The following is a 144179-nucleotide window of genomic DNA, read 5'->3' on the forward strand; positions in this document are numbered from 1 at the left end:
AGACCCTTCTCTTTTAAAAGATAAAAATGCAGAACTTCTAAGCAATTTAAAATGTAAAAAATTAAGTGATTTCCAAAATTATAAAACTACGTTTCTAACCAGATTAATGTTAAGAGAAGATTCGAACCAAGATTTTTGGAAAGAAAAATTCTTAGCAGGACTCCCTTATTTCTTAGGAGAGAAAGTCAGAAATAATATAAAACAGCATTTTGGTAACCCGATACCATATAAAAGATTAACATATGGACAATTAGTAAGCATAATTCAGAAGGAAGGATTGCAGATATGTCAAGATCTAAGACTACAGAAGACTTTAAAATATGAAATGCATAAAACTAAACAAGAATTAGGATCTTTTTGTAAACAATTTGATTATGGTATAATGCAAGATAAAAGTTGCAATGGGCAATGCTCTAGAATTAAGCCAAGGAAATATTATAAAAAAGATAGGTATTATAAAAAGAGATATGTAGCAAAACCTAATAGGGAAGAATATTATAAAAGAAAAAATGTTAAAACTCATAAGAAATATGAAAGAAAGAAGCCAGAAGAAAGAAACCAAAATAAAAGGTCTTTTAAAGATTTAACATGTTATAATTGTGGTAAAAAAGGACATACATCTAAGTTTTGTAGATTTAATAAAAGATTAAATGAGTTAGGATTAGATGAAGAAATAACAAATAAAATCCAAGAAATATGTTTAAGCTCAGAAACCTCAGAGACAGATATAACTGAAAGTGAAAATCAAATAGATGAGTTAGTCACTAGCTCATCCGAACAGTTAATAAATGTTTTAACTAAAGAACAAGATTCATTATTAAATTTAATAAATGGAATTGAAGACAATAAAACCAAAGAAAAAATTCTTAAAAGACTAATAAAAAGCTTTGATGAATCAGAAGAAATAAAAAATACTATGCCAAAAATAGAAAAACAAACATATGACTTAACCAAAATATTGAGTAAAAATAAAGAACCTAAAGAGAAAATAACCGTAGGGGAATTACAAAGGGAAATTAAAATAATAAAAGCTGAAGTAAAGGAGCTAAAACAACAACTTCAGACATATTCGAGAAGGATAAAAGCTTTAGAAAGTCAACTAATCTCTGAACCATCTTCCTCTTCAGAAGAAGAAGAAGAAGAAGAAGCTAATAAAATGGATCAATCAGAAAATAAAGAAGTAGATAATAATTTTATACTATTATTACAAGAAATAACTTCCAGAAAATATTTAGTAAAATTAACAATAAAATTTTCAGAAGAGTTTAAATTAAACACTATAGCATTATTTGATACAGGAGCAGATTTAAATTGTATAAAGTCAAGTTTGGTACCTAAAAAATTTTGGCAAGAAACAAAAGAAAAATTAAAAACTGCAAATAAAACCAGTCTGAATATATTAGGAAAAGCAGAGGCATTAGTAATAGATCAAGACTTAGAAATAAAAACTATATTTTTATTATCGCAACAAATAAGTCATATGGTGATATTAGGAACCCCTTTTATAAACCTAATAACACCTTATACAGTAAAAGAAGATTGCATAGAATTTAAAACAAGAAATAAAAAGGTAAAAATAGATTTTACAGAAAAACCTAAAAGAAAAAATTTAAATCTGATAAAAGCACATTCCATTAGGACAATGGAAATAAATTCAATGATAAAATCTAAAGAAGAAGATTTAAAGGATTTGAAAAATAATGTACAAGTGGTTAGGATTAAAAAGCAATTAGAAAGTGAAATTGTAAAAAAGAAAATAGAAAATCTAAAAAATGAAATGGAAGAAGAATTATGTGCAGATCATCCTAATACCTTTTGGAATAGGAAACAACATATAGTAGATCTGCCATATGAGGAAGGATTCGAAGAAAAATCAATATCAACTAAAGCCAGACCAATTCAAATGTCACCAGAATTATTAGAACATTGTAAAAAAGAAATTAAGGAATTAAAAGATAAAAGGTTAATAAGTAAATCAAGAAGTCCTTGGTCATGCGCAGCTTTCTATGTAAACAAGAGTGCAGAAATAGAAAGAGGTACACCAAGATTAGTTATAAATTATAAACCTTTAAACACAGCATTAAAATGGATTAGGTATCCTATACCTAATAAGAAAGACCTCTTAAACAGACTATATAATGCAAATATTTTTAGTAAATTTGACATGAAATCAGGATATTGGCAAATTCAAATCCATCCGAAAGATAGGTATAAGACGGCATTTACCGTTCCTTTTGGACAGTATGAGTGGAACGTAATGCCTTTTGGATTAAAAAATGCACCCTCAGAATTCCAGAGAATAATGAATGATATTTTTAACCCATATTCAAAATTTTGCATTGTCTACATAGATGATGTGCTCATATTTAGTAAGAATATTGAAGAACACTTTAAACATTTAAAAACATTCTGTGGAATAATAAAAAGAAATGGATTAGCCTTGAGTAAAACCAAAATGAACTTGTTTCAAACTAAAGTAAGATTTTTAGGCCATTATATAGAACAAGGTAAAATCCAACCTATTGAAAGAACAATGGTATTTGGAGATAAATTTCCAGATGAAATAATAAATAAAACTCAATTACAGAGGTTTTTAGGATGTTTAAATTATGTTATAGATTTTTACCCAAACTTAAACAGAATGATAAAACCCCTTCATGACAGACTAAAGAAAAATGCAAAACCCTGGACTCAAGAACATACAAACATTATAAGACACATAAAATCCCTAATAAAAGAAATTCCATGTTTGTATCTTCCTAACCCTGAAGCCTTTAAAATTGTGGAAACAGACGCTTCGGACATAGGATATGGAGGAATTCTAAAACAAAGGATAGATGGTAAAGAAACAATAATCCAGTTTACTTCGGGACACTGGAACTCTACCCAAATGAATTACTCTACCATTAAAAAAGAAATATTAAGTATTGTGATTTGCATAAATAAATTTCAATCTGATCTCTTAAATCAAAAATTTTTGGTCAGAATTGATTGTAAAGCTGCGAAAGATGTTTTAAAAAAGGATGTTAAAAATCTGGCATCAAAACAAATTTTTGCCAGATGGCAAGCTTTATTAAGTATTTTTGATTTCGATATTGAATTTATAAAAGGTAGTAAAAATAATATTCCGGATTTTCTAACCCGGGAATTTTTACAGCAAAATGGGTCGAAAGAAGAGCAAAAATAAAGATAAGGAGAGAAGCCCAAGCCCAACTCCAAGTTCAAGCCCAACTCCTAAAGCCTTGTCTGAACATTCAGATGAGATTTGTAAAACCATGGTTAAAACCACAGAAGCCTCTCTAAAACCTCAATCATCCGATGAAACCCATAAAGACATTAAAAAATGGGTCGAAGAACTCAGCCAGTCTCCAGAAGTGATTAGAGCCCTTCAGAGTATGGCTTCAAGTATGGCCTCCTCTTCAGGAGAAACAGGTATGACTCTTAAAACCAAAGCGATCGTGCCCGCTCATGGTACGACTAGTCTGTCTCAAACAGTAGACAGTAAAGACTTATCAAATCCGTTGAAGGCTGTGGGTTTGCCAAAAATCCAACCATCTCATGGATTTTATAAATGGTATTTAAAACCAGCTTCTGAATTTGAAATCGAAGTTGAATATGGATTTAATAATATAAACCCATGGGAAGTGATTAGAAAATATTATCCTGAGAACTGGTGGTTTACTCCAAAGAATATTTTAAAACCTCAGGATTATTATCAAAGTATTTTAGAAGAAACTGGAGCTGTTAAAATCAAGCATAATTTTGATAAAACCTATAAGGACGTAGTAGCCTATTCTTCCATTCAAATAAAAAGCATTATGCATCCTAAAGATTGGCCTGCACCAAATTTGTACACTGAAATAGCGTTTAAAAAATTAAAAAAGTATTGTTCCTCATATAACTATTTTGATTATATTGATGCATGGACCAATGTTTTCAGCATTCAAAACCCTACAACAACCCATTCGTGGTTGATTTATTTTGATATACAAGCTATAAAAACTGTCACCAAATTTCCAAATTGGTTTTTTGTATGGTGGCAATCCAGGGGCATTACTGAAGATATTTTATCACAGGAATTGCTCCATATATATCAATACTTTAAAACCAATTATAAACCTCCTCAGCAAGAAAAATATATACCACCGTTGATGTATTTTTGTTTAAACTTTTTTCTACCTTGGGTATATCAATGGTATTTTGAATTTCAGTATGTTACAGACCTAAAAGTCTCTGTTATTGTAAAACGACACAAGGTAAAATGGTGGGGTTCTTTCAGAAACCCAACCACGGAGGAGTCCGTAAAACAATGGGTTATTAAAAAGGCCCAAATTCCTGGAACTTCATATGCTGGTAAACTGACAATGCAAGAAGAGCCCATATTTGGAGCCCAAAAGGCTCAGTGTCAAGCAATGTTAGCTGCAGCTAAAACTCCCGAAGAATACAAGTTGATTTGTCAGAAAATGTTCAATCAGCTTAGCACGGGATCATCAGTAAAACTGGAAGACGAACAATCTTCCAAAGAAGAACCATCAGTAAAATCCTCTGGAAAGTCAAAGATAAAAAAGAAATCTGGCAGAAGAAAAACTAAAAAGCAGTCAAGTTCAGAGACGGAGTCGACAGCGTCATCAGAAACGTCATCCTCCAGTAAAACCTCTGTATCTTCACACTATGACAGTAATGAAGATGATTGCTATGGAGTTCTACCGCCAGTAAAAATCAAGAGCAAGACAGGAAAAGGAAAGAAGAAGACAAAAGTAAAAAAGGAGAAGAAAGAAAAAATAAAAAGAAAAAGCAAGAAAAAGAAGGACACCTCATCGTCCTCTTCAGAATCAGAATAAAATCAAATTTCGGTGGAAAAGAGTAAAAGACAAAGGAGTGGCAGACAGACTATTCATCAACAGTAAAAAGTGGCAAACAAGGTACTATTATATATATATATATATATATATATATAAACATTTCTAAAGTTCAAACTTGAAATTCTACAATTCTATAAAAGACTTCAATCTATAATTTTTTTTTTCCAACTTTTATAGAAAATTATTGAGTATTTCCAAGTCTTTCATCCTCTCCTTAAAATTTAGTATCATTCCACTAGTCAGTAAAAGAATAGATATAGTATGCAACCAAACAGTGATCAATTTTTATACTTTTAAAACTAAAAATTTAAATCTTTGTATTTTTGATCCGTTTAAAAAATCAATCATTTTTTTTCATTAGTTACCATTATAAGAGTTAAAATATTTTTTTATTCTCTTTTTAAATTCATGTCAACTAGAATTACAATTCTTATTAAACACTTTATTCCTTATTATCATTTCATAATATATTTCAGTCCAATGAGCAAATTCAATAAATATTAAACACGTTAGTTCATCTAATTATTACATAATACACTTCAATTTCTGATAATATCAATATCATAATATTAACTACCATTTAGATTATCAAATTTAACTAATTCTAGATATTTTTTTCCTTCAATTATTATTCATTAAAACACTTTAGTCTTCTATAACTTTAATAGAACAATATCTACAGGTGTATAGAATTATCTCAAATAATAAAGTATTTAAATCTAATTAACATTTAGACCACCGAATATGAAGATGATTTAAAATATGAAATTTAAATAAATTAAAAAAAAGTATTTTCACAAATGTAAAAAACATGAAATCAATTAATATCAAACACTAGAGTACTTTAACTTCACTTGGACATGATATTTAACGATTCAATTTAATTAGAGCAAATAATCTTAAATAATTAACTTTCTCGAATAAAACTAAATTAATTAACTAAAAGTTATTACATATCCCCAATAATATTATATTTCTCTAATTAATTTTTCACATATGTGATTTTTCAAGGCTCCACAAATCAAATTTTTATTATCAATTCAATTAATATTAAGAACAAATAATAAGGAAGTTAAGTGTGAAGTTCATACCAAATGAAAACTTGTTTGGAAAAGGGTTCTCTGCACGCTTCACACGTAAACAAGTACAAATCACATTCTTTGATATTTAATTTCCTATTTAAATTTAAAACGTTCCATTTTGAGTATTAGTTTTAGGATAAAATTATTTATCCTCCATAAATATATTAAAAAACATTAATCTCAAAAATTAAATAATAGCCTAAGTAAATAAAATCAACTTAAATAAATTAAATACAAATTACATCCAACCTATCCTTAGTTCTCTAGCAAAGAAATTTAGCTACTTATATAAAATAATCTAAGAACAAATTCCATTGAAAAATTCTTTAAAGTCATCCTAAAATAATTTTAAAAAATAAAATAAAAGAATAAGGAAAGAGAATAAAAACTCAATAGAGATTTCGTCTTGCAGATCTTCAAATATTCAAATCTTTCTCCTTTAACTCTCGCGATTTCTGTAATGTAGAAATATAAAAAAAGTAGCAAAAAGATGGTCCAACTCTAAAAGCTAATATATTTATACTCATCGAGACTCTTCGTTCGTTGCCTTAGGACATTTCTAGAAAATTGTATTTATTTATGAAAGTAAGACATAACACAAAAACATGTGACAAATATGGATTACACGTAGCTGCCCATATATTTTTTTTTTCTTGTTTCTTTGCGGCACTTTTTTCTCTTTAAAATTTAATTATTGGAAAAGGGAAAAGGATCAAAACACAGGGCGAACTCAATTACAGGCCTATACTATATTTTTCTTTATTTCTTGCAAAAATATTATGAAATCGTCTAAGTCTCGTCTAAATCTCCTCTAAGCGTAACTAGTTTGTGCCTTGACTAATTTTAACATATAGAAATAATAAAAACAAACAAAAACATTAAATCAAAAACATTAATTAAAAATATTAAATTGAAAATTTTACAATTAAATATAAAACATCTAGTAAACAAAAGAAAATTAAATAGATATGATTATAAAAATATATAAATTAAATTATCATTGCATCAAACTTTATATTTTAAAAATAAATTTGCCTTTTCATATCTTTGTCCACCCATCCCTTTTTTACCTAACATTTTAAATGGATGGAAGAATTAATTTTTGAACGGATTAAAATATCAAAATTTAAATATTTAGTTTAAAAACTACAAAGGCTAATCAGTTAATTATATTAAAACTTAAAGTTAAAGTGTAATTTACATTTTTTAAAATTTGCAATATGCTTTTTAGTTTTAGTAAAATTACAATTTAATTTCTATTTTTTAATTAAAAGCAATTTAATTCCAAAAAGTTTGTTTTTTAAACAAAATAATTATTATGTTTTTTTTTTAAATGAGAATTGAGCGATTAAAACCTGAAAATCTCTTAGATTTACTCAGATATACTTACCACCAGACTAGATCTGTAAATACATTAATGGAGGTAAACATTAGCCTATCCCCTATGACGTGTAGGTAAGCATTACCCTATCCCATGTATTGTATAAGTGTTTCAATATTGTAATAATGTGATCATTAAATTTGTATCACCTCTTCACTTTATGATTCACTGATGTAGATGAAATTGATAGGACTATAATACCAGGCTAAACTCCGGCGTCAGAATTCCAGCCATCCGACGGAATCCCTGTTGAAATTTGAAATCTCGAAGCTGGAATCTCCTTAGAAGGGTAAAATAAGGTTTTCATAAAATGAATTTGAAAATTTTTTTTAGGGTTTTGTGTTAAAAAGAAAGAAAAGAGTTTTGAAGGAAATCCCTAGGCTTGGCCGCCGAACTTTCAAGGTTCGGCCGCCGAAGGTGGTTTATCTAGCCACCTATAAGAGGTCTTCAAGCCCGAAAATGAGAGAGCTAGAGTCCTAGCCCTCCTTTGTTTGCTCCTGTTATTTTTCCTTCAAATTTCTTAGAAAATTCATGAGTTTTCCCTCGTTTTTGAAGATTTGAGTTCAAATCTAAAGTTTTAAACCTTGGAGACCTCCGGAGACCTTTTACCTCATCTCCAAGTTGGGGTTGCTGTCACCCTTGTTGTAATACCCGGCTCGAGTCCGGCATCGGCATTCCTGTAGTCCGGTGGAATCTCGGGTGTCGGAACCCTCGAGAAGGGTAATGCATATGTTTTCCAACTTGAGTTTTGAAAGAAAAGCAACAAGGGAGAAATGCAAAGGTTCGGCCGCCGAAGGTCACTTTCGGCCGCCGAACATTGCATGGTTGCGGCTTCACGTTCGGCTGCCGAAGGTGGTCTGGCCAGCCACCTATAAAAAGGGCCAAGGGTCGGTGGAAGGAGGTTATTTCTCCTCCACTTGCAGCCAGAGGTGAGTTCCAGCCTCTCCTACGTTGACTTTCATGTTTTCCATGATTTTCATCAAATTTTTCAAGAGTTTTAAGAGTTTTGGTGATTTATGAAGGTTTTGAGCAAAAGAACCAAGTTTTGAAGCTTGGAGCTTTGGAAGAGCTTTTCTTCATATCTCCACGTTAGGATCCTTCAGCCTCAAGTTCTTTAAGAGGTAAGTGAAGATCCTGAGCTTCTTTGATGATTTTGAAAGGTTTTATGAAGTTTGTATGGGTAGTATGCATGTTTAGGTTTAGGTGAGGTTTTTGGTGCTTTGTGGTGTTCCAGCATGTTTAAGTGTTATGTGCTATGTTTGTTTGGGGTTTTAGGATAGTTTTAGACCCCTTTGTGCATATATATGGGTATATGCTAGTTGGGAGTAGTTGAGATGCATGTTTGTAGGTTTTGGGCAGAGTTTGCATGAAACAGAGCAGGGTTCTGTCCTTCGGGCAAAACCAGGTTCGGCCGCCGAAGGAAGGTTCGGCCGCCGAACCCCTTGTGGAGGCAGTTCGGCTGCCAAAGGTTGCCCCCGAAAGCTAGGCTTTCGGTTTAGAAAGAGACTTTCGGTCGCCGAAAGAGGGAGTTCGGCCGCCGAAAGTGTGTGAGTTTCGTCTCTGGACGAGACCTTCGGCCGCCGAAGGTGCCGCCGAACATGCATGAGTTTCGTCTCTGGAGTGGGGTTTCGGCCGCCGAACCTACCGCCGAAAGTGCCCTGTCCAGCTTTCTTTTGCATGTTTTATGTGATGGTTTGAGGATTGTCTAGAGGGGTTTTGGGGAGTTTCTTAGTGAGTTTAGTCCCTCATTTGAGTCCCCCTGTGTAGGTACGGACCAGAGGAATCAGGGACATCAGCAGTGAGTCCAGAGTCAGAACCTGCAGAGTCAGTTCAGAGAGAACTACAGGTGAGTGGAATTAACTTAATGTTTTAATATGAGAACTGAATATTTTATCATGCTTCATGCATCATGAATATGCTATAGGGTGAGTGCATTAGTGTACACAACAATGATGCATTGCATTTATCCTTGTACTTGGCATTGCTCCTTGTACATTGCTTATGTGAGACGGCACGGACTTCGTGAGGATTCATTAGCCCTCAGAGGAAAGACCTGGAACAGCCCTACGGGGACCAGGCACATATATAAAGACCTGGAACAGCCCTACGGGGACCAGGCACATGGTACTTAGGTACCCCAGATGAGATAGAGGGAGTTTTGATCCGTCCGGCCGAGGTTATGTGATTATGTGTTGCATTCCATGAGAGCATGTTTTATCACCTGTATTTGCCTATTCTACTCACTGGGCTATTGTAGCTCATCCCTCTCCCCTAACTTCAGTTGTGCAGGTTCAGAGGTCAGAGAGAACTCAGCAGGGTACAGGAAGAGTTCAGAGTCTTGTAATAGCTAGTGTGGACATGTAAATGTAAAGAGATCGTGTATATGTACAGTGTATAGAATGATGCTTGACGTATAAGACTTGTAATCCCTTTGTGGAGTCACATGATCAGTTTATATATGTTTCTTTCTTGTTGTATGTTTATGAGCAAAACCAGGCTTAACATTATGAGTTTGATCCGCCTAGAGCCATGAGGAGCTCTAGTAGGGATTAGTAGAGCACAGAGAGAGTGCATGCACAGGTTAAGCCTTGGAATGAAGAACAGTTTTATGTTTTTACAGCAAATGTATGATCATGTATGGGATTTCACAGGTATACAGACAGGATAGCAGGCTTACTACGGGTCCCGGCGACCTTAAGTCGATCTGGATCCTAGTGCCGGTGGCAGTTCGGTTTCCGGGCTGTTACAGATTGGTATCAGAGCCCTAGGTTCATATGGTCGGACCTATAGAGAGAGAGTTGGGCTCATAGAGAGGTTTAGCAGGTCAAGCATCATAGGCACACATGTCCACTAGGATAGGATGTCAGTCCTGTCGTTATATGCCGATGTGCAATGCCATGAGTTCTGCATGTGCATGTGTTTGATGTGTTGCTGATGTGTTTTGTGCTGTTGTTTTCCAGAGAGTGACGATGCGAGGAACTCGTCGATCCGCGAGATTGACCGGAGTCCCACCCGTAAGTTAGGGTACAGCTGCTCGTCCACCTGCCTTGCCAAGGGCAAGATCTCACAGGTCAAGCAGGGAAGGAACGTCACGAGACCCTAGAAGGTCTTCTGACGAGAGCAGGAGAGGAGTAAGCAGAGGGGGAAGGTCAGTAGAAGAAAGAGGTGTGATGGAAGAGGATCAGAGTAGAGATGTAAGCATGGGTGTAGGAAGGTCAGAAGAAGGTATGGGGGAGTCCCAGGGAGGCATGCAGGCCTCGGGGTTTGGCTATCCACCCTTTCCACAAGGCCCAGAGTATCCGATGGGAGGCACGTCGGATTACTCCAGCTTTGCCCCATATCCACCCTACATGCCCTATATGCCCTATCCTTCCTTTTATCCACCATATCACATGTATCCACCCCCACCTGTTCATCCAAGTCCAGTACAGCCTGTAGTGAGGGAACCAGTTCCTCCATCACCACCTCCTGAACCAGTAGCCCCTGTTGTGGAAGCACAGCAACCCAATTCTTCAGGGGGAAGTAAGGTGAAGATGACCGAGTACTTAAAGTTGGATGCTCCGAAATTCAATACAGGAGATGATCCCTTTGAGTATCTCAGTGCAGTCAGAATGATAACAAGTGAGTTGGGAGCTGATGACGGTAGAGCCATTGAGATGGCAGGGTTCACGTTAAAGTGCAAGAAAGCTAGAGAATGGTTTAAGAACTATGTGGACCCGAGACTTGAGAGTATGACGTGGGAAGAGTTCGCCAACGAATTTGCTGGATGGGCTTTTCCTGACAGTTCCAGGGAACTAAAGGTTGTGGAGTTTGAGCAGTTGCGACAGACGGAGGAGATGAGTGTTGATGCATATACAGATAAGTTCCTGGAATTGTTGCCATATGTCGGTCAGGCATATGATACAGATCAGAAGAAGGCAAAGAGATATGCCACAAGGCTTCATCCCAGGTATTTCTCTTTGATTCTTCATGCGGAGAAGGAAAGTTTCCACTCTATTGTGGATGCTGCTAGAAAGATGGAGGCCAGTGCCATAAGTCAAGGTGTAGTCAAGGCACAGTCTTCTGGTGTTAAACCAGGTTCCTCCTCACAGAGTACAGCAAGTGCAAGTAAGAAGAGATGGGAGAAATTTAGAGGAAAGAGAGGCAAGTTCTGGAACAGGCTTAAGTCGGGTCTGGGAATGAGTAGTGGCTCCAGTTCTGGCGCAGATTTTCTAGTGTGCAAGAGGTGTGGCAAACAGCATAGAGGAGCTTGTCAGTTGGGATCCACAGCCTGCTATAGATGTGGGCAGGAGGGACATTATGCACGGGAATGTCCTCAGGCGACTTTAGTTGCACCATCCCAGCAGATGAGTACGGGCAGTGTAGTACAGCCAGTAGCTTCAGCCATACCACCAAGTAGTGGCAGAGGAAGAGGAAGAGGGGCAGCCTCTTCATCAGGGATGGGTTCCCGAGGTGCAGGTCCGTCAGCCCCAGCACGGATTTTCACCCTGACTCAGCAGGAGGCAGACACGTCGAACACGGTGGTGTCAGGTAATCTCATCATTGGGTGTTCAGAGGTGTATGCTTTAATGGACCCCGGTGCTTCTCACTCTTTCATTTCTTCTAGAGCTGCAGAGAGGTTGGGTCTGATGGTGTCTGAGTTAGAGTGTCCTCTATGGGTCAGTGGACCCAAATGTGATCCATCTTTGGCAGAGTTAGTCTGTCGGTTCAGTCCAGTGCGCATAGAGGGTAGATACCTTCCAGCTGACCTGGTGGTTCTAGAGTTGACAGATTTTGATGTCATTCTAGGGATGGACTGGTTATCTACGTATGATGCTACCCTGAACTGTAGAGACAAAGTAGTCAGTGTCAGAGACCAGGATGGGTCAGAGTGTGTCTTCAGAGGAGACAGGAGAGAGACACCTAGGGGTTTGATATCAGCCCTCCAGGCTCGTAGGATGTTAAGGAAGGGGTGTCAGGGGTTCCTAGCTTATGTGAGAGAGCTAGACAGTCAGGTTAGGGAACCATCCTCAGTACCAGTTGTTAGAGACTTCCCAGATTTGTTTCCTGAAGAGCTTCCAGGACTGCCACCGGATAGGGAAATAGAGTTCGAGATTGAGTTGATGCCCAATGCCAGACCGATCTCTATTCCTCCCTACAGGATGGCACCAGCAGAGTTGCGAGAGTTGAAAGAACAGTTACAGGATTTGGTAGCTAAGGGTTTCATCCGCCCGAGTACCTCACCCTGGGGTGCTCCAGTATTATTTGTCAGAAAGAAGGATGGACCTCTGAGACTTTGTGTCGACTATAGACAGTTGAACAAAGTCACTATCAAAAACAAGTATCCTTTACCCAGGATCGATGATCTATTCGACCAGCTGGCAGGAGCATGTTGTTTTTCTAAAATAGATCTGAGATCCGGATACCACCAGTTGAAGATCAGGGAAGGAGATGTATCCAAGACTGCTTTCAGAACTAGATATGGGCATTATGAGTTCCTTGTGATGCCGTTCGGGTTGACTAACGCCCCTGCAGCATTCATGGATCTCATGAACAGGGTTTTCCGGGAGTACTTGGATCGTTTTGTGATCGTCTTTATTGATGATATCTTGGTGTACTCCAGAAATGCAGAGGACCATGCCCAGCATCTGCGGATAGTGCTGCAAACCTTGAGAGAGCATGGCTTGTATGCCAAGTTCTCCAAGTGCGAGTTCTGGCTAAGGAGCATTTCCTTTTTGGGACATGTTGTATCCGAGGAAGGTATAGCAGTAGATCCCAAAAAGGTAGAGGCAGTAGCCAACTGGCCTACACCCACTACAGTGACAGAGATCAAGAGTTTTCTGGGTTTGGCAGGCTACTATCGGAGGTTTGTTCAGGACTTCTCGAAGATAGCTGCTCCTATGACCAGACTGACCAAAAAGAATCAGAAGTTTGTGTGGTCAGAGGAATGTGAGGAGAGTTTTACAGAGTTGAAGAGACGGTTAACTTCAGCACCGGTGTTAGCTCTGCCGATCAGTGATGAAGATTTCACAGTGTTCTGTGATGCATCCCGAGTGGGATTAGGTTGTGTGTTGATGCAGAATGATAAAGTGATAGCTTATGCTTCTAGACAGCTGAAGAAGCACGAGCTAAATTACCCGACACACGATCTTGAGATGGCAGCTGTTATCTTTGCACTTAAGTTGTGGAGGCATTACCTCTATGGGGTAAAATGTGAGATCTATACGGATCATAAGAGCCTGCAGCACATCTTAAGTCAGAAAGATTTAAACTTGAGGCAGAGACGGTGGGTAGAATTGCTCAGTGATTACGATTGTAAGATCCAGTATCATCCGGGCAAGGCTAATGTTGTAGCTGATGCCTTAAGCCGAAAGTCACTTGGCAGTTTATCCCACATTGTAGTAGAGAGAAGACCGGTGGTGAAGGATTTCTACAAGCTTGTGGAAGAAGGGTTACAGTTGCAGTTATCTGGTACGGGTGCTTTGCTCGCACAGATGAGAGTGACACCAGTGTTTCTAGAGCAAGTGGCTCTAAAACAGCACGAAGACCCCGAATTAGTGAAGATTGCCAGGACTGTTCAGTCGGGAAACAGTGCAGAGTTCAGATTTGATAGTGAGGGGATTCTTCGACATGGTAAGAGGTTATGTGTACCAGATGATAGCAGTTTGAAAGCAGATATTATGAGGGAAGCTCATAATACGCGGTATAGCATTCACCCAGGAGCCACCAAGATGTATCAAGATCTGAGACGGGTGTATTGGTGGCCAGCAATGAAGAGAGAAGTGGCACAGTTCGTGTCAGCCTGCGAGACATGTCAAAGGGTGAAGCTAGAGCACCAGAAGTCGGCTGGAATGCTTAACCCACTGCCGATTCCAGAATGGAAATGGGAGAACATAGCGATGGATTTTGTAGTGGGGTTACCGGCGACGTCTAACAGACTAGACTCCATATGGGTGATTGTAGATAGACTCACTAAATCTGCTCACTTCATTCCAGTTAGGAGTACCTACTCTGTGGACAAGTTGGCGCAGGTGTATGTAGACGAGATCGTAAGATTGCATGGAGTTCCAGTGTCGATCGTATCAGATCGAGGACCTCAGTTCACCTCCAGGTTTTGGCGGAGTCTGCAAAATGAAATGGGCACAAGGTTGGATTTCAGCACTGCTTTCCATCCACAGACAGACGGTCAGTGATAGAGCATAATTTAGTCCATTTTATATTAATATTATTGATAAATATTTACAAGATTTCTGTTTAATTTATTGCTTTTAATATTATTTTGCAGAAAATTGTATAAAAGGACAATTTGGAAAAAAACCCCCCTAAAACTGCCTTATTTGGAGAAAAAGAGAGCAAGCCTGTCAAGCCGGATTCAAGACAAATATGGAAAATATATTTTGAAGCTTAATATTCAAGCACTTGGGCCCAGGCACTCGGACAGCCCGGATTCCAGCACAGAACCAGCAGCCCACGCATTGGACAGCCCATTCCCACGCCAAGCTCATCCTCTCACGTGGGCCCGCCACAGCAACACTCAGCACATGGGCCACGCACAAGGAAAGCGCACATGGGCAGCGCACTTCCTCAACTCCAGCTCACGGACGGCCCAACACGGCCAACACGTTGACTTGCAACTATGGCCCGCACGATCAGCTCGCTCCAATTCCAGCACAAATGGTCCGCCTTCACCGCACGTCACTGCACATGGGCCCTACCAATACCTTCCAGCCACTCACGCGCATGAGCCCAGCTCACATGGACCCGTCAATGCAATTCACCGTGGATCCGCGCTCCACATTTCCGCACAACCTCACATGTGGCCAGCACTTCAGGCTCACGGACGCAGCCCACGCTCGCGCACACTCGATCCACTCCCAGGCCAGCAATCTTCCTAAACAGCAGGTTCCTCTGCACCTATTTAAAGGCTCTTCAGTGGACGAACAAGGGAGACAATTTCAATTCGGCAATTTCCGCCGAGCTTCGGCGAGGCAGAAGGGCAGAATTCAATTTCGGTTCTTTTCTTTTTCTTTTATTTTTTATGTTTTTAATTTAGCTAATGAATAGCTAATTTCTTTATTCTAGTTGAGGATTGGTTGAAACTAAGGTTGTTTAATGGGTTGTGAGATCTGAACATAAATTATTGTCTTTGGTTTTGCTCAATATTTATGCAATTGATGCTTTAATTCCATGATTACTTTGTTGTTTTGATCAAATTGGCCACTTGATTTTAATTGCAAGGTTAATTGACTGTTAGTTGGGATTATTTTTAGTCCGTAATTGCTAGAAATATTCTGACCTTAGGACACTTGGTGTAAAAACCAAGCAATTGCATGATCTAGCGTTATCTCCATACGTTTGGGTAGCTAGGATTGGGTCTCTCTATTTCTTTATGCAATTGACAATTGTTTGATGCCTAGGGCCCAAGGACGTTCCTTGGCAATTTGTTAATTAGTAATTAATTAGAGGACGTTCCCTAATTAATTTAATCATAAGGAGAGACATGGTGGTGAGAAGCGTCTTCCACCCCCATAACTAATCTATTGAACCAATCAAGATAATCTAAGTTTCAATGATCAATCCAAACAACCAAAGTGGATCCATATCTTCAACTAGGCTTTTCTCATATTGATTTACTCTTTTATTTTAATTATTTGCTTTCTATTATTACTCTCATTATTAGTTATTACAATCAATCTCAAACCCCCCCATTTTACTTTTATTGCAATTTATTTTTATTATGTTCCCAGTTTATCTCATTTGATCCCACTTTCAGTCTTTTATCTCATCTTTAATTTATTATTGTTTCAGTTCATTTTATTGGTCTTGTTGAGAAAAATAAATAAGTAATCAATTCTCTGTGGATTCGATCCTTTCACCACTATCTGCAGTTGTAAAATTGTTGATAACCAGGAAGGTTATTTTTGACCGGCTTCGACAACCGCGAGTCAAAAATTGGCGCCGCTGCCGGGGAGTTGATTTAACTTATTTGTTTTTCTTTCAGGTCCAAAAAAAAAAAAAAAAAAAAAAAAAAAAAAAAAAAAAAAAAAAGAGCACTATGCGCAGAACCATCTTCTGAAACATCTCAATTGCACATCTGAATCATGGATGAGGTAAGTACATATAATCCCACTTCGCAAATTTCTAACCTAGCCTCTATTGTGGAAAGATATCTACAGGCTCGTCGAGCTTCTGAATGTCCTACGCTCTATGAGGATGACCAACCCGTTCATGCATATGGAGGATTCTATGAATAGCCAAGACATGATCCCTACCATGACACATACAATCCATATTGGGGAGACCATCCGAACTATGGCTATGCTGAGGCTAATGACTACCAGAACTATCAAGGATATCAAGTCCAACCAGCACCTCCAATGGACACTAATACTGCTAATGAGGTAATGAAGACCTTGCAAATGATGCAACAGCAATTGGGAAAAATGGCCACCTCATTGAATGCAATCATGTTAAGAAGAGAGCAAGAACTTCAAGATGTGGAGGATGATGAGGAAAGTTGGCAAGTACAAGAACAAGTTGCTGAAGAAACACAACCAGAATACTGTTTGTCCCAACAAACAGATCAAACAGAACTTGTTGATAAGTCAAATATCATTGATTGTTTGAGCAAAGATAATTTTGATATAAAAGATGATATTCTAACCAATGATCCTTGCAGGAAAGCGACTCAGAAAGAGCCAGAATTGAAAGAAACTAACTATTACATCCAACAGGTGGACTGCAAACATGCACAAAACAAAGGAGAGCCAATCACACCTCTTCAGATCAATCTTGCGCAGTTAGAAGGAACTCCTACTGAACCACCTCAGCTTGGACCGCAAGACAGTCTTGCAACTATTCTAGTTGCACCTCCTCAGCTTCCATCGCATGAAAATCCTTTCATTCTCCCATTGCAAATCAATCTTGCGCAAGAAGGAGTACCTGAAATACTCTCAGGCGCGTCCTTTCAGCTTCCAACACAAATCAGTCTTCCACCTCAGTTAGGTCCTATGCAGAAGGAGGAAACTGAAACTCCTTTCATCCTTCCAATGCAAACAGTCCATGCCCAGGAGGAACAAATGGTAGTCCAAGAGCCAAAACCAAAAGAGCATGCAGATCAATGCCTTCCCAAACCTCCCGATAAGGTAGAATTTATTTTGCTTGAACTTGATGCCAAATTGAAGCCACCCATGGAGAAATATCAATTGAAGTTGGAAGTGCTCAAAAATACAAACATGAGGGCTAGAGGCACACCTCATCTGAAAGAGGAGAAGCTAATCATGTTACTTCATGAGTACATGGAAAAAGTAGGATGGGCTATGACAAAATCAAAAGGAGTACTACACTTTTTGCTCAATGCAGTTGGGACTCTTTTTCCTTCTCCAATTACTTGAGTCTTGATCAAGTGGATCGCCATGCACACCACACCCAGGGGAGTACTCAGTTTCCTTTGTTCTTTTATGTTTATTATACATTGAGGACAATGCATGATTTAGGTGTGGGGGTGCATATCTCTGAATTTTTACTTTTAAGTTTATTTTTGCTTTAATCTTTAGTTTGCTTGCATTAGGAAAAATTTTTCATTTTTGTTATTTTTATGCTTTCAATAAAACACACACAACCACAACCATTTTCTTATTTTTGTTTTGCTCTACTCAAACTGATGAACTATGTTGGATGAGCTTTTCTTTCCATGACCCCATTGATGTGATGACTCTTTAAACTTATGTTGAATCAATTGTAGTGAGTTATATTCATGTTTGAGAATTGCCTTTTGAATTGAATCTTGGAGCTTTCCATGGTGAAAAATATATTGATGACCCTCAATTGAGAGAATAAATTAAAAATTGTGTGAATGAACTTAATGTGACTTGATTTAGCAATTGGTGTTGATTTGCCCAAATCATTGAGAGAAAGAAAATTCAGCAAAGGCAAAGACCTCAAAAGCACAAATCTAAGATTATTCCAATGGTCGAAAGACTATGAACAGAGCTAGTGGCCACTTGGATAGGTAACCAACTGAAATATCAAAAAGTGTTACATCAAAAATAGGTTGGTGACCTTTCCAAGATCTAAAGTGCAAAAGCCTGAATAAAGTACTTCAAGATAAAGGCAAGTCACTCTGAAAGCTAGAAAAAGTCTTATCTGAATAAATAATGTGCATGTATGGTCTCTCTTGAGGAAAACAAATCCTAGCCATGGTGAGTAAAGGGAAACAAGGAAAGAAGGTGAGTAATCTTCATGCATATATTCTTCACTGCAATGATTCAAAATAGGGGTCTTGAGTAAGAGGTTAAGTGGAAACAAGGGTCTAGAGTGAGAAAGCTTATTTGACTATGTTTATTTGCTTGAGGACAAGCAAAAGGTTAAGTGTGGGGGTATTTGATAGAGCATAATTTAGTCCATTTTATATTAATATTATTGATAAATATTTACAAGATTTCTGTTTAATTTATTGCTTTTAATATTATTTTGCAGAAAATTGTATAAAAGGACAATTTGGAAAAAAACCCCCCTAAAACTGCCTTATTTGGAGAAAAAGAGAGCAAGCCTGTCAAGCCGGATTCAAGACAAATATGGAAAATATATTTTGAAGCTTAATATTCAAGCACTTGGGCCCAGGCACTCGGACAGCCCGGATTCCAGCACAGAACCAGCAGCCCACGCATTGGACAGCCCATTCCCACGCCAAGCTCATCCTCTCACGTGGGCCCGCCACAGCAACACTCAGCACATGGGCCACGCACAAGGAAAGCGCACATGGGCAGCGCACTTCCTCAACTCCAGCTCACGGACGGCCCAACACGGCCAACACGTTGACTTGCAACTATGGCCCGCACGATCAGCTCGCTCCAATTCCAGCACAAATGGTCCGCCTTCACCGCACGTCACTGCACATGGGCCCTACCAATACCTTCCAGCCACTCACGCGCATGAGCCCAGCTCACATGGACCCGTCAATGCAATTCACCGTGGATCCGCGCTCCACATTTCCGCACAACCTCACATGTGGCCAGCACTTCAGGCTCACGGACGCAGCCCACGCTCGCGCACACTCGATCCACTCCCAGGCCAGCAATCTTCCTAAACAGCAGGTTCCTCTGCACCTATTTAAAGGCTCTTCAGTGGACGAACAAGGGAGACAATTTCAATTCGGCAATTTCCGCCGAGCTTCGGCGAGGCAGAAGGGCAGAATTCAATTTCGGTTCTTTTCTTTTTCTTTTATTTTTTATGTTTTTAATTTAGCTAATGAATAGCTAATTTCTTTATTCTAGTTGAGGATTGGTTGAAACTAAGGTTGTTTAATGGGTTGTGAGATCTGAACATAAATTATTGTCTTTGGTTTTGCTCAATATTTATGCAATTGATGCTTTAATTCCATGATTACTTTGTTGTTTTGATCAAATTGGCCACTTGATTTTAATTGCAAGGTTAATTGACTGTTAGTTGGGATTATTTTTAGTCCGTAATTGCTAGAAATATTCTGACCTTAGGACACTTGGTGTAAAAACCAAGCAATTGCATGATCTAGCGTTATCTCCATACGTTTGGGTAGCTAGGATTGGGTCTCTCTATTTCTTTATGCAATTGACAATTGTTTGATGCCTAGGGCCCAAGGACGTTCCTTGGCAATTTGTTAATTAGTAATTAATTAGAGGACGTTCCCTAATTAATTTAATCATAAGGAGAGACATGGTGGTGAGAAGCGTCTTCCACCCCCATAACTAATCTATTGAACCAATCAAGATAATCTAAGTTTCAATGATCAATCCAAACAACCAAAGTGGATCCATATCTTCAACTAGGCTTTTCTCATATTGATTTACTCTTTTATTTTAATTATTTGCTTTCTATTATTACTCTCATTATTAGTTATTACAATCAATCTCAAACCCCCCCATTTTACTTTTATTGCAATTTATTTTTATTATGTTCCCAGTTTATCTCATTTGATCCCACTTTCAGTCTTTTATCTCATCTTTAATTTATTATTGTTTCAGTTCATTTTATTGGTCTTGTTGAGAAAAATAAATAAGTAATCAATTCTCTGTGGATTCGATCCTTTCACCACTATCTGCAGTTGTAAAATTGTTGATAACCAGGAAGGTTATTTTTGACCGGCTTCGACAACCGCGAGTCAGTCAGTCAGAGAGGACCATCCAGACCATTGAAGATATGCTGAGAATGTGTGTGTTAGACTTTGGCGGTTCTTGGAGGCAGCATCTACCTCTGGTGGAGTTTGCCTACAACAACAGCCATCATGCTAGCATAGGGATGGCCCCTTATGAAGCTTTATATGGGAGGAAGTGCCGAACACCTGTTTGCTGGGAAGAGGTAGGAGAGAAAACTCTTGCAGGGCCAGAGTTAGTTGAGATAACCAGCAAGTTAGTACCTATCATCAGAGAGAGAATCAAAACAGCTGTAAGCAGACAGAAAAGCTATGCAGACATCCGTAGGAAGCAGATAGAGTTCCAGGAGGGGGATATGGTATTGCTTAAGGTGTCTCCAATGAAGGGAGTGGTTCGGTTTGGAAAGAAGGGTAAACTGGCCCCACGGTACATTGGTCCCTTTGAGATCTTGCAGAAGATCGGACCTGTGTCGTATAAGCTAGATTTACCGGCTTCTATGGAACGAATTCACCCGGTATTCCATGTTTCTATGTTGAGAAGGTTTGTGTCAGATCCAGAGAAGGTTCTTAGTGAACCGGAGGTGGAAATCTTAAGTGATCTCACCTATGTAGAGCAGCCAGTGCGGATCCTTGACACCCAGATCAGAAAGCTGAGAAACAAGGAGATACCAATGGTGAAAGTGCTGTGGAACCACCACAACCTAGAAGAGTGCACTTGGGAGACTCGGGAGTCCATGCTCCAGCAATACCCATATCTGTTTTAAGGTTAGTTTTTCCCCTTTTCTATGTGTTTATGTTGTGTTAGGGACATTCGGGGACGAATGTTCTTAAGGGGGGGAGAATGTAATACCCGGCTCGAGTCCGGTATCGGCATTCCTGTAGTCCGGTGGAATCTCGGGTGTCGGAACCCTCGAGAAGGGTAATGCATATGTTTTCCAACTTGAGTTTTGAAAGAAAAGCAACAAGGGAGAAATGCAAAGGTTCGGCCGCCGAAGGTCACTTTCGGCCGCCGAACATTGCATGGTTGCGGCTTCACGTTCGGCTGCCGAAGGTGGTCTGGCCAGCCACCTATAAAAAGGGCCAAGGGTCGGTGGAAGGAGGTTATTTCTCCTCCACTTGCAGCCAGAGGTGAGTTCCAGCCTCTCCTACGTTGACTTTCATGTTTTCCATGATTTTCATCAAATCTTTCAAGAGTTTTAAGAGTTTTGGTGATTTATGAAGGTTTTAAGCAAAAGAACCAAGTTTTGAAGCTTGGAGCTTTGGAAGAGCTTTTCTTCATATCTCCACGTTAGGATCCTTCAGCCTCAAGTTCTTTAAGAGGTAAGTGAAGATCCTGAGCTTCTTTGATGATTTTGAAAGGTTTTATGAAGTTTGTATGGGTAGTATGCATGTTTAGGTTTAGGTGAGGTTTTTGGTGCTTTGTGGTGTTCCAGCATGTTTAAGTGTTATGTGCTATGTTTGTTTGGGGTTTTAGGATAGTTTTAGACCCCTTTGTGCATATATATGGGTATATGCTAGTTGGGAGTAGTTGAGATGCATGTTTGTAGGTTTTGGGCAGAGTTTGCATGAAACAGAGCAGGGTTCTGTCCTTCGGGCAAAACCAGGTTCGGCCGCCGAAGGAAGGTTCGGCCGCCGAACCCCTTGTGGAGGCAGTTCGGCTGCCAAAGGTTGCCCCCGAAAGCTAGGCTTTCGGTTTAGAAAGAGACTTTCGGTCGCCGAAAGAGGGAGTTCGGCCGCCGAAAGTGTGTGAGTTTCGTCTCTGGACGAGACCTTCGGCCGCCGAAGGTGCCGCCGAACATGAATGAGTTTCGTCTCTGGAGTGGGGTTTCGGCCGCCGAACCTGCCGCCGAAAGTGCCCTGTCCAGCTTTCTTTTGCATGTTTTATGTGATGGTTTGAGGATTGTCTAGAGGGGTTTTGGGGAGTTTCTTAGTGAGTTTAGTCCCTCATTTGAGTCCCCCTGTGTAGGTACGGACCAGAGGAATCAGGGACATCAGCAGTGAGTCCAGAGTCAGAACCTGCAGAGTCAGTTCAGAGAGAACTACAGGTGAGTGGAATTAACTTAATGTTTTAATATGAGAACTGAATATTTTATCATGCTTCATGCATCATGAATATGCTATAGGGTGAGTGCATTAGTGTACACAACGATGATGCATTGCATTTATCCTTGTACTTGGCATTGCTCCTTGTACATTGCTTATGTGAGACGGCACGGACTTCGTGAGGATTCATTAGCCCTCAGAGGAAAGACCTGGAACAGCCCTACGGGGACCAGGCACATATATAAAGACCTGGAACAGCCCTACGGGGACCAGGCACATGGTACTTAGGTACCCCAGATGAGATAGAGGGAGTTTTGATCCGTCCGGCCGAGGTTATGTGATTATGTGTTGCATTCCATGAGAGCATGTTTTATCACCTGTATTTGCCTATTCTACTCACTGGGCTATTGTAGCTCATCCCTCTCCCCTAACTTCAGTTGTGCAGGTTCAGAGGTCAGAGAGAACTCAGCAGGGTACAGGAAGAGTTCAGAGTCTTGTAATAGCTAGTGTGGACATGTAAATGTAAAGAGATCGTGTATATGTACAGTGTATAGAATGATGCTTGACGTATAAGACTTGTAATCCCTTTGTGGAGTCACATGATCAGTTTATATATGTTTCTTTCTTGTTGTATGTTTATGAGCAAAACCAGGCTTAACATTATGAGTTTGATCCGCCTAGAGCCATGAGGAGCTCTAGTAGGGATTAGTAGAGCACAGAGAGAGTGCATGCACAGGTTAAGCCTTGGAATGAAGAACAGTTTTATGTTTTTACAGCAAATGTATGATCATGTATGGGATTTCACAGGTATACAGACAGGATAGCAGGCTTACTACGGGTCCCGGCGACCTTAAGTCGATCTGGATCCTAGTGCCGGTGGCAGTTCGGTTTCCGGGCTGTTACAGATTGGTATCAGAGCCCTAGGTTCATATGGTCGGACCTATAGAGAGAGAGTTGGGCTCATAGAGAGGTTTAGCAGGTCAAGCATCATAGGCACACATGTCCACTAGGATAGGATGTCAGTCCTGTCGTTATATGCCGATGTGCAATGCCATGAGTTCTGCATGTGCATGTGTTTGATGTGTTGCTGATGTGTTTTGTGCTGTTGTTTTCCAGAGAGTGACGATGCGAGGAACTCGTCGATCCGCGAGATTGACCGGAGTCCCACCCGTAAGTTAGGGTACAGCTGCTCGTCCACCTGCCTTGCCAAGGGCAAGATCTCACAGGTCAAGCAGGGAAGGAACGTCACGAGACCCTAGAAGGTCTTCTGACGAGAGCAGGAGAGGAGTAAGCAGAGGGGGAAGGTCAGTAGAAGAAAGAGGTGTGATGGAAGAGGATCAGAGTAGAGATGTAAGCATGGGTGTAGGAAGGTCAGAAGAAGGTATGGGGGAGTCCCAGGGAGGCATGCAGGCCTCGGGGTTTGGCTATCCACCCTTTCCACAAGGCCCAGAGTATCCGATGGGAGGCACGTCGGATTACTCCAGCTTTGCCCCATATCCACCCTACATGCCCTATATGCCCTATCCTTCCTTTTATCCACCATATCACATGTATCCACCCCCACCTGTTCATCCAAGTCCAGTACAGCCTGTAGTGAGGGAACCAGTTCCTCCATCACCACCTCCTGAACCAGTAGCCCCTGTTGTGGAAGCACAGCAACCCAATTCTTCAGGGGGAAGTAAGGTGAAGATGACCGAGTACTTAAAGTTGGATGCTCCGAAATTCAATACAGGAGATGATCCCTTTGAGTATCTCAGTGCAGTCAGAATGATAACAAGTGAGTTGGGAGCTGATGACGGTAGAGCCATTGAGATGGCAGGGTTCACGTTAAAGTGCAAGAAAGCTAGAGAATGGTTTAAGAACTATGTGGACCCGAGACTTGAGAGTATGACGTGGGAAGAGTTCGCCAACGAATTTGCTGGATGGGCTTTTCCTGACAGTTCCAGGGAACTAAAGGTTGTGGAGTTTGAGCAGTTGCGACAGACGGAGGAGATGAGTGTTGATGCATATACAGATAAGTTCCTGGAATTGTTGCCATATGTCGGTCAGGCATATGATACAGATCAGAAGAAGGCAAAGAGATATGCCACAAGGCTTCATCCCAGGTATTTCTCTTTGATTCTTCATGCGGAGAAGGAAAGTTTCCACTCTATTGTGGATGCTGCTAGAAAGATGGAGGCCAGTGCCATAAGTCAAGGTGTAGTCAAGGCACAGTCTTCTGGTGTTAAACCAGGTTCCTCCTCACAGAGTACAGCAAGTGCAAGTAAGAAGAGATGGGAGAAATTTAGAGGAAAGAGAGGCAAGTTCTGGAACAGGCTTAAGTCGGGTCTGGGAATGAGTAGTGGCTCCAGTTCTGGCGCAGATTTTCTAGTGTGCAAGAGGTGTGGCAAACAGCATAGAGGAGCTTGTCAGTTGGGATCCACAGCCTGCTATAGATGTGGGCAGGAGGGACATTATGCACGGGAATGTCCTCAGGCGACTTTAGTTGCACCATCCCAGCAGATGAGTACGGGCAGTGTAGTACAGCCAGTAGCTTCAGCCATACCACCAAGTAGTGGCAGAGGAAGAGGAAGAGGGGCAGCCTCTTCATCAGGGATGGGTTCCCGAGGTGCAGGTCCGTCAGCCCCAGCACGGATTTTCACCCTGACTCAGCAGGAGGCAGACACGTCGAACACGGTGGTGTCAGGTAATCTCATCATTGGGTGTTCAGAGGTGTATGCTTTAATGGACCCCGGTGCTTCTCACTCTTTCATTTCTTCTAGAGCTGCAGAGAGGTTGGGTCTGATGGTGTCTGAGTTAGAGTGTCCTCTATGGGTCAGTGGACCCAAATGTGATCCATCTTTGGCAGAGTTAGTCTGTCGGTTCAGTCCAGTGCGCATAGAGGGTAGATACCTTCCAGCTGACCTGGTGGTTCTAGAGTTGACAGATTTTGATGTCATTCTAGGGATGGACTGGTTATCTACGTATGATGCTACCCTGAACTGTAGAGACAAAGTAGTCAGTGTCAGAGACCAGGATGGGTCAGAGTGTGTCTTCAGAGGAGACAGGAGAGAGACACCTAGGGGTTTGATATCAGCCCTCCAGGCTCGTAGGATGTTAAGGAAGGGGTGTCAGGGGTTCCTAGCTTATGTGAGAGAGCTAGACAGTCAGGTTAGGGAACCATCCTCAGTACCAGTTGTTAGAGACTTCCCAGATTTGTTTCCTGAAGAGCTTCCAGGACTGCCACCGGATAGGGAAATAGAGTTCGAGATTGAGTTGATGCCCAATGCCAGACCGATCTCTATTCCTCCCTACAGGATGGCACCAGCAGAGTTGCGAGAGTTGAAAGAACAGTTACAGGATTTGGTAGCTAAGGGTTTCATCCGCCCGAGTACCTCACCCTGGGGTGCTCCAGTATTATTTGTCAGAAAGAAGGATGGACCTCTGAGACTTTGTGTCGACTATAGACAGTTGAACAAAGTCACTATCAAAAACAAGTATCCTTTACCCAGGATCGATGATCTATTCGACCAGCTGGCAGGAGCATGTTGTTTTTCTAAAATAGATCTGAGATCCGGATACCACCAGTTGAAGATCAGGGAAGGAGATGTATCCAAGACTGCTTTCAGAACTAGATATGGGCATTATGAGTTCCTTGTGATGCCGTTCGGGTTGACTAACGCCCCTGCAGCATTCATGGATCTCATGAACAGGGTTTTCCGGGAGTACTTGGATCGTTTTGTGATCGTCTTTATTGATGATATCTTGGTGTACTCCAGAAATGCAGAGGACCATGCCCAGCATCTGCGGATAGTGCTGCAAACCTTGAGAGAGCATGGCTTGTATGCCAAGTTCTCCAAGTGCGAGTTCTGGCTAAGGAGCATTTCCTTTTTGGGACATGTTGTATCCGAGGAAGGTATAGCAGTAGATCCCAAAAAGGTAGAGGCAGTAGCCAACTGGCCTACACCCACTACAGTGACAGAGATCAAGAGTTTTCTGGGTTTGGCAGGCTACTATCGGAGGTTTGTTCAGGACTTCTCGAAGATAGCTGCTCCTATGACCAGACTGACCAAAAAGAATCAGAAGTTTGTGTGGTCAGAGGAATGTGAGGAGAGTTTTACAGAGTTGAAGAGACGGTTAACTTCAGCACCGGTGTTAGCTCTGCCGATCAGTGATGAAGATTTCACAGTGTTCTGTGATGCATCCCGAGTGGGATTAGGTTGTGTGTTGATGCAGAATGATAAAGTGATAGCTTATGCTTCTAGACAGCTGAAGAAGCACGAGCTAAATTACCCGACACACGATCTTGAGATGGCAGCTGTTATCTTTGCACTTAAGTTGTGGAGGCATTACCTCTATGGGGTAAAATGTGAGATCTATACGGATCATAAGAGCCTGCAGCACATCTTAAGTCAGAAAGATTTAAACTTGAGGCAGAGACGGTGGGTAGAATTGCTCAGTGATTACGATTGTAAGATCCAGTATCATCCGGGCAAGGCTAATGTTGTAGCTGATGCCTTAAGCCGAAAGTCACTTGGCAGTTTATCCCACATTGTAGTAGAGAGAAGACCGGTGGTGAAGGATTTCTACAAGCTTGTGGAAGAAGGGTTACAGTTGCAGTTATCTGGTACGGGTGCTTTGCTCGCACAGATGAGAGTGACACCAGTGTTTCTAGAGCAAGTGGCTCTAAAACAGCACGAAGACCCCGAATTAGTGAAGATTGCCAGGACTGTTCAGTCGGGAAACAGTGCAGAGTTCAGATTTGATAGTGAGGGGATTCTTCGACATGGTAAGAGGTTATGTGTACCAGATGATAGCAGTTTGAAAGCAGATATTATGAGGGAAGCTCATAATACGCGGTATAGCATTCACCCAGGAGCCACCAAGATGTATCAAGATCTGAGACGGGTGTATTGGTGGCCAGCAATGAAGAGAGAAGTGGCACAGTTCGTGTCAGCCTGCGAGACATGTCAAAGGGTGAAGCTAGAGCACCAGAAGTCGGCTGGAATGCTTAACCCACTGCCGATTCCAGAATGGAAATGGGAGAACATAGCGATGGATTTTGTAGTGGGGTTACCGGCGACGTCTAACAGACTAGACTCCATATGGGTGATTGTAGATAGACTCACTAAATCTGCTCACTTCATTCCAGTTAGGAGTACCTACTCTGTGGACAAGTTGGCGCAGGTGTATGTAGACGAGATCGTAAGATTGCATGGAGTTCCAGTGTCGATCGTATCAGATCGAGGACCTCAGTTCACCTCCAGGTTTTGGCGGAGTCTGCAAAATGAAATGGGCACAAGGTTGGATTTCAGCACTGCTTTCCATCCACAGACAGACGGTCAGTCAGAGAGGACCATCCAGACCATTGAAGATATGCTGAGAATGTGTGTGTTAGACTTTGGCGGTTCTTGGAGGCAGCATCTACCTCTGGTGGAGTTTGCCTACAACAACAGCCATCATGCTAGCATAGGGATGGCCCCTTATGAAGCTTTATATGGGAGGAAGTGCCGAACACCTGTTTGCTGGGAAGAGGTAGGAGAGAAAACTCTTGCAGGGCCAGAGTTAGTTGAGATAACCAGCAAGTTAGTACCTATCATCAGAGAGAGAATCAAAACAGCTGTAAGCAGACAGAAAAGCTATGCAGACATCCGTAGGAAGCAGATAGAGTTCCAGGAGGGGGATATGGTATTGCTTAAGGTGTCTCCAATGAAGGGAGTGGTTCGGTTTGGAAAGAAGGGTAAACTGGCCCCACGGTACATTGGTCCCTTTGAGATCTTGCAGAAGATCGGACCTGTGTCGTATAAGCTAGATTTACCGGCTTCTATGGAACGAATTCACCCGGTATTCCATGTTTCTATGTTGAGAAGGTTTGTGTCAGATCCAGAGAAGGTTCTTAGTGAACCGGAGGTGGAAATCTTAAGTGATCTCACCTATGTAGAGCAGCCAGTGCGGATCCTTGACACCCAGATCAGAAAGCTGAGAAACAAGGAGATACCAATGGTGAAAGTGCTGTGGAACCACCACAACCTAGAAGAGTGCACTTGGGAGACTCGGGAGTCCATGCTCCAGCAATACCCATATCTGTTTTAAGGTTAGTTTTTCCCCTTTTCTATGTGTTTATGTTGTGTTAGGGACATTCGGGGACGAATGTTCTTAAGGGGGGGAGAATGTAATACCCGGCTCGAGTCCGGTATCGGCATTCCTGTAGTCCGGTGGAATCTCGGGTGTCGGAACCCTCGAGAAGGGTAATGCATATGTTTTCCAACTTGAGTTTTGAAAGAAAAGCAACAAGGGAGAAATGCAAAGGTTCGGCCGCCGAAGGTCACTTTCGGCCGCCGAACATTGCATGGTTGCGGCTTCACGTTCGGCTGCCGAAGGTGGTCTGGCCAGCCACCTATAAAAAGGGCCAAGGGTCGGTGGAAGGAGGTTATTTCTCCTCCACTTGCAGCCAGAGGTGAGTTCCAGCCTCTCCTACGTTGACTTTCATGTTTTCCATGATTTTCATCAAATCTTTCAAGAGTTTTAAGAGTTTTGGTGATTTATGAAGGTTTTAAGCAAAAGAACCAAGTTTTGAAGCTTGGAGCTTTGGAAGAGCTTTTCTTCATATCTCCACGTTAGGATCCTTCAGCCTCAAGTTCTTTAAGAGGTAAGTGAAGATCCTGAGCTTCTTTGATGATTTTGAAAGGTTTTATGAAGTTTGTATGGGTAGTATGCATGTTTAGGTTTAGGTGAGGTTTTTGGTGCTTTGTGGTGTTCCAGCATGTTTAAGTGTTATGTGCTATGTTTGTTTGGGGTTTTAGGATAGTTTTAGACCCCTTTGTGCATATATATGGGTATATGCTAGTTGGGAGTAGTTGAGATGCATGTTTGTAGGTTTTGGGCAGAGTTTGCATGAAACAGAGCAGGGTTCTGTCCTTCGGGCAAAACCAGGTTCGGCCGCCGAAGGAAGGTTCGGCCGCCGAACCCCTTGTGGAGGCAGTTCGGCTGCCAAAGGTTGCCCCCGAAAGCTAGGCTTTCGGTTTAGAAAGAGACTTTCGGTCGCCGAAAGAGGGAGTTCGGCCGCCGAAAGTGTGTGAGTTTCGTCTCTGGACGAGACCTTCGGCCGCCGAAGGTGCCGCCGAACATGAATGAGTTTCGTCTCTGGAGTGGGGTTTCGGCCGCCGAACCTGCCGCCGAAAGTGCCCTGTCCAGCTTTCTTTTGCATGTTTTATGTGATGATTTGAGGATTGTCTAGAGGGGTTTTGGGGAGTTTCTTAGTGAGTTTAGTCCCTCATTTGAGTCCCCCTGTGTAGGTACGGACCAGAGGAATCAGGGACATCAGCAGTGAGTCCAGAGTCAGAACCTGCAGAGTCAGTTCAGAGAGAACTACAGGTGAGTGGAATTAACTTAATGTTTTAATATGAGAACTGAATATTTTATCATGCTTCATGCATCATGAATATGCTATAGGGTGAGTGCATTAGTGTACACAACGATGATGCATTGCATTTATCCTTGTACTTGGCATTGCTCCTTGTACATTGCTTATGTGAGACGGCACGGACTTCGTGAGGATTCATTAGCCCTCAGAGGAAAGACCTGGAACAGCCCTACGGGGACCAGGCACATATATAAAGACCTGGAACAGCCCTACGGGGACCAGACACATGGTACTTAGGTACCCCAGATGAGATAGAGGGAGTTTTGATCCGTCCGGCCGAGGTTATGTGATTATGTGTTGCATTCCATGAGAGCATGTTTTATCACCTGTATTTGCCTATTCTACTCACTGGGCTATTGTAGCTCATCCCTCTCCCCTAACTTCAGTTGTGCAGGTTCAGAGGTCAGAGAGAACTCAGCAGGGTACAGGAAGAGTTCAGAGTCTTGTAATAGCTAGTGTGGACATGTAAATGTAAAGAGATCGTGTATATGTACAGTGTATAGAATGATGCTTGACGTATAAGACTTGTAATCCCTTTGTGGAGTCACATGATCAGTTTATATATGTTTCTTTCTTGTTGTATGTTTATGAGCAAAACCAGGCTTAACATTATGAGTTTGATCCGCCTAGAGCCATGAGGAGCTCTAGTAGGGATTAGTAGAGCACAGAGAGAGTGCATGCACAGGTTAAGCCTTGGAATGAAGAACAGTTTTATGTTTTTACAGCAAATGTATGATCATTTATGGGATTTCACAGGTATACAGACAGGATAGCAGGCTTACTACGGGTCCCGGCGACCTTAAGTCGATCTGGATCCTAGTGCCGGTGGCAGTTCGGTTTCCGGGCTGTTACACTTGTAACTCCAAGAGGTAAGTCTAAATCCTTACTTTTATATGTTTATTTTGGAAGGTTTTCAACAAGTTTTTTTGAGGGTTCAATGGGTTGTGTGATGTTTTCTTTTGTGTTGTTGTTATTGCGTGTTGGGGATTAGGCTAGATCTAGATGTCCCCTATGCATGTTGAGGGTGTGCTCTTGTGTAATACCCGGCTAGATTCAGACATCGGAATTCCTACCGTTCGGTGGCATTTGAGGATGTCAGAGGTCTTTGGACGGGTAAGAGAAAGGTTTCTAAAATATTTGCAAGTGTTTTACAGGTTTAGCGTAGAAAACGAGTTGAGTTTTGTGGAGAATTGGCCAAAGGAGTTTCTGTCATGTTCGGCCCCCGAAGGTTAAGTTCGGCCGCCGAAAGTGCCCAATGTTCGGCCCCCGAAGGTTATGTTCGGCCCCCGAAAGCTGCATGGTTTTGCATGCAGTTTCGGCAGCCGAAGCTGAGGTGGTCGGTTAGTTGTGCACACTCCTCAGTCCGTGGTTTGGCCAGGTGTTCACCTCCAGATCATGACCAGAGGTGAGGCCACGTCTCCCTTGACTCATCTGCAAGCTTTTATCAGCTTATGCAGAAGGTTGAGTGTGTTTCACCAAGTTTTGAAGGTGTTGAGAGAAAAGAAGAGTTGTGAGGGTTTGAAGCTTTGGAGGAGGAGTTGCTGAGTTTGGTTGTTCCTCTTCTGATTTCAGGAGGTAAGGGAAGTCTGTAAGTTTGTTTTAATGAGTTTTAACAGCTTTTTAAAGAGGTTATGGGAGTTTATGCAAGAGTTGCATGCTTAGGTTAGTTTTGATGAGTTAATGGTGAAAGTGTGATTATATGTTATGCTTGCTGTTTTTGTTGGCGTTTATGTTGTTTTAAGCTCCTTTATGTTTGTTAAAGTGTTTATGCATGTTTTGAGAAGGGTTAAATGCATGTCTTGAGGGCTGAGCAGGTGATGAAGGGACTGGCAGGCGTCCTTGTGCACGAAACTGAGTTCTGGATGAACTCAGGTTCGGCCGCCGAAAGTCCAAGTTAGGCCGCCGAACATGCCTGACTTTCGTCTCTGGAGGAGACATTCGGTCGCCGAAGGTGCTGCCGAAGGTGCCCTGTCCAGCTTTCCTTTGCTTGTTTTGCATGCATGTTTTGAGTTGTTTTAGAGGGGTTTTAGGGAATTGTTTATCAGTTGTATAGAGTATGTTTGGTACCTCATTTAAGTCCTCCATTGTAGGATTTGACCCGAGGAACCGAAGAGGTTAGCAGTAGTAGCTGCTTCAGAGTTAGAGTTGGCCCAGAGCTAGCCACTGCTTGGCTACAGGTGAGTGGAACTAAACTGAAGATTTTACATTGAGAAATGACACACTTCTAGCATATTTCATGCATCATAAAATGCCATGTTATGTATTAGGTTGTGTTGCATTAGAATCCACGAATATGCTGCATTGCATAAGATGATATTTGTGTGGATGAATGTTGAATGATCCATAGCCCTTGATATCAGTTGAGAGCATATGAGATATGGCATGAGATAGCCATACCAGGTCGCTCCTGGTACTATGAGTTAGACAGCCGGGCTGTCAGATCAGAGAAAAGAGAAGTCCAGGTGATGGCCTAATCGCCCCTGGCACAGTGGGACATGTTATGCTATGAGTCAGTTAAGAGAAGTCCAGGTGTGGCCTAATCGCCCCTGGCACAGTCGGACATACTATTATGTATGTAGAGGGCTATTGGTGACAAGTTCATCCTTGCGATGATATGTTTGTGATATGATGCATTCCATGAGAGCATATAATGAATGAATTATTTTATTGTTCCTCCTCACTGGGCTGTAGTAGCTCATCCCACTCCCTTAACCCCAGTTTTGCAGGTTCTGAGATTAGCTGTGAGAAGTCAAAGTCAGCAAGAGTAAAGAGGAAGGATATGCATGAATGTATGTTTGTAATAGAATAGTGGACATGATGTAATTTAAAGATGAATTGTAATGTATTGATATGTACTGTCATATACTGGATAGACTAGTGCTTTCCCTAGTGTTATTGCTATAGTGTGATGTATGATCTATCCCTTTGTACATGAATCCTGTTTTACGTTTCTTGATGAGAAATGTGTGAGTAGGCTTAATGTATGGCTTTGATGAGATACCAGTGGATTGTGTTACAGATAAAAAGGGTTTCAATCCCTTGAACCACAGCAGATGGTAGTCCCTGGTATCGGCCCTGAGGGTCATTTCAGATTGATATATCTGAGTAGCAGTAGTTAAGCCTACAGAGTTGTACAGGATTGTTGAGTTGTTATTGTCTCATGTATGGGATTTATCAGGTACACGGAGAGTATAGTCGGCTTGCTACGGGTCCCGGCGGCCTTAAGCCGATCTGGATCCTAGTGCCAGTGATGGTTCGGGCCGTTACAGAGGAGTATCGGTTTCCGGGTCGTTACATCTTGTTTCTGAGTTCTTGCTTGTGTGAATCAAAGCTTTTGGTGGCTGTGTGAATAGGGGAGAATCAGGTTCTGCCTAAACTGGAGAACCCAGGTTCGGCCGCCAAACCTGCAGGCAGAGGCAGCCTTTTGGCTGCCTAAACTGCCCCCGAAAGTATTGACTTTCGGATCTGTGAAGGGGTTCAGGCCGCCGAACCTGGCCCCAAAAGTCCTTGACTTTCGAATCTATGAGGGACCTTCGGCCGCCGAACCTGCCGCCGAAAGTCCCCTGCCCAGCTTTCTTTTGCTTGTTTTATATACATGTTTTGTTATGTTTTAGGGGGGTTCTTGGGGAGTTATTTTATAGTCTTGTAAAAGTTATGTTTGGTCCTGTAACGACCCCAAAATGGACCGTCACCGGCACTAGGATTCAGGTCGGCTTAAGGCCGCCAGAACCCGTAGCAAGCCTGCTATACTCTCTGTGTCCCTGTAAATCTCATACATGATCATACATTTTCTGTGAAAATAAAAACTCTTTTCTGAACCAAGGCTTAACCTGTGCATGCACTATCTCTGTACTCTGTACTCTGTACTCTGTACCCCTGACTAGAGCTTGCTCTAGATGGGTTAACTCATACCTGTTAAGCCTGGTTTTTCACATACAGTAAAACAGATATACATATACAGATCATGTTATGAACAACATTACTAAGTCAAGCACATCTCTAACTGTATACACAATTATTACATCTCTTTAATATTACATGTCCACTCTACACTATTACATTTCTCTTTACTCTTTCTGTACTCTGCTGACTTGCCCTGTACACTGTACACTGAACCTGCAAAACTGGGGTTAAGGGAGTGGGATGAGCTCTATAGCCCAGTGAGTAGAACAGTAAAACAATCCAGTAAAATATGATCCCGTGGAATGCGTCATAACATAGACAAATCACATCAAGAGTAAACCTGTCACCACATAGTCCCAGTAACTCTGTGCCAGGGCGTAGAATCGAGCACCTAGTCTTCCTGTCATATATGTATATGTGTATATAACACCTCTGTACTTACCATTGCCAGGGCGTAGTCAAAGGCTCCTGGTCTTTACTATACCTGCCAGGGCGTAGTCAAAGGCTCCTGGTCTTTACTATACATGCTAGGGCGTAGTTGTAACGACCCCAAAATGGACCATCACCGGCGCTAGGATTCAGATCGGCTTAAGGCCGCCAGAACCCGTAGCAAGCCTACTATACTCTCTGTGTACCTGTAAATCTCATACATGATCATACATTTTCTGTGAAAATAAAAACTCTTTTCTGAACCAAGGCTTACCCTGTGCATACACTATCTCTGTACTCTGTACCCCTGACTAGAGCTTGCTCTAGATGGGTTATCTCATACCTGTTAAGCCTGGTTTTTCGCATACAGGAAAACATATACATATACAGATCATGTACAAAACATACATCACTAAGTCAAGCACATTTCTAACTTTATACGTCACTAGTACATTTCTTTACTATTACATATCCACTCTAAGCTATTACAACGCTCTTTACTCTTTCTGTACTCGGCTCGACTGTCCCTCGACACTGTACACTGAACCTGCAAAACTGGGGTTAAAGGAGTGGGATGAGCTCTATAGCCCAGTGAGTAGAACAGTAAAACAATTCATTAAAACATGATCTTATGGAATGCGTCATAACACAAACATTTCACATCAAGAGTAAACCTGTCACCACATAGTCCCAGTAACTCTGTGCCAGGGCGTAGTCAAAGGCTCCTGGACTTCCTGTCATATATGTATATGTGTATATAACAGCATTGTACTTACCAGTGCCAGGGCGTAGTCAAAGGCTCCTGGACTTTACTATATACCTGCCAGGGCGTAGTCAAAGGCTCCTGGTGTAACAGCCCGCTTACCGGACCATCACCGGCACTAGGATCCAGATCGGCTTAAGGCCGCCGGGACCCGTAGTAAGCCTACTGTCAACTCTGTGTACCTGATAAATCCCATACATGATCACACTTAAACTTAAAACTGTTACTTACTCTTCTCTCTCTTTTTTTTTTTGTTTTCTTTCTTTCTTTGCTTGACTATCCTTTCTTTTCTTGAAACTTTTCTCATCAACTAAGCCTGGACTATGCATGCTCTGTCTGTATGCACTCGAAGAGTGATACCTGCTATGGTACCATACAGTAACTACAGAGATAGAAAGACTACCATGCACCAAGCCTAGCGCATCATAACAACATTATCTCAAACATACAATGATCATGTGCAAAGGGATAAACATACACTAGGGCCAAGCACAATTCTATAACTCAATACATAACTGGTTATTACATCCTTTCTATACATTACATAAACACTGTACTGTACATCATTATCATGTCCACTATTCTATACTAGTACATATGCGTTTACCCTTGCTTTCTCTTTCTCTTTCTCTTCTCTGAGGCCCTGAAAAATGGGGTTAGGGAGAGGGATGAGCTGCTAAAGCCCAGTGAGCGGAATCTATAAAAAATCACATTTAAAACATGCTATCATATGATGCATCACTGCACAAACATTTCACATCTCGGATTGGACATGATCCCAAAACTCCCTCTGTCAGTGCCCGGCTCCCAAAGGAGCTCACACAGGTCTTTCACTAACTACTCATGGTGCCCGACCCTATAAGGGCTCTCACAGGACTCATCCAAGGTAAATGCCCGGCCCCAAAGGAGCTCACACAGGACATACAATAATGACAGACTTATGGGCTATTGAGATCGCCTCGGTCCAATCCACATATACAAGTAATAATGCAATGCATCAACTTGATGAATACTAATGCAAAGCATCCTACATAAACATGGCATTCATGATGCATGAATCATGCTAAAACAGTTCTTAACTTTTAAAATAAAGTTCTGTTCCACTCACCTCTGTCAACTGCTGGGCAGTCTCTGTAACTCTAACTCTGTGGGCCTCCTTGGTCTCTCGGGTCCGTACCTACACAGGTGGACTCAAATGAGGACCAAACTGACTTAAACAGAATTCTTAATATCTCCCCAAAACCCCTCTAAAACATCATAGGCATGCATGGAACAATGGGCAAAAGAAGGCTGGACAGAGCACCTTCGGCGGCACTTTCGGCGGCCGAAACCCCTCTCCAGAGACGAAACTCATGCATGTTCGGCGGCACCTTCGGCGGCCGAAAGCCTCGTCCAGAGACGAAACTCATGCACTTTCGGCGGCCGAACGCCCTCTTTCGGCGGCCGAAAGTCCCTTTCTCACCCAAAAGCCTAGCTTTCGGGGGCAAGGTTTGGCAGCCGAAACTGCCCCCACAAGGGGTTCGGCGGCCGAACCTTGCTTCGGCGGCCGAACCTGGATTCTCCAGAAAGGCAGAATCCGAGCACAACTCATGCTCTCAGCCTCCAAAATCCTATCAAACACCCATAACATGCATACCAACACTTCTCAACTAACACACAACATATCTCATGCATATAGGGGCCTAAAAACTAGCTCAAACCCCAAAAACAACAACAAAACTCATACGAACTCATATGATTAACATATGCTCAAACTCATGCTTATACCCCAAAACATGCCATAAACCTCTCCAAAACTTCTAAAACTTGCTTTAAACATAAGGGGAGGTGAGGATCCATGCTTACCTCTTGAAGAACTAGAGGATTGATGATCCAAGCTTGGAGATGGGGGAAAACTCACTCAAAATCTCCAAGTACTCAACTTTGCTTCCTTTTGCTCAAAACTCTAAAACATAGCTCAAATCAAGTTAAAACATGCAAGATTTGAGAAAAACATGAGAAATCACACCAAGGAGAGCTTGAACCTACCTTTGACCCAAAAACAGAGTGTTTCACACTCAAGTCTCGGGAAAAAGGGCTTTTGTAGTGGCCAACCGACTCTTCCTTCGGCGGCCTAACGTGCATGCGAAACCATGCAACTTTCGGCGGCCGAACTTCACCTTCGGCGGCCGAACCTGGCTTTTGTCCCCTTGGCCTTTTCATTTCAAAACTCAATGTTCTTAACTCAAAACATGCAAACATGATAAAAACACTTAAAAACATCTTAAAAACCTTTCTTATACCCTTAGGGCAAGCTCCGACATCCTCGAATCCCGACTTCCAACGGAAAATCCGCCGGAACGTAGGAATTCCGATACCGGGGTCTAGCCGGGTATTACATTCTCCCCCCCTTAAGAACATTCGTCCCCGAATGTTCCTCTCTAACGCAAAACAGAAGAAAAACATAACATAAAGCACATAAAGAACAAAAGAAGCTAACACTAACCTCAAAAGAGATGGGGGTACTGTTGGAGCATAGACTCCCGTGTCTCCCAGGTGCACTCTTCTATGTTATGGTGGTTCCAGAGGACTTTCACCATCGGGATCTCCTTGTTCCTTAGCTTTCTGATCTGGGTGTCAATGATCCGCACTGGTTGTTCTACATACGTGAGATCACCTAGGATCTCCACATCTGGTTCGCTGAGAACCTTATTCGGATCTGACACAAACTTCCTTAGCATCGAAACATGGAAGACTGGATGGATTCTTTCCATAGACATAGGCAAATCAAGCTTATACGACACATTTCCGACCTTCTGCAAAATCTCAAAAGGTCCAATGTACCGCGGAGCCAACTTACCTTTCCTCCCAAAACGAACCACCCCTTTCATTGGAGACACCTTCAACAAGACCAGATCCCCCTCCTCAAACTCTATGTGCTTTCTGCGAACGTCTGCATAGCTCTTCTGCCGACTAACAGCAGTCTTGAGCCTCTCTCTGATAATGGGCACCACCCTGTTCGTGATCTCTACTAACTCAGGCCCTGCTAGGGACCTTTCTCCAACCTCTTCCCAACAAACTGGTGACCTGCACTTCCTCCCATACAGAGCTTCATATGGGGCCATCCCTATGCTAGCATGATGACTATTGTTGTAGGCAAACTCCACTAAGGGTAGATGCTGCCTCCAAGATCCGCCAAAATCTAGCACACACATTCGAAGCATATCTTCTATGGTCTGGATGGTCCTCTCTGACTGTCCGTCAGTCTGTGGATGGAAAGCAGTGCTGAAGTCTAATCTTGTGCCCATAGCCTCTTGCAGACTTCGCCAAAACCTGGAGGTAAACTGGGGTCCTCTGTCAGACACTATAGAAATAGGAGCCCCATGCAACCTCACAACTTCCTCAAGATACACCTGCGCTAGCTTGTCCACAGAGTAGCCACTCCTGACAGGAATGAAGTGAGCAGATTTAGTCAGTCTATCCACAATCACCCATATGGAGTCTAGTCTGTTGGACGTCGCCGGTAACCCTACTACAAAATCCATCGCTATGTTCTCCCATTTCCATTCTGGAATCGGCAGTGGGTTAAGCATTCCAGCCGGCTTCTGGTGCTCTAGCTTCACCCTTTGACATATCTCGCAGGCTGACACAAACTGTGCCACTTCTCTCTTCATTGCTGGCCACCAATAAACTTTCTTCAGATCTTGATACATCTTGGTGGCTCCAGGGTGAATGCTATATCTCGCATTATGAGCTTCTCTCATAATGTCTCCTTTCAAACTGATGTCGTCTGGTACACATAATCTATGCCCGTAGCGGAGAATCCCTTGGTCGTCGAATCTGAACTCTTCGCTCTTGCCTGACTGAACAGTCCTGGCAATCTTGACCAACACTGGATCCTCATGTTGTTTCTGAGCCACCTGCTCCAGAAACACGGGTGTAACTCTCATCTGTGCAATTAAAGCACCTGTACCAGTTACCTCTAACTGTAGCCCTTCCTCAACTAACCTGTAGAAGTCCTTCACCACCGGCCTCCTCTCTGCTGTAATGTGAGATAAACTACCTAGTGATTTCCGGCTTAAGGCATCGGCTACAACATTTGCCTTTCCCGGATGATACTGGATTCTGCAATCATAATCACTAAGCAATTCTACCCACCGTCTCTGCCTCAAATTTAACTCTCTCTGACTCAGGATGTGCTGTAGGCTCTTATGATCTGTAAAGATCTCACATTTCACCCCATAGAGGTAATGCCTCCACATCTTGAGTGCAAAGATAACAGCTGCCATCTCAAGATCGTGTGTTGGATAGTTCAGCTCGTGCTTCTTCAGCTGTCTAGAAGCATAAGCTATTACTCGGTCATTCTGCATTAACACACAACCTAATCCCACTCGGGACGCATCACAGAATACTGTGAAGTCCTCATCACTCGTAGGCAGAGCTAAAACCGGTGCTGAAGTTAATCTTCTCTTTAACTCTTCGAAACTCTCTTCACATTGGTCAGACCATGTGAATCTCTGGTTCTTTCTGGTTAATCTGGTCATAGGAGCCGCTATCTTGGAGAAGTCCTGAACGAACCTCCTGTAGTAGCCTGCCAAACCCAAGAAACTTTTAACCTCTGTCACTGTGGTGGGTCTAGGCCAGTTGGCTACAGCTTCTATCTTCTTGGGGTCCACTGCTATACCTTGATCTGACACTACATGCCCCAAGAATGAAATGCTCCTTAGCCAGAACTCACACTTGGAGAACTTGGCATATAAACCATGCTCTCTCAAGGTCTGCAGGACTATCCTCAGATGATGGGCATGCTCCTCTGCATTCCTGGAATACACCAAGATATCATCTATGAAGACAATAACAAAGTGATCCAGGTACTCTCTGAAAACTCGGTTCATGAGATCCATGAATGCTGCAGGGGCGTTAGTTAACCCGAACGGCATCACTAAGAACTCATAATGCCCATATCTGGTCCTGAAAGCTGTCTTAGGTACATCCTCTTCCCTGATTCTCAGCTGATGATAGCCCGATCTCAGATCTATCTTAGAAAAACAACCTGCTCCTGCTAGCTGGTCGAATAGATCATCGATCCTGGGTAGAGGATACTTATTCTTGGTAGTGACTTTGTTCAACTGCCTGTAGTCGATACAAAGTCTAAGGGATCCATCCTTCTTCTTGACAAACAACACTGGAGCACCCCAGGGTGAGGTACTTGGACGGATGAAACCCTTATCTACCAACTCCTGTAGCTGCTCTTTCAACTCTTTCAGCTCTGCTGGTGCCATCCTGTAGGGAGGAATAGAGATCGGTCTGGTACCAGGCACTAACTCTATCTCGAACTCTATTTCCCTCACAGGTGGTAGTCCTGGAAGCTCATCTGGAAACACATCTGGGAACTCTCTGACCACGGGCACTGAACTGGGGTCCCTAACCTGACTGTCTAGCTCTCTCACATGAGCTAGATACCCCTGACATCCCCTCCTGAGCAACCTACGAGCCTGTAGGGCTGATATCAGACCTCTAGGCGTGCCCCTCCTGTCTCCTCTGAAGACAAACTCAGATCCATCCTCATCCCTGAACTTAACTACCTTGTCTCTACAGTCCAAGGTAGCACCATATGCAGATAGCCAATCCATCCCTAGAATGACGTCAAAATCTGTCAACTCTAGAACCACAAGGTCAGCTGGAAGGCATCTACCATCTATAAACACTGGACTATGTCGACAGACTGTCTCTGCCAACGATGGATCACACTTAGGGCCACTGACCCATAGGGGACACTCTAACCCAGACGTCATCAAACCCACTCTCTCTATGGCTCTGGGAGCAACAAAGGAATGCGAAGCACCAGGGTCTAACAAAGCATACACCTCAGAACACCCAATGAGAAGGTTACCTGACACCACGGTGTTAGAAGTGTTTGCCTCCTGCTGTGTCATCGTGAAAATCCGCGCCGGAGCTGACGGACCTCCACCTCTGGGACCTGCAGATGAAGAGGCTGACCCTCTCCCTCTGCCTCTGCCCTGCGTCATAACTGAAACTGGTGGCTGTGGCATGCTAGCTGGAGCTGTCTGCTGGGATGGTGCCGTGAAAGCTGCCTGAGGGCACTCACGAGCCATGTGTCCCTCCTGGCCGCACCTGTAACATCCTGTAATCCCAAAGCGACAAACTCCTCTGTGCGCTTTACCGCACCTACTACACACTGGAACCTCTGAACCTGAACTCATGCCACTGCCCAATCCCAGACCTGCTTTAATCTTGTTCCAGAACTTATTCTTCCTCGACTTCTGCGTGGAAACACTCCACTTCTTACCACTGGAAGTTGCTGCACCCTGTGAAGAGGGATCTGACTTACCCCTACCTGGGGTCTTAGAACCTGAAGACTGTGCCGGCTGCTGTTTCACTGTACCCTGTATAATGGCACTAGCCTCCATCCTCCGTGCTAAATCCACCACGGTGTGGAAACTCTCCCTCTCGGCTGCATGGATCAAAGAGGAATACCTGGAATGCAATTTCATAGCATACCTCCTAGCCTTTTTCTGTTCCGTATCATAGGCCTGTCCTGCATACCGCAGCAACTCCAGAAACCTGTCAGTAAACTCATCAATACTCATATCCTCAGTCTGCTTGAGCTGCTCAAACTCTATCATCTTTAGCTCTTTCGAACTATCTGGGAATGCCCATCCGGCAAACTCATTAGCAAACTCCTCCCAAGACATGTTATCCAACCTAGGGTCCACATAGACGCCAAACCATTCCTTCGCCTTCTTACATTTTAAAGTGAACCCTGCCATCTGAATGGCTCTGGTATCATCTGCCCCTAGCTCATCTGCTATCATCTTGACTGCTTTAATGTACTCAAACGGATCATCTCCGGATTGATACTTAGGAGCATCTAACTTTAGGTAATCAGTCATCTTTACCTTGCTCCTCACAGATGGGCCAGGTTGAGGTGTTTGGATAACTGGGGCTTCTGGTTGTACCACTGGTGGTGGTGGGGGAGGTGCAGAACTTTCTGGTGTAGAGTATGCTGGACTGGGGTAAAAAGGTGAGGGTGGATACATGGGATATGGTGGATATGGGGGGTAATACGGTGGATAAGGCATATATGTGGGATATGGGTGAAAACTAGGATGATCCGATGTACCTCCCATCGAATATCCTGGGCCCTGTGGGTAGGGCTGATAGTGGGGTGGATAACCATACCCCGAGGCCTGACCGCCTCCCTGTGATGATCCCACATCCTCCTCTGTAGTGCCAACACCTAACCCTCCATCCCTTCTTGGATCCACATCCATCTCTTCCCTTGTATCACTAGATCTTCTTCTCTGTTCTGTCTCCCTCCTGCTTTCATCAAAAGACCTTCTGGGGTCCCTTGATGATCTTTCTCTGCCTGCCCTTTGGGACATAGCTCTTGGCAAAGCAGGGGGACGCCCTTCCATACCCTCATTCTCGGGCGGAGCTCCAGTCAATCTAGCTGATCGACGGGTTCCTCTCATCTTAGCTGCTGAAAACATAACATAAACTTTAGCATCATATGATCCATGTAACAACATGAACCCTCAACTCATAGCATAGCATATCATAGCATTTAAATGCACATGCATAACATCATGGCATTACACATCAAGACAGGACTCAACATCCTATCCTAGTGGACATGATCTTCCTATTGTGCTTGCCCTCTAACACAACCTCTTTCCGATGTGAGATATCTCTAATCCCTGAGCATCTTAGCTCAGCACACCGTACTCTAGAGGCCCTATGCTCTGATACCAATCTGTAACAGCCCGCTTACCGGACCATCACCGGCACTAGGATCCAGATCGGCTTAAGGCCGCCGGGACCCGTAGTAAGCCTACTGTCAACTCTGTGTACCTGATAAATCCCATACATGATCACACTTAAACTTAAAACTGTTACTTACTCTTCTCTCTTTTTTTTTTTTTGTTTTCTTTCTTTCTTTGCTTGACTATCCTTTCTTTTCTTGAAATTTTTCTCATCAACTAAGCCTGGACTATGCATGCTCTGTCTGTATGCACTCGAAGAGTGATACCTGCTATGGTACCATACAGTAACTACAGAGATAGAAAGACTACCATGCACCAAGCCTAGCGCATCATAACAACATTATCTCAAACATACAATGATCATGTGCAAAGGGATAAACATACACTAGGGCCAAGCACAATTCTATAACTCACTACATAACTGGTTATTACATCCTTTCTATACAACACTGTACTGTACATCATTATCATGTCCACTATTCTATACTAGTACATATGCGTTTACCCTTGCTTTCTCTTTCTCTTTCTCTTCTCTGAGGCCCTGAAAAATGGGGTTAGGGAGAGGGATGAGCTGCTAAAGCCCAGTGAGCGGAATCTATAAAAAATCACATTTAAAACATGCTATCATATGATGCATCACTGCACAAACATTTCACATCTCGGATTGGACATGATCCCAAAACTCCCTCTGTCAGTGCCCGGCTCCCAAAGGAGCTCACACAGGTCTTTCACTAACTACTCATGGTGCCCGACCCTATAAGGGCTCTCACAGGACTCATCCAAGGTAAATGCCCGGCCCCAAAGGAGCTCACACAGGACATACAATAATGACAGACTTATGGGCTATTGAGATCGCCTCGGTCCAATCCACATATACAAGTAATAATGCAATGCATCAACTTGATGAATACTAATGCAAAGCATCCTACATAAACATGGCATTCATGATGCATGAATCATGCTAAAACAGTTCTTAACTTTTAAAATAAAGTTCTGTTCCACTCACCTCTGTCAACTGCTGGGCAGTCTCTGTAACTCTAACTCTGTGGGCCTCCTTGGTCTCTCGGGTCCGTACCTACACAGGTGGACTCAAATGAGGACCAAACTTACTTAAACATAACTCTTAATATCTCCCCAAAACCCCTCTAAAACATCATAGGCATGCATGGAAAAATGGGCAAAAGAAGGCTGGACTGGGCACTTTCGGCGGCTGGTTCGGCGGCCGAAACCTCCCTCCAGAGACGAAACTCATGCATGTTCGGCGGCACCTTCGGCGGCCGAAAGTCTCGTCCAGAGACGAAACTCATGCACTTTCGGCGGCCGAACTCCCTCTTTCGGCGGCCGAAAGTCTCTTTCTCACCCAAAAGCCTAGCTTTCGGGGGCAAGGTTTGGCAGCCGAAACTGCCTCCACAAGGGGTTCGGCGGCCGAACCTTGCTTCGGCGGCCGAACCTGGATTCTCCAGAAAGGCAGAATCCGAGCACAACTCATGCTCTCAGCCTCCAAAATCCTATCAAACACCCATAACATGCATACCAACACTTCTCAACTAACACACAACATATCTCATGCATATAGGGGCCTAAAAACTAGCTCAAACCCCAAAAACAACAACAAAACTCATAGAAACGCATATGATCAACATATGCTCAAACTCATGTTTATACCCCAAAACATGCCATAAACCTCTCCAAAACTTCTAAAACTTGCTTTAAACATAAGGGGAGGTGAGGATCCATGCTTACCTCTTGAAGAACTAGAGGATTGATGATCCAAGCTTGGAGATAGGGAAAAACTCACTCAAAATCTCCAAGTGCTCAACTTTGCTTCCTTTTGCTCAAAACTCTAAAACAAAACTCAAATCAAGTTAAAACATGCAAGATTTGAGGAAAACATGAGAAATCACACCAAGGAGAGCTTGAACCTACCTTTGACCCAAAAACAAAGTGTTTCACACTCAAGTCTCGGGAAAAAGGGCTTTTGTGGTGGCCAACCGACTCTTCCTTCGGCGGCCTAACGTGCATGCGAAACCATGCAACTTTCGGCGGCCGAACTTCACCTTCGGCGGCCGAACCTGGCTTTTGTCCCCTTGGCCTTTTCATTTCAAAACTCAATTTTCTTAACTCAAAACATGCAAACATGATAAAAACACTTCAAAACATCTTAAAAACCGTTCTTATACCCTTAGGGCAAGCTCCGACATCCTCGAATCCCGACTTCCAACGGAAAATCCGCCGGAACGTAGGAATTCCGATACCGGGGTCTAGCCGGGTATTACATTATCATAACCAATGCTCTCATAATGTCCCAGACTGATCATATCACGATGACTGCCACCAAAACTCCCTGTACTGTAGTGTTATGCTGTACCGGCCAGTCAATTATCATCGTTGCCTGGCATAGCCTGAAACCTGGTCTTACTATCATTGTATCCAGGCCCTGGAGGTCTTAACTTCACTGTATGCCTGGCCCGCCAGGTCTGGACTTGTCATAGGGCTTGGATCATTAGGTCATTCACCATCATCAATCATCATAAGTATGCAATGCAACATTATTCGTGAACTAGTGCAATCAACCTATATTCATCATGATGCATGAACATGCTAAAGCATTTGAGTTCAAAAAAAGTATAAGTTTAGTTCCACTCACCTCTGGCTGACTCTGGCAACCTCTGGAGCAGTACTCACTGCTGCTCTCTCTGGTTCCTCTGGTCTGTATAAGCACATAAAGACTCAAATGAGGGACCAACTTAGCTTAAGAATAACTCTTTTTAAACTACCCAAGAAACCCCTTACTCTCACTCTAAACTCATGCAAAACATGCAAAAGAAAAGCTGGACAGGACATTTTCGGCGGCAGGTTCGGCGGCCGAAAGTCCTCTCCAGAGACGAAACTCAAGCACCTTCGGCGGCACCTTCGGCGGCCGAATCCCCTAAACAGAGCCGAACATGCAAAAACACTCAGGGGCAAGCTGTGGCAGCCAAGCCACCATGCAGGAGGTTCGGCGGCCGAATGAACCTTCGGCTGCCGAACCTGAGTTCATCCAGAACTCAGCTTCAACGGCAAACCATCTTCTCCTTCCCTTCAACACTCAAACTCCTCTCCAACTGCACACCACACTTCCTCCACTTGCATACACTCATGTATATGCTCAAAGGGGTCAAAAACTACCTAAAAACCCCAAACACACAACACAAAACAACACAGAAACAAGCTTTATGCACAAAATCATCAAAACCTCACAAATAACCCCTATTCATGCAACTCTCTCCCATAAACCCCATAAAACCTTCAGAAAACATAAAAACAAGCTCAGGATCTTCACTTACCTCTTGAAATCAAGAAGATGAACGATCCTAACGTGGAGTTTTGGAGCAACTTGCCTTCAAACTCTCCAAACTTCAAAACTTGAGTTTTAGCTTAAACCTTCAAATAATCATGAAAACTAATCAAATCTTTGCATGATTAATGAAAACATGAAGAAATACTCACAAAGGACAGAGTCTCACCTCAGCAAGTGAAAGAAAACGGTGCTCTTACCGCTTTCAACCGACTGAGGGCCATTTATAGGTGGCTGGCCAGACCACCTTCGGCGGCCACACGGTGAACCGAAAAGCCATGCATGTTCGGCGGCCGAACCTCACTTCGCGGCCGACCTCAACTTCGCGGCGAACCTGACTTTTCTGCCTTTGGTTCAATTTCAACTCAAAAACTCATTTCCTTTATGCTTAAAACTTGATCAACATATCAACACATGTGAGAAAACCATCAATCTAACCCTTCTAGAGGATCTGCCGACATCCCGGACTCCACCGGAAAGTAGAATTCCGATGCCGAAATCTAGCCGGGTATTACATTCTCCCCCCTTAAGAACATTCATCCTCGAATGTTCCGAAAACAAACAATAAATACATAAAAAGGAGGAAACTAACCTCAAAATAAATATGGATTCTGCTGAAGCATCGACTCTCGCGTCTCCCATGTACACTCTTCTAGATTATGGTGGTTCCACAGAACTTTCACCATCGGAATCTCCTTGTTCCTTAGCTGTCTGATCTGTGTGTCCAGAATCCGTACTGGCTGCTCTATATAAGTGAGATCTGTAAGAATCTCCACCTCAGGCTCACTCAAAACCTGATTCGGATCTGACACAAACTGTCGGAGCATAGAAACATGAAATACCGGGTGAATTCTCTCCATAGAAGCAGGTAAATCCAGCTTATACGACACATTTCCTATCCTCTACAAAATCTCAAAGGGTCCAATGTACCGTGGAGCTAATTTACCTTTCATCCCAAAACGAACCACTCCTTTCATTGGAGACACTTTCAGTAAGACCATACTACCTTCCTGGAATTCTAACTGTTTCCTGCGAACGTCTGCATAACTTTTCTGTCTACTCTGAGCTGTCCTGATTCTATCTCTGATCAAGGGCACCACTCGACTAGTAATCTCTACTAACTCTGGCCCTGCAAGAGCTTTCTCTCCTATCTCTTCCCAGCAAACAGGGGATCTGCACTTCCTCCCATACAAAGCTTCATAAGGAGCCATCCCTATGCTAGCATGATGGCTGTTATTGTAGGCAAACTCCACCAAAGGTAGATGCTGCCTCCAAGAACCGCCAAAGTCTAACACACACAGTCGAAGCATATCCTCTATGGTCTGGATGGTCCTCTCTGACTGTCCATCAGTATGTGGGTGGAAAGCAGTGCTAAACTCTAATCTCGTGTCCATCGCACTCTGCAGACTTCGCCAAAATCGGGAGGTAAACTGAGGTCCTCTGTCTGAAACTATAGACACTGGAACTCCATGTAATCTCACTATCTCATCCAGATAAACCTGTGCCAACTTATCCACATAATAGTTACTCCGCACTGGAAGAAAATGAGCAAATTTCGTGAGTCTGTTCACAATCACCCATATAGAGTCTATCCTGTTGGACGCTGTTGGTAAACCCACTACAAAATCCATGGCTATGTTCTCCCATTTCCACTCTGGAATCGGTAATGGGTTAAGCATTCCGGCTGGTTTCTGATGCTCTAGTTTCACCCTCTGGCAAACCTCACATGCTGTCACAAACTGCGCCACATCTTTCTTCATGGCTGGCCACCAATAAACTCTTTTCAAATCTTGATACATCTTGGTGGCTCCTGGGTGAACACTATATCTCGCATTATGAGCTTCCCTCATAATGTCTTCCTTCACAATGCTCTTATCTGGTACACAAAGTCGACTCCCATAACGAAGGATCCCTTTGCTGTCAAATCATAACTCTGCACTGTTGCCTGACTGAACAGTCCTGGCAATTGTCATCAACTCAGGGTCCTCATGTTGTCTCTGAGCTATCTGCTCCAGAAACACAGGTGTCACTCTCATCTGTGCGATCAATGCACCTGTACCAGACAACTCTAGCTGTAATCCCTCTTCTAAGAGCTTGTAAAGCTCCATCACGACTGGTCTCCGTTCTGCTGCTATATGGGATAAACTTCCTAGTGACTTCCGGCTTAGGGCGTCTGCCACAACATTCGCCTTACCCGGATGGTACTGGATCTTACAATCATAATCACTGAGCAATTCTACCCATCTTCTTTGCCTCAAATTCAGCTCTCTCTGACTCAAGATGTACTGTAAACTCTTGTGATCAGTGAAGATCTCGCATTTAACCCCGTAGAGGTAATGCCGCCACATCTTAAGTGCAAAGATAACTGCTGCCATCTCTAGGTCATGGGTAGGGTAATTCAACTCGTGCTTCTTCAACTGTCTAGAAGCATAAGCTATCACCCTATCACTCTGCATCAATACGCAGCCCAATCCCACTCGAGATGCATCACAGAACACTGTGAAATGCTCATTACTCACAGGCAGAGCTAACACTGGTGTTGTGGTCAATCTCCTCTTGAGCTCCTCAAAGCTCTCTTCACACTGGTCTGACCAGACAAACTTCTGATTCTTCTGAGTCAGTTTGGTCATAGGAGCCGCTATCTTGGAGAAGTTTTGAACGAACCTCCTGTAGTAACCTGCCAGTCCCAGAAAGCTTTTAATCTCAGTCACTGTCGTGGGTCTGGGCCAGTTAGCTACAGCCTCTATCTTTTTGGGGTCTACCTCAATACCCTCTGCTGATACCACATGTCCCAAGAAGGAAATGCTCCTCAACCAAAACTCACACTTCGAGAACTTGGCATACAATCCATGCTCTCTCAGTGTCTGCAGAACTATCCTCAGATGCTGGGCATGCTCCTCTGCATCTCTGGAATACACTAAAATATCATCGATGAAAACAATGACAAAGTGATCCAGAAACTCACTGAAAACTCTGTTCATGAGATCCATGAATGCTGCAGGGGCGTTAGTCAACCTGAACGGCATCACTAAGAGCTCATAATGCCCATATCTGGTCCTGACAACTGTCTTAGGCACATCTGCCTCTCTGACTCTCAACTGATGATACTCGGATCTCAGATCTATTTTCGAGAAACAACCTGCTCCAGCTAGCTGGTCAAATAGATCATCAATCCTAGGGAGAGGATACCTATTCTTGGTACTGACCTTGTTCAACTGTCTGTAGTCAATACAAAGTCTGAGGGATCCATCCTTCTTTCTAACAAAAAGCACTGGAGCACCCCAAGGTGAGGTACTAGGGCGAATGAAACCCTTATCTACTAAGTCCTACAACTGTTCTTTCAATTCTTTTAACTCTGCTGGCGTCATCCTGTAGGGAGGAATAGAGATAGGTCTGGTACCTGGCAACAATTCAATTTCAAACCCTATCTCCCTATCAGGTGGTAGTCCTGGTAAATCATCTGGGAACACATCGAGAAACTCTCGGACTACTGGTACTGTGGCTAGTTCCCTCACCTGACTGTCTAGCTCTCTCACATGAGCTAGAAACCCCTGACAACCCCTCCTAAGCAAACGACGAGCCTGAAGGGCTGAAATCATACCTCTGGGTGTACCTCTCCTGTCTCCTCTGAAGACACACTCTGACCCATCCTGGTCTCTGAGACTCACTAGCTTCTCTCTACAGTCCAACGTAGCACTATATGTAGATAACCAATCCATCCCTAGAATGACATCAAAATCCGTCAAATCTAGAACCACAAGGTCAGCTGGAAGGTATCTACCCTCTATTAACACTGGACTGAAATGACAGACTGACACTGCCACTGATGGGTCACATTTAGGTCCACTGACCCAGAGAGGATACTCTAACTCAGAACTGATCAAACCCAATCTCTCTATGGCTCTCGAAGCAATAAAGGAATGAGAAGCACCGGGGTCCATCAAAGCATACACCTCTGAACACCCAATGATGAGATTACCTGACACCACTGTGTTCGACGTGTTAGCCTCCTCCTGTGTCACAATGAAAATCCGTGTTGGGGCTACCGGATTTCCACCTTGGGAACCTGCTGCTGAAGTAGAGGCTGCCCCTCTCCCTCTACCTCTGCCACTACTCTGAGGCATGGCTGGAGCTGCTGGCTGTACCACACTGCCTGAACTCATCTGCTGGGATGGTGCAAAAGTCACCTGAGGACAATCCCGAGCAATATGCCCTTCCTGTCCAGATCTAAAATAAGCTGTAGATCCCAACCGACAAACTCCTCCATGTGGTTTTCCGCATCTTCTGCAGACTGGAGCTGTGCCAGAGCTTGAGCCACTACCTATTCCCAGACCTGACTTGACTTTACTCCAGAACTTACTCTTTGTTCCTTTTGCTCTATCCCATCTCTTGCTGCCTGACGTGCCTGCACTGGGGGCCTTAGAACCCGAAGCCTGTGCTTTTGACTGTTTCTGAATATTGGCACTAGCTTCCATTTTCCTGGCTGCATCCACTATCGTGTGGAAACTCTCCTTTTCTGCTGGAAGAATCAAGGAAGAATACCTGGGATGCAATCTCATAGTATATCTCCTTGCCTTCTTTTGATCAGTATCATAGGCTTGACCCACATACTGAAGCAAATCCAGGAACTTATCTGTGAATTCATCAACACTCATCTCATCTGTCTGTCTCAACTGTTCGAACTCAATGACTTTCATCTCCCGAGAACTGTCAGGAAAAGCCCACTCTGCAAACTCATTGGCGAACTCTCCCCATGACATGCTGTCCATTCTGGGTTCCACATAGTTCTTAAACCATTCTCTGGCTTTCTTGCATTTTAATGTGAAACCTGCCATCTCAATGGCCTGACCATCATCAGCTCCCAATTCACTGGTTATCATCCTAACTGATCTGAGGTATTCAAATGGATCATCTCCCGTGTTGTATTTAGGAGCATCCAATTTCAAGTACTCCGTCATTTGTACTTTACCTCCAGATGAGCTAGGTTGATGTCTGTCAACAACAGGGGCTACTGGTTCTGGTGGTGGTACTGGGTCATTTGGCTCTAGGTGTGCTGCACTTAGATGGGTAGGGGAGGGTGGATACATAGGATATGGTGGATAGTAAGGAGGATAAGGCATATATGGCATGTAAGGCGGATATAGGACAAAACTAGAGTACTCCGACATACCTCCCATCGGATACTCTGGATAGCCAAAACCTGAGGTCTGAGCGCCTCCCTGCGACTCTCCCATACCTTCCTCAAATCTGCCTATACCCATGCTATCATCTCTAGACTGGTCAATCTCCATAGCTTCCCTCCTTTCCTCTGATCTTTCTCCTCTAGCTGTACCTCTTCTGCTCTCGTCTACAGACCTTCTAGGGTCTATTGACGTACCTTCCCTGCTAGATCTCTGAGACCTTGCCCTTGGCAATGCAAGAGGACGAGCAGTTGTTCTCTCACTATCTGGTGGGACTCCAGTCAATCGAGCTGATCGACGAGTTCCTCTCATCTTACGCTCTGGAAAACAACACAAAAGATAGCACTTTAGCACATAAACATCACATATCAAAACGGCACATGCATAACTCATGGCATTTAAACAGATAGGACTCAGTACCCTATCCTAGTGGACATGATTTCCTATTGTGCTTGACCACTTCTAACCTCTATGAGCCCGACACTATCTCTATAGGTCCGATCATGTGAACCTAAGGCTCTGATACCAATCTGTAACGACCCCAAAATGGACCGTCACCGGCACTAGGATTCAGGTCGGCTTAAGGCCGCCAGAACCCGTAGCAAGCCTGCTATACTCTTTGTGTCCCTGTAAATCTCATATATGATCATACATTTTCTGTGAAAATAAAAACTCTTTTCTGAACCAAGGCTTAACCTGTGCATGCACTATCTCTGTACTCTGTACTCTGTACTCTGTACTCTGTACTCTGTACTCTGTACCCCTGACTAGAGCTTGCTCTAGATGGGTTAACTCATATCTGTTAAGCCTGGTTTTTCACATACAGTAAAATAGATATACATATACAGATCATGTTATGAACAACATTACTAAGTCAAGCACATCTCTAACTGTATACACAATTATTACATCTCTTTAATATTACATGTCCACTCTACACTATTACATTTCTCTTTACTCTTTCTGTACTCTGCTGACTTGCCCTGTACACTGTACACTGAACCTGCAAAACTGGGGTTAAGGGAGTGGGATGAGCTCTATAGCCCAGTGAGTAGAACAGTAAAACAATCCAGTAAAATATGATCCCGTGGAATGCGTCATAACACAGACAAATCACATCAAGAGTAAACCTGTCACCACATAGTCCCAGTAACTCTGTGCCAGGGCGTAGAATCGAGCACCTGGTCTTCCTGTCATATGTGTATATGTGTATATAACACCTCTGTACTTACCATTGCCAGGGCGTAGTCAAAGGCTCCTGGTCTTTACTATACCTGCCAGGGCATAGTCAAAGGCTCCTGGTCTTTACTATACATGCCAAGGCGTAGTCAAAGGCTCTTGGACTTCTTGTTTGAGTCTATTGGATCATTCAGCATTTACCCACATCAACAATATCTATGCAATGCAACATATTCGTGGATAGTAATGCAAGCAACCTAATGTATAATTATGATGCATGAGATATGCTAAAACATTCCATTGTGCAAGTAAAAGAGTTAAGTTTAGTTCCACTCACCTCTGGCTATCTGGACTGACTAACTCTGCAGGCTCTGGAAACTCTGGAGCAGTACTCACTGCTGTTCTCTCTGGTTCCTCTGGTCTGTATAGGTACAGATAAACTCAAATGAGGGACCAAACTAGCTTATGAACAACTCTATTTAACTCCCCACAAATCCCCTTAAACTTACTCTAAAACTCATGCAAAGCATGCAAAAGAAAAGCTGGACAGAACACTTTCGGCGGCAGGTTCGGCGGCCGAAAGTCCTCTCCAGAGACGAAACTCAAGCACCTTTGGCGGCCGAATCTCTACTTTCGGCAGCCGAACCCTTTCGGGGGCAAGGTTCGGGGGCCAAAAGGCACTCCAGAGACGAAAGTCTCTAACCTTCGGCAGCACCTTCGGCGGCCGAACTTCCCTCCAGAGCCGAAAGTCCAAAAGCTCGGGGGCAAGCTTGGGCAGCCAAAGCCACCTCCTCACACCTCTTCAGGGGTTCGGCGGCCGAATGTGCCTTCGGCGGCCGAACCTGAGTTCCTCAGCAGGGCAGAAACTTGCCCTACCTCTCGCCAAATGCACCAAACTCCTCTTCAACTGCACACCACACATCCTCCACTTGCATACACTCTTGTATATGCTCAAAGGGGTCAAAAACTACCTAAAAACCCCAAACACACAACACAAACAACACAGAAACAAGCTTTATGCACAAAATCTTCAAAACCTCACAAATAACCCTATTCATTCAACTCTCTCCATAAACCCCATAAAACCTTCAGAAAACATAAAAACAAGCTCAGGATCTTCACTTACCTCTTGAAATCAAGAAGATGAACGATCCTAACGTGGAGTTTTGGAGCAACTTGCCTTCAAACTCTCCACACTTCAAAACTTGAGTTTTTAGCTTAAAACCTTCAAATAATCATGAAAAGTAATCAAATCTTTGCATGATTGAATGAAAACAAGAAGAAATACTCACAAAGGACAGAGTCTCATCTCAGCAAGTGAAAGAAACGGTGCTCTTACCGCTTCAACCGACTGAGGGCCATTTATAGGTGGCTAGGCAGACCACCTTCGGCGGCCACACGTGAAACTGAAAGCCATGCATGTTCGGCGGCCGAACCTCAACTTCGGCGGTCGAACCTGGCTTTTCTGCCTTGGTTCATTTCACTCAAAAGCTCATTTCCTTATGCATAAAACTTGATCAACATATCAACACATGTGAGAAAAACATAAATCTAACCCTTCTAGAGACTTCCGACATCCCGGACTCTACCGGAAAGTAGAATTCCGATGCCGGACTCTAGCCGGGTATTACAGGTCCCTCATTGAGTCCATCTATATAGGATCGGACTTAGGAGACCACAGAGACCCGCAATGAGATAACTGCACCAGTTTTAGGCGAGTGTAAGCCAGAGGTGAGTAGAACTGAACTGATCTATCTTTTTAAAGAAATCAAACGTTTTAAGCATGCTCATGCATCACGAATGCCATGTATATATATTAGATCGTTTGCATTAGAATTTATGAATATGATGTATTGCATAATTTACTATTGATGTGGATGGATGTTGGATGACCCACTAGCCCTCGAGTATGATATGTTATGACAGATATGGAAAGACCAGGGATGCCCATTCTACGCCCCTGGCACTATATAAAGGAAAGACCAGGGCTGCCCATTCTACACCCCTGGAATTATGGATATGTTATGATATGTTTAAGAGGAAGTCCCAAGGAGCTCCCGTCGAGGGCCGGGCACTATTGGAATCTGTAGAGGGTTACTGGTGACAAGTCCATCTTGATGTGAATCGTTTGTGTTGTGATGCATTTCATACGAGCATATGTTTATTAAATCGTTTTTATGTTCTGCTCACTAGGCTCTTGTAGCTTATCCCTTTCCCCTGACCCCAAGTTTGCAGGATCAGAGATAGCTTGGGGAAGTCAGCATAGTTGCTGGTATAGTTTAATGTAATAGTATAGGTGTAGACATGTGCTATTTTATGGTTTATAACTGTGCTTTGCCCTAATTTTTGTCCTTGTAATCCCTGTTTACATGATCTCTATGTAAAAGCTTTAATTATGAGTTATGTATGAACCAAGTTGAGGCATGTTATATTAACCATTCTGGAGCATTTGATGAGAGCTCTAATATGGGTTTATGTTTTTAGTTTTGATACATGCACAGGTCGAGCCTTGGTTCATAAAATGTTTATGTTTTTGTTATATCGTGTGATCATGTATGAGATTTTATCAGGTGTAGCAGGATGTATAGTAGGCTTGCTACGGGCTCCAGCGAGCTTAAGTCGATCTGAACCTTAGTGCCGGTAGCAGTCTGGTTATTAGATCATTACAGAGTTGTGTCAAAGCCCTAGGTTCATATGGTCGGACCTAGAGTGTTGGGCTCATAGATGTTATAGAAGAGCAAGCACAATAGGAAAAATCATGTCCACTAGGATAGGATGTAGAGTCTTGTCTTGATGAATGTATGATTATGTGTAATGCCATGATTGTATGCATATGTATTAATGATATGTTGTGTATGTTGAGGGTTCATATGTATCCATGTGAACCATATAATGGTAATGTCCATATGTTATTTGTTGTTATCAGAAGATACGATGTGAGGCTCACATTGATCTACACGGTTGACTGGAGTTCCACCTGAAAATGGGGATATGAATGCCCTTCCTCCTACTGCTCCGTAAAGAGCACGGTCGAGTAGGACTAGTAGAGACAAAATGTCAAGGGACCCTAGAAGGTCCTTTGATGTAAACAGAAGAAAAACAGATCCAGGAAGGATGTTGGTAGACGTTAGGGAAACAGTAGGGGATGATCATAGAAGAGATGGAAGTCTGGGTATGAGTTTTGAAGGAGAGGGTATGGGAGAATCTGTAGGAGGCACTCAGGCCTCAGGATTTGCCTATCCACCTCAATACCAACCTTACCCACAGGGACCCGAGTATTCAATAGGAGGCACATCGGATTACTCTAGCTATCACCCGTACCACTCACATATGCCCTGTCCTCCATACTACCCACCATATCCACCTTATCCCATGTTTTCACCTCCACCCTTTTATTACCAGAATCCAGCAAACCCTAATCCAGGGAGTACTGCACCACATCTTCCCCCAGCAGAGCCAATAATTCCTGAAGCTTAAGCACCCAAACCTAACCCATCAGCAGGGAGCAAAGTCAAAATGACAGATTACCTGAAGTTGGATGCTAAAGCAAAGAGTGTGATGACCCATTTGAATACATCAAAGCAGTGAAGATGATAGCCCATGAGTTAGGGGCCAGTGACTGCAGAGCCATTTAGATGGAGGGGTTCACTGTAAAGTGCAAGAAGGCAAAGGAATGGTTCAAGAATTATGTGGACCCAAAACTGGAAGGCTTATCTTGGGAACAATTTGCAAATGAGTTTGCAGGATGGGCCTGTAATACCCGGCTAGATTTCATCATCGGAATCCCTACCTTCCGGCGGAATCTCCGTTGGAATCTGAAATTTTGAGGATGTCAGAGTCTTCTAGAGGAGTAAAATGTATTTTCTAAAATATTTTTCACATGATTTTATGGTTTTAAAAGGAAAAGAAATTGAGTTTTGAAAGGAATAGGCCAAGGAGGCATTTGCCAGGTTCGGCCACCGAAACTCAAGTTCGGCCGCCGAACATGGGGCTGTTTTGGGAGTGCTTTAGGCTTCCGAAAGTGTTGAGGGCAGAAGCCAGGTTCGGCCGCCGAACATGCATGAATTTAGGAGGCACGTTAGGCTACCGAAGGTGGTTCAGTAGGCCACCTATAAAAGGCCCTCAGACCAAAAATGGGTGAGTTTTCTCTCCATTCTCGAGCTCAGGTGTGTTCATGTCCTCCTTTAGTCATTTTCATGCTTTTTCTTCAATCCTTCACGTTTTTATAAGTTACTTGGTGGTTTTGAAGAGTTTTAAAGCTTGGATCAAGGTTTTGAGAGCTTGGAGGCTTTAAGAGCTTGGGTTCTCCATATCTCAAGCTTTGGGTCGCACCAACCCTTGATCTTCAAGAGGTAAGTGTAGATCCTTGCTTTCCTTGTGTTTTAATGAAGTTTTATGGAGTTTTAATGCTTGTGTTTGGGTAGATATGCATGTTTAGGTTTATGTGGGTTTTATGCCCAATGTTTGCTTATATGATGTTATGTTGAGGAGTTTAAGCTAGTTTATGTCCCTTTATGCTTGTGGGAGTGTGTATGCATGTTTGGGAGAGAGTATGAGAGGTTTTGGTTTGTTTTGAAGGGTTGGGAGGCTTGTATGCACGAGGGCTGAGTTTTGGATGAACTCAGGTTCGGCCGCCGAACCTGCCTATAGATGCATGGTTTGGCCGCCTAATCTTGCCCCCGAAAGTTGTGTTTCCGATCTGGAGTAGACTTTCGGCCGCCGAAAGTAATGTTCGGCTGCCGAAAGTGCCTGACTTTCGGATCTGGAGTGAGGGTTCGGCCGCCGAAAGTGCCCCCGAACCTGCATGGCTTTCGGCTCTAGAAGGGACCTTCGACCGCCGAAAGTGCCCTGTCCAGCCCTTTCATGATTGTTTTCTATGCATGTTTTGAGGATGTTTGAGGGGGTTTTTGGGGAGTTGTTTATGAGTTGTTTAGAGTGTGTTTGGCACCTCATTCGAGTCCACCTGTGTAGGATCGGACCCAAGGGACCGAGGAGGCCATCAGTGTTAGCTGTGCAGAGTCAGTCCAGCGTCTGCCAGAGGTGAGTAGAACTAAACCTAATCTCTTATTTTAAGAAATCAAATGCCTAAAGCATGTTCATGCATCATGATTATATGTAGTAGGTTGATTGCATTAGAAATCACGAATATGTCGCATTGCATTAATTGTTGTTGATGTGGATGGACCAAGGCGACTTCAATAGCCCATAGATCTGTCATTATTGAAAGTCCTGTGTGAGCTCCTTCGGGGCCGGGCACCATGTAGAAAGTCCTGTGTGAGCTCCCTCGGGGGCCGGGCACCATGTTATGTAATGAAAGTCCTGTGTGAGCTCCTTCGGGGGCCGGGCATCGACAGAGGGAGTTTTGAGGTCATGTCCAATCCGTGATGTGAAATGTTTGTGCTGTGACGCATTTCATGAAAGCATGTGATTAATGAACTGTTTTCATTGTTTCTACTCACTGGGCTTTTTAGCTCACCCCTCTCCCCTAACCCCATGTTTACAGGTCTGAGGAAAATTGGGAAGTCTCAAGAGTTAAGGTTTTGCTTTTGTAATAGATTAGTGTTTTAGTGTGGACATGTAATATAAATTGATATAATGTATTGTAAGATAATGTAATGAGATGTAATATAAAGTAGAGTTATGTTTATGGATTAGAACTGTGCTTGGCCCTAAGTGTCATACCCGGCTAGAGTCCGGTATCGGAATTCCTGTCGTCTGGTGGAATCCAGGATGTCGGAATTCTCTAGAAGGGTAAGACTTATGGTTTTCTAAAGTAATGTAGTATGTTTTAATGTTTTTAAGCTAATGAAAAGAGTTTTTGCAAGAAAAGAATCAAGGCAGAAAAGCCAGGTTCGGCCGCCGAAGGTGACATTCGGCCGCCGAACATGCATGGCTTTCGGTTTCACGTTTGGCCGCCGAAGGTGGTCTGGCCAGCCACCTATAAAAGGCCCTCAATCAGTTGAAAGGATAGGTATTGCCGTTTTTCTTTCACTTTCTGAGGTGAGACCCTGTCCTTTTTGAGTTTTCTTCATGTTTTAATTAAATCTTGCAAAGATTTGATTGATTTTTATGTTATTTTGAAGGTTTTGAGTTAGAAACTTGAATTTTGAAGTTTGGAGCGTTTGAAGGAGAGTTGCTCCAAAACTCCACGTTAGGATCGTTCACATAAAATGTATGATCACGTATGAGATTTACAGGTACACAGAGAGTATAGCAGGTTTGCTACGGGTTCTGGCGGCCTTAAGCCGACTTGAATCCTAGCGCCGGTGACGGTCCATTTTGGGGTCGTTACACTAAGACTTGGTTAGTCCCTGTTTAAATACATGATGTATGTGATGCTTTAGTGTTGAGTTGTGGTTGAACCAAACTTGTGGCATGTGTTGTTTACCACGCTAGAGTATTTATTGAGGACCCTAGTGGTGGTTTTATGTTTATGATTCTAATGCATGCACAGGTTAGGTTTTAGTTCATTGGATGTGATCCCAGCTTGATGTATATTATGTTGACCCAACTAGGGTTTTGTTGAGGACTCTAGTAAGGGGGTCCTTATGTTTCCAGCTATGTCGCATACAGGTCAAGCTCGGTATATGCATCAGATGTTTAAGTTTTTATGTGAATGTTTGATCATGTATGGGATTTGACCAGGTGATAGGATGTATGTTAGGCTTGCTACGGGTCCCGGCGGCCTTAAGCCGATCTGGATCCTAGCGCCGATAGCGGTTTGGGACGTTACAGAGGGGTATCGAATTTCGAGCTTTTACAGGGCCTTTCCAGGGAATTGAAGGTAATAGAGTTTGAGCAGCTGCGACAGACTGAAGAAATGAGTGTGGATGAGTACACAGATAAATTTTTTGAGTTGCTTCAGTTTGTAGGTCAAGCTTATGACACCGACCAGAAGAAGGCTAGGAGGTATACCATGAGACTCCACTCTAGGTATTTCTCCCTGATCTTAGCAGCAGAGAGAGAGAGATCTTCCACACTATAGTGGATGCAGCCAGAAAAATGGAGGCTAGTGCCATCATACAGGGGACAGTAAAGCAATAGGTGGCACAGTCCTCAGATTCCAAAACCTCGAGTACAGGAAAATTTGATCTCTCTTCTCTGAGTGGGGCTGCCACGGGAAGTAAAAAGTGGAGTAGATCCACTAAGAAGACAAAAAAGAACAAGTTCTGGAACAGGTTGAAGTCTAGTCTAGAAATGGGTAGTGGTTCAAGCTCTGGTTTAGACAGCTCTGGATGTGTGAGGTGCAGTAAGCTGCACAAAGGGCTTTATCGGTTTGGGACTACAGCTTGTTACAGATGTGGACAAGAGGTGCACATGGCATGTGAGTATCCTAATGCTTCTAGGATGACACGATCGCAATAGATGGCTTCTGGCAGCGTGGCTCAGCCAGTAGCTTTAGCCACATCTCACTGCAGAGGGTGAGGTAGAGGGAGAGGGAAAACTGCTTCTTCAGCAGGTTCCCAAGCGGAAGGTCCTTTAGCTCCAGCACGGATCTTCACCATGACACAGCAGGAGGCCAACACATCAAACACAGTGGTGTCAGGTAAACTCACTATTGGGTGTTCTGATGTGTATGCTCTTATAGACCTTGGTGCCTCTCATTCTTTTATTTCTCTGAGAGCCGTAGACAGTTTGGGTTTGATAGCTTCCAGGCTAGAGTGTCCTCTTTGGGTCAGTGGCCCAAGTGTGATCCATCTGTGGCAGAGACAGTCTGTCGGTTCAACCCAGTTATAGTTGAGGATAGGTGCCTTCTAGCCAACCTTGTGGTTCTAGATTTGACTGATTTTGACGTCATTTTAGGGATGGATTGGCTCTCTACTCATGGTGCTACCTTGGACTGCAGGGACAAGGTAGTTAAGTTCAGAGAACAAGATGGATTGGAGGTCGTCTTTCAAGGAGACATGACAGGTATGCATAGAGATTTGATATCTGCCCTGCAGGCTCATAGGTTGCTTAAGAGGGGTTGTCAGGGGTTTCTTGCTCATGTCAGAGAGTTTAATAGTCAGGTTAGGGAACCAGCTTTAGTGCCAGTGGTCAGGGAGTTTATTGAAATTTTTCTAGACGAGCTACCAGGTTTACCACCTGCTAGGGAAATAGAGTTTGAAATTGAAGTGATGCCAGGAACCAGACCCATCTCTATTCCTCCCTATAGGATGGAACCTGCCGAGTTGAAGGAGTTAAAAGATCAGTTGCAAGAATTGGTAGATAAAGATTTCATCCGACCTAGTACCTCACCTTAGGGTGCTCCGGTTTTGTTCGTGAAAAAGAAGGATGGATCCCTAAGACTTTGTATTGACTATAGGCAGTTGAACAAAGTCACTACCAAGAATAAGAATCCGTTACCGAGGATCGATGATCTGTTTGATTAGCTAGCAGGAGCTGGTTGTTTCTCCAAGATAGATTTGAGATTCGGGTATCATCAGTTGAGAGTTAGAGAAGAAGACGTACCAAAGACAACTTTCAAGACCAGATATGGGCATCATGAGTTCCTAGTAATGCCGTTCGGGCTGACCAATACCCCTGCAGCATTCATGGATCTCATTAACAGAGTTTCTAGTAAGTTTCTGGATCACTTTATTATTGTTTTCATTGACGATATCTTGGTGTATTCCAGAAGTGCAGAGGAGCATGCCCACCATCTGAGAAGTGTGTTGCAGACCTTGAGAGAACATGGCTTGTATGCCTGTTAGGAAATCCAGAGATTACTGCAACCCAAACACGCGGAGGAAAAATAAAAATCTTTGTTTTCCTTACTGGAATCTGTGTGCTTCGTTTATTTTGAAAAGAATAATACGAGACTAACATGTTAGACTCGATGAGAAGATACTACTGCGGACTGATGGTGCTACTTTTTCAACGAACACCCTCTATGGTATCCACACAAATGTCTTCTATCCTTATAGAGTGCTAGCTCTCTCAAAATAGATAAACTATATGCTCCCGATCTGTAACTGACTCGCGGTTGTCGAAGCCGGTCAAAAATAACCTTTCCGGTTATCAACAATATTACTACTGAAGGATCGTATCCACAGAGAATTAAAAACTTATCTATTTTTCTCAACAAGACTAAGAGACTTAACCGAATGAGAAACTGAAAGCAAGTAACTGAAAGCATAGTAAAAATAAAGTGCAATAAAAGTAAAATGGGGGTTTTGAGATTGATTTGATTAAGCAAATACTGAAAGCAATTAAATAAGTGAATAATGAAAATAAAAGGAAAATCAAATATGAGAAAGGTCTAGTTGAAGAGTTGGATTGTTAGTGTATATGCCCTAGGCCATTATCTTGGGCCTTTTTGGTATGTCGTTTGGTTATTAATAAAAGAGGTTTTTATCATTATTATTTGTTTGCATGTTACATAATAATGATTATCATCCCTGATTACTTATTATTATATTGATAATAATAAAATATAACTAGTATGATTATTGATTGATAATCATGAAATGATTATGTATATGTTGATATAATTCAATAATCATAGATACTTGTTAGAGAACAAAGTATTGGATGGACCCACATTGAGATCACTACATGGGTTATTGTCATAAGTGAATCTCAAAGTAGTTATGTCTTAATCCTTTGACTTGAGATTATCATAGTTTCCAACATAAGGACTATTATGTTTTGAAATAACCAAATATTGTCTTTATTCAGACAATTATAAAGGTTATGATTGAGCATAATAGAAATTATGTAGAGGATAATGAATAATCAAGATAGGATTTGTCCCTCTCTCTGAGAAATATCTTCTGGGCCACTCGATAAGTGAGACTGAGAAATGCATGGCCGTGCTCAAATGAATTGATAGTGTGATCAATATCATTTGAATTTATCAGTCTACTTAGAGATCGAGAAATCATAAGTTTGAACATTATAAGTTTGACATTGACCATGACTTATGTTCAAACTAGATATCGTGTGACAAAGGGATTAATACATGTTCTATTTATTAGGCTTTATCGGACTATTGATCCTTATATTAGTTGGTTAGTCATAATGTCTTACTAGAGGCCACTTATGACTTATGGGCCTTGTGGGACTAGGCCTATTGCCAATTAATGTGAGCCTATTGGGTCACACACAAAATAATGTGAGCCTATTGGGTCACACACAAAAGAACGTTGTTGATGTGCTATGACATATTAATGGGCTAAAAGCCGAAAGCCCATTAATATAATGAATAATAATAAAGTGTTATTATTATTAATCATTAATATAATTAATAATAATAAAGTGTTATTATTGTTAATATTAATTAACAATAATAAAGTGTTATTATTATTAATTATTTATTATTATGAGATAATAATATTTAAAAGATCTGCAGTTTATCTGTAACTGTTACAAATAAAGGACTCTATCACATAAGATATTTGAGTATATGTGAGATTGTGATAGTGGGTTATGAACACAACTCTTTTTAGGAAAAGGAGTTGTAGGAAAAACAAAAGACTAAAACATATAAATACTCCTTCTATGAGATGTGGAAGGATGATGTTAATTTTTGAGAAAAATTCAGTCTAACTATTGCAGATTGTGGACCACATAATCTATCCATCTTTGAGAGAGCTAACATTCTAGAAGGATAGAAGACGTTCGTGTGGATACCATAGAGGGTGTTCGTTTGAAAAAGCAGCACCATCAGTCCGGCATTGTATCTTCTTGAAGACATTAACAGGTTAGTCTCATATCCTTCTTATAAAATAAACGAAGCACTCGGATTCTGGGAAAAGGAAATCAGAGAAATTTTATTTTTTCGCGGCGCCTTTGGGTTGCAATAATCTCTGGATTTTCCAACAGGATCCACTTCAGTTTTTTGGATTGATCATTGAAACTTATGTTCTTTTGATTGATTCAATAGATTAGTTATGGAGATGGAAAACGCTTCTCACCACCATGTCTCTCCTTAAGATTAAAGCAATTAGGGAACGTCCTCTAATTAATTACTAATTAACAAATTATCAAGGAACGTCATTGGGCCTTAGGCATCAAAACAATTGTTAATTGTATGAAGAGATAGAGAGATCCAATCATAGCTACTCAAACGCATGAGATGTTGCTAGATCATATAATTTTCTTAATTTTTACACCAAGTATTCTTATGTTTGAACAATCCAAGCAATTACGGACTTTAAAATTATCCAAACTAAAAATTTATTACCTTGCAATTAAGAATCAAGTGGCCATTTTGATCAAAACAATAAAGCAATAATAGATTCAAGCATGAAATTGTATGAATATGGAACAAATCAAAGACAAACAGTTTATGTTCAGATCTCACAATCCATTAAGCAACTTTAGTTTCAACCAATCTTCAACTAGATTAAAAGGTTTCAGCCACTCATGGCTGAACCAAAACCAAAAATAAAATAAAAGAAGAAAGGTAGAAGAAGAAGAAGAGTGGGCATCGGCCCTTGTGCAATCCGAAGATGAGAGGCATGAAGAGTTGATCAGAACTTGTTCTCGGCTGGTTATGTGCTTCTTAAATAAGATTAGAGGCTGACCTTGCTGCCCTATAGGTACTTGCTGCCCAAGTTGTGTCTGAAAAAGAAAGAATCGCGTTGCAAGCTCTTCAGAAAAAAGGAGGCGCGCGGCATGCTCTTCAGAAGGAAGGTGTGCGCACGGCAAGGATGTGCAGAAGGGAAAGATATGTTGTCTAGTCTTTCCTTTTTAGGTGGAGCCTTCGTTTGAATTTTGAATGCTGAATGCAAAAGAGGCATGTGCGTCTTCTTGAAATCTTGCTGCCTAAATAGGAAGATCTGACTGCTGAAGTGTGTGCACATCTTTAAACAAGGAAAGAAAGATCTGCAATTTGAATTTCAAATAACCTTCTGACTGAGCTTTCCTTATTTGCTTTTGCTTCTGCACTTTCCTTATTTGAAACACTTTACTTTTCTGGCACTTTCCATATTTGGCACTTTTTGGCAGTTTTAAGAGCATTTTCACTAGATTGTCTCTTTACACCTAATATCTGCAAAACATGATTAAAACCATAAAATTAGATAGAAAATATGTAAATAAACATCAATAATATCATGATAAAATGGACTAAAATATGCTCTATCAAATACCCCCACACCTAGCCTTTTGCTTGTCCTCAAGCAAATAAACATAGTCAAACAAGCTTTCTTTGCTACTTGATCCTTATTTCCACTTAAACTCTTACTTAAGAAACCTATTTTGAATCATTGCAGTGAAGAATATATGCATGAAGATTACTCACCTTGTTTCCTTGTTTCCCTTTACTTACCATGGCTAGGATTTGTTTTCCTCAAGAGAGAGATTACACATGCACATGTTCTTGTTCAGTTAAGACTTTTTCTAGCTTTCAGAGTGACTTGATGATAGAGCATAATTTAGTCCATTTTATCATGATATTATTGATGTTAATTTATATGTTTTCTGCTTAATTTAGTGTTTTTGATATTATTTTGCAGAAAATGGTGTAAAGAGACATTTTGGAGAAAATACTCTTAAAACTGCCTCAAATGGAGCAAAGGAAAGCAAGCCTGCCAAGTTGAAATCAAGTGAAGCTAAATAAGGAAAGTTCTAAATAAGGAAAGTGGAAAATAAGGAAAGAACATTCAGCCAAAGCAATTTGAAATTCAAATTTCAAATCTCCAAGTAGCCTTTTCCTTATTCAAGAAGCCAAGTCTCAAGTTGCCATAAATGAATAGCCAAATAAGGAAAGTATTTTGAAATTCAAATCTTCAAGATTCATATTCAAATTTTAAATTTCAAGATTCAGCTTATTAAAGAAGTCAAATCCAAAGATCACATGTTTGCCACCTCATGCTTTGCTCATTCAAAATTCAAATTGCAAAAGGAGGCTCCACCTTCCTTATTTGTGCATTGGCGGCAAGGATAGTGTAAAAGCAAGTCTTGGGCAGCTTGGCAGTATCTTGAAGACACTAGGGCAGCAAGCAAAGACAAAAGGACCCACTCCTTGCAATTGAAGACACGCCACATGTCCACTCCTTCACACATGTGCATGGACGACAAGGTAAGTGCAAGCAAAGACCAAAGACATTTTAGGCAGCCTCTTAAAGATTCATGGATAGCAAAGAAACCCTAGACAGCAACTTAAGAACCTTATAAATTCATCCTTAAGGGCAGTAATACCCAGCTAGACCCCGGCATTGGAATTTCGACTTTCCGGCGGAATCTCGGATGTCAAAACTGTCTAGAAGGGTAAAATATATTTTTCTAAAATGTTTTCATGTGTTTTAAGGTTTTAAGTAAGAAAGAAATTGGATTTTTGAAAGAAAAGCACCAAGGAAGGAAAGCCAGGTTCGACTGCCGAACCTCATGTTCAGTCGCCGAACATGGTGCAGTTTAGGGAACACCTTTGGCCCCCGAAGGTGGTTTGGCCAGCCACCTATAAAAGGCTCCATGTCCGAAAATGGGCGAGTTTTCTTTCCATTTTCGGGCAAAGGTGAGTCCATGCCCTTCCATGGTTAGTTTTGATGTTTTCCTTCTAATATTTCAAGCTTTTGACAACCTTTCATCTTGTTTTGAAGTTTTTAAGTTCAAATCGAAGTTGTGAAGCTTGGAGACCTCCGAAACTCGTTTTCCCCAAATCTCCAAGTTGGGTCACGCCTTCTCTTGATCTTCAAGAGGTAAGCGTTGATCCTCACCTTCTTTTATGTTTTAAGTAAGTTTTAAGAATGGTAATGGGTGTTTAATGCATGCATAGAGTAGATCCATGATGATAGGGTTTATGGTAGTTTAAGGATAAATGTATGTTAAATGTATTGCTATGTTGATGTTTGTTGGGGTTTAGGCTAGTTTTATGCCCCTATATGCTTGAATACATGTTTATGCATGCTTGTGAGTGTTGTGTATGAGTTTGGAGGGTTTGGGAGGCAAATGTGTGTGTGAGGCTTGAGTTCTCCCATTCTGGAAGAACTCAGGTTCGGTTGCCGAAGCCATGTTCGGCCGCCGAAGCCATGTTCGACCACCGAACCTGCCTGTGTAGGCAAGTTTTGGCCGCCTAAGCTCGCCCCCGAAAGTTGGACTTTCGGCTCTAGAAGGGATTTTCGGCCGCCGAACCTGCCCTCGAAGGTTGGTGACTTTCGGCTCTGGAAGGACCTTCGGCCGCCGAACCCTGCCCCCGAAAGTGCCTGACTTTCGGATCTGTAGGGGCTTTCGGCCGTCGAACCTGCTGCCGAAAGTCCCCTGCCCAGCCTTCCTTTGCCTGCTTTCAATGCATGTTTTATGATGTTTTAGGGGTTTTTGGGGAGATGTTTAGAGTCATGTTAGAGTATGTTTGGTCCCTCATTTGAGTCCACCTGTGTAGGATCGGACCCGAGGAACCGAGGAGGCCTGCAGTGTTAGCTGCTTCAAAGTTAGTCCAGAGTCAGCCAGAGGTGAGTAGAACTAAACTAATCCTTTATTTCAAGAAGTCAAATGTTTTAAGCATGTTCATGCATCATGATATGTAATAGGTTGTTGGCATTAGGATTCACGAATATGACGCATTGCATTATTCATTGTGGGTGTGGATGGACAACAGGACGACCCATTAGCCCTCTAAATATCATGATATGTAACAGAAGTCCTGAGGAGCCCCACCAAGGGCCGGGCACAGAGCTTATGTATGTAACAGAAGTCCTTAGGAGCTCCACCGAGGGCCGGGCACAGAGTAGAGGGATTTTTGGGTCAGTCCATCCGTGATGTGATTTACTTGTGTTGTGACGCATTTCATGATGGCATATGTTTATTTAAATGTTTTTACTGTTCTGCTCACTGGGCTTTTTAGCTCACCCCTCTCCCTTAACCCCCAAGCTTGCAGGTTCAGGATAGACCGGGAAGTCGTCAAGGTTGAAGGTTATGTTAAGTGTAATAGTTAGAAGTGGACATGTAATGTAAAATGATATTATGTAAAGTAATGTATAGAAATGTTTTATGGTTTAGTATTGTGCTTGGCCCTAATGGTAATGTTAATCCCCTCGTACATGATCTTTTAAATGAAACGTTTTTATGATGAGAAATGATGAACCAAGCTTGATATATGTTATGTTAACCCACTAGAGCATTTGATGAGGGCTCTAGAATGGGGTTTTATATATATGGTTTTAGTGCATGCACAGGTCAAGCTTGGTTTATGGAAAGTTTTAAATTGTTATGAAATGTATGATAATGTATGGGATGTTATCAGGTATACAGAATGTATATTAGGCTTGCTACGAGTCCCAGCGACCTTAAGTCGATCTGGATCCTAGCGCCGGTAGCGATCCGGTTTCAGGGTCGTTACAAGGGCTGTCGCACAGAAAAGAGAAAAAAGAGGACATCATCTCCACAATTCCACCAACCGGCCGAAGCTCTCCAACTCCTCTCACCTTCAGGTTCTTCACCTTCTTCTTTTCTTTTCTTTGGTTTTAGTTTTTGTTTTAGCCATGAGTGGCTGAAACCTTTAATTCTAGTTGAAGATTGGTTGAAACTAAGGTTGTTTTATGGATTGTGAGATCTAAACACATATTGTTTGTCTTTTGGTTATTCAATATTCATACAGTTCATGCTTGAATTCTATTATTACTTTGTTGTTTTGATCAAATTGGCCACTTGATTCTTGATTGCAAGGTAATTAATTGTTAGTTTGGATAATTTTAAGTCTGTAATTGCTTGAATTATTCAAACATAAGAACACTTGGTGTAACAACTAAGGAATTGTATGATCTAGCAACATCTCATGCGTTTGAGTAGTTAGGATTGGATCTCTCTCTTTCTTCATGCAATTAACAATTGTTTGATGCCTAAGGCCCAAGGACGTTCCTTGGCAATTTGTTAATTAGTAATTAATTAGAGGGCGTTCCCTAATTGGTTTAATCATAAGGGAGACATGGCGGTGAGAAGCGTTTTCCATCTCCATAACAAATCTATTGAATCAATCAAAAGAACATAAGTTTCAATGATCAATCCAAACAACCAAAGTGGATCCAATTCTTCAACTAGACCTTTCTCAGATCTGATATCTCTTTATTTCTTTTCACTATTTGCTTCTTTTATTGCTTTCAGTAGTTGCTAATCAAATCAATCTCAAAACCCCCCATTTTACTTTTATTGCACTTTATTTTTATTCCGCTTTTAGTTACTTGCTTTCAGTTGTGCTTTGAGTTAATTCTCTTGGTCTTGTTGAGAAAAATAGATAAGTTTTCAATTCTCTATGGATTCGATCCTTTACCACTATCTGCAGTAGTAATATTGTTGATAACAGGAAATGTTATTTTTGAACGGCTTTGACAACCGCGAGTCACTTACCCTTACCTTAAAGTACTATATTCATCCTTTTGCACTTAAGTTTTGTGATAGAGCATAATTTAGTCCATATTTTCATGATCTTATTAATGTTTATTTGCACCTATTCTACCTAATTTTGTGGTTTTAATCATGTTTTGCAAGTATTAGGTGTGAAGAAACAAATTGGAGAAAATGCTCTTAAAAGTGCCAAAAGAAGCCAAAAATAGAGAAGCAACCTTCAGAGGCAACTTTCGGAAGCCAAAACTCAGTCACCTTCGGCGGCACCTTCGGCCGCCGAACCATGCAGACAGAGACGAAAGTCCACCATCTTCGGCCGCCGAACCTTCAGAACACAGACGCAAGACCAGCCTCCGAAACTCAATTTAGGCAGCCGAAAATGCGCTCAAATGCACTCTTTCCTTGTTCAAGAAGCCATATCCCAAGTTGCCATATTTGAGGAGCCAAATAAGGGAAATATCTTGAGATCCAAATCTTCAAGATTTACATTCAAATATTGGATTTCAAGATCAAGCTTATTAAGGAAGCCAAATCCAAAGATCACATGTTTCCCACTTCATTCAAGTTTCCAAAGAAGGCTCCACCTTCCTCATTAGTGCATGGACAATCTCTTGGACTTAATGTACAACATCTTGAGGATCTTGGGCAGCTATGAAAAGACCAAAGTGCCCCCACTTGCCTTCCCTCACATGCAACTCGTTTTTGCCTTCATACATGCACAAACAAGGCACATGCAACACCAAGGACACTTTGGACAGCCTCTAAAAGCCTCTTGGACTTCCATGAAACCCTAGGCAACCTCCCAAGACCTATTTAAAGGCTTCAAGAAGACAGACTTTTTCCATCTCCCAAAATCGGCAAGGCTCCAAGGCTCTCTCTCCACACTTTTCTTCATCTTCTTGCTTTCTTTTCATCTATTTTTTGTTTGGTTCAGCCATGAGTGGCTGAAACCCTTTTTCTAGTTGAAGTTTGGTTGAAACTAAGGTTGTTTAAAAGGTTGTGAGATCTGAACAGAAACTTTTGTCTTTGATTTTATTCAATATTCATGCAATTGTGCTTTGATTCCAAGATTGCTTTGTTGTTTTGATCAAATTGGCCACTTGATTCTTGATTGCAAAGTTAATTAATTGTTGATTAGGATATTTGTTAGTCCGTAATTGCTGGAAATATTCTGATCTAAGAACACTTGGTGTAAAAACCCAAGAAATTGCATGATCTAACATCATCTCATGTGTTTGAGTAGTTAGGGTTTGGATCTTTCTTGTTCTTCATGCAATTGGCAATTGTTTTGATGCCTATGGCCCAAGGACGTTCCTTGGCAATTTGTTGATTAGTAATTGATTAGAGGACGTTCTCTAATCAGTTTATTCTTAAGGAAAGACATGGTGGTGAGAAGCGTCTTCCACCCCCATAACCCACCTATTGAATCAATCAAGATAACTTTGTTTCAATGATCAACCCAAACAATTAAAGTGGATCCATATCTTCAACTAGACTTTTCTCATATTGATTTCCCTCTTTATTTTAGATTACTTGCTGTTTTAATTGCTTTCATTAGTTGTTAATCAAATCATCTCAAAACCCCCCTTTTACTTTCCTTGCACTTTACTTTTGTTCTATTTGCGATTACTTGCTTTCCACTGTGTTTTCAATTAGTCTTATTGGTCTTGATTGTGATAAATAAATAGGTAATCAATTCTCTGTGGATACGATCCTTCACCACTGTCTACAGTTGTAAATTATAGGTAACCAAGAAGGTTATTTTTGACCGGTTTCGACAACCGCTCCTGTCAAAAATTGGCGCCGTTGCCGGGGAGTTGATTTTACTTGTTTATTTTCTTTCATGACCAGATCTGAAGGAAGGGACACACTGCCCTTTGATCCAGAAATTGAACGCACTCTCAGAAGACTTGGGAAGCAAGCCACAGAACCTTCTGCCCAACCTTCGGCCGCCGAAGGTCAGCAACATTCGGCCGCCGAAGGTCAGCAACATTCGGCCGCTGAAAGTCTTGAGCTCCAGCAACCCCATCTTGCACCATTGGCAGAACCTCAAGCACCAGCTGCTGCCCATGATGGACATGCTGTCCAAGGCCAGATATTTCAAGGAAATCCAGCAAATAGGCCACAAGAACAAAGAGAAAGAACCATGAGGGAGTTGGCAACTCCTATAGGTGACTATGCTCCACTTTGCATCACCTATCCACCTCTTACAGTTCCCTTTGAACTAAAATTAGGTTTGATTCATAATCTTCCTAAATTTAGACGTTTGCAAAATGAAAATCCACATAAGCACTTAAAAGAATTTAAAATTATTTGCTCATCCATGAGACCTCAAGGGATCTCTGAAGATCATGTTAAACTAAGAGCCTTCCCTTTTTCATTAGATGACCATGCTAAGGATTGGTTATTTTATTTGCCACCTGGATCTATAACTTCTTGGGATGATATGGTCCAAGCCTTTTTGGACAAATACTTTCCACCATCTAAATCAATTGGCATAATAAGAGAAATCACTAGCATAAAGCAAAAACCAACTGAGGACTTATATGATTATTGGGAAAGGTTCGAAAGACTATGTATAGGTTGTCCACAACATGATATGTCAGACAAAGCCCTCATTCAGTTCTTCTATGGAGGATTGACTCCATCAGAAAGGAAACTCATAACTGTAGCCTGTGGAGGATCTATCCTAGACAAGACACCTAGGGAGATGAAGGAACTAATATCCAATCTTGCAGCTTCATCTAAGCAATACGAAGAAGAGGGGCAAACGCAAAGAGGAACCTATGAGGTAAGTACACCCTCTGTTGAATCTCAAATTTCGAAACTAACTTCTCTTGTGGAAAAGATCGCTCTTGGCCAGATCCAACAAATTCAAGCACCCCAGCCTCCTAGGCCATGTGGGATTTGTTTAGGTGTGGGACACCCAACTGATCAATGTCCCACACTCCAAGAAGACAATCAGCAAGTCAATGCAATTGGGAGGTACAACAACCAACCTAGATATGATCCATATTCCAATACATACAACCCAGGTTGGAGAGACCATCCCAATTTCAGCTATCGAAAGCCCAACAGTGATCAAAATTATCAAAGTTACTAAAGAAATCAAGCCCAACCAGCACCTTCAAATCCAAATCAGAACCTTGAGAAGATCATGCAAACAATGATGGAAACGATGCAAGGCGTGCAATAAGACCTAAGCCAAATGGCCACCTCTATAGGCCAACTGCAAAACCAAGGTAAACTCCCTTCTCAAACTGAAACTAATCCCAAACAAAATGTCAGTGCTATTACTTTGAGAAGTGGCAAAGAGCTTCAAGATGCTAATCGTGAGCAAGAGAAGGAAGCTGAACCAATACCACCTGAAGCCTCTCCATCTCAATCTGAACCACCTCATGCGCACAAGACTGATCCAAAGGTGAGCTTTCACATCCCACCACCTTTTTCAAGAAGGTTTGAAAGAACTCAAAAAGAAAAAGAAGAAAAGGAGATCCTTGAGACCTTCAGAAAAGTGGAGATCAACATACCACTGCTAGATGCTGTCAAGCAGATTCCAAGGTACGCAAAATTTCTAAAAGAGTTGTGCACCAACAGGAGAAAGCTAGCTGAAAGAGAGAAAGTAAGTGTAGGTGAGGTAGTTACTGCTATTATTAAAGGAGAACTCCCTACCAAATGCAAGGACAAAGGTATGTTTGCTATCTCTTGCAAAATTGGGAATGTTGGTATCAAGAAAGCCATGTGTGATCTTGGTGCATCTATCAATGTCATGCCTCTCTCCATCTATAAATCTCTCAATGCATGTGCACTAAAAGAAACAAGAGTTGTGATACAATTGGCTGATAGATCTGTGGTATACCCTATAGGAGTTCTAGAAGATGTCTTAGTCCAAGTAGATGAACTTGTCTTTCCTGCTGATTTTTATGTGATTGATACTAAGGAAGATAGTTGCAATACTAGTTCTGACATTCTTCTTGGACGTCCCTTCTTAAGTACTGCTAGAACTAAAATTGATGTGCATGATGGTACTCTTACCATGGAATTTGAAGGGGAAGTCATTAAATACAATGTCTATGATGCCATGAAGTATCCACGTGATATGTCCCCTGTTTATGGTCTTGATATTATTGATTGTTTGAGTCAAGATGTGTTTAATGAAAATCAAGATTCTGTTCTAGATGATGATCTTTGCAGCATTGAAACCCAGAAACTCAAAGAAACAATCTACAGCATTCTGCAAGTTGAGGTTGCACAGACAGAAGACCTTCGGCCGCCGAACATAGCCCACTTTCGGCCGCCGAACCCTATTGCTCCTCAGGAACCAGACTCTGTCGCAACACTTCAGGAAAACACTGTGCAGAAAGAAGACATTCTTCGGCCGCCGAACATCCTTCGGCCGCCGAACCCCACTGACTTGCGGAAGCCGAATCCATCGCCAAAGCTCACTCCTGTAACGACCCCAAAATGGACCGTCACCGGCGCTAGGATTCAGGTCGGCTTAAGGCCACCAGAACCCGTAGCAAGCCTGCTATACTCTCTGTGTACCTGTAAATCTCATACATGATCATACATTTTCTGTGAAAATAAAAACTCTTTTCTGAACCAAGGCTTAACCTGTGCATGCACTATCTCTGTACTCTGTACCCCTGACTAGAGCTTGCTCTAGATGGGTTAACTCATACCTAGTAAGCCTGGTTTTTCACATACTCAGTAAAACATATACATATACAGATCATGTACATAACAATAGATTTACAACACAAACTCCTAAGTCAAGCAGATCTGTAACTGAAAACACAACTAGTACATCTCTTTCATATTACATGTCCACGCTGCACTATTACACTTCTCTTTACTCTTTACTCTTTTGGCACTCTGCTGATCTCCTTTCTACCTTGTAAACTGAACCTGCAAAACTGGGGTTAAGGGAGTGGGATGAGCTCTATAGCCCAGTGAGTAGCACAGTAAAACAATTCATTAAAATATGATCTCATGGAATGCGTCATAACACAGACAAACCACATCAAGAGTAAACCTGTCACCACATAGTCCCAGTAACTCTGTGCCAGGGCGTAGAATCGAGCACCTGGTCTTCTTGTCATATATGTATATGTGTGTATAACACCTCTGTACTTACCATTGCCAGGGCGTAGTCAAAGGCTCCTGGTCTTTACTATACCTGCCAGGGCAAAGGGCGTAGTCAAAGGCTCCTGGACTTCCTGTCTGTGACTATTGGATCATTCAGCATTTACTCACATCAACAACTAACTATGCAATGCAACATATTCGTGGATACTAATGAAATCAACCTATTGCATAATCATGATGCATGAGACATGCTAAAACATTCCATTGTGCAAGTTAAACAAAGTTAAGTTTAGTTCCACTCACCTCTGGCTATCTGGACTGACTGACTCTGCAGGCTCTGAAACTCTGGAGTAGTACTCACGGCTGCTCTCTCTGGTTCCTCTGGTCTGTATAGGTACAGATAAACTCAAATGAGGGACCAAACTAGCTTATGAATAACTCTATTTAATTCCCCACAAATCCCCTTACACTCACTCTAAAACTCATGTAAAGCATGCAAAAGAAAAGCTGGACAGAACACTTTCGGCGGCAGGTTCGGCGGCCGAAAGTCCTCTCCAGAGACGAAACTCAAGCACCTTCGGCGGCCGAACTTCCACTTTCGGCTGCCGAACCCTTTCGGGGGCAAGTTTCGGGGGCCAAAAGGCACTCTAGAGACGAAAGTCTCTAACCTTCGGCGGCACCTTCGGCGGCCGAACTTCCCTCCAGAGCCGAAAGTCCAAAAGCTCGGGGGCAAGCTTGGGCAGCCGAAGCCACCTCCTCTCTTCTCCTCAGGGGTTCGGCGGCCGAATGTACCTTCGGCTGCCGAACCTGAGTTCATCAGCAGGGCAGAAACTTGCCCTGCCTTTCGCCAAATGCACCAAACTCCTCTCCCACTTCACACCTCACGTCTTCAACTTGCATACACTCATGTATATGCTCAAAGGGGTCAAAACTACCTAAACACCCCCAAACACAAACACAAACAACACAGAAACAAGCACAAAATCATCAAAACCTCACTTTTTAACCTATTCATGCAACTCTCTCCATAAACCCCATAAAACCTTCAGAAAACATAAAAACAAGCTCAGGATCTTCACTTACCTCTTGAAATCAAGAAGATGAACGATCCTAACGTGGAGTTTTGGAGCAACTTTCCTTCCAACTCTCCAAACTTCAAAACTTTGTGTGTTTAGCTTAAAACCTTCAAATAATCATGAAAACTAATCAAATCTTTGCATGATTGAATGAAAACAGGAAGAAATACTCACAAAGGACAGGGTCTCACCTCAGAAAACAAAAGAAACGGTGTTCTTACCGCTTCAACAGACTGAGGGCCATTTATAGGTGGCTGACCAGACCACCTTCGGCGGCCACACGTGAAACCGAAAGCCATGCATGTTCGGCGGCTGAACCTCAACTTCGGCGGCCGAACCTGGCTTTTCTGCCTTGGTTCATTTCAATCAAAAACTCATTTCCTTAGGCATAAAACGTACTAAACATAGCAAAACATTATAGAAAAACATAAATCTACCCTTCTAGAGACTTCCGACATCCCGGACTCCACCGGAAAGTAGAATTCCGATACCGGACTCTAGCCGGGTATTACATTCTCCCCCTCTTAAGAACATTCGTCCCCGAATAATCCGAAAACAAACAATCACTCCATATAAAGGAGGAAACGAACCTCAAAACAAATATGAATACTGCTGAAGCATCGACTCCCGCGTCTCCCATGTACACTCTTCGAGATTATGGTGGTTCCACAGAACTTTCACCATCGGAATCTCCTTGTTCCTTAGCTGCCTGATCTGCGTGTCCAGAATCCACACTGGCTGCTCTATATAGGTGAGATCTGTAAGAATCTCCACCTCAGGCTCACTCAAAACCTGATTCGGATCTGACACAAACTGTCGGAGCATAGAAACATGAAATACCGGGTGAATTCTCTCCATAGAAGCAGGTAAATCCAGCTTATACGACACATTTCCGATCCTCTGCACAATCTCAAAGGGTCCAATGTACCGTGGAGCTAATTTACCCTTCCTCCCAAAACGAACCACTCCCTTCATTGGAGACACTTTCAGCAATACCATACTACCCTCCTGAAACTCTAACTGCTTCCTGCGAACGTCTGCATAACTTTTCTGTCTACTCTGAGCTGTCCTGATTCTATCTCTGATCAAGGGAACCACTCGACTAGTAATCTCTACTAACTCTGGCCCTGCAAGAGCCTTCTCTCCTATCTCTTCCCAGCAAACAGGGGATCTGCACTTCCTCCCATACAAAGCTTCATAAGAAGCCATCCCTATGCTAGCATGATGGCTGTTATTGTAGGCAAACTCCACCAAAGGTAGATGCTGCCTCCAAGAACCGCCAAAGTCTAACACACAGTCGAAGCATATCCTCTATGGTCTGGATGCTCCTCTTTGACTGTCCATCAGTCTGTGGGTGGAAAGCAGTACTAAACTCTAATCTCGTGCCCATCGCACTCTGCAGACTTCGCCAAAATCGGGAGGTAAACTGAGGTCCTCTGTCTGAAACTAGAGACACTGGAACGCCATGTAATCTCACTATCTCATCCAGATAGACCTGTGCCAACTTATCCACAGAATAGGTACTCCGAACTGGAATGAAATGAGCAGATTTTGTGAGTCTGTCCACAATCACCCATATAGAGTCTATCCTGTTGGACGTTGCTGGTAAACCCACTACAAAATCCATGGCTATGTTCTCCCATTTCCATTCTGGAATCGGTAATGGGTTAAGCATTCCGGCTGGTTTCTGATGCTCTAGTTTCACCCTTTGGCAAACCTCACAGGCTGTCACAAACTGCGCCACTTCTTTCTTCATGGCTGGCCACCAATAAATTCTTTTCAGATCTTGATACATCTTGGTGGCTCCTGGGTGAACACTATATCTCGCATTATGAGCTTCCCTCATAATGTCTTCCTTCACACTACTCTTATCTGGTACACAAAGTCGACTTCCATAGCGGAGGATCCCTTTGCTGTCAAATCGGAACTCTGCACTGTTGCCTGACTGAACAGTCCTGGCAATTTTCATCAACTCTGGGTCCTCATGCTTTCTCTGAGCTATCTGCTCCAGAAACACAGGTGTCACTCTCATCTGTGCGATCAATGCACCTGTACCAGACAACTCTAGCTGTAATCCCTCTTCTAAGAGCTTGTAAAGCTCCATTATGACTGGTCTCCGTTCTGCTGCTATATGGGATAAACTACCTAGTGACTTCCGGCTTAGGGCGTTCGCCACATCATTCGCCTTACCCGGATGATACTGGATCTTACAATCATAATCACTGAGCAATTCTACCCATCTTCTCTGCCTCAAATTCAGCTCTCTCTGACTCAAGATGTACTGTAAACTCTTGTGATCAGTGAAGATCTCGCATTTAACCCCGTAGAGGTAATGCCGCCACATCTTAAGTGCAAAGATAACTGCTGCCATCTCTAGGTCATGGGTGGGGTAATTCAACTCGTGCTTCTTCAACTGTCTCGAAGCATAAGCTATCACCCTATCATTCTGCATTAAAACGCAGCCCAATCCCACTCGAGATGCATCACAAAACACTGTGAACTCCTCATTACTGACAGGCAGAGCTAACACTGGTGCTGTTGTCAATCTCTTCTTGAGCTCATCAAAGCTCTCCTCGCACTGGTCTGACCAGACAAACTTCTGGTTCTTCTGTGTCAGTTTGGTCATAGGAGCTGCTATCTTGGAGAAGTTCTGAACGAACCTCCTGTAGTAACCTGCCAGTCCCAAAAAGCTTTTAATTTCAGTCACTGTAGTGGGTCTGGGCCAGTTAGCTACAGCCTCTATCTTCTTGGGGTCGACCTCAATACCCTCTGCTGATACCACATGTCCCAAGAAGGAAATGCTCCTCAACCAAAACTCACACTTCGAGAACTTGGCATACAAACCATGCTCTCTCAGTGTCTGCAGAACTATCCTCAGATGCTGGGCATGCTCCTCTGCATCTCTGGAATACACTAAAATATCATCGATGAAAACAATGACAAAGTGATCCAAAAACTCACTGAAAACTCTGTTCATGAGATCCATGAATGCTGCAGGGGCGTTAGTCAACCCGAACGGCATCACTAAGAACTCATAATGCCCATATTTGGTCCTGAAAGCTATCTTAGGCACATCTGCCTCTCTGACTCTCAACTGATGATACCCGGATCTCAGATCTATTTTCGAGAAACAACCTGCTCCAGCTAGCTGGTCAAATAGATCATCAATCCTAGGTAGAGGATACCTATTCTTGGTAGTGACCTTGTTCAACTGTCTGTAGTCAATACAAAGTCTGAGGGATCCATCCTTTTTTCTGACAAAAAGCACTGGAGCACCCCAAGGTGAGGTACTAGGGCGGATGAAACCCTTATCTACCAAATCCTGTAACTGGTCTTTCAACTCTTTTAACTCTGCTGGCGCCATCCTGTAGGGAGGAATAGAGATAGGTCTGGTACCTGGCAGCAATTCGATTTCAAACCCTATCTCCCTATCAGGTGGTAGTCCTGGCAAATCGTCTGGGAACACATTGAGAAACTCTCGGACTACTGGTACTGCGGCTGGTTCCCTAACCTGACTGTCTAGCTCTCTCACATGAGCTAGAAACCTCTGACAACCCCTCCTAAGCAAACGACGAGCCTGAAGGGCTGAAATCATACCTCTGGGTGTACCTCTCCTGTCTCCTCTGAAGACACACTCTGACCCATCCTGGTCTCTGAGACTCACTAGCTTCTCTCTACAGTCCAACGTAGCACTATATGTAGATAACCAATCCATCCCTAGAATGACATCAAAATCTGTCAAGTCTAGAACCACAACGTCAGCTGGAAGGTATCTACCCTCTATAAACACTGGACTGAAACGACAGACTGACACTGCCACTGATGGGTCACATTTAGGGCCACTGACCCAGAGAGGATACGCTAACTCAGAACTGATCAAACCCAATCTCTCTATAGCTCTCGAAGCAATAAAGGAATGAGAAGCACCGGGGTCCATCAAAGCATACACATCTGAACACCCTATGATGAGATTACCTAACACCACTGTGTTCGACGTGTTAGCCTCCTCCTGTGTCACAGTGAAAATCCGTGCTGGGGCTACCGGATTTCCACCTCCGGAACCTGCTGCTGAAGTAGAGGCTGCCCCTCTCCCTCTACCTCTGCCACTACTCTGAGGCATGGCTGGAGCTGCTGGCTGTACCACACTGCCTGAACTCATCTGCTGGGATGGTGCAAAAGTCACCTGAGGACAATCCCGAGCAATATGCCCTTCCTGTCCACATCTAAAACAAGCTGTAGATCCCAACCGACAAACTCCTCCATGTGGTTTTCCGCATCTTCTGCAGACTGGAGCTGTGCCAGAGCTTGAGCCACTACCTATTCCCAGACCTGACTTAACTTTACTCCAGAACTTACTCTTTGTTCCTTTTGCTCTATCCCATCGCTTGCTGCCTGACGTGCCTGAACTGGGGGCCTTTGAACCCGAAGCCTGTGCCTTTGACTGTTTTTGAATATTGCCACTAGCTTCCATTTTCCTGGCTGCATCTATTATAGTATGAAAACTCTCCTTTTCTGCTGGAAGAATCAAGGAAGAATACCTGGGATGCAATCTCAAAGTATATCTCTTTGCCTTCTTCTGATCAGTATCATAGGCTTGACCCACATACTGAAGCAAATCCAGAAACTTATCTGTGAATTCATCAACACTCATCTCATCTGTCTGTCTCAACTGTTCGAATTCTATTACTTTCATCTCCCTGGAACTGTCAAGAAAAGCCCACCCTGCACATTCATTGGCGAACTCTCCCCATGACATACTGTTCATCCTGGGTTCCACATAATTCTTGAACCATTCTCTGGCCTTCTTGCATTTCAGTGTAAACCCTGCCATCTCAATGGCTCTCCTATCATCAGCTCCCAATTCACTGGTTATCATCCTAATTGCTCTGAGGTAATCAAATGGATCATCTCCCGTATTGTATTTAGGAGCATCCAATTTCAAGTATTCCGTCATTTGTACTTTACCTCCAGATGAGCTAGGTTGATGTCTGTCAACAACAGGGGCTACTGGTTTTGGTGGTGGTACTGGTTCATTTGGCTCTGGGTGTGCTGCACTTGGATGGGCAGGGGAAAGTGGATACATGGGATATGGTGGATAGTAAGGAGGATAAGGCATAGATGGCATGTAAGGAGGATATGGGACAAAACTAGAGTACTCCAACATACCTCCCATCGGATACTCTGGATAGCCAAAACCTGAGGTCTGAGCGCCTCCCTGCGACTCTCCCATACCTTCCTCAAATCTGCCTATACCCATGCTGTCACCTCTAGACTGGTCAATCTCCATAGCCTCCCTCCTTTCCTCTGATCTTCCTCCCCTAGCTGTTCCTCTTCTGCTCTCGTCAACAGACCTTCTAGGGTCTATTGACGTACCTTCCCTGCTAGATCTCTGAGACCTTGCCCTTGGCAATGCAGGAGGACGATCAGCTATTCTCTCACTATCTGGTGGGACTCCAGTCAATCGAGCTGATCAACGAGTTCCTCGCATCCTTACTCTCTGGAAAACAACACAAAAGATAGCACTTTAGCACAAAAACATCACATCTCAATAAAGCACATGCATAACTAATGGTATGAAACAGATAGGACTCAACACCCTATCCTAGTGGACATGATTTCCTATTGTGCTTGACCACTTCTACCCTCTATGAGCCCGACACTGTCTCTATAGGTCCGATCATGTGAACCTAGGGCTCTGATACCAATCTGTAACGACCCCAAAATGGACCGTCACCGGCGCTAGGATTCAGGTCGGCTTAAGGCCGCCAGAACCCGTAGCAAGCCTGCTATACTCTCTGTGTACCTGTAAATCTCATACATGATCATACATTTTCTGTGAAAATAAAAAATCTTTTCTGAACCAAGGCTTAACCTGTGCATGCACTATCTCTGTACTCTGTACCCCTGACTAGAGCTTGCTCTAGATGGGTTAACTCATACCTAGTAAGCCTGGTTTTTCACATACTCAGTAAAACATATACATATACAGATCATGTACATAACAATAGATTTACAACACAAACTCCTAAGTCAAGCACATCTGTAACTGAAAACACAACTAGTACATCTCTTTCATATTACATGTCCACGCTACACTATTACACTTCTCTTTACTCTTTACTCTTTTGGCACTCTATTGATCTCCTTTCTACCCTGTACACTGAACCTGCAAAACTGGGGTTAAGGGAGTGGGATGAGCTCTATAGCCCAGTGAGTAGCACAGTAAAACAATTCATTAAAATATGATCTCATGGAATGCGTCATAACACAGACAAACCACATCAAGAGTAAACCTGTCACCACATAGTCCCAGTAACTCTGTGCCAGGGCGTAGAATCGAGCACCTGGTCTTCCTGTCATATATGTATATGTGTATATAACACCTCTGTACTTACCATTGCCAGGGCGTAGTCAAAGGCTCCTGGTCTTTACTATACCTGCCAGGGCGTAGTCAAAGGCTCCTGGTCTTTACTATACCTGCCAGGGCGTAGTCAAAGGCTCCTGGACTTCCTGTCTGTGACTATTGGATCATTCAGCATTTACTCACATCAACAACTAACTATGCAATGCAACATATTCGTGGATACTAATGAAATCAACCTATTGCATAATCATGATGCATGAGACATGCTAAAACATTCCATTGTGTAAGTTAAACAAAGTTAAGTTTAGTTCCACTCACCTCTGGCTATCTGGACTGACTGACTCTGCAGGCTCTGAAACTCTGGAGCAGTACTCACGGCTGCTCTCTTTGGTTCCTCTGGTCTGTATAGGTACAGATAAACTCAAATGAGGGACCAAACTAGCTTATGAATAACTCTATTTAATTCCCCACAAATCCCCTTACACTCACTCTAAAACTCATGTAAAGCATGCAAAAGAAAAGCTGGACAGAACACTTTCGGCGGCAGGTTCGCCGGCCGAAAGTCCTCTCCAGAGACGAAACTCAAGCACCTTCAGCGGCCGAACTTCCACTTTCGGCTGCCGAACCCTTTCGGGGGCAAGTTTTGGGGGCCAAAAGGCACTCCAGAGATGAAAGTCTCTAACCTTCGGCGGCACCTTCGGCGGCCGAACTTCCCTCCAGAGCCGAAAGTCCAAAAGCTCAGGGGCAAGCTTGGACAGCCGAAGCCACCTCCTCTCTTCTCCTCAGGGGTTCGGCGGCCGAATGTACCTTCGGCTGCCGAACCTGAGTTCATCAGCAGGGCAGAAACTTGCCCTGCCTCTCACCAAATGCACCAAACTCCTCTCTCACTTCACACCTCACGTCTTCAACTTGCATACACTCATGTATATGCTCAAAGGGGTCAAAACTACCTAAACACCCCCAAACACAAACACAAACAACACAGAAACAAGCACAAAATCATCAAAACCTCACTTTTTAACCTATTCATGCAACTCTCTCCATAAACCCCATAAAACCTTCAGAAAACATAAAAACAAGCTCAGGATCTTCACTTACCTCTTGAAATCAAGAAGATGAACGATCCTAACGTGGAGTTTTGGAGCAACTTTCCTTCCAACTCTCCAAACTTCAAAACTTTGTGTGTTTAGCTTAAAACCTTCAAATAATCATGAAAACTAATCAAATCTTTGCATGATTGAATGAAAACAAGAAGAAATACTCACAAAGGATAGGGTCGCACCTCAGAAGACAAAAGAAACGGTGTTCTTACCGCTTCAACAGACTGAGGGCCATTTATAGGTGGCTGACCAGACCACCTTCGGCGGCCACACGTGAAACCGAACGCCATGCATGTTCGGCGGCTGAACCTCAACTTCGGCGGCCGAACCTGGCTTTTCTGCCTTGGTTCATTTCAATCAAAAACTCATTTCCTTAGGCATAAAACGTACTAAACATAGCAAAACATTATAGAAAAACATAAATCTACCCTTCTAGAGACTTCCGACATCCCGGACTCCACCGGAAAGTAGAATTCTGATGCCGGACTCTAGCCGGGTATTACAACTCCGCAAACAGAAGAGATTCGGCCGCCGAACCCAGAACCTTTTCGGCCGCCGAACCTCACCCATCAGACTTCATCACAAGCAAGCTCCTCCGAACCTCCTCTGCAACAGTACCTTCTTGAATCTGAAGAATCCAAGGAAGACCTCCTTGAACAAATCTTTCTTACTCAATCTGATGAGCCATGGTATGCTGATATGGTAAACTACTTGGCCACAGGTAACCTACCTTCTGACATGCCTAAGCACACTAAAGATAAAATAAAAAAGGATGCCAAATACTATGTTTGGGATGAGCCATATTTGTGGAAACATTGTGTTGACCAAATGATAAGAAGATGCATTCCTGATCAAGAAATAGCCTCTGTGCTTACTTTTTGTCATTCATATAGTTGTGGAGGACACTTTGGTCCAAGGAAAACTGCTCGCAAGATACTTGAAAGTGGCCTATTTTGGCCTACCATGTTTCAAGATGCTTTTCTGTTTTGCAGGACATGTGCTAGGTGTCAACAGACTGGAAATTTAAGCAAAAGAAATCAAATGCCACAAAACCCCATCATGGTCTGTGAGGTATTTGATGTTTGGGGCATAGACTTCAGGGGACCATTCCCACCATCCTTTGGATACACTTATATCATCCTTGCAGTGGATTATGTATCCAAGTGGGTGGAAGCTAGAGCAACTAAGACTGACGATGCCAAGGCAGTGATAGACTTTGTGAAGACCAACATCTTTGCCAGACATGGAGTACGAAAAGCAATCATCAGTGATCGAGGGACCCATTTTTGCAATAAGGTAGTGGAAAGCCTTCTCAGAAAACACAATGTGATCCATAGAACATCCACAGCCTACCACCCTCAGACGAATGGACAAGCTGAAGTGTCCAACAGAGAAATCAAAGCCATCCTTGAAAAGACAGTTTCTCCCAACCGAAAGGATTGGAGCTTAAGATTAGAGGACGCCTTATGGGCCTACAGAACAGCCTACAAGACCCCCATAGGTATGTCTCCTTATAGACTTGTCTATGGGAAAGCTTGTCACCTCCCAGTTGTGCTTGAGCACAAGGCATATTGGGCTGTAAAGAATAGCAACATGGACCTCAAAGAAGCTGGACACCATCGCAAGTTACAACTGCAAGAGTTTGAGGAAATAAAACGAGATGCATATGAGAACTCTTAGAACTACAAAACAAAGACCGAAGCCCATGACAATCATCTTTCAAGAAAACAATTTGAGGTTGGTGATAAAGTCTTACTCTTTGACTCTCGTCTGAAACTGTTCCCAGGAAAGCTACGATCTAGGTGGATTGGACCATTCATTGTAGAACATGCATACCCACATGGCGCTGTAGACATCCGAAGCATAGAAACTGGAAAAATCTTCAAGGTGAATGGACATCGTCTGAAACCATACTTTGAAGGGTTCGCAGTACAAGTGGTGGAAGAAATTCCACTACAACATCCTTCTGCCTAAAGGATCATGCCACGCACACCACACCCCAGGGAAGTACTCAGTTTCTTTTGTTGTCCTCTTCTCTTCTTCTCCTCTCCTCTTCTCTCTTCTTTTACATTGAGGACAATGCATGATTTAAGTGTGGGGGTGCATATTCCTTCTCTTTTCTCCTTTCTTATTCTTCTTTCTTTCTTCCTCTTCTCTTCTTTTCTTCTACGAAATTCTCATGCTTTCAGATGCAAAATTTTTTTCCTTTCAGTCTTAAGTTAATTAGCCACAGTTAAATTTTAATTTGTTTATGCTTTCAATAAAACACACACAACCACAACCTTCTTCATCTTTTTTATTTTGCTCAAACTGATGAACTATGTTGGATAAGTCTTCCTTTCCATGACCCCATTAATGTGATAACTCTTTAAACTTATGTTGAATCAATTGCAGTGAGTTGTATTCATGTTTGAGAATTGCCTCTTGAATTGAATCTTTGAGTTTGCCATGGTGAAAAATGTATTGATGACCCTCAATTGATTGAGAATAAATTAAAATTGTGTGAATGAACTTAACATGACTTGATTTAGCAATTGGTGTTGATTTGCCCAAATCATTGAGAGAAAGAAAATTCAGCAAAGGCAAAGACCTCAAAAGCACAAATTGAAAATTGTTCCAATAGTCAAAAGACTACGAACAAGGCAAGTAGCCACTTGGATAGGTGACCAACTGAAAAATCTAAAAGTGTTACCTCAAAAATAGGTTGGTGACCTTTCCAAGCAAGATCTAAAGTGCAAAAGCCTGAATAAAGTACTTCAAGGTAAGGGCAAGTCAATCCAAAAGCTAGAAAAAGTCTTAACAAATTAATGTGCATGATCTCTCTTGAGGAAAACAAATCCTAGCCATGGTAAGCAAAGGGAAACAAGGAAAAGAGGTAAGTAATCTTCATGCATATATTCTTCACTGCAATGCTTCAAAAATAGGTGTCTTGAGTATGAGCTTAAGTGGAAATAAGGATCTAGAGCAAAGAAGACTTATTTGACTATGTTTATTTGCTTGAGGACAAGCAAAAGCTTAAGTGTGGGGGTATTTGATAGAGCATAATTTAGTCCATATTTTCATGATCTTATTAATGTTTATTTGCACCTATTCTACCTAATTTTGTGGTTTTAATCATGTTTTGCAAGTATTAGGTGTGAAGAAACAAATTGGAGAAAATGCTCTTAAAAGTGCCAAAAGAAGCCAAAAATAGAGAAGCAACCTTCGGAGGCAACTTTCGGAAGCCAAAACTCAGTCACCTTCGGCGGCACCTTCGGCCGCCGAACCATGCAGACAGAGGCGAAAGTGCACCATCTTCGGCCGCCGAATCTTAATGTTCGGCCGCCGAACCTTCAGAACACAGACGCAAGACCAGCCTCCGAAACTCAATTTAGGCAGCCGAAAATGCGCTCAAATGCACTCTTTCCTTGTTCAAGAAGCCATATCCCAAGTTGCCATATTTGAGGAGCCAAATAAGGGAAATATCTTGAGATCCAAATCTTCAAGATTTACATTCAAATATTGGATTTCAAGATCAAGCTTATTAAGGAAGCCAAATCCAAAGATCACATGTTTCCCACTTCATTCAAGTTTCCAAAGAAGGCTCCACCTTCCTCATTAGTGCATGGACAATCTCTTGGACTTAATGTACAACATCTTGAGGATCTTGGACAGCTATGAAAAGACCAAAGTGCCCCCACTTGCCTTCCCTCACATGCAACTCGTTTTTGCCTTCATACATGCACAAACAAGGCACATGCAACACCAAGGACACTTTGGACAGCCTCTAAAAGCCTCCTGGAATTCCATGAAACCCTAGGCAACCTCCCAAGACCTATTTAAAGGCTTCAAGAAGACAAGAAGACAGGCTTTTTCCATCTCCCAAAATCGGCAAGGCTCCAAGGCTCTCTCTCCACACTTTTATTCATCTTCTTGCTTTCTTTTCATCTATTTTCTGTTTGGTTCAGCCATGAGTGGCTGAAACCCTTTTTCTAGTTGAAGTTTGGTTGAAACTAAGGTTGTTTAAAAGGTTGTGAGATCTGAACAGAAACTTTTGTCTTTGATTTTATTCAATATTCATGCAATTGTGCTTTGATTCCAAGATTGCTTTGTTGTTTTGATCAAATTTGCCACTTGATTCTTGATTGCAAAGTTAATTAATTGTTGATTAGGATATTTGTTAGTCCGTAATTGCTAGAAATATTCTGATCTAAGAACACTTGGTGTAAAAACCCAAGAAATTGCATGATCTAACATCATCTCATGCGTTTGAGTAGTTTGGGTTTGGATCTTTCTTGTTCTTCATGCAATTGGCAATTGTTTTGATGCCTATGGCCCAAGGACGTTCCTTGGCAATTTGTTGATTAGTAATTGATTAGAGGACGTTCCCTAATCAGTTTATTCTTAAGGAAAGACATGGTGGTGAGAAGCATCTTCCACCCCCATAACCAACCTATTGAATCAATCAAGATAACTTTGTTTCAATGATCAACCCAAACAACCAAAGTGGATCCATATCTTCAACTAGACTTTTCTCATATTGATTTCCCTCTTTATTTTAGATTACTTGTTGTTTTAATTGCTTTCATTAGTTGTTAATCAAATCATCTCAAAACCCCCCTTTTACTTTCCTTGCACTTTACTTTTGTTCTATTTGCGATTACTTGCTTTCCACTGTGTTTTCAATTAGTCTTATTGGTCTTGATTGTGATAAATAAATAGGTAATCAATTCTCTGTGGATACGATCCTTCACCACTGTCTACAGTTGTAAATTGTAGGTAACCAAGAAGGTTATTTTTGACCGGCTTCGACAACCGCTCCTGTCATTTTGCTTTAAAAAGTCACCAACCTTTTGACGTGAAGGTACATATTGATGATACCCACCCCCAGTTACTCAGTTGGTCACCTGTCCAAGTGGCTGCTAGCTCTGTTCATAGTTGATAGAGCATATTTTAGTCCATTTTATCATTATGTTCTTGATGTTTATTTACATCTTTTCTGCTTAATTTTGTGGTTTTAATCATGTTTTGCAGATGTTGGGTGTAAAGAGACATTCTGGAGAAAATGCTCTTGAAATTGCCAAAAAAGGAAAGTTTTCAAATAAGGAAAGTTTTCAGAAAAGGAAAGTACAGAAGCAAAAGCAAATAAGGAAAACTCGGTTAGAAGATTATTTAAAATTCAAATTGCATATCTTTCTTTCCTTGTTCAAATATGTGCACACACTGCAGCGGTCATATCTTCCTATTTAGGCAGCAAGATCTCAAGAAGACGCACTTGCCTCTTCTACATTCAGCATTCAAAATTCAAACGAAGGCTCCACCTAAAAAGGAAAGACTGGACAGATTCACTTTCCCTTATGCATTCAATGACCATGCGCTAACTTCCTTCTGCAGTGCAATTCGCGCGCGTCCTTCCTTCTAAAGCCTTGCAACGCGATTCTTTCCTTTTCAGACGCAACTTGGGCAGCAAGCACCCCTTGGGCAGCAAGTATGACCTAGGGCAACACTTTTCAACTATAAAAAGACACATAAGGAGCCTCCCCATGTTCTTTACACTCCCCCTTGGAGACACCTATGGGATTCACATCTCTTCTTCTACCTTTCTTCTTTTCTTTTATTTTTGTTTTTGTTTCAGCCATGAGAGGTTGAAATCTTTTATTCTAGTTGAAGATTAGGTGATACTTTAGTTGTTTTATGGATTGGGAGACTTGATCATGTTAGTGTATATGCCCTAGGCCATTATCTTAGACCTTTTTATATGTCGTTTTAGTTATTAATAAAAGAGGTTTTTATCATTATTATTTGTTTGCATGTTACATAATAATGATTATCATCCCTGGTTACTTATTATTATGTTGATAATAATAAAATATAACTGGTATGATTATTGATTGATAATCATGAGATGATTATGTATATGTTGATATAATTCAATAATCATAAATACTTGTTAGAGAACAAAGTATTGGATGGACCCGCATTGAGATCACTACATGGGTCATTGTCATAAGTGAATCTCAAAGTAGTTATCTCTTAATCCTTTGACTTGAGATTGTCATAGTTTCCAACATAAGGACTATTATGTTTTGACATAACCAAACGTTGTCTTTAATTGGACAATCATAAAGGTTATGATTGAGCATAATAGAAATTATGTAGAGGATAATGAACAATCAAGATATGATTTGTCTCTCTCTTTGAGAGAGATATCTTATGGGCCCCTCGATAAGTGAGACTGAGAAATGCATGGCCGTGCTCAAATGAATTGATAGTGTGATCAATATCATTTGAATTTATCAGTCTACTTAGAGATCGAGAAATCATAAGTTTGAACATTATAAGTTTGACATTGACCATGACTTATGTTCAAACTAGATATTGTGTGACAAAGGAATTAATTCATGTTCTATTTATTAGGCTTTATTGGACTATTAATCCTCATATTAGTTGGGTAGTCATAATGTCTTGCTAGAGGCCACTTATGACTTATAGGCCTTGTTGGACTGGACCTATTGCCAATTAATGTGAGCCTATTGGGTCACACACAAGAACGTTGTTGATGTGCTATATTAATGGGCTAAAAGCCCATTAGTATAATTAATAATAATAAAGTGTTATTATTATTAATTATTTATTATTATAAGATAATAATATTCAAAAGATCTGCAGTCTATCTGTAAGTGTTATAGATAAAGGACTCTATTACATAAAGATACTTGAGTATTTGTGAGATTATGATAGTGGGTTCTGAACACAACTCTTTTGGAAAAAGAGTAGTATAACTCTTTTAGGCAAAGAGTTGTGGGAAAACAAAAAGACTGAAACATATAAATACTCTTTCTACGAAGAGAGTGTTGACGACAGTTTTTAGAAAATTCAGTCTAACCGCTGCAGATTGTGGAGCACATAATCTATCCATCCTTGAGAGAGCTAGCACTCTAGAAGGATAGAAGACATTCGTGTGGATACCATTGAGGGTGTTCGTTTGAAAAGGCAGCACCATCAGTCCAGCATTATATCTTCTTGACGAGATTAACAGGTTAGTCTTATATCCATCTTTTGAATTAAACGTAGCACTCGGATTCTGGGAAAGGAAATCAATAGAGATTTTATTTTTTCGATGCGCAACTGAGTTGTAACAATCTCGGGATTTCCCAATAGTGGTATCAGAGCCTGTTGGGAAATCCTGAAATTATTGCAACCCAGTTGCGCAGCGGAAAAAAAATCTCTGTTGATTTCCTTTCCCAGAATTCGAGTGCTTCGTTTAATTCAAAAGATGGATATAAGACTAACCTGTTAATCTCGTCAAGAAAATACAATGGCGGACTGATGGTGCTGCCTTTTCAGACGAACACCCTTTATGGTATCCACACGAACGTCTTCTATCCTTCTAGAGTGCTAGCTCTCTTAATGATGAATAGATTATGTGCTCCACAATCTGCAGCGGTTAGACTGAATTTTCTAAAACTGTCATCCACACTCTCTTCGTAGAAAGAGTATTTATATGTTTCAGTCTTTTTATTTTCCCACAACTCTTTTCCTAAAGAGTTGTACTACTCTTTTCCCAAAAGAGTTCTGTTCAGAACCCACTATCACAATCTTGCAGATACTCAAATATCTTTATGTGATAGTGTAACGACCCGAAAACCGGTACTCCTCTGTAACGGTCTGAACCATCACTGGCACTAGGATCCAGATCGGCTTAAGGCTGCCGGGACCCGTAGCAAGCTGACTATACTCTCTGTGTACCTGATAAATCCCATACATGATTCAACAATACTCAACAATCCTGTAAACTCTCCTCAGAGTTACCAAGCTCGACCTGCATGCACTATGTCTGAAAACATAGAACCCACTCTCATAGGGTCAGCATGTCACAAGTCAGCCTTGGTTCCACACATTTCTCATCAAGAAACGTAAAACAGGATCCATGTACAAAGGGATGAATCATACACCATACAAAGGCAAAGACACTAGGGTAAAGCACAATTCTATCCATGATCTGATAGTACATATCTATATATGTCATTACAATTAATACATTAATTACATCATGTCCACTATTCTATTACAAATATACATTCATGCATAACTTTCCTCTTTACTCTTGCTGACTCTGACTTTTGACTTCCCATAGCTACCTCGGAACCTGCAAAACTGGGGTTAAGGGAGTGGAATGAGCTACTACAGCCCAGTGAGGAGGAATAATAAAACAATTCATTCATTACATGCCCTCATGGAATGCATCACATCACAAACATATCATCTCACGGATGAACTTGTCACCAATAGCCCTCTACTATATACATATAGTAATATGTCCAACTGTGCTAGGGAGACTAGGTCGTCACCTGGACTTCTCTTATAGTCCAACTGTGCCAGGGAGACTAGGTCGTCACCTAGACTTCTCTTAACTGACTGACTCTTACCTGACTGTCTCACAGTACCAGGAGCGACCTGGTCTGTCCAGGAGCGACCTGGTATGGCTATCTCATGCCATATCTCATCTGATCTCATAGTATCTCTGCTTATATCAAGGGCTAAGGATCATCCAACATTCATCCACACAAATATCATCTTATGCAATGCATCATATTCATGGATTCTAATGCAACACAACCTAAAACATAACATGGCATTTTATGATGCATGGATCATGCTAGAAGTGTGTCTTTTCTCAATTTAAAACATCAAGTTTAGTTCCACTCACCTGTAGCCACTGCTTGGTTAACTCTGGGCCACCTCTAACTCTGAAGTAGCTACTACTGCTAAACACCTCGATTCCTCGGGTCCAATCCTACAATGGAGGACGCAAATGAGGTACCAAACATACTCTATACAACTGATAAACAACTCTTACACAATTACCCAAAAACCCCCTAAAACATCCTAGAACAATCATAGAAAGCATGCAAAGGAAGGCTGAACAGAGCACCTTCGGCGGCCGAATGCTCCCTCCAGAGCCGAACCTAATGCATGTTCGGCGGCACCTTCGGCGGCCGAACCTCTCCTCCAGAGCCGAAAGTCCAAACTTTCGGGGACAAGCTCAAGCAAGCTAGGCAGCCGAAGCCACCTCCTCAGCAAGTTCGGCGGCCGAATCCTCCTTCGGCTGCCGAACCTGAGTTCATCCAGAACTCAGTTTCGTGCACAACCTCACCTCTCAATCCTCCAAACTCCCACAACATGCAGAAGCTCAACTCCTTAACATACATATACTCTAGTATATGCACAAAGGGGTCCAAAACTACCTTAAAACCCCAACAAACACTACAAAACAACACATATACATACTTTTACCAAGAAAACACCAAAAAAACCCTAAACATGCATATCTACCCATAAACTCTCTTTTCCCTTCATCAAACTCATGTAAAACATCATAAAAACTACGGATCTACACGTACCTCTTACAGAACAAAGGCTGGTGTGATCCAAACGTAGAGCTATGGAGGATCTAAGCTCCAAACTCTCTAAAACCTTGCTCAAAGTACAAAACCTTCAAAACAAGAATAAAACTGACATAACTTTGAAAGATTTGATGAAAAACCATGAAAACCATCCAAGGGGAACAAGAACTCACCTTTGGAAGTGAAAAGGAAGCTAATCTGATCCATTTCACCGACTGAGGGTTCTTTATAGGCGGCTGACCGCCTCAGCTTCGACGGCCAAACCTGCATGCAAAACCATGCAATGTTCGGCGGCCGAACTTGGAGTTTCGGGGGCCAAACCTAAGGCACTTTCGGCGGCCGAACCCGCACTTTATTCCCTTGGCCTTTTCTCTTCAAAACTCAACTCCTTTCTCATTTAAAACCTTCAAACACTTAAAAAGATTTTAGGAAATCTGTCTCTTACCCTTCTAGCAACCTCCGACATCCTCAAATTCTAGATTCCAACGGAAATTCCGCCGGAAAATAGGAATTCTGATGCCGGCGTCTAGTCGGGTATTACATTCTACCCTCCTTACAACAACATTCGTCCCCGAATGTTAACAAACATACAAATAAACAAATGAAGCGGAAATCTGCTCTCCAAAGAGAAACACAGATATCGTTGGAGTAAGAACTCCTGGGTCTCCTATCCAAACGATACTCCTGGGGTGATTCTAAGGGACTCTTATTCTTCTATTCTGCGAGCTGAGTGTGTATGATCCGCTCTAACTATGCTGTACAGGTGAGATTTCTTGAGATCTCCACCTCTGGTTCATACAGAACCTCTATCGGATCCCAACACCACCCCAGAACAAAAGGAATAGGGAAACCAAATGGTTCTTGTAACAGCCCGGAAATCCGGACTGCTACCGGCGCTAGGATCCAGATCGGCATAAAGCCGCCGGGAACCGTAGCAAGCCTGACATAACCTGTAATCCTGTTTAATCCCATACATGATCAACAATACTCATAAACCTGTAAACATTCTCATATAACAACCAAGCTCAACCTGTACATAAACATAAACATAACATAAACCTCCACTGGAGCCCTCATCAAAATGCTCCAATGGGGTATCTCATCATACATAAGCTTGGCTGAAACATAACCTCATATCTTATATCATAAAGACCATGTACATACAAGTGGGATTAACAATCTGCATTGGTCAAGCACAACTCTATCCTCAATATTCAAATTACATAACATAACTTAAAACACTTTTACATTACATCATAATACAATTGTCATGTCCACAATCTAACTATTACATAAACATATCTTCCATACTCTGGCTAACCTCCTGATCTACCCTGCACCTGCACATCTGGGGTTAGGGGAGAGGGGTGAGCTATAAAGCCCAGTGAGCAGAATAGAGAAAACATATATTAAATATTTCATGCTTCAATGAAATGCAACACATCACAAACATATCACATAAGGATGGTATTGTCACCTATAGTCCTCAACATAGTCCAATCGTGCCAGGGGCGTAGAATGGGCCTCACTGGTCTTTCTCTTACATACATAACATAACATAACATTCCAATATGCCAGGGGCGTAGAATGGGCCTCACTGGTCTTTCTCTTAACATAGTCCAGGGGCGTAGAATGGGCCTCACTGGCAATCCATACCGTATCATCATCATATCATACCATAGGAGGACTAGAGGATCATCCAATAGCCAATCCGCATCCACATCATATTATGCAATGCAACATATTCGTGAATACTAATGCAAACAACCTAAAATATCACATGGCATATATGATGCATGAACATGCTCCAAAAAGTTATATTTCATTTATTTTAAAACTTAAGGTTCATTCCACTCACCTCTGGCTGAAGCTCTATAGACTCTGAAGCAGCTGTCTCACTGCTGAGGTCCTCGGTTCCTCGGGTCCGAACCTACACAGGTGGACTCCAATGAGGGACCAATCATACATAAACATAACTCTAATAAACTCTCCAAAAATCCCCTAAAACATCAGGAAAACCTCACATAGAAATATGCATGAAATGGCTGAACAGGGCACTTTCGGCGGCACCTTCGGCGGCCGAAAGTCCTGGACAGATCCGAAAGTCGGGCACTTTCGGCGGCACCTTCGGCGGCCGAAAGTCCCAGACAGAGACGAAAGTCTCTTTTCGGGGGCAACTTCGGCAGCCGAATGCTGCCTCCACAAAGGGGGTTCGGTGGCCGAAACTCCCTTCGGCTGCCGAACCTGGTTTCTGCCAAAGGGCATAAACTTGGTTCAAATGAACCTCTTGCCTCCCAAAACCTCTAATCATGTATAAACTTGCTCTACAACATGCATACTTCACATACATCACACCTAGGGGTCTCAAACTATCATATACCCCATCTACAACACTTCCAACAACACATAAACAAGCTACATTGTTCATCAAAGCATCAAAACCCATAAACTCAACAATAAGCCTAAACATGCATCTTTACCCATAAATCAACTTAATGCTTGTTTAAAACATACAATGAGCTTAAGATCGGCTCTTACCTCTTGAAGATCGAGAGAGAGACGACCTAAACTCGGAGATCCAAGCAAATGGGCTCCTGAGTTTCCAAAGCTCCAAAACTTGGTTTAAATGCTCAAAACTTGCAATGTGAGTTTAAAACTCAAGAAAAATGGAAGAGATTTGGAGGAAGAACACAAGATTTGCAAAGGGAAGGTCGGAAGCTCACTATGGCCGAAAATGGGAGAAAGCTCGCCCATTTTGGCTAAGTGCCCCTTTTATAGGTGGCTGGCCAGGCCACGTTCGGGGGCCGAATGTGCCTCCGCATCCATGCAATGTTCGGCGGCCGAACTTGACTTTCGGCGGCCGAACCTGGACTTCCCTAACTCATGCTTTCGGGGGCCTAACGTGCCTCCAAAACGCATGCATGTTCGGCGGCCGAACTTGACTTTCGGCGGCCGAACCTGGGTTTTCCTCCTATGACTTTTCATGCAAAAACTCATTTAATTTCATACTTAAAACCATTAAAAACATGAAAATATTTTATAAAAACCTGGTTTTTCCCTTCTAGAGGTTTCCGACATCCGAGATTCCACCGGACGGTTGGAATTCCGATACTGGAGTCTAGCCGGGTATTACATTCTCCCCCCTTAAGAACATTCGTCCCCGAATGTTCCTCAACTAGTACATGCATAGTAAAATAACATAACATACATATAAAACACATAGGGACTAACCTTAAAAGAGGTGGGGATATTGCTGGAGCATGGACTCCCGTGTCTCCCAGGTACATTCTTCTATATTGTGGTGGTTCCAAAGGACTTTCACCATTGGGATTTCCTTGTTCCTCAACTTTCTGATCTGAGTGTCAAGAATCCGCACTGGCTGCTCTACATAGGTGAGATCCTCTTGGATCTCTACATCAGGCTCACTAAGAACCTTGCTCGGATCTGACACGTACTTTCTTAACATGGAAACATGGAAAACCGGATGGATTCTTTCCATAGATGCAGGCAAGTCCAGCTTGTACGATACACTCCCAATCTTTTGCAAGACTTCAAAGGGTCCGATGTACCGTGGAGCTAGCTTACCCTTTTTACCAAACCGAACCACCCCTTTCATTGGAGACACCTTGAGCAATACTAGATCCCCCTCCTGAAAGTCTACCTGTTTCCTGTGGAGGTCTGCATAACTCTTCTGCCTGCTTGTAGCAGTTTTGATTCTCTCTCTGATGATGGGTACCACCCTGCTGGTGATCTCTACTAACTCAGGCCCTTCCAAGGCCTTCTCTCCTACTTCTTCCCAACAGACGGGTGATCTGCACTTCCTCCCATACAAAGCTTCATATGGAGCCATCCCGATGCTAGCATGATGGCTGTTATTGTAGGCAAACTCCACCAAAGGTAGATGCTGCCTCCAAGAACCGCCAAAATCCAGCACACACATTCTGAGCATATCTTCTATTGTCTGGATGGTCCTTTCTGACTGTCCATCGGTCTGGGGATGGAAGGCAGTACTGAAATCCAACCTGGTACCCATAGCACTCTGCAGACTCCGCCAAAACCTGGAGGTGAACTGGGGCCCTCTATCTGACACTATAGATACCGGGACCCCATGCAGTCTGACAATCTCATCAACATACACCTGCGCTAACTTATCCACAGAGTAGTTGCTCCTAACTGGAATGAAGTGAGCAGATTTAGTAAGTCTGTCCACAATCACCCATATGGAGTCTAATCTGTTGGACGCCGCCGGTAGCCCCACTACGAAATCCATAGCTATATTTTCCCATTTCCATTCTGGAATAGGTAGCGGGTTAAGCATTCCAGCCGGCTTCTGATGTTCCAGCTTCACCCTCTGACATACCTCGCAGGCTGACACAAACTGTGCCACTTCCCTCTTCATAGCTGGCCACCAATATACTCTTTTCAGATCCTAATACATTTTGGTGGCTCCAGGGTGAACGCTGTATCTTGCATTATGAGCCTCTCTCATAATGTCTCCCTTAAGCCCTATGTCATCTGGTACACATAATCTGTTCCCATAGCAGAGGATCCCCTTACTGTCAAATCTGAACTCACTATCTTTGCCTGACTGAACAGTCCTGGCAATCTTCACTAACTCTGGGTCCTCATGCTGTTTCTGAACCACCTGCTCCAGAAACACGGGTGTCACTCTCATCTGTGCAATCAAAGCACCTGTACCAGACAACTCTAACTGTAGACCTTCATTCATGAGCTTGTAAAACTCCTTCACCACCGGTCTCCTCTCTGCCGTGATGTGGGATAAACTGCCTAGTGACTTCCGGCTTAGGGCGTCTGCCACAACATTCGCCTTACCCGGATGGTACTGAATCTTGCAATCATAGTCACTCAACAGTTCTACCCACCTCCTTTGTCTCAAATTCAGTTCTCTCTGGCTCAAGATGTGCTGCAGGCTCTTATGATCTGTAAAGATCTCACATCTCACCCCATAGAGGTAGTGCCTCCACATCTTGAGTGCAAAGATGACTGCTGCCATCTCAAGATCGTGTGTGGGGTAATTCAACTCATGCCTCTTCAGTTGCCTAGAGGCGTAAGCGATCACCCTGTCATTCTGCATCAACACACAACCCAAGCCTACTCTGGATGCATCACAGAACACTGTGAAGTCATCATTACTAGTCGGCAGAGCTAACACTGGTGCTGAAGTTAACCTCTTCTTGAGCTCCTCAAAACTTTCTTCACACTGATCGGTCCATACGAACCTCTGGTTCTTTCTGGTCAATCTGGTTAGAGGAGCTGCAATCTTTGAGAAGTCCTGAACGAACCTCCTGTAATAACCAGCCAAACCCAAGAAACTTCTAATCTCTGTCACTGAGGTGGGTCTGGGCCAGTTAGTCACAGCCTCTATCTTCTTGGGGTCTACTTCAATTCCGTTCTCTGACACTATATGCCCCAAGAACGAGATGCTCCTCAACCAGAACTCACACTTGGAGAACTTGGCATACAAGCCATGCTCCCTCAAGGTCTGCAGAACTGTCCTCAGATGATGGGCATGCTCCTCTGCATTCCTGGTATACACTAAGATATCATCTATGAAGACAATAACAAAGTGATCCAGGTACTGTCTAAACACTCTGTTCATGAGGTCCATGAATGCTGCAGGGGCGTTGGTCAGCCCGAACGGCATCACAAGGAACTCATAGTGCCCATATCTGGTCCTGAAAGCTGTCTTTGGCACATCCTCTTCTCTGATCCTCAACTGATGATACCCAGATCTCAGATCTATTTTGGAGAAACAACCCGCTCCTGCTAGCTGGTCGAATAGATCGTCGATCCTTGGTAATGGGTATTTATTCTTGGTAGTGACTTTGTTCAACTGCCTGTAGTCGATACAAAGTCTAAGGGATCCATCCTTCTTTCTTACAAACAGCACTGGAGCACCCCAAGGTGAGGTACTCGGTCGGATGAAGCCCTTGTCTACCAATTCTTGCAACTGTTCTTTCAATTCCTTTAACTCGGCTGGGGCCATCCTGTAGGGAGGGATAGAGATCGGTCTAGTTCTAGGCATCAATTCAATCTCGAACTCTATCTCCCTAACAGGTGGTAAACCTGGCAACTCGTCTGGGAACACATCTAAAAACTCATTGACCACTGGCACTGCGGCGGGCTCTCTAATCTGACTGTCTAGCTCTCTCACATGAGCCAAATACCCCTGACATCCCCTCCTAAGCAACCTACGAGCCTGAAGAGATGAGATCAAACCTCTAGGTGTACCCCTCCTGTCTCCTCTGAAGACGACCTCTGATCCATCCTGACCTCTGAACCTGACTACCTTGTCCCTGCAGTCCAAGGTAGCTCCATGGGTAGATAACCAGTCCATCCCTAGAATGACGTCAAAATCTGTCAACTCTAGAACCACAAGGTCGGCGGACATGCATCTCCCCTCAACAAAAACTGGACTACACTGACAGACTGACTCTGCCACTGATGGATCACACTTGGGTCCACTGACCCAGAGAGGACACTCTAACCCAGAGACCATTAATCCCAACCTCTCTACGGCCCTCGGAGCAATAAAAGAATGAGATGCACCAGGGTCCATTAATGCATACACATCAGAACACCCAATGACTAAATTACCTGCCACCACGGTGTTAGATGCATCTGCCTCCTGCTGTGTCATGGTGAAGATCCTTGCTGGAGCTGACGGACCCTCACCTCTGAACCCTGCTGAAGAAGAGGCTGACCCTCTCCCTCTGCCTCTACCACTGGCCTGTGTCGTGGCTGGAGCTACTGGCTGTGCCACACTACCAGAAGCTGTCTGCTGAGACTGTGTCACAAAAGCTGCTCTAGGACACTCTCGTGCCATGTGTCCCTCCTGCCCACATCTGAAGCAGGCTGACGTCCCAACCAGACATACTCCTCTGTGCGGTCTCCCACATTTCTTACATACTGCATTATCTGCACCTGAGCTCGAGCCACTTCCTAATCCCAGACCTGACTTGATCTTGTTCCAGAACTTGTTCTTCTTAAACTTCTTGGTGGTACTGCCCCACCTCTTACTACCTGAGCTTAAGGAAGAAGGATCCACTTTTCCCTTACCTGGGGTTCTGGAACCAGAAGGCTGTGCTGCTGACTGTTTGACTTTTCCCTCGATGATAGCACTAGCCTCCATCCTCCTAGCCAAGTCTACTATGGCGTGAAAACTCTCTCTATCTGCTGACTGTATCAAGGAGGAATACCTGGAATGGAGCTTCATGATATACCTCCTTGACTTCTTCTGGTCTGTATTAAGGTCCTGCCCAGCAAATGGCAGCAACTCCATAAACTTGTCAGTATATTCGTCTACACTCATGTCATCAGTTTGCCTCAACTGCTCGAATTTTATCATCTTCAATTCCCTTGAACTATCAGGGAAAGCCCACCCTGCAAATTCATTAGCAAACTCCTCCCATGATAGACTATCCACCCTCGATTTCACATAGCTCTTGAACCACTCACGGGCCTTCTTGCATTTTAGTGTGAACCCAGCCATCTGAATGGCTCTACTGTCATCCGCCCCTATCTCATCTGTTATCGCCTTGACCCTCTCAAGGTACACAAACGGGTCATCACCGGTTTCAAACTGGGGAGCACCCAACTTCATATAATCAGTCATTCTGACCTTGCTCCCTCCAGATGAGCTAGGTTGAGGTATTTGGGCTTCTGGGACAGTAGGTGCTGCTGGTGGTGGAGGAGGTGCAGCATCCCCTGAGATAGGGTTTGCTGGATTTGGGTGATAGGGTGGGGGTGGATACATAGGGTACTGTGGGTATGGTGGGTACTATGGTGGGTATGGCATCTGTGTGGGGTAAGGGCTAAAACTAGGGTAATCCGATGTACCTCCCATCGAATACCCGGGATTCTGTGAGAAAGGTGGGTAATGAGGTGGCTGAACAAAACCCGAGGCCTGAGTGCCTCCTTGGGACTCTCCCATGCCTTCCTCTGACATACTCATCCCCAAACTGCCATCCCTCCTCTGGTCCACATCCATGTCATCTCCTACATCTTCTGACATACCACCTTGAACTGTTCCTCGTACTGATCTGCTTCTTCCCAGATCTAAAGACCTTCTAGGGTCTCTCACCGCTCGGTCCCTGTTGGACCTGCTAGACATTGCCCTAGGCAATGCTGGAGGACGAGCGCTCATGCCCTCATCCTCAGGTGGTACTCCAGTCAATCTTGCAGATCGACGAGTTCCTCTCATCCTGTTTTCTGAAAACAGCACATAGCACAAACATCAGCATCATATGGTTCATGTGGGCACACATGAACCCTCATCACATACATAGCATACATAACATATCATTTATGTACATGCATATAATCATGGCATATCACATCATCATGCATGACAGGACTCCACATCCTATCCTAGTGGACATGACTTTCCCTACTATGCTTGACCTGCTATAACCTCTATGAGCCCGACACTCTAGGTCCGACCATATGAACCAGGCTCTGATACCATTCTGTAACAGCCCGGAAATCCGGACTGCTACCGGCGCTAGGATCCAGATCGGCATAAGGCCGCCGGGAACCGTAGCAAGCCTGACATAACCTGTAATCCTGTTTAATCCCATACATGATCAACAATACTCATAAACCTGTAAACATTCTCATATAACAACCAAGCTCAACCTGTACATAAACATAAACATAACATAAACCTCCACTGGAGCCCTCATCAAAATGCTCCAATGGGGTATCTCATCATACATAAGCTTGGCTGAAACATAACCTCATATCTTATATCATAAAGACCATGTACATACAAGTGGGATTAACAATCTGCATTGGTCAAGCACAACTCTATCCTCAATATTCAAATTACATAACTTAAAACACTTTTACATTACATTATAATACAATTGTCATGTCCACAATCTAACTATTACATAAACATATCTTCCATACTCTGGCTAACCTCCTGATCTACCCTGCACCTGCACATCTGGGGTTAGGGGAGAGGGGTGAGCTATAAAGCCCAGTGAGCAGAATAGAGAAAACATATATTAAATATTTCATGCTTCCATGAAATGCAACACATCACAAACATATCACATAAGGATGGTATTGTCACCTATAGTCCTCAACATAGTCCAATCGTGCCAGGGGCGTAGAATGGGCCTCACTGGTCTTTCTCTTACATACATAACATAACATAACATTCCAATATGCCAGGGGCGTAGAATGGGCCTCACTGGTCTTTCTCTTAACATAGTCCAGGGGCGTAGAATGGGCCTCACTGGCAATCCATACCGTATCATCATCATATCATACCATAGGAGGACTAGAGGATCATCCAATAGCCAATCTGCATCCACATCATATTATGCAATGCAACATATTCGTGAATACTAATGCAAACAACCTAAAATATCACATGGCATATATGATGCATGAACATGCTCCAAAAAGTTATATTTCATTTATTTTAAAACTTAAGGTTCATTCCACTCACTTCTGGCTGAAGCTCTATAGACTCTGAAGCACACATAGAAATATGCATGAAATGGCTGAACAGGGCACTTTCGGCGGCACCTTCGGCGGCCGAAAGTCCTGGACAGATCCGAACGTCGGGCACTTTCGGCGGCACCTTCGGCGGCCGAAAGTCCCAGACAGAGACGAAAGTCTCTTTTCGGGGGCAACTTCGGCAGCCGAATGCTGCCTCCACAAAGGGGGTTCGGCGGCCGAAACTCCCTTCGGCTGCCGAACCTGGTTTCTGCCAAAGGGCATAAACTTGGTTCAAACGAACCTCTTGCCTCCCAAAACCTCTAATCATGCATAAACTTGCTCTACAACATGCATACTTCACATACATCACACCTAGGGGTCTCAAACTATCATATACCCCATCTACAACACTTCCAACAACACATAAACAAGCTACATTGTTCATCAAAGCATCAAAACCCATAAACTCAACAATAAGCCTAAACATGCATCTTTACCCATAAATCAACTTAATGCTTGTTTAAAACATACAATGAGCTTAAGATCGGCTCTTACCTCTTGAAGATCGAGAGAGAGACGACCTAAACTCGGAGATCCAAGCAAATGGGCTCCTGAGTTTCCAAAGCTCCAAAACTTGGTTTAAATGCTCAAAACTTGCAATGTGAGTTTAAAACTCAAGAAAAATGGAAGAGATTTGGAGGAAGAACACAAGATTTGCAAAGGGAAGGTCGGAAGCTCACTGTGGCCGAAAATGGGAGAAAGCTCGCCCATTTCGGCTAAGTGCCCCTTTTATAGGTGGCTGGCCAGGCCACGTTCGGGGGCCGAATGTGCCTCCGCATCCATGCAATGTTCGGCGGCCGAACTTGACTTTCGGCGGCCGAACCTGGACTTCCCTAACTCATGCTTTCGGGGGCCTAACGTGCCTCCAAAACGCATGCATGTTCGGCGGCCGAACTTGACTTTCGGCGGCCGAACCTGGGTTTTCCTCCTATGACTTTTCATGCAAAAACTCATTTAATTTCATACTTAAAACCATTAAAAACATGAAAACATTTTATAAAAACCTGGTTTTTCCCTTCTAGAGGTTTCCGACATCCGAGATTCCACCGGACGGTTGGAATTCCGATACCGGAGTCTAGCCGGGTATTACAGTTCTCCTCTTAGAAACAGGTAAATCCTATCTCTTTAATCCTCTACAGGATTCCACGGATTTAACCTTTTATCTCTCAACCTTCACTGGATCACCATGTATTGGAGACACCACAAACAACACTGTACCCTTCCGCTACGCACTCTGATCCTTCCCCGCCTTTCTTCTTCTTTACTACACTGGTTTCTTCTCTTTTGATTTCTTCCTATTACACTGAATTAACTCTAGCTTTCAACAGCTAGCACCCAGATTTCAGATCTAGCTTGGAACACAACTGACTCTTGCTAGCTGATCCAACCGATCATCAATCTGAAGTAATACCTGTTCCTATAGGATAAACTGGTAAGCGACTTCTAACTGAAGGCAGCTAACATCTTATCTGCCTCACCCCATAGATATTGTTTTGTAAACTTAGAGTCGCTAAGCAGTTTTACTACCTATTACCTCTGCCTTAGATTCATCACTGCAAACTCCTTTGATCGATAAAGATCTCATCTCTTACCCCATACGGTATTACCTCCACATCTCAAATCAACTACTATCCCTAGACCATGTGTAGGATAATTCAACTCATGCTTCTTTAGCTGTCTAGAAACATAAGTAATTACCCTGCCTCTTACCTTACCACACAATCTAGGCCTACAAGGGATGTATCACAAAACACTGTGAAATCCTTATTACTGGTAGACAAAGCTACCACTGTTACTGTACTGACGTCAGTTTTACTTGAGTGCTTTACAACCCTTGTTACACTCGTCAAACCACACAACTTCGGGTCTTTCTTGCTCATTCGAGTGACACCTTCTAGAGATGTCTTAGACTGATCTCTCTGTAGCAATCTGCCAAACCTAGAAACTCTTAATCCTTGTCACTGAGATGGGTCTAAGCCAATTGCTATAACTTTTACTTTCTTGGGGGCTACTTCAATTCCCTTTCTGGTACAGAACTCCTCTAGACTGAACTACGTCTCAACTAGAACTCACACCTAAAGAACTTGGCATATAAGCCATGTTCTCTCAAGGTCTACATCACTATTTTCTGATCATGGGCACTCTCCTCTGTGTTTCTGGATCTCATCACGGTATTGTCCATACCGGCATGATTCAGACTCGCACTAAAACCTCTGCTTATAAGAGTCATGAATGCTATACGGGTATTACTAGCCCGTAAACCTTAGTGCCCCTATTTATTCCTGGACACTGTCCTTACTTTCTTGGTTACTCTCATCCTATCTTATAGTACCTAGATTTCAGTCTATCCTGAAAAGACCACTGGCTACTCTTACTTGGTCTAAAATAGATCTTCGATCCAAGGTAACAGATACTTGCTGGTAGTGACTTTGTCCAACGACTTACAGTCGAAACAAAGTCTCACGGATTCATCCTTCGTGTCCCCTCACAACTCCGGAACATTCCAGGGTGAGGTACTAAGTCGGATACAATCCTTGTCTACCAACTCTAGCAACTACTCATCTGGCTTTTACTATCTCTCTCACTTTACTGGTGCCATCCTGCAGAGAAGACTAGGAATGGTTCTGGGTCCAGACACCACTCCTATTTCCCACTCTATTCTCTTAGCAGGTGGTAAACCTGGCAACTTGTCTGGGACTACATCTAACAACTCTCTATCTGCAGGCACTAAAACTGGTTCCCTCCCTAATCTGACTACCTGCTATGCTCTCTGACACGAGCAAGAAACCTCTGATACCTCTTCTGAACAACTTAAGAGCCTATAGGGCTGATATCAAACTCCAGGCATCTCTACATTGTCCCCTCAACAAACTACCTGTGATCCATCCTGATCTCTAAGCCTGACTACTCTGCCTCTGCTATCTAAGGCAATACTATGAGTAGCTAGCCCATCCACCCCTAGAATGACATCAAACAGTCATTCTAGAACCACTAGGTCAGCTGGAAGGTACCTACTCACAACTAGCACTGAACTCAACTGGCAGACTGACTCTGCCACTGATGGATCACACTTGGGTCTACTGACCCAAAGAGGACACTCTAATCCCAGAAGCTATCAAACCCCTACTCTCTGTGGCGCTCAAGGCCCTAAGGAAAGCGAAACATCAGAGTCTCTAATAGCAGACACATCAAAACATATGGAAGTGAAAAGTACCTGTCACCGCCATGTCCGATGTGTGAGCCTCCTGTTGCGTCAAAGCGAAGATCCGTACTAGTATTGATGGACCTTCACCTGGGGAACCTGTGGAAGAAGGAGTGATCTCGCTCCCTCTGCCTCTGCCCTGCGCCATGGCTAGCACTCCTGGCTGAGCCACTCTGTCTGAGGCTGTCTGCTGGGACTGTGTTATCAAAGTCGCGGTGAAACACTCACGTGCTATGTGCCCCTCCTGTCCGCACCTGAAACATGTTGTTGTCCCTACCAGACAGACTCCCTTGTGCGGCCTACCGCACCTCGAACATCTGGAGTCGGTCAAACCAGAGCTTGATCCCTCACCTATTCCCAGACCAGACTTTATCTGCTGCCAGTACTCCCTTTTCTGTGACCTTTTAAGGCTTCTGACTGTCTTTTTACTCTTTGCGGCAGCCTCGCCCAGAGGGAAAAGATCAATATTCTCTGGGTATTCCTCTACACTCCTATTTTTTGTCTGCCTTAGCGGCTCAAATTCACTCTCCTTACGCTCCCTTGAGCTATCTGAAGAAGCCCATCCTACAAACTCATTGGCAAACTGCTCCCAGGATAAGCTTTCTACCCTCGGGTCCACATAATGTTTGAACCATTCCCTTGCCTTCGTACATTTCAATGTGAACCCTGCCATCTGAAGGGCCCTACTCTCACTGGCTCCCAACTCATCAGTTATCATCTTGACCGTTCTAAGATACTCCAAAGGGTCATCACCTGTCTCAAACTTGGGAACATCCAACTTTAGATAATTCGTCATCTTTACCTTACTTCCTCCAGGTGAACTAGGCTTAGGTGTTTGGATAACTGGGGCTACTGGTTCTACTGATGGTGGAGGAGGTGCAACATTCCCTGGGGTAGGGTTTACTGAACCTGGGTAACAAAAGAAGGGTGGGAACATGGTATACTGTGGATATGGCGGGTAAAAGGGAGAATAGGGCATAACGGTGGGATATGGGTTATAACTAGGGAAACCCGCTGTACCACCCATCGGATACCCTGACCCCCACGGGTAGGGCGGATACTGAGGTGGAACAAATCCCGAGGCCTGAGTGCCTCCTTGGGACTCACCCATATCCTCTCCTAATATACTCATGCCCAAACTACCATCTCTTCTCTGCTCATCCTCCTCTACTTCCCTCATATCCCCTGACATACCACCCTGAGCTACTCCCCTTCTACTCTCATCAAAAGACCTTCTCGGGTCCCTTGATGTACCTCCTCTGCTTAAGCTACCTGACGTTGCCCTTTGCAGAACAGGGGAATGGGCATCCATGTCCTCATTCTCTGGCAGAGCTCCAGTCAATCTAGCAGATCGACGAGTTCCTCTCATCCTATATCTGAAAAGCACAACATCACACAAAACATCAAATGATCCACGTGAGAACACATGAATCCACAACACATATAGAGAACATATCAATAATGCATATGCATCTCATCATGGCATTCCACATCATCATGCAAGACAGGACTCCACATCCTATCCTAGTGGACATGATTTTGCCTATTGTGCTTACCCTCCTATACAAGACACCACCTCTTTCCGATGTGAAATATTTCTAGTGTAATACCCGGCTAGACTCCAGTATCGGGATTCCTACCGTCCAGTGGAATCTCGGGTGTCGGAGGCCTCTAGAAGGGTAAAACTATGTTTTCATAAAATGTTTTAATGTGTTTTATGTTTTAAGCATGAAAGAAAATGAGTTTTGTATGAAAACAACTTTGGAGGAAAACTCAGGTTCGGCCGCCGAACCTCAAGTTCGGCCGCCAAACGTGCATGCGTTTCGGGTGTGCCTTAGGCCCCCAAAAGCATAAGTGAGGGAAACCAGGTTCAGCCGCTGAACATGGCATGCATGCGGAGGCACTTTCGGCTCCCGAACGTGGCCTGGCCAGCCACCTATAAAGGGATCCCTTAGCCGAAAACGGGTGAGCTTTTCTTCCCATTTTCGGCCAAGGTGAGCTCTCCGCCATCCCTCGCCAGTTTTGAGTTCCTTCCTTCAAATCTTTATCGATTTTCATTAGTTTTACTCCTGTTTTGAAGATTTTGAGCTTTTGAGCAAGTTTTGGAGCTTGGAGGTTCAAGGAACTCTCTCTCTCCCATTTTCCGAGCTAGGGTCGTTCACCTCTCGATCTTCAAGCTGAATGAAAGTAAAGTGCAATAAAAGTAAAAGGGGGGGTTTTGAGATTGATTTGTCTAACAACTATTGAAAGCAATTAAAACAGTAAGTAATCAAAATAAAAGGAGAAATCAATATGAGAAAAGTCTAGTTGAAGATATGGATCCACTTTGGTTGTTTTGGTTGATCATTGAAACATGGTTATCTTGATTGATTCAATAGGTTGGTTATGGGGGTGGAAGACGCTTCTCACCACCATGTCTTTCCTTATGAACAAACTGATTAGGGAACGTCCTCTAACCAATTACTAATCAACAAATTGCCAAGGAACGTCCTTGGGCCATAGGCATCAAAACAATTGCCAATTGCATGAAGAACAAGAAAGATCCAAACCCTAGCTACTCAAACGCATGAGATGTTGCTAGATCATACAATTCCTTGGGTTTTTACACCAAGCGTTCTATGGATAGAATATTTCCAGCAATTACGGACTAACAAATATCCTAATCCAACAATCAATTAACTTTGCAATTAAGAATCAAGTGGCCAATTTGATTAAAACAACAAAGCAATCTTTGAATTAAGCACAATTGCATGAATATTGAATAAATCAAAAGCAAACACTTTATGTTCAGATCTCACAACCTTTTAAACAACCTTAGTTTCAACCAAACTTCAACTAGAATTAAGGTTTCAGCCACTCATGGCTGAACCAAAACAGAAAATTAAAGAAAAGAAGAAAGAAGGACCGAAATTGAGGGGAGAAGCCCCTTGGAGTGTGGCTGCCCTTGATTGGCCGAATTTGAAGAGTTGAATTGTGTCTCTTCTTGTGTTCTTGAGGCCTTTAAATAGGTGTTGAGAGGCTGTCCAAGGTTTGGTAGCAATCCATGAGTCTTTTAGAGACTGTCCAAAGTGCCCTTGGTCCCATATGTGCCTTTTTTGTGCATAGGTTAAGGCAAAAACGTGGAGCATGTTTTGAATTGCAAGTGGGGGCTCTTTGGTCTTTTAATTACTGTCCAAGATCTTCAAGATGTTGCCTAAAGAGTTAAGAGGCTGCCCATGCACTAATAAGGAAGGTGGAGCCTCCTTTTGAATTTTGAATTTTGAATGTGCATGGCATGAAATGGGAAACATGTGATCTTCAAGATTTGGCTTCTTGAATGAGCTGGATCTTGAAATCCAATATCTGAATATGAATCTTGGAGATTTGAATTTCAAAATACTTTCCTTCTTTGGCTCTTCAATTATGGCAACTTGAGATATGGCTTCTTAAATAAGGAAAAGGCAGCTTGCTAATTTGAAATTCGAATTTCAAATGGCTTTGGCTGAATATTCTTTCCTTCTTTGCCACTTTCCTTATTTAGAACTTTCCATATTTAGCTTGACTTGATTTTAACTTGGCAGGCTTGCTCTCTTTTGCTCCAAATAAAGCAGTTTTAGGGGTATTTTCTCCAGAATGTCCTTTTACACCATTTTCTGCAAAATAATATTAAAAGCACTAAATTAAGCAGAAATCATGTAAATATTCATCAATAATATTAATATAAAATGGACTAAATTATGCTCTATCAAATACCCCCACACTTAAGCTTTTGCTTGTCCTCAAACAAATAAACATAGTCAAATAAGCTTTCTTACTCTAGATCCTTATTTCCACTTAAGCTCTTACTCAAGACACCTATTTTGATGCATTGCAGTGAAGAATATATGCATTAAGATTACTTACCTCCTTTCCTTGTTTCCCTTTGCTTACCATGGCTAGGATTTGTTTTCCTCAAGAGAGACATGCACATTAATTTGTTAAGACTTTTTCTAGCTTTTGGATTGACTTGCCCTTATCTTGAAGTACTTTATTCAGGCTTTTGCACTTTAGATTTTGCTTGAAAAGGTCACCAACCTATTTTTGATGTCACGGTTTATATTTTTCAGTTGGTCACCTATCCAAGTGGCTACTAGCCTTGTTCATAGTCTTTTGACCATTGGAACAGTTTTTGAATTTGTGCTTTTGAGGTCTTTGCCTTTGCTGAATTTTCTTTCTCTCAATGATTTGGGCAAATCAACACCAATTGCTAAATCAAGTCACATTAGGTTCATTCACACAATTTCAATTTATTCTCAATCAATTGAGGGTCATCAATATATTTTTCACCATGGCAAACTCAAAGATTCAATTCAAAAGGCAATTCTCAAACATGAATACAACTCACTGCAATTGATTCAACATAAGTTTAAAGAGTTATCACATCAATGGGGTCATGGAAAGAAAAGCTCATCCAACATAGTTCATAAGTTTGAGTAGAGCAAAACAAAAAGAAGAAGAAGGTTGTGGTTGTGTGTGTTTTATTGAAAGCATAAATAATAAAAATGAAAAAATTTTGCCTAATGTAAGCAAACTAAAGACTAAAGCAAAAATAAACTTAAAAGTAAAAATTCAGATATATGCACCCCCACACTTAAATCATGCATTATCCTCAATGTAAAAGAAAAGAAGAGAACAAAGGAATCTGAATACTCCCCTGGGGTGTGGTGTGCATGGCATGATCACTATTCAGACCGAGAAAGTGGAATTGGTTCCACTACTTGCACTGCGAATCCTTCATAATATGGTTTCAATCGATGCCCATTTACTTTGAAGATTTTTCCAGTTTCTATACTTTTGATGTCTACAGCTCCATGGGGGTAGGCATGTTCCACAATGAATGGTCCAATCCACCTAGATCGTAGCTTTCCTGGAAACAATTTTAAACGAGAGTCAAAGAGTAAGACTTTATCACCAACCTCAAATTGTTTTCTTGAAAGATGACTGTCATGGGTGGCTTTGGTTTTTGCTTTATAGTTCCAAGAGTTCTCATATGCGTCTCGTCTTATTTCCTCTAGCTCTTGCAGTTGTAATTTGCGGTGGTGTCCAGCTTCCTTGAGGTCCATGTTGTAATTCTTTACAGCCCAATATGCCTTGTGTTCAAGCTCGACTGGAAGGTGACAAGCTTTCCCATAGACAAGTCTATAAGGAGACATACCTATGGGAGTCTTGTAGGCTATTCTGTAGGCCCATAAGGCATCCTCTAATCTTAAGCTCCAATCCTTTCGGTTGGGAGAAACTGTCTTTTCAAGGATGGCTTTGATTTCTCTGTTGGACACTTCAGCTTGTCCATTCGTCTGAGGGTGGTAGGCTGTGGATGTTCTATGGATCACATTGTGTTTTCTGAGAAGGCTTTCCACTACCCTATTGCAAAAATGGGTCCCTCTATCACTGATGATTGCTTTTGGTACTCCATGTCGGGCAAAGATGTTGGTCTTCACAAAGTCTACCACTGCCTTGGCATCATCAGTCTTAGTTGCTCTAGCCTCCACCCACTTGGATACGTAATGTACTGCAAGGATGATATAAGTGTACCCAAAGGATGGTGGGAATGGTCCCATGAAGTCTATGCCCCAAACATCAAATACCTCACAGACCATGATGGGGTTTTGTGGCATTTGATTTCTTTTGCTCAAATTTCCAGTCTGTTGACACCTAGCACATGTCCTGCAAAATAGAAAAGCATCTCGAAACATAGTGGGCCAAAATAGGCCACTTTCAAGTATCTTATGAGCAGTTTTCCTTGGACCAAAGTATCCTCCACAACTATATGAATGGCAAAAAGTAAGTACAGAGGCTATTTCTTGATCAGGAATGCATCTCCTTATCATTTGGTCAGCACAATGTTTCCACAAATAAGGCTCATCCCAAACATAGTATTTGGCATCTTTTTTTATTTTATCTTTAGTGTGCTTAGGCATGTCAGAAGGTAAGTTACCTGTGGCCAAGTAGTTTACCATATCGGCGTACCATGGTTCATCAGACTGAGCAAGGAAGATTTGTTCAAGGTGGTCATTCTTATATTCTTCAGATTCTGAGAGATGTTGCAAAGGTGTCTGCGCAGAGGTGGTTTCAGAAGTCTCCTTCTGTGCAAGACTTGACTGCAAAGGAGATGGCGCAGAACTGGATTCAGAAGCTTCCTTTTGCGCAGGACTTGGCTGAAAGGGAGGCGGAGGAGAGCTAATTTGCATGGGAAGCTGAATGGGCGCGCCTGAGAGGCTTTCAGATGCCTCTTCTTGTGTAGGGGTGGTATGTACTCCATTCTGAAGTGGTGCAACTGGTTTCTGTACTTCCTATAGTGGTTTGCAGTTCATTTGGTGGATGCTGCAAACTATTTCCTTAAGTTTCGACTCTTTCTGGCTCTCATTCCTGCAAAGATCATCATTTAGTATATCATCTTGATTTACAAAAAAAAACATTTTCACTCAAACAATCAATGATATCTAAATTATCAACAGATTCTGTTTGATCAGTTTGTTTAGGCAAACAATTTTCTGGTTGTTTCTCTTCAGCAGCTTGTTGTTGTACTTGTGAACTTTCATCATTTGTCTTATCATCTTGAAACTCTTCCTCTCTCCTTAACATGTTTGCATTTAATGAGGTGGTCATTTGTTCTATCTGCTGTTGGATGCTTTGCATAGAACTTGCCAATGTCTCCATCATCTTCTCAAGGTATTGGTTGGAGCTTGGAGGTGCTGGTTGGGCTTGATATCCTTGATAGTCCTGGTAGTTGTTAGCCCTAGCATAGCCAGAATTCGGATGGTCTCCCCAACATGGATTGTAGGTTTCAAGGTAAGGATCATGTCTTGGTTGTCCATAGGATCCTTCAAATGCATGTACTTGTTGAAGTTGTTGAGTTTGACCTCATTGACTCCTTTTTGCAATTGCTTTTCATCTCCATATTGTCTAGATGCTACTGCAAGTCTTGAAATCAACTCTCTAATTGCTTGAGGTGTGCTATCTTTAATTGAACCTCTACATGCTACATCAATGAATTTCCTTTCGGATGGTAGTAAACCTCCACAGAAGAATTCTATGAGTGATCTTTCTGAAATATCATGTTGAGGACAATTTGTACACAATCTATTAAATCTTTCCCAGTAATCATACAAATCTTCAGTTTCTTCTTGCTTAATGCAACTAATCTCTCTTCTTATGCCTATTATTTTAGAAGTTGGAAAATATTTATTCAGAAAGGCTCTTACCATACCTTCCCAAGAAGTGATTGATCCAGGTGGAAGTAAAATAACCAATCTTTGGCATAATCATCAAGTGAGAATGGGAATGCTCTTAATTTAACATGCTCTTCAGAGATGCCTTGTGGTCCCATGGATGAACAAACAAAATGAAATTCTTTCAAGTGCTTATGTGGATTTTCATGCTCCAAACCTCTAAATTTAGGTAGTAGATGTATCAAACCTGTTTTGAGCTCAAAAGGGGTTGTCAAAGGTGGGTAAGTGATGCACCATAGTGCTTGATCATCAACAGGGGCTGCCAACTCTCTCAGTGTTCTTTCTCTTGGTATTGGTGCCCTCTTGGCTGGATTTTCTGGTTCAATATTAGCATGTACAGCAGGTCCAGCTGGTCTTTGAACAGGGGCAGCAGGTTGCACATGAAATTCAGCCATCTCAGCGGCTGTTTGGGCAATTTCTGCAGCTGTGTTTGCAAGGGCTGGTTCTGCAGATTCTGGTGCAGCAGATTCTGGTTTTGTTGAGGTAATTTCTGTGTGTGCTATCTCCTGGACAGCAGGTAATGCTTGTTCTGTAATTTCTGCATATGCTGTTTTTTGGATAGCAACAAATTCAGCAGGTGTTGTTTGAGCAGCAGTGTTTATGGCTGCCTTTTGGACAGCAGCTGGTTCTGTTTCTCGGAACAGCAGTCTTGACAGTAGGTGCAGAAGGCAGTTGCTCAGTAGCATTGTTGAGGGTGGCAGATCTAGTAATGAAAGAAAAATAAACAAGTAAAATCAACTCCCCGGCAACGGCGCCAATTTTTGACAGTGCGGTTGTCGAAGCCGGTCAAAAATAACCTTCTTGGTTACCTACAATTTACAACTGCAGATAGTGGTGAAGGATCGTATCCACAGAGAATTGATTATCTATTTGTTTTTCTTAATCAAGACCAAGAGAACTAATTGAAAACACAATGGAAAGCAAGTAATTGAAAGCTGAATGAAAGTAAAGTGCAATAAAAGTAAAAGGGGGGGTTTTGAGATTGATTTGTCTAACAACTATTGAAAGCAATTAAAACAGCAAGTAATCAAAATAAAAGGAGAAATCAATATGAGAAAAGTCTAGTTGAAGATATGGATCCACTTTGGTTGTTTTGGTTGATCATTGAAACATGGTTATCTTGATTGATTCAATAGGTTGGTTATGGGGGTGGAAGACGCTTCTCACCACCATGTCTTTTCTTATGAACAAACTGATTAGGGAACGTCCTCTAACCAATTACTAATCAACAAATTGCCAAGGAACGTCCTTGGGCCATATGCATCAAAACAATTGCCAATTGCATGAAGAACAAGAAAGATCCAAACCCTAGCTACTCAAACGCATGAGATGTTGCTAGATCATACAATTCCTTGGGTTTTTACACCAAGCGTTCTATGGACAGAATATTTCTAGCAATTACGGACTAACAAATATCCTAATCCAACAATCAATTAACTTTGCAATTAAGAATCAAGTGGCCAATTTGATTAAAACAACAAAGCAATCTTTGAATTAAGCACAATTGCATGAATATTGAATAAATCAAAAGCAAACACTTTATGTTCAGATCCCACAACCTTTTAAACAACCTTAGTTTCAACCAAACTTCAACTAGAATTAAGGTTTCAGCCACTCATGGCTGAACCAAAACAGAAAATTAAAGAAAAGAAGAAAGAAGGACCGAAATTGAGGGGAGAAGCCCCTTGGAGTGTGGCTGCCCTTGATTGGCCGAATTTGAAGAGTTGAATTGTGTCTCTTCTTGTGTTCTTGAGGCCTTTAAATAGGTGTTGAAAGGCTGTCCAAGGTTTGGTAGCAATCCATGAGTCTTTTAGAGGCTGTCCAAAGTGCCCTTGGTCCCATATGTGCCTTCTTTGTGCATGGGTTAAGGCAAAATCGTGGAGCATGTTTTGAATTGCAAGTGGGGGCTCTTTGGTCTTTTAATTACTGCCCAAGATCTTCAAGATGTTGCCTAAAGAGTTAAGAGGCTGCCCATGTACTAATAAGGAAGGTGGAGCCTCCTTTTGAATTTTGAATTTTGAATGTGCATGGCATGAAATGGAAAACATGTGATCTTCAAGATTTGGCTTCTTGAATGAGCTGGATCTTGAAATCCAATATCTGAATATGAATCTTGGAGATTTGAATTTCAAAATACTTTCCTTCTTTGGCTCTTCAATTATGGCAACTTGAGATATGGCTTCTTAAATAAGGAAAAGGCAGCTTGCTGATTTGAAATTCGAATTTCAAATGGCTTTGGCTGAATATTCTTTCCTTCTTTGCCACTTTCCGTATTTAGAACTTTCCATATTTAGCTTGACTTGATTTCAACTTGGCAGGCTTGCTCTCTTTTGCTCCAAATAAGGCAGTTTTAGAGGTATTTTCTCCAGAATGTCCTTTTACACTATTTTCTGCAAAATAATATTAAAAGCACTAAATTAAGTAGAAATCATGTAAATATTCATCAATAATATTAATATAAAATGGACTAAATTATGCTCTATCATCTGTCTGTTAGTAACGAGGATTTCACAGTGTTCTGTGATGCGTCTCGAGTGGGATTGGGTTGTGTTTTGATGTAGAATGATAGGGTGATTGCTTATGCTTCTAGATAGTTGAAGAAGCATGAGTTGAATTACCCCACCCATGACCTAGAGATGGCAGCAGTTATCTTTGCACTCAAGATGTGGAGGCATTACCTCTACGGGGTTAAATGCGAGATCTTCACCGATCATAAGAGTTTACAGTACATCCTGAGTCAAAGAGAGCTGAATTTGAGGCAGAGAAGATGGGTAGAATTGCTCAGTGACTATGATTGTAAGATCCAGTACCATCCGGGTAAGGCGAATGTTATGGCAGACGCCCTAAGCTGGAAGTCACTAGGCAGTTTATCCCATATAGCAGTAGAGCGAAGACCAGTGGTGATGGAATTTTATAAGCTCATCGATGAAGGGCTACAGTTAGAGTTGTCTGTTACGGGTGCGTTGATAGCACAGATGAGAGTGACACCAGTGTTTCTGGAGTAGGTAGCTCAGAAACAACATGAGGACCCGGAGTTAGTGAAAATTGCCAGGACTGTTCAGTCAGGCAACAGTGTCGAGTTCAGATTTGACAGCAAAGGGATCCTTCGCTTTGGGAGTCGACTATGTGTACTAGATGACATCAGTCTGAAAGAAGACATTATGAGGGAAGCTCATAATGCGAGGTACAGTGTTCACCCAGGAGCCACCAAGATGTATCAGGATCTAAAAAGGGTATATTGGTGGCCAGCCATGAAGAAAGAAGTGGCACAATTTGTGTCAGCCTGTGAGGTTTGCCAGAGGGTGAAACTGGAACATCAGAAGCCAGCTGGAATGCTTAATCCACTGCCGATTCCAGAGTGGAAATGGGAGAACATAGCTATGGATTTTGTAGTGGGCTTACCGGCAGCGTCCAACAGGATAGACTCCATATGGGTGATTGTGGACAGACTCACGAAATCTGCTCATTTCATCCCAATTAGGAGTAACTACTCTGTGGATAAGTTGGCATAGGTTTATGTGAATGAGATAGTAAGGTTACATGGAGTTCCAGTGTCTATAGTGTCAGACAGAGGACCTCAGTTCACCTCCAGATTTTGGCGGAGTCTGCAGAGTGCGATGGGCACGAGGTTAGATTTTAGCACTGCTTTCCATCCGCAGACTGATGGACAGTCAGAGAGGACCATCCAGACCATAGAGGATATGCTCAGAATGTGCGTGTTAGACTTTGGCGGTTCTTGGAAGCAACATCTACCTCTGGTGGAGTTTGCCTACAACAACAACCATCATGCTAGCATGGGGATGGCTCCTTATGAAGCTTTGTATGGAAGGAAATGGAGGTCACCTGTTTGCTGGGAAGAAGTGGGAGAGAAGGCTCTTGCGGGGCCAGAGTTAGTAGAGATTACCAGTAGAACGGTGCCCATGATCAGAGAGAGAATCAGAACTGCTCAGAGCAGGCAAAAAAGCTATGCAGACATTCGCAGAAAGTAGATAGCGTTTCAGGAGGGTGATATGATATTGCTGAAGGTGTCTCCAATGAAAGGAATGGTTCGGTTTGGAAAGAAAGGTAAGCTAGCTCCACGGTACATTGGACCCTTTGAGATCTTGCAGAGGATCGGGAATGTGTCGTATAAGCTGGATTTACCTACTTCTATGGAGAGAATTCACCCGGTATTTCATGTTTCTATGCTACGGAAGTTTGTGTCAGATCCGAGTAAGGTTCTTAGTGAACCTGATGTGGAGATCCTTCGAGTTCTCACTTATGTAGAGCAGCTAGTGCGGATCCTTGACACACAGGTTAGACAGCTAAGGAACAAGGAAATTCCAATGGTGAAAGTCTTGTGGAACCACCATAATTTAGAAGAGTGCACCTGGGAGACGCGGGAGTCTATACTCCAGCAATATCCATATCTGTTTTGAGGATAGTTTTCCTCCTTTTTATGTGTTTATTTGTTTGAGGAACATTCGGGGATGAATGTTCTTAAGGGGGGGATAATGTAATACCCGGCTAGAGTCCGGCATCGGAATTCTACTTTCTGGTGGGATCCAGGATGTCGGAATCCTCTAGAAGGGATTTATGTTTTTTCTAAAAGTATTTTAGTATGTTATATAGTTTTAAAGTTAAAAGGAAATGAATTTTTTTGAAAGAAAAGAACCAAGGAAGAAAAGCCAGGTTCGGCCGCCGAAGGTGATGTTCGGCCGCCGAACATGCATGGCTTTCGGTTTCACGATAGGCCGCCGAAGGTTGTAATACCCAGCTAGAGTCTGGCATCGAAATTCCTGTCGTCCGGTGGAATCCAGGATGTCGGACTGATCTAGAAGGGTAAGATTTATGTTTTGCTAAAGTAATATAGTATGTTTTAAGGTTTTAAAGTTGAAATGAAAAGAGTTTTTGAAAGAAAAGAACCAAGGCAGAAAAGCCAGGTTCAGCCGCCGAAGGTGACATTCGGCCGCCGAACATGCATGGCTTTCGGTTTCATGTGTGGCCGCCGAAGGTGGTCTGGCCAGCCACCTATAAAACGGCCATCAGTCAGTTGAAAGGATAAGAATGAGCTTATCTTTTCATTTCCAGAGGTGAGACCCTGTCTTTCTTCAGTATCTTTCATGTTTTCTTCAATCATGCAAAAGTTTGATTGATTTTTATGTTTTTTTTTAAGGTTTTGACCTAAACACTTGAGATTTTGAAGTTTGGAGAGTTTGAAGGAGAGGTGATCCAAAACTCCACGTTAGGATCGTTCATCTTCTTGGTTTCAAGAGGTAAGTGAAGATCCTGAGCTTGTTTTCATGATTTGTGGATGATTTTTGAGGTTTTGGGGGAGAGTTGCATGAATAGGGTAAAAAAGAGAGGTTTTGATGATTTTGTGAGAAAAGCTTGTTTATGTGTTATATGTTTTGTGTTGTTGGGGTTTTTAGGTAGTTTTTAACCCCTTTGAGCATATACTTGGGTGTATACATGTTGAGGAATTGAGGTGGTTGAGTTTGAGGAAGATTGGTTCTTTTTGGCGAGAGGCAGAGCAAGTTCTGCCTTGCTGATGAACTCAGGTTCGGCAGTTGAAGGTACTTTCGGCCGCCGAACCCATGAGGAGGTGGCTTCGGCTGCCCAAGCTTGCCCCGAGCATTTGGACTTTCGGCTCTGGAGGGGAGTTTCGGCCGCCGAAGGTTAGAGACTTTCGTCTCTGGAGTGCCTTTTAGCCCCCGAAACTTGCCCCCGAAAGGGTTCGGCTGCCGAAAGTAGAGATTCGGCCGCCGAAGGTGCTTGAGTTTCGGATCTGGAGAGGACTTTAGGCCGCCGAAAGTATCCTGTCCAGCCTTCCTTTGCATGCTTTGCAAGGATGTTTGAGTAAGTATAAGGGGATTCATGGGGAGTTTAATAGAGTTGGTCATAAGCCAGTTTGGTCCCTCATTTGAGTTTATCTGTGCCTACACAGACCAGAGAAACCAGAGAGAGCAGCAGTGAGTACTGCGCCAGAGTGTACAGAGCCTGCAGAGTCAGTCCAGATAGCCAGAGGTGAGTGAAACTATACTTAATTCTTTTAATTTAGAAAAGAAATGCTTTTAGCATAATTCATGCATCATGCGAATACAGTAGGTTGTTTGCATTAGAATCCACGAAATATGTTGCATTGCATACTTATTTGTTGATGTGGGTGAATGCTGAATGATCCAATAGTTCCAGACAGGAAGTCCAGGACCCCATTCTATGGCCTGGTAGGTATAGTAAAGACCAGGACCCCATTCTACGGCCTGGCACGTATAGTAAAATCCAGGTGCCCAGTCTACGCCCTGGCAAATGGAAAGTACAGGTGTTATATACACATATACATATATAGTACAGGAAGTCTAGGACCCCAGTCTACGGCCTAGCACGGCACAGTTACTGGGACTATGTGGTGACAGGTTTACCCTTGATGTGGATTGTTTGTGATCTGATGCATTCCATAAGAGCATGTGTTAATGACTTGTTTTACTGTTCTACTCATTGGGCTATAGAGCTCATCCCACTCCCTTAACCCTAGTCTTGCAGGTTCAGTGTACAGTGTACAGGGGAAGTCCAGCAGAGTGCAGGAAGAGAGAAGAATTGTGTAATAGAATATTGTGGACATGTAATATTAAAGAGATGTACAGTTGTGTATCCAGTTAGAATTGTGCTTGACTTAGTTATTTTGTGTTGTAAATCTTTTGTATACATGGTCTGTTTATATAACTGTTTTTCAGAGTATGTGAAAAACCAAGCTTAACAGGTATGAATTAACCCATCTAGAGCAAGCTCTAGTCAGGGGTACAGAATACAGAGATAGTGCATGCACATGTTAAGTCTTGGTCCAGAGAAAAGTTTTCATTTTCACAGAAAATGTATGACCATGTATGAGATTTTACAGGTACACAGAGAGTATAGCAGGCTTGCTACGGATTCTGGCGGCCTTAAGCAGATCTGAATCCTAGCGCCGGTGACGGTCCATTTTGGGGTCGTTACAAAGGTGGTCTAGCCAGCCACCTATAAAAGGCCCTCAGTCAGTTAAAGGATAAGATTTGCTTTTCCTTTCACCAACAGAGGTGAGACCATGTCTTCCATAGGTATTCTTCATGTTCTCATCAAATCTTGCAAAGTTCTGATTGGTTTTTATGTTGTTTTGAAGGTTATGGACTTTCGTCTCTGGAGTGCCTTTCAGCCCCCGAACCTTGCCCCCGAAAGGGTTCGGCTGCTGAAAGTAAAGATTCGGCCGCCGAAGGTGCATGAGTTTCGGCTCTGGAGAGGACTTTCGGCCGCCGAACCTGCCACCGAAAGTGCCCTGTCCAGCCTTCTTTTGCATGTTTTTACATGGTTGTTTTAGTGTGTCTGAGGGGATTTTTGGGGAGTTTTATAGAGTTGTTCTTGAGCTGTTTGGTCCCTCATTTGAGTTCATCTGTGTAGACACAGACCAGAGGAACCAGAGAGTTCAGCAGTGAGTACTACTTCATAGTTTGCAGAGTCAGTTCAGAGATAGCCAGAGGTGAGTGGAACTAAACTGAATTCTTTTAATTGAGAAATCTAATGCTTTTAGCATATTTCATGCACCATGATTATGCAATAGGTTGATTGCATTAGAAATCACGAATATGTTGCATTGCATTCTATCATTATGATGTGTGGGTGAAAGTGGATGATCCAATAGTCTCTGAGAAAGACCAGGTGCCTATTCTACGCCCTGGCACGGTAGAAAGACCAGGTGCCCAGTCTACGCTCTGGCACGGTATATGGTAAGTATCAGATGTTGTGTACAGGAAGACCAGGTGCCCATTCTATGCCCTGGCACGAGGATAGGATGTCGGGACTATTTGGGGACATGATCACCCAAGGTTATGTGATTTACTTGTGCTATGATGCATTCCATGAAAGCATGTTTAATAACTTATTTTACTGTTCTACTCACTGGGCTACTGACAGAGCGCATTTTAGGCCATATTATCATGATCTTAATGATGTTTATTTGCACATTTTCTGCCTAATTTGGTTGTTTTGTTCATGTTTTGCAGAAACTAGGTGTGAAAAGACATTCTGAAGAAAACGCTCTTAAAACTGCCAAAAAGTGCCAAATATGGAAAGTTCCAGAAAAGGAAAGTTTTCATATATGGAAAGTTCCAAATAAGGAAAGTTTCATATATGGAAAGTGCCAAACAAGGAAAGAGTCAGAAAGCACAGTCAACAAACTGTCCGAAATTCGAACTGCAGAATCTTTCCTGTCTTAATTAGAACATGTGCCAGGAAAGGAAGGTTTTCAAATAAGGCAAGTTTTCAGAAAAGGAAAGTCTTCAAATGAGGAAAGTGCAGAAGCAAAAGTAAACAAGGAAAGCTCAGTCAGAAGATTATTTGAAATTCAAATCGCAGATCTTTCTTTCCTTGTTCAAAGATGTGCATACACTGCAGCAGTCATATCTTCCTGTTTAGGCAGCAAGATCTCAAGGAGATGCTCTTCCTCTTCTGCATTCAGCATTCAAAATTCAAACGAAGGCTCCACCTAAAAAGGAAAGACTAGACAGATATATTTCCACTTCTGCACATTAATGACTGCATTCTCCTGCCTCTTTTGCAATCCATGCGCGTGCCACCTCTTCTGGAAGCATGATCCGCGCGTCCTTCCTCTTCTGAAAGCCTTGGTACGTGCATATTTCCTTATGAACATCAAGCCACGACTTTTCTTCCTCTATTGGCAGCCTTGGATCGCTCTTCCTTCCTTTTCAAGCACAAGGTACGCTCCTTTCCTATTCTGAAGGCAATATGCGCGCCAACTTCTTTCTGAAGCCTTGCAGTCCGATTCTTTCCTCTTTTGCAACAACTTGGGCAGCAAGTTGCACATGGGCAGCACCTTGGGCAGCACCTTGGGCAGCCTCTACACTAATTAGGAAGCAAGGTCAGCATCTAAACTTATTTAGGAAGCACAATCTGCGCCTCCTTCCCTTTCTGAGACCAAACCGCGCGCATCAACTTCCTTTCGCAGTGCATTTTCGCGCAGCCTTCCTTCTGAAGCTGAAAAGCGCGATTCTTTCCTTTTCAGACACATCTTGGGCAGAAAATACCTCTTGGGCAGTAAGTATGACCTAGGGCAACACTTTTCAACTATAAAAAGCCACATAAGAAGCCTCTACATGGTCTTTACACTCCCCCTGGGAGACACCTACGGGATTGCAAGTGACATCTTCTCTTTTTCTTCCTTTCTTTATTTTTAGTTTTTGTTTCAGCCATGAGTGGCTGAAACCTTTTTTCTAGTTGAGGATTTGGTGAAACTTTGGTTGTATTTTTGGATTGAGAGACTTGAACTACATGGTTAATCTTTAGTTGCTTTTCAATATTCATGTAATTTGGTGCTTTAAGATATTATTGCTTTGTCTTGCGGATCTCTATTGATCTTTGATTTCAAGGTAATATATTGTTGTTTGAATAATCTTAGTCCGTATTTGCTTGGATTGCTCAAATATAAGAACACTTGGTGTAAAAACCAAGGAAATTGCATGATCTAGTGTTGTCTCCATGCATGTGGGTGACTAGAATTGGTTCTCTCTATTTCTTTATGCGATTGACTATTGTATAAGGCCTGTGGCTCAAAGACGTTCTTTGGCAATTGTTAATTAGTAATTAATTGGAGGACTATCCCTAATTGATTTAACCTAAAAGAGAGATAATGGATGTGAGAAGCTTCTTCAATCTCCATGGCCAATTTATTGAATCAACAAAGGAACATATGAGTCAATGATCAATCCCATCAACTTAAAGTGAATCCGAATCTTCAACTAGAGCTTTTCTCTTATTTGTTTTCTCTTTATTTTTATTATTTGCTTTACTTTATTGTTTCCACCATTAGTTTAATCAAATCAATCTCAAACCCCCCTTATTTACTTTACTCGCAATTTATTTTCATTGTTTATTTATTTTCTGTTTGTTCATTTGGTCTACTCAAGGAAGGTAAATAAGTATCAATTCCCTGTGGATACGATCCTTTTACCACTGTCTACAGTTTTAATATTGTTGGTAGTTAAAAAGGTTATTTATTTTGACCGGCTTCGACAACCGCTTTGTCAAAATTGGCGCCGTTGCCGGGGAGTTGATTTAACTTATTTGTTTTTCTTTCAGGACCAAATTTAAAAAAAAAAAAAAAAAAAAAAAAAAAAAAAAAGAGTACGTCATCGCAGACCATCTTGTGAAACATCTCAATCGCACATCTGAATCATGGATGAGGTAAGTAGATCTGATCTTTCTTTTCTAACATCTTTATTGAAAGATTTAACCATAGAACAAGACGCGGTAAGTACACCTTTCCGCCTTGTGGAACTTTATGAACAAATCGCTGCTATGAGAAGTTTTGTTATAGACCAAGCTGAACAAGCTTTTGAAGAACAACAACTCCAACAAGTACATGCATGTGAAAGATTCTATGGACAGCCGAGATATGCAATACCTGAAGATACCAGAACTAATCTTTATAAGATGTTGGAGACTTTGCACAATTTCCAACAGGAAGTGGATCGAGTAGCCGCCAAATGGAGAGAAGACATGGTAAGAAAAGAGGAAGAGCGTCAAGCTGATGATGAAAGATGGCAAGTACAAGAACAAGTTGCTGAAGAAACCCAACCAGAAGATAGTTTGTCCAATCAAACTGATCAAACAGAACTTGTTGCTTTAGATATCATTGATTTTATGAGCCAAGATGTTTTTTATGTAAATCAAAATGATATGCTAAATGATGATCCTTGCAGGAAAGAGAGCCAGAAAGAGCTAGAACTGAAAGAAACTGACTGTTGCATCCAACAGGTGGACTGCAGCCATGCGCAGAATGAACAGAAGCAGATCGCACCACTTCAGCTTGGTGCGCAGATCAACCTTGCGCAGGACAGTCCTGCAACACTTCCAGTCACACTTCTTCAGCTTCCATCGCATGAAACTCCTTCCAGCCTCCCATTGCAGACCAACCTTGCGCAAGAAGGAGTACCTGAAAGCCTTTCAGTTGTGTCCTTTCAGCTTCAATCGCAGATCAGTGGTCTTCCGCCTCCCTTTCGGGTAAGTTCTGCACAGAAAGAAGAATCTGAAACTCCTTTCAGCCTTCCAATGCAAACAGCCCAGGCTCACAAGGAACAAATGGTATTCCAAGCACCCAAACCAAAGGAGCATGCAGATCTATGCTTGCCCAAGCCTCCAGATAAGGTAGAATTTGTTTTGCCCGAACTCAATGCTAAACTGCAGCTACATATGGAGAAATATCAATTGAAGCTCGAAGTGCTAAAAAATGCAAACATAAGGGCTAGAGGCACACCTCATCTGAAAGAGGAGAAACTGATCATGTTACTTCACGAGTACATGAAAGAAATAAGATGGGTTAAGACTAAATCAAAAGGCGTGCTACACTATTCACTTAATTCTGTTGGGACCCTTTTTCCTCCCTCAATTACTTGAGGCAACTTGCCAAGTGGATCGCACCATACAACACCACACCAGGGGAGTACTCAGTTTCCTTTGTTCTTTTATGTTTTCTATACATTGAGGACAATGCATGATTTAGGTGTGGGGGTGCGGATCTCTGAAATTTTTAATTTTTTGCTTTAGACACATTTTTCCTTTCAGTTTGCATTTTCCTTTCAGTTTTTTCTTTTAGTTTGCATTTTCTTTTCAGTTTTCCTTTCAGTTTGTGTTTGATCAACCATGGTCTTCTTCTTTCTGATTTGCTTTACTCAAATTGATGAGCTATGTTGATGAACTTTCTTTCCATGACCCCATTGATGTGATGACTCTTTAACCCTATGTTGAATCAATTGCAATAAGATGTATTCATGTTTGGGAATTGCTTTTTGAATTGAATCTTGGAGCTTACCAATGGTGAAAAATATACTGATGACCCTCGATTGAAGATGACAAAAATGAAATTGTGTGAATGAACTTAACATGACTTGATTTAGCAATAGGTGTTGATTTGCCCAAATCATTGAGAGAAAGAAAATTCAGCAAAGGCAAAGCCCTCAAAAGCACAAAAAAAAAAATGGAGAAAATTGTTCCAATGGTCAAAAGACTATGAACAAGGCTAAATAGCCACTTGGATAGGTGACCCACTGAAAGATCTAAAAGTACATCAAAAATAGGTTGGTGACCTTTCCAAGCAAGTTCTAAAGTGCAAAAGCCTGAATAAAGTACTTCAAGGTAAGGGCAAGTCACACCAAAAGTTAGAAAAAGTCTTAATATATAATGTGCATGGTCTCTCTTGAGGAAAACCAATCCTAGCCATGGTAAGTAAAGGGAAACAAGGAAAGAGGTAAGTAACCTTGATGCATACATTCTTTATTGCAATGATTCAAAATAGGGGTCTAGAGTAAGAGCTTAAGTGGAAATAAGGATCAAAGCAAAGAGAGTTTGTTTAACTATGTTTGTTTGCTTGAGGACAAGCAAAAGGTTAGGTGTGGGGGTATTTGACAGAGCGCATTTTAGGCCATATTATCATGATCTTAATGATGTTTATTTGCACATTTTCTGCCTAATTTGGTTGTTTTGTTCATGTTTTGCAGAAACTAGGTGTGAAAAGACATTCTGGAGAAAACGCTCTTAAAACTGCCAAAAAGTGCCAAATATGGAAAGTTCCAGAAAAGGAAAGTTTTCATATATGGAAAGTTCCAAATAAGGAAAGTTTCATGTATGGAAAGTGCCAAACAAGGAAAGAGTCAGAAAGCACAGTCAACAAACTGTCCGAAATTCGAACTGCAGAATCTTTCCTGTCTTAATTAGAACATGTGCCAGGAAAGGAAGGTTTTCAAATAAGGCAAGTTTTCAGAAAAGGAAAGTCTTCAAATGAGGAAAGTGCAGAAGCAAAAGTAAACAAGGAAAGCTCAGTCAGAAGATTATTTGAAATTCAAATCGCAGATCTTTCTTTCCTTGTTCAAAGATGTGCATACACTGCAGCAGTCATATCTTCCTGTTTAGGCAGCAAGATCTCAAGGAGATGCTCTTCCTCTTCTGCATTCAGCATTCAAAATTCAAACGAAGGCTCCACCTAAAAAGGAAAGACTAGACAGATATATTTCCACTTCTGCACATTAATGACTGCATTCTCCTGCCTCTTTTGCAATCCATGCGCGTGCCACCTCTTCTGGAAGCATGATCCGCGCGTCCTTCCTCTTCTGAAAGCCTTGGTACGTGCATATTTCCTTATGAACATCAAGCCACGACTTTTCTTCCTCTATTGGCAGCCTTGGATCGCTCTTCCTTCCTTTTCAAGCACAAGGTACGCTCCTTTCCTATTCTGAAGGCAATATGCGCGCCAACTTCTTTCTGAAGCCTTGCAGTCCGATTCTTTCCTCTTTTGCAACAACTTGGGCAGCAAGTTGCACATGGGCAGCACCTTGGGCAGCACCTTGGGCAGCCTCTACACTAATTAGGAAGCAAGGTCAGCATCTAAACTTATTTAGGAAGCACAATCTGCGCCTCCTTCCCTTTCTGAGACCAAACCGCGCGCATCAACTTCCTTTCGCAGTGCATTTTCGCGCAGCCTTCCTTCTGAAGCTGAAAAGCGCGATTCTTTCCTTTTCAGACACATCTTGGGCAGAAAATACCTCTTGGGCAGTAAGTATGACCTAGGGCAACACTTTTCAACTATAAAAAGCCACATAAGAAGCCTCTACATGGTCTTTACACTCCCCCTGGGAGACACCTACGGGATTGCAAGTGACATCTTCTCTTTTTCTTCCTTTCTTTATTTTTAGTTTTTGTTTCAGCCATGAGTGGCTGAAACCTTTTTTCTAGTTGAGGATTTGGTGAAACTTTGGTTGTATTTTTGGATTGAGAGACTTGAACTACATGGTTAATCTTTAGTTGCTTTTCAATATTCATGTAATTTGGTGCTTTAAGATATTATTGCTTTGTCTTGCGGATCTCTATTGATCTTTGATTTCAAGGTAATATATTGTTGTTTGAATAATCTTAGTCCGTATTTGTAACAGCCCAGACACCGATACCCCTCTGTAACGGCTCCAAACTGCTCGGCGCTAGGATCCAGATCGGCTTAAGGCCGCCTAGACCCGTAGCAAGCCTGCTACTGAACTCTGGGTACCTGCTCAATCCCATACATGATCCAACAACTGGAAAACTTTTCTGAAAGACTACCAGACTTAACGTAAAAACCACTCAGATATAATAATCTGAAATAGCCCTTAGGGCTATCTGTAGTACACCAGTGACACGTTACCAAGTAACCTCCATGCACTATGCGCTGTGTCATAGAACCCACTCTGTAAGGGTCAGCATATCATAAGTTACCTTGGCTACCATAGAGTCACAGGAATCAAACCTGGTCTTCTCTAGTGGCCTCTCTATGGATCACAGGAATCAAACCTGGTCTTTCCTCCGCACTGGTCTTGGGTCAAAGGAAGTAATCCCTGTCTTCCCTCACAGTTATAATTCACTGGGTTTTCGAAACACAACATTTAGTAAGCCTGGTTTGACTCATTTCTCATCAAGAAACTAAAAGCAGGATACATGCATATACAAGGGATTCAGCACACACTGGGCAAAGCACAACTCTAGACAGTATCTCATTATACTCTATCTCTTTACCACAAGCTCTTTCCATGCATAACCTGTATACACAGTATATCCATACCTCATGTCCACAACTATACTATACAAAAATACATAACATACCATATCATCCTTAATCTTTACATCATCTTGCCTAAACATATACATCAAGCTTCTTCGATACATATACATGCCACATACTACTCTATCAAAACCTAGCTATGCTATTACAGCCAAACACGGCAACCCATGCTTAACCTCTGCTCTCCCATAGCTCACTCTGCTGAACTCTGGCCCTGCAAAACTAGGGTTAAGGGAATGGGATGAGCTATAAAGCCCAGTGAGTAGAAACACTGAAAAACAGTTCAGTATATACACTCGGTCATGAAATGCATCACAACACAACTAGTCCATATCTTGGATTAGACATGACCTCAAAACTCCCTCGACGGGCTATTGATGTCGCCTTGGTCCAATCCGCATAAACACTGATAATGCAATGCACCATCTTCGTGATTCTAATGCAATCACCCTAATACATATCATGGCATCCATGATGCATGAACTATGCTCAAACATTCTGTTGTTTTATTATAAAATATTATGTTTAGTTCTACTCACCTCTGCTCCTCTGGCAGAAACTGTACTGACTCTGTAACTGCTAATCCTGACGACCTCCCTGAACTGTCGGGTCCAATCCTACACAAATGGACTCGCATGAGGTATCAAACAAGGCTAATATAACTCTAACACAACTCCCTACACACCTTCCCAAAAACCCCCTAAAAGATCCTAGCACAATCATGCAAAGCATGCAAAAGAAGGCTGGGCAGGACACGTTCGGCGGCAGGTTCGGCGGCCGAATGTCCTCTCCAGAGACGAAACTCGCCTACTTTCGGCGGCCGAATCTCCTCTTTCGGCGGCCGAAGCCTTCGGGGGTAAGGTTCGGGGGCCAAACCACACTCCAGAGACAAAAGTCTCAACCTTCGGCGGCACCTTCGGCGGCCGAACCTCCCTTCCAGAGACGAAAGTCCAATCCTTCGGGGGCAGGTTGAGGCAGCCGAAACCACCTCCTCACCACGTTCGGCGGCCGAACCTTCTTTCGACGGCCGAAGCTGGGTTCTCCAGTTAGGCAGAACCTAGCTCACCTCATGCACAACTTCCCCCAAACCTCACTCAACATGCATCTCAACACACATACCAAGCATATACTCAAATATATGCACAAAGGGGTCCAAAACTACCTAAAAACCCCAACAAACAACACCCATAACACAGAAACATACTCATGCATAAAAACCCTCAAAAACCTCCTTGTACACCTCACCATGCAACTCTTCCCTGTCCCTCCATAAACCTTGCTGAAAACACTATAAAACATAAGGATCAACACTTACCTCTTGGCTGGTGTGATCCTAGCATCAAAACATGGAGAAACCAAACTCCTCAAGCTTCAAGCTCCACAACTTCCTCTTTTTACTCAAAACCTTCAAAACCAAGTGAAAACTCATAAAAACCTTGAAAGCTTTGAGGCAACATCATAAAAACATCCAAGGAGACCCTAAACCCCACCTTGCCCACAAAGAGAGCTTCCAGCACCCTCCATGGCTAGTCAACGGGGCTTAAATAGGTGGCCAACCGCCCTTCCTTCGGCTGCCGAAACTGCATGCAAAACCATGCAACGTTCGGCGGCCTAACGTGAAGTTTCGGAAGCCGAACCTATAGCACTTTCGGCGGCCGAACATGACCTTCGGCGGCCGAACCTGCATTCTGCCTCCTTGGTCTTTTCTCTTCAAAACTCATTCCCTTGCCTTTCAAAACCGGAAAACACTTAAAACATAACCTTGCTAAAACCTTGTAAAACCTTTAGTGTCCCGTGCAATGCCCCGCAAAACGAATCCGACATCTAAGATTCCACCTGACGGTAGGATTTCTGATGCCTGAACGAGCCGGGTATTACAATCTACCCCCCTTATAACAACATTCGTCCCCGAATGTTCAAAACAAAACAAACAAACAAATAACAGGCAATAAAGCCTAACACTTCTCTTCAAAAAGAGAATTTTCGAAACTTTACTTTCCTGATATGAGTCCATACTCCAGACTTAGTATCCTGTACTCCTAATCCTTACCCGCCTTTCTTCTTCTTTCTTAAACTAACGTAATCTTTCACTCTCAACAGGCTACTGCTGCTGACTCTCAACGGATTCTACCTGAATCTCTGATCATACCACTCTGTAAATCCAATCAACTCAATTAGAACAGCTAGTAGATCGTCAACCTTAATACGAATCTGTCACACTTAAAGTCGTTTCCCACAACAACACTGGAAATATTCCAGGGTGAAGTACTAAGTCAGATAAAACCTTATCTACCCCAACTTTCCACTATTCTACTAACTCTTAGCTCTCTCTGCAGGTGCCATTTTGTAGGGAAAGGAAAGAAAGAATTGGTTCTGCGTCCAGATACCATTTTCACTCCCCTCTCACATTTCCTAACAGATGGTAAACCTGACAGTCTGCTAGCAATGGCACTGAGGCTGATTCCCTATCCTGACAAACGTACTCACACGAGTTAAAACAACCCTCTGATAACCTTTCCTGAATAACTGTGAGCCTGTAGGGCTGACATCAACTTCGAGGCACCTCTATACACTGTCCTGCGAAGGACTACCACCGATCCATCCTATACCCTGAACTCTCCTACCTTGTCGCTGCTGACACAGGTAGTACTGTGAGTAACTAGCCAATCCGCCCTAGAATGACATCACACAGTCAACTCTAGAACCATAAGGTCAGCTGGATCGCATCTACTCACCACAAACTCTAAACTGCACTGACTGACTCTGCTTCAGATGGATCATACACTTAGGTCCACTGACCCAAGAAACACACTCTAAGCCCAGAAGTCATCAAACCCATCCTACCAACAGCTCACAACAACAAGGAAAGCGAAACACTGGGGTCCAACACAAACAGCATACACATCCGAATACTTACAAACGAACGTACCTAACGTCGCCATATTCGATGTGTTAGCCTCCTAGAAAGTCAGGATGAAGATCCACGCTAAAGCTCATGGAACTTCTCTAGGAAACGTCCTAAAGAAAAGGCTGACCCTTTCCTCTGCCTCAACTACCACCTACTCTCAGACTGGCTCTAACCTCTTTCTGAACTTCTTCTTACTCTTCTGTATTCTTTTCTGCTCGATCTTACTTACTTTTATCACATATAACCAACTGATATCCTACTATAGTTCACACAAACACATATCAGATCACTCAATCATGAGCATACCTGGCACAGAGGTGTCAGATGTGTCAGCCTCTCCTCCTTCTTGCCTATCAGCCTGAGCTGCTCTATCTGTATCTGCTCCCTGAGACTGAACCAACTGGGGCGCAAAAGGACACTCACGCATCACATGTCCCTCCTGTCCACACCTATAACATCCTGTCGTACCAACAAGACAAACGCCCTTATGCAACCTTCCACACCTCAAACATTTTGCTCTGCCTCTACCAGAACTTGTACCAACATCATAACCTAGACTCTTAGTTTTCTTTGACCGTCTCAAGCCTCTAACCTTTTTCTTCATGGTTCTCCCCCACATCACTCCTTTCGCGGTAGCTGTACTCCAAGTGGAGGGTTCATTCTCTCCTATCCTAGAGTCCTTGGTTTGAGCATCCTCTAAAACCTCTTCATTCAAATTCACCTGTATACCTACATCCTTTCTTTGCACATCTCCTCCTGTCTCTTTCCTGTTTCCTCCCATGCTTCCTAGATCTATTCCTTCTCTAATTTCCTCAAAAGACTCTTCAGACGGATCTGATTCCACAAGGTAACCAGCATCACTCATCTTAGCTCTCCTGAAGAACAACACACAAGAAACAAGCATTAGCACACATAGAGTTCATATGAAAACACATGAACCTACAAAATGTAGACATGCATACACAGTACCATATGTATGCACATGCATATATGCATGGCCTATCACATCATCCTCAAACAAAACTTAACTTTCTTATCCTAGTGGACATGAGTTTACTTATTGTGATTGCCTTCCTAGAACATCTACACCAACCTCTTTCCGATGTGGGATATCTCTAATCCTTGAACAAAAATGCTCAACACACCGTACTTAAGAGGACCTATGCTCTGATACCATCTGTAACAGCCCGGACACCGATACCCCTCTGTAACGGCTCCAAACTGCTCGGCGCTAGGATCCAGATCGGCTTAAGGCCGCCTAGACCCGTAGCAAGCCTGCTACTGAACTCTGGGTACCTGCTCAATCCCATACATGATCCAACAACTGGAAAACTTTTCTGAAAGACTACCAGACTTAACGTAAAAACCACTCAGATATAATAATCTGAAATAGCCCTTAGGGCTATCTGTAGTACACCAGTGACACGTTACCAAGTAACCTCCATGCACTATGCGTTGTGTCATAGAACCCACTCTGTAAGGGTCAGCATATCATAAGTTACCTTGGCTACCATAGAGTCACAGGAATCAAACCTGGTCTTCTCTAGTGGCCTCTCTATGGATCACAGGAATCAAACCTGGTCTTTCCTCCGCACTGGTCTTGGGTCAAAGGAAGTAATCCCTGTCTTCCCTCACAGTTATAATTCACTGGGTTTTCGAAACACAATATTTAGTAAGCCTGGTTTGACTCATTTCTCATCAAGAAACTAAAAGCAGGATACATGCATATACAAGGGATTCAGCACACACTGGGCAAAGCACAACTCTAGACAGTATCTCATTATACTCTATCTCTTTACCACAAGCTCTTTCCATGCATAACCTGTATACACAGTATATCCATACCTCATGTCCACAACTATACTATACAAAAATACATAACATACCATATCATCCTTAATCTTTACATCATCTTGCCTAAACATATACATCAAGCTTCTTCGATACATATACATGCCACATACTACTCTATCAAAACCTAGCTATGCTATTACAGCCAAACACGGCAACCCATGCTTAACCTCTGCTCTCCCATAGCTCACTCTGCTGAACTCTGGCCCTGCAAAACTAGGGTTAAGGGAATGGGATGAGCTATAAAGCCCAGTGAGTAGAAACACTGAAAAACAGTTCAGTATATACACTCGGTCATGAAATGCATCACAACACAACTAGTCCATATCTTGGATTAGACATGACCTCAAAACTCCCTCGACGGGCTATTGATGTCGCCTTGGTCCAATCCGCATAAACACTGATAATGCAATGCACCATCTTCGTGATTCTAATGCAATCACCCTAATACATATCATGGCATCCATGATGCATGAACTATGCTCAAACATTCTATTGTTTTATTATAAAATATTATGTTTAGTTCTACTCACCTCTGCTCCTCTGGCAGAAACTGTACTGACTCTGTAACTGCTAATCCTGACGACCTCCCTGAACTGTCGGGTCCAATCCTACATAAATGGACTCGCATGAGGTATCAAACAAGGCTAATATAACTCTAACACAACTCCCTACACACCTTCCCAAAAACCCCCTAAAAGATCCTAGCACAATCATGCAAAGCATGCAAAAGAAGGCTGGGCAGGACACGTTCGGCGGCAGGTTCGGCGGCCGAATGTCCTCTCCAGAGACGAAACTCGCCTACTTTCGGCGGCCGAATCTCCTCTTTCGGCGGCCGAAGCCTTTGGGGGTAAGGTTCGGGGGCCAAACCACACTCCAGAGACGAAAGTCTCAACCTTCGGCGGCACCTTCGGCGGCACCTTCGGCGGCCGAACCTCCCCTCCAGAGACGAAAGTCCAATCCTTCGGGGGCAGGTTGAGGCAGCCGAAACCACCTCCTCACCACGTTCGGCGGCCGAACCTTCTTTCGGCGGCCGAAGCTGGGTTCTCCAGTTAGGCAGAACCTAGCTCACCTCATGCACAACTTCCCCCAAACCTCACTCAACATGCATCTCAACACACATACCAAGCATATACTCAAATATATGCACAAAGGGGTCCAAAACTACCTAAAAACCCCAACAAACAACACCCATAACACAGAAACATACTCATGCATAAAAACCCTCAAAAACCTCCTTGTACACCTCACCATGCAACTCTTCCCTGTCCCTCCATAAACCTTGCTGAAAACACTATAAAACATAAGGATCAACACTTACCTCTTGGCTGGTGTGATCCTAGCGTCAAAACATGGAGAAACCAAACTCCTCAAGCTTCAAGCTCCACAACTTCCTCTTTTTACTCAAAACCTTCAAAACCAAGTGAAAACTCATAAAAACCTTGAAAGCTTTGAGGCAACATCATAAAAACATCCAAGGAGACCCTAAACCCCACCTTGCCCACAAAGAGAGCTTCCAGCACCCTCCATGGCTAGTCAACGGGGCTTAAATAGGTGGCCAACCGCCCTTCCTTCGGCTGCCGAAACTGCATGCAAAACCATGCAACGTTCGGCGGCCTAACGTGAAGTTTCGGAAGCCAAACCTATAGCACTTTCGGCGGCCGAACATGACCTTCGGCGGCCGAACCTGCATTCTGCCTCCTTGGTCTTTTCTCTTCAAAACTCATTCCCTTGCCTTTCAAAACCGGAAAACACTTAAAACATAACCTTGCTAAAACCTTGTAAAACCTTTAGTGTCCCGTGCAATGCCCCGCAAAACAAATCCGACATCCAAGATTCCACCTGACGGTAGGATTTCTGATGCCTGAACGAGCCGGGTATTACAGTATTTGCTTGGATTGCTCAAATATAAGAACACTTGGTGTAAAAACCAAGGAAATTGCATGATTTAGTGTTGTCTCCATGCATGTGGGTGACTAGAATTGGTTCTCTCTATTTCTTTATGCGATTGACTATTGTATAAGGCCTGTGGCTCAAAGACGTTCTTTGGCAATTGTTAATTAGTAATTAATTGGAGGACTATCCCTAATTGATTTAACCTAAAAGAGAGATAATGGATGTGAGAAGCTTCTTCAATCTCCATGGCCAATTTATTGAATCAACAAAGGAACATATGAGTCAATGATCAATCCCATCAACTTAAAGTGAATCCGAATCTTCAACTAGAGCTTTTCTCTTATTTGTTTTCTCTTTATTTTTATTATTTGCTTTACTTTATTGTTTCCACCATTAGTTTAATCAAATCAATCTCAAACCCCCCTTATTTACTTTACTCGCAATTTATTTTCATTGTTTATTTATTTTCTGTTTGTTCATTTGGTCTACTCAAGGAAGGTAAATAAGTATCAATTCCCTGTGGATACGATCCTTTTACCACTGTCTACAGTTTTAATATTGTTGGTAGTTAAAAAGGTTATTTATTTTGACCGGCTTCGACAACCGCTTTGTCAGCTACAGTAGCTCAACCCACTCCCTTAACCCCAGTGGTTGCAGGTTCGGTGTTCAGGGGAAGTTCAGAAGAGTACAGGAAGAGAAAAGAGTTTTGTAATAGTATAGTGTGGACATGTATATTAAAGAGATGTAATAGTTGTGTATAGAGTTAGAATGGTGCTTGACTTTTTTGTTTTGTAAATCTTTTTTGTATACATGATCTGTTTATATAACTGTTTTATAAGTATGTGAAAAACCAGTCTTAACAGAGTATGAGTTTAACCCGCCTGGAGCTTTGAGGAGAGCTCTGGTAAGGGGGTGTTATAGTGCAGAGCTAGTGCATGCACAGGTTGAGCCTTGGTTCAGAGAAAAGTTTTATTTTCACAGAAAATGTATGATCATGTATGGGATTTTACAGGTACACAGAGAGTATAGCAGGCTTGCTACGGGTTCCGGCGGCCTTAAGCCGATCTGAATCCTAGCGCCGGTGGCGGTCCGATTTTCGGGTCATTACAGATATGCACCCTCACACCTAAATCATGTATTGTCCTCAATGTATAAGAAAAATAAAAGAGAAAAGGAAACTGAGTACTCCCCTGGGTGTGGTGTGCATGGTGTGATCCCCTTGATCAAGGCTCAAGTAATTGGAGAAGGGAAAAGAGTCCCAACTGCATTGAGTAGAAAGTGTAGCACTCCTTTTGACTTGGTCATGAACCATCCTATTTTTTCCATGTACTCATGAAGTAACATGATTAGCTTCTCCTCTTTCAGATGAGGTGTGCCTCTGGCCCTTATGTTTACATTTTTTAGATGATTAGGCAACATTTTGAACTCCAATTCATGTTTCTCTATCGCTAGCTGCAAGTTAGTGCTGAATTTAGACAAAACAAACTCTACCTTATCCGGAGGTTTGGGAAGGCATTGATCTGCATGGTCCTTTGGTTTAGGTGCTTGAAATACCATTTGTTCCTTGTGAGCATGGGCTGTTTGCGTTGACTGTCTGACTGAACTCGTTTCCAGTTTCTCTTTTTACGCAAGACTTACCTGAAAGGGATGACTGTCCTACGGTTCAAGCTAAAGAGGCATCCCTGGAATGCTCTCTATCTGTTCGAGGTTGATCTGCGCACCAAGATGAAGTGGTGTGATCTGCTTTTGTTCATTCTGCGCATGGCTGCAATCCATCTGTTGGATGCAACAGCTAGTTTCTTTCAGTTATGGCTCTTCCTGGCTCTCTTCCCTGCAAAGATCATTGTTTAGTATATCATCTTGATTTATATAAAAGACATCTTTGCTCAAATAATCAATGATATCTAAACTATCAACAAGTTCTGTTTGACTGGTTTGTTTGGACAAACAGTATTCTGGTTGTTTCTCTTCAGCGGCTTATTCTTGTACTTGCCAACTTTCATCATCTGTCTCATCATCTTGAAACTCTTCCTCAGTTCTTAACATGGTTACACTTACAATTTGTCTGGGGTTCACCTCTGTTTGCGATGGCAACTCCCACTGAGATCCAAGCTTGCTCACTGAGGTGGCCATTTGATCCATCTGCTGTTGGAGGCTTTGCAAAGTCTTCATCACCTCATCAAGACCAGTATTGGAACTTGGAGGTATTGGTTGGGCTTGATATCCTTGATAATTTTGGTAGTTGTTAGCCCCTGCATAACTGAAGTCTGAATAGGCCCCCCAATCTGGATTGTATGTGTCATAGTATGGATCATGTCTAGGCTGGCCATAGAATCCTCCAAATGCATGTACTGGTTGGTCATCCTCATAAAGTATAGGACATTAATCAGTTGGATGTCCTGCATATGCGCAAATCCAACATGGTCTGATTCGCTTAAACTGTTGAGCTTGTTGAGCTTGTTGAGTTTGACCTATGACATAACTGTTCACAATAGAGGTTAGTTCAGAAATTTGAGCATTGAGAATAGATGTACTTACCTCATCCATGAATCAGTTCTGCAATGGTGACTTGCTTTGGTGAGATGATGGGCAGCCGAATGGTGGAGAGAATGTGAGTGTGGTGCGATTCAGAGGTTCTAGAAGGTTGATCTGCTGCTTGGTGACGCGACAGAGAGGCTTCAGATGGATGGTCTGCGGTGGTGACTGGTTTTTGCACAGATCTAGGTTATGTGGTCTCCCAATGTGTGGCAGATCTAATCATGAAAGAAAAATAAACAAGTTAGATCAATTCCTCAGCAACGGCGCCAATTTTTGACTCGCGGTTGTTGAAGCCGGTCAAAAATAACCTTTTCGGTTATCAACAGTATTACTATTGTAGATAGTGGCAAATGATCGTATCCACAGAGAATTGAAAACTTATCTATTTTTTTCAACAAGACCAAGAGACTTAACCGAATGAGAAACTGAAAGCAGAATAAAAATAAAGTGCAATAAAAGTAAAATTGAGGTTTTGAGATTGATTTGATTAAACAACTACTGAAAGTAATTAAATAAGCGAATAATGAAAATAAAAGGGAAATCAAATATGAGAAAGGTCTAGTTGAAGAGTTGGATCCACTTCAGTTGTTTGGAATGATCATTGAAACTTATGTTCTTTTGATTGATTCAATAGATTAGTTATGGAGATGGAAAACGCTTCTCACCACCATGTCTCTCCTTAAGATTAAACCAATTAGGGAACGTCCTCTAATTAATTACTAATTAACAAATTGCCAAGGAACGTCCTTGGTCCTTAGGTATCAAAACAATTGTTAATTGCTAATCAAACATAATTTAGCCATATTTTTATTATCTTTATTACTGTTTAATTACACATTTTCCAGCTTAATTTATGGTTTTTATCATGTTTTTACAGAAAAGGAAGAAAATGGGAAGTTGGAGAAAAAGTGCAGAAAAAGCTGGAAAAATGATTGGGTCAAAGTGATTTTGCCAAATCACTGCCCAAATCAAACTGAAGAAGAAAAACTGGGACAAACTCATAGAAAGGGATTTGGGCAAATCACTGCCCAAATCAAAATGACAGCAGAGGCAGACAGCAGAGCGGGAAAAAGGAAGAATTCAAAATTCAAAAGCATTGGAGTCCTATCCCACTTCAAACACTTCAAGATCAATCCTAGGACATCTCCAAGAGTCACTCCCAAGAAAAACTTCCTTAAGAAGAAGATTTATTCACAATTAAATACAAAAGCAAAGAGGAAATTAAAGACTACAAAAAGACCAATCCATATTAGGATTCCAAATCCTAATTGGATTAGGATTCTTCACCTATAAAAGGAGGTAGCCCCAAACCAGCAAATGATAGCAGATCTTCAGCAGAATCTTCGAAAATTCTGCAGAAAACACAACAACTTGTCTCCTTCTTCTTTTCTTTTGTGATTTTGTCCACCATGAGTGGCTAAACACTTTTCTTTTCTAGTTGAAGTTGGAAAAATTCAGTTTGTGATGAATTGGGAGATTTAAATCTCCATTATTAAACTCTTATTTACTTTCAATATTTATGCAACTTGATCTTTCTATAATTATTGCTTTGCTTTTAGAATCAATTAAGGCCTGTTGCTTTTAATTGCATGAGTAATAAATTGTTTGCATGATTTAGGTCCGTAATTGCTTAGATTGTTTAAACACAAGGATAATCAGTTGCATAATCTAAACTTGACCACGCGGTTGGCAAGGTTAGAGTTGGGTTTCTCTAAGTCTTAATGCAGTTAGCAGTTGAAAAGTAAAAAACCCCAATGACGTTCCTTGGCAACTTGTTAACTAGAATTTGATTAGCGAACATTTCCTAATCAAACTAAAACTAAGGAGGAATTTGGATTGTGAGAAGTGTCTTCCACGTGCTAAACTAACTTATTGAAATAAATAGGAGTATCAATAAGATCAATGATCAATTCTAACAAGCTGAAATAGATCTATACTTCAACTAGAATCCTTCTCCCATTAGAATTCTCATCTTTTTAAATTATTGCTTTCTCTTGCTATTTAGTTTTAATTCATCAAATCAAACCCCCCTTCTTTTTATTTATTTGTTATTTACTTGTCCAAGTCATTATTAGGAAAATTCATAGTGTCAAATCCCTGTGGTTCGACCCTATTGCCACTATCTGCAAATTATTTTGTTGGTTGATAATAGGTTTATTTTTTATGGCTTCGACAACCGCTATCAAAAATTAGCGCCATTATCGGGGAATTTAATTTAACTAACGTATTTTCCCTTTATGACCAGGTCTGACCGTAAAAAAACTCTTCTTTACGATCTGGAGATAGAACGCACTCCCAAGAGCCTAAGGAAGCAAGCAAACTTGAGGAACCAAGCCTCAAGAGCATCTTCATCAGCAACAGCAACAAGTCGGGTGTCTACCACTCAACCTGCCATTGCACCATCCGATACAACAGCTACTGCCCCTGCTGCAGAATTTACTGCATCAACAGATTCGCCTACTGCCGCACCTACTACGGCTGCATTTGAACCAGAAACTGAATTCTAGATTTCTGCAGAAAATCACACAATGGCAGAACCACCTGCTGCATATGAAGAAGTTGAAGCTGAAGCTGAAAATATGCCCATCCATGCACCACAGCCACGGGAGAGAACACTCCAAAAACTAGCTGAACCAGCAGGAGACTAAGCACCCTTATGCATTACATATCCCCCATTAACGGCACCCTTCGAATTAAAGACAGGTCTGATCCATCTCCTTCCCAAATTTAGAGGCCTAGAAAATGAGGATCCTCACAAGCATTTGAAGGAATTCCATATTGTGTGCTCCACCATGAGACCCCAAGGTATTTCTGAAGAACATGTCAAACTTCGAGCCTTCCCTTTCTCACTTGATGACTATGCCAAAGATTGGCTATTCTACATGCCACCCGGATCCATCACATCATGGGCTGGTATGGTAAGAGCATTCTTGAGCAAATTCTTTCCAACATCAAAAGCCGTTGGTATCTGTCGAGAGATAAGTGGTATAAGGCAAAAACACTCTGAAGGCTTGTATGAGTACTGGGAGAGGTTCAAAAGGTTATGCACAAGCTGTCCTCAGCATGATATTTCTGACAAATCCCTCATCGAATATTTCTATGGAGGTTTACTACCTGCAGAAAGGAAGTTTATTGATGCAGCTTGTGGTGGGTCAATTCAAGACAAATCACCTCGAGAGATGAGGAATTTAATTTCCACCATGGCAGCAGCATCTCAACAGTTTGGAGACCAAGAACAACCACCAAGAAGGGTGAATGAGTTGAGTACATCCACTTTGGCATCCCAAATTTTTGATCTCACCAATGCTGTCTGTAGCCTTGTTGTGGGTCAAGCCCAACAAGTCCATTAAATTCAGCAACCAAAGCCATATGGGATATGTGCAAACATTAACCACCCAACTGATCTATGTCCTTCCCTTCAAGAAGAGGACCAGCAAGTCAATGCAATTGGAGGTTTCAATGGGCAAAGAAGGTATGATCCCTATTCTAACACCTATAATCCAGGTTGGAGGGACCACCCAAATTTCAGTTATGCAAGGGCCAATCAATATCCAAGCTACCAGCAAAGAAATCAAGCCCAAGCTGCACCTCAAAAGTCCAATGCACCCCTTGAAGAGATTGTGAAGTCCTTAGCAAACACTGTGCAAAATCTTCAGCAACAAATGGGACAAATGGCTTCATTCTTGAGTAAACTTGAAACACAAGGAAAGCTACCCTCCCAAACTGAGATAAATCCAAGACAGAATGCTAGTGCCATCACATTGAGGAGTGGAAAAGAGCTGCAAGACAGCAGGCCTGAAAATATGCAAAAACAGGTCGCTGAGGAGAATCTGCCAGAAAGTGATGAGGGCAGTCGATCTGCCTAAATCACAGACCCAATCACTAGGCAGACTGAGTTGCCCAGTAGTAATGATCTGCTCAAATCAACAGATCAGGCAGAATCCAGTCAGAGGCAGAAAATAATACAGCAACTAGCAGAAAAATTCAAGGTACCTCCCCCCTTTCCCAAAAGATTTGCAAGATCTCAAAAAGAAAAAGAGGAAAAAGAAATACTTGAGACACTTCGCAAGGTGGAAATCAATATACCTTTACTTGATACTGTCAAACAAATACTGAGGTATGCTAAATTTCTCAAAGAGCTATGCACCAATAGAAGGAAACTTGCTGAATGTGAAAAGGTAAGTGTGGGGGAGTGTGTCTGATAGAGCATATTTTAGTCCATATTTTCATGATGTTCTTGATGTCTATTTACATCTTTTCTACCTAATTTTGTGGTTTTAATCATGTTTTGCAGATATTAGGTGAAAAGGGACATTCAGGAGAAAATGCTCTTAAAAACGCCAAAAGAAGCCAAAACTAGAGAAGCAACCTTCAGAGGCAACTTTCGGAAGCCAAAAATCAGTCACCTTCGGCGGCAACCTTCGGCGGCCGAAAGAGGACTCCAGAGACGAAAGTCGACCACCTTCGGCCGCCGAACCCCAACCTTTGGCCCCCGAACCTTGTGTCCAGAGCCGAAAGTCCAGCCTCCGAAACTCAACTTAGGCAGCTGAAAATGCGCTCTATTGCACTCTTTCCTTATTCAAGAAGCCATATCCCAAGTTGCCATATTTGAGGAGCCAAATAAGGGAAATATCTTGAGATCCAAATCTTCAAGATTCACATTCAAATATTGGATTTCAAGATCAAGCTTATTAAGGAAGCCAAATCCAAAGATCACATGTTTCCCACTTCACTCAAGTTTCCAAAGAAGGCTCCACCTTCCTCATTAGTGCAAGGGCAATCTCTTGGACTTAATGTACAACATCTTGAGGATCTTGGACAGCTATGAAAAGACCAAAGTGCCCCCACTTGCCTTCCATCACATACAACTCGTTTTTGCCTTCATACATGCACAAAGAAGGCACATATGAGACCAAGGGCACTTTGGACAGCCTCTAAAAGACTCATGGACTGCTGCCAAACCCTAAGGAGCCTCTCAAGATCTATTTAAAGGCTTCAAGAAGACAAGAAGACAAGCTTTTCCATCTCCCCAATTTCGGCAACCTCTCCAAGGCTCTCTCTCCACCTTAGTTCTTCATCTTTTGCTTTCTTTTCTTTTATTTTCTGTTTTGGTTCAGCCATGAGTGGCTGGAACCCTCTTTCTAGTTGAGGATTGGTTGAAACTAAGGTTGTTTAATGGGTTGTGAGATCTGAACAGAAACTTTTGTCTTTGATTTTATTCAATATTCATGCAATTGATGCTTAATTCTAAGATTGCTTTGTTGTTTTGATCAAATTGGCCACTTGATTCTTGATTGCAAAGTTAATTGATTGTTGGATTAGGATATTTTTTAGTCCGTAATTGCTGGAAATATTCTGTCCATAGAACACTTGGTGTAAAAATCCAAGGAATTACATAATCTAACATCATCTCATGCGTTTGAGTAGTTAGGGTTTTTGGATCTTTCTTGTTCTTCATGCAATTGGCAATTGTTTTGATGCCTATGGCCCAAGGACGTTCCTTGGCAATTTGTTGATTAGTAATTGATTAGAGGACGTTCCCTAATCAGTTTGTTCATAAGGAAAGACATGGTGGTGAGAAGCGTCTTCCACCCCCATAACCAACCTATTGAATCAATCAAGATAACCATGTTTCAATGATCAACCCAAACAACCAAAGTGGATCCATATCTTCAAATAGACTTTTCTCATATTGATTTCTTGTTTTATTTTGATTATTTACTGCTTTAATTGCTTTTATTAGTTGTTAATCAAATCATCTCAAAACCCCCCTTTTTACTTTCCTTGCATTTTACTTTTGTTCTATTTGCAATTACTTGCTTTCTATTGTGTTTCCAATTAGTCTTATTGGTTTTGATTGAGATAAATAAATAGGTAATCAATTCTCTGTGGATACGATCCTTCACCACTATCTACAGTTGTAAATTGTAGGTAACCAAGAAGGTTATTTTTTACCGGCTTCGACAACCGCTCCTGTCAGTGTCTCAGCTGTCATTCAGAGGAAACTTCCAACCAAATGCAAGGATAGAGGAATATTCGCTGTTTCATGCAAGATAGGCAATGTGGGGATAAAGAAGGCCATGTGTGATGTTGGAGCTTCAATTAATGTCATGCCACTTTCCATTTTTAACTTGTTGAATGCAGGTACACTCAAGGGCACCAGCATTGTGATTCAATTGGCTGACCGATCTATTGTCTATCCCAAGGAAGAGCTTGAAGATGTGTTTGTGCAAGTGGACCAACTAGTCTTCCCAGCAGATTTTTATGTAATTGTCATGGAGGAAGACAAGGGCTGTAATACCCGGCTAGACTCCGGTATCGAAATCCCTACCGTCCGGTGGGATCTCGGATGTCGGAAACCTCTAGAAGGGAAAAACCATGTTTTTATAAAATGTTTTAATGTATTTTATGATTTTAAATAAAAAGGAAGTTGAATTTTAATGAAAATAGCCTTGGAGGAAGATGCAGGTTCGGCCGCCGATCCTCAAGTTCGGCCGCCGAACATGCATGCGCTTCGGGTGTGCCTTAGGCCCCCGAAACCATAAGTGAGGGAAACCAGGTTCGGTCGCCGAACCTTATGTTCGGCCGCCGAACATGGTATACATGTGGAGGCACGTTCGGCTCCCGAATGTGGCATGGCCAGCCACCTATAAAGGGGTCCCTTAGCCTAAAACGGGCGAGCTTTTCTCCCCATTTTCGGCCAAGGTGAGCTCTCCGTCGTCCCTCACCGATCTTGAGTTTCTTCCTTCAAATCTTTCAAGATTTTCATGAGTTTTCACTTTATTTTGAAGATTTTGAGCATTTGAGCAAGTTTTGAAGCTTAGAAGATACAGGAGCTCTTTTCCTTTGGTTTCCAAGTTTAGGTCGTCTTTCTCTCGATCTGCAAGAGGTAAGAGCCGATCTTGAGCTCATTGCATGTTTCAAACAAGTTTTAAGTTGATTTATGGGGTAGAAATGCATGTTTAGGTTTTGGTTGGTTTTATGGGTTATGTTAATTTTTTTAGCAATGTATGATGTTTGAGGTTGCTTGATGTGTTGTAGTTGGGGCTTAAGATAGTTTGAAGCCCCTAGGAGCTTGTATGCTTGAGTATGCATGTTGTAGATAAGTTTTATGCATGTTTGAATGGAATGGGAGGCTATTGTGCATGAAGAGCCGAGTTTCTGCCCTTTTGGCAGAAACCAGGTTCGGCAGCCGAAGGACTTTCGGCCACCGAACCTGCCTGGGAGGCAAGCCTTTCGGCTGCCTAACCCTGCCCCCGAAAGAGGACTTTCATCTCTGGAGGGCACTTTCGGCCGCCGAAGGTGTCGCCGAACCTGCCTGACTTTCGGCTCTGGAGGGACTTTCGGCCGCCGAACCTGCCGCCGAAAGTGCCCTGTTCAGCCTTCCTTTGCATGTTTTCCATGGATGTTTTGAGGTGTTTTTAGGAGTTTTTGGGGAGTATTTTAAAGTCATGTTCATATATGTTTGGTCCATCATTTAAGTCCACCTGTGTAGGTTCGGACCCGAGGAACCGAGGACCCCAGCAGTGAGTTCAGCTGCTTCTGTGTCTGTCAGAGCTAGCCAGAGGTGAGTGGAATAACTCTTTATGCTTTAAAGTAAATAAATCAGTCTTAGCATGATTCACGCATCATGAATGCCATGAGATATATTAGGTTGTTTGCATTAGAATTCACGAATATGTTGCATTGCATAATATGTTGATGATGTGGATGAATGTTGAATGATCCTTTAGCCCTCCCATGGTATGATATGATACGGTACGGAAGACCAGTGAGGCCCATTCTATGCCCCTGGCACTATGTGAGAGAAAGACCAGCGAGGCCCATTCTACGCCCCTGGCACAGTTGGAATGTTATGTTATGATATGTTATGTAAGAGAAAGACCAGTGAGGCCCATTCTACGCCCCTGGCACAGTTGGACCACTTAGAGGGCTATGGGTGACAAATTCATCCTTGATGTGATATGATTGTGATGTGATGCATTCCATGTTACCATATGTTTTAAATGTTTTATTATTCTGCTCACTGGGCTTTATAGCTCACCCCTCTCCCTTAACCCCCAGGTTTGCAGGTACAGGGTAGACCAGGAGGTCAGCAAGAGTAATGAAGTCTTGGTTATGTAATAGATAGTGTGGACATGAATAATGTTGAGATGTTAAGTTTAGTACAGTCATGTATAAGTACAGTATAGAAATGTAACGTAATGATGTTCATGGATGTTAAAGGTGTGCTTAACCATAGAATGTTGCTATCCCTTTTAATACATGATCTTGATGTTTTATGAGGTTTATGTAAACCAACTCAACACAGGTTATGTCACCCATTGGGGCATTGATGAGATCCCAAAGAGGGGTCAATGTTTATGGTTATGTTTATGTATAGTGCATGCACAGGTTGAGTTTGGTAAAGGAATGAAAGAAAAGTTCAAAATTTTTATGTATGTTGTTGATCATGTATGGGATTAAACAGGTTCACAGGATGAATGTTAGGCTTGCTACGGGTCCCGGCGGCCTTATGCCGACCTGGATCCTAGCGCCGGTAACGGTCCGGATTTTTGGATCGTTACAGATTGGTATTAGAGCCCTAGGTTCATATGGTCGGACCTAGAGTGTCGAGCTCATAGATGTCATAGAAGGTCAAGCACAATAGGAAAGGTCATGTCCACTAGGATAGGATGTGGAG

This window comes from Manihot esculenta, chromosome 11 (genome assembly GCF_001659605.2).
Source record: "Manihot esculenta cultivar AM560-2 chromosome 11, M.esculenta_v8, whole genome shotgun sequence".
NCBI classification, from domain to species: Eukaryota; Viridiplantae; Streptophyta; class Magnoliopsida; order Malpighiales; family Euphorbiaceae; genus Manihot; species Manihot esculenta.